Consider the following 134,212-nt stretch of genomic DNA (forward strand, 5'->3'; position numbering starts at 1 on the left):
CTAAAAGGTGCAGAAACAACAACAACAACCAAACAAACAAAGAAAAACCCAAAAGCATGACATTGTTTTCCATCTTTCCAGCTCCTCTTTTTTTTTCTCTCTCTTGCTGTCATCTCAGAATCCGGTCCAATATATTAATGCAAGTTGCACATATGTCAAGTTTTTGGCAGTGCATGACCCTAATTGCAGGCTGAATTTTCCCAAAAGTGAAAAATTAGTGGCTCTCCTCATTCAGCCAGATACTCTCCATGTCTCGTTTTTCATCCTTTTCTCCATCCTGTTTATAATTACCAACTGTGGTTTGTAGAGTCACTCAAGACCTTGAGGGCCTGGAGCCTTTCACAAGCTAATGCTCTGCCTTTTCAAGAAGATGTACAGCTTTCGGTTCTCAGACCTACCGGACTTGTTCCAGACTGTTTTAGAAACATTGCATTCGTTATTGGACAACCTGTCCCACTTTTAGACTGAGTTTTTCTGTACAAACCTAAAGAGTTGCACTAAGGTGTCTGAAAAAGAAAGCTGCACATCATCAGATGGTGATTTCACTGTTCATTTAAGTCTCGGTCCCCCTGCAGCGTTCCAGCACCTCAAAAGTACAGCTTCTTGTGCAAATTGAAACAGCCTGCGATTACTTTTTGCACTGTCGCGGAGGCCGAAGGAAGTATGGAAGCGGGGAAGAATGTTTTGGTTTAAACAACATTAGCATGTTGATTATTGTTTTGAGCCAAAAACTGCATTTGGCTGAGCTGCTTGGGGTTTGTTTGACCCCGTGTATCAAATAAATGTGCAAGAGGCATGCAAGGAAAATATGCTAGACATCAGCTCAGGATGAAAATATGTCCTATTAAAATCTGTTGCTCTTACTACAAAAAAAACCAACACATTTTCTATTATTTGCGCAATAGATTTACAGACCAGTGATGACCTTTGTGCCCTCTTACAGATTTCTACTTTTGCCATTTTTTATGTCACACATCCTCCAAATACATTTTAACATCAGAAAAAGAAATAACCTAGATAAATCTAAAATGCTTTTTCAAGCAATGAATCAGATCATAATATGGCTGGAGGACAAAAAGGAAACACCCCTTGAACCTACAAACTGGATGTGGTGCGCCGGGAACTGCAATCACACATTTCTGATAATTGGTGATAACATCATTGCGGAGGAATTTCCTTTCACTCCTCTTTTTTATGGGATTGTTTTAGTTCCGCCACACTGCTGGGTGTTTTGAGCACGAAACGCCTTGTTGAGATCACACGAAAGGCATTTAAATTAGATTCAAGGCCAGACTTTGAGTAGGACGCCTCGGAAGCATTTTTTAAATTTATTTTTCAGATGTAAATTCACTGATCCGCTGGGTGAGGGAAGCTCGGCGCTCTGTGTCTGGACCTGAGCCTCTTCTGTGCTGCTCCTTCGCTTCTCGGTGACCGACGTGTTGTGTGCTGTGCGTCCACCCTTCTCGCCACACTGACAACTTTCCATGTTCGTTTAAAGAAAAAAAAAAACTCACCTACTTAAAAATGCAACTACAAACTATGGGTTAATCCTTTAGTTGATGATCAGCCAAAGGATGACGCATGTCTCAGATTCTGTTTCAGGTCTTGTTTCTTCTGTCATCCTCCATTTATCCACTTTCTGCGTCTTTAATCAAGACACTACGCAAAAGGCTGTCGGCAGGAGCAATAATTCAAAAACAGTACATGTCAAAGTTGTTGAAAGAACTTCAGAAAGGCTCAAGAACTTTTGATTAAGACGTTTTTTTAAGGATTACAAGAACATTTAACTTTTTGGAAACAGAAGCATGAAGTGGTTTGGTGTAAAAAAAAAAAAAAAAAAAAACCTGCATGTAGAACTTGCGTGAAGAACAGAAATGCAACATTTCCAGCAGTGGAAAGAATGTTGCCAGTGAACATAAAGCTATTATGTTTCCCTCTTTAAATCCTGTCAGAGGGCTGGTCTAAAGTGGTACTGATGCAGAAAAATTCCACTTTGTTGGCTCAAAAGAAAAGCAAGAGCTCCTGATTTAAACGTCTCACTCCGGCCTCACATTTTTTTGTCTGTTGAGGCTTGCAATATAAATGAGGGTGCCACCTCAAAGTGAGTAAGTGTTCACACGCGCACAAACACACGCATGTATGTCAACCTAATCTGGACACGAAAACAAAACCATTGTTTTTCTGTAAAAGGACTGACGCGAGCAAACATCTCAAATAGCAGAAACTCATTCTGCTTATGGCAGCACTGGTGTTGATGGACGGCAAGGACTTTACGGGCGCAGAAACCTCCCGACAGATGTTAACACAATAGCCTCCTGGTGAAAAATGTGAAGGTGACATAAAAGTGGTGTGTGAAGTCATACATGAAGGAGGTGGGCGGAAATAGCCCCAATTATTTAAGCTTATGCAGCCAAGGTTGAGTCAGTAGATACATTTTTCCTTCCTAAGCCACATAAGCTCATAAAGTAGAAGAAAGTTATTGATTTGGAGAGAACTAAACTTCAGGGTTTGCTATAGTTGGACAGGAGACAAAAAGTTCACTCACAAGCCAGCAAAACGCCTCCCAATGGTGTTTTCTTTTTTTCTTTTCTTTTCCTTTTTGCATGTTTTCCTCGAACTTTCATATTTAGTCACATTCTAACCTCAAACTTGAAGATATTCTATTAGATAGATTATCAAAGTATTGTGTTGGTTCATAGTAATTGTGAAGTGAAAAAAAAAACCCAAAACAATCAATTGCAGTTTTTGAACATAAAAATGTGAAATGTGCTCATTCCGTCCCCTCTGTAATCGTACGATTCATTTTCCAGCAGGACAAAAACTCTCAACATGCAGCCGGAGCTACAACGCAACGGTTTAGATCAAAGGATATCAATCTCTTAAAACGGTTCAGTCAAAGTCCAGACCTAAATCCAGCTTAAACTGCTCATATTTGCCCTTTATCCAAACTGAGCTTGAAGTATTTTTCAAACAAAGCTGCTTTTGCATTGTAGCAAAAGGCGAGTTTACATAGTATTGACTTAGGTAACTTAATCCAAAGAGTCAGCACACTGTTTAGATTTTCATTTGTAGAAAAAGAAATTAAGTTTAATTGTCCCATCAATAATTATGGAGAATGTCATGTTGATTTATCATGTTAATTCATGTTAAATCTTGATAAAAATGTGTCGACAAAATATGAAAAGGTTCAAATTGTCTGGATATTTTTTAAAACTACTTAACACATGATAAGTAGAAAACCTATAAAGCTTCAGTTTATGTGCATATCTGAAGCTGCGGTTTTATAAATCTGAGTTCACATTTCCAGCAGATGCGCTTCTGATTTTGTGACTTTGTACGCCGGATGCCGTCTGCTTCATAAATCTTCTCATCCTCCCACATCAGCAATTTGCTCTCAGTGCTTCTGTAGCGTCTAAATTACCAACAGCGCAGAAATAAATCAGCTCTCGCAAGTGACGAATCCCAGTCTGTCATCACAGAAGCTGTTTTGGCTCATCTCTCAATCGAATCCGTTTCACATTCCACGCAGGCACGGACAGCCGCCGCCTGCTCAGAGAGGAGGGGACAGCACCAACACGAACGGGATTTTATTTTGTAGTTAATGTGAAAAAGATGTGGTTTTAATGGACTTATCAGTTGTGCAGCACTTTTGGCAGCATCTTCGAATCATTTTTTTCCAATCTTCTGTATCCAAACATGGCTTGCGTCTCTCAACCCGTTTCCACCTTGTAATCCACGAAGAATCCCTCTCATTATCACGAACCAGCTCCTTGTTTTTGGCTCGACTGCATCGTTTTTATTCCGTCCGCCGTCTGGAGAGCGACCACCGCTCTCACTCTCTTCGGCTCTGCGGTTCCTCCCGGCAGCCAAACCACAAGCCCTAATTGCTCAGCATTCCTCAAAGAGGACAAGAGAGGCCTCCCACAGCAGAACATGAAGGTATCCTTCATGTCAAAGTTCTTAGGCCCACAAGGCCGTCCTGTGGGATGAAGTCGAACAGTTTTATTTTGCTATCAAGTAAAGGGTTACTTATTAAATTTCCAGAATGGCTGAATCATTTCCAATCCATAGCACAGAGTGCAGCACAAGGTAATCGACCATGACAAGAAACAGATAAATACATGGGGATTTAATTTGGCTTAAACCAGCTCAAAGCAGACAGAAAACGTTCCCCGTTGCTGACTTTCAGACTAAACAAGTCCTGTTTTTCATAAATTGTATCAGTGTGTATGGTTGACAGTGTGTAGACCCAAAAATTGTTTTAAAAGGCAACATGTTAATGACCCGAGGACTAATTTGTACAGCGGCTCTCACAATTCTTATCAGCATTGTAAGATTTCTTATCAAACATTACGAGTGTAATAAAACACAAAGGATGAACAACTTTTCTGCTTTAGTCAAATCAGATAATTATGGCTTCTTCAAAGAATTTACACAAAACAGACATAACCAACACATTTTACTTTTTAAAATGATCAGCGTCTATACATTAAACCAATCCACGACTTCTTGTTTCCTTTGGGTACAAATATGATATGAAACCGAGTTACATCCCTTTCAGACACTTTTGAGCAAAAGAAAGACCAGTGAACATGAATGGCAGGACATTAACGCGCTTGTCCATGTAGGAAATGGGCAGAAAAAAGATATATAACAATAATTCAAAATAGTAAAGTTGTTTTAATTACTGTCAGTACATCAGATTGTATATTGAATCAGCTGAAAGCAGACAGGCTTATTCTGAGCCCCCCTGTGCTGTTTCTGCTTTAATGTTACAGTACTCCAGGACACCTAAACTATTCATACTGAACTTTTTCTCTGCCAAAATAATGTCTCCAATAAATGCACTTCACAGTTCAGAGTCACCAGTTTCATTACAGCCTGAAAACACTACAAGGACAATCCAGTAAAACTGCACTATAAAGCTCATAGATATTTTTCCAAAGCAGCACAAGGTTTGACTTTTTGAAATGTTGTTATACTGGCCTGTTATCTTTCACGGTCCGTGTGAATTTATGTAAAAGAAAGCAAGGTCTGACAAAGTCTCTCCTTTTACAAGCATCATTTGAGACATCAACAATTCCCAAGGCAAATCCAACCAACATGAAGAGCAATTGCAAAATACTGACGTGCACAGCCTAAATGTGTAGCGGCTACAAACAAAGCCCACACCAAAGGAAGATTCTCATATTGTCCATCAGAGCCAGTTGAGATTTTGCAGCAGGTTCCCACCAGATCATTCAGAAACAGTTGCATAAAGCGTTTGCAAAAATACCGAGGCTAAACAACACTAAAAACATGCTGAACAGGAACAGATATCTTAAAAAAAATGTGCAATGAAATTTATTTTACAAAAAATAAAAGGGAAAACTGAAATAAAAAAAGATACATACAAACGATGTGAATTAATATGGAACACGTTGATCTGATGCATAATTCCAGTGTTTAAAGTTTTTTTTTTTTTAAGGCTGGGAAACACATGTTGAAGAAAAGTAGATGTGAGCGGTTTGTAAACTGACTGAAATGTTTGCCTGCTTTTTTTGTTGTATCAATTTTGTTGGGGGGTTATAAAACCCTTCTGGTTGAAAAGTTAGTTTATGAATCATGCATTTAATGAAAATTAATTTTAAAAAAGTATGAACAGGAAATAAAAAAAAGCCAGTACTTCACTAAATAAGCTTTGAATGTCACGTTTTCATGAAGACCACAGCTCTGTTTCCTGCTTGGATGCATAAAGGTGTCGTTATTTACAAAGGTGTGCAAAACTCAATTTTTAAATTTTTTTGCCCCTCTGTAATTCAAATCCATTATGTGTCTCTTGGACTTTGGAAAGAAGCTTTGCTGCATGTCAGAACAGACACAGTTTCAGCTCGGCAATAAAATGATGATTTCTTTAATGTGTTCTAGTAAAACTTGATCGAACTAGTGCTGTTTATTAAACGGTGGGACTCATTTTTATGTATTTATAGTGGTCTACATGCCTGATGATTGAGTGCTCCTGCTACAGAGCCAGAGTTTGCAGACATCAGGTGCAAGTGAAAACAATGCACACATTTTTTTTTTCCTAATAAAATCATCTGAATGGTGTTGAGAAGTACTGGCGATGCAGATTTTTTAAAAAAACTGCAAATATCAGTTTTAAACTCTTCAGCATCTTACAGTTTGGATACAAAAAGACTATTTCACACTAAAAATGTTGGAGCCAGGATTTTGTCAAATATTTAATGTTAAAAAAAACTTTTTTTTTGTGCAGGCATCCTATCTCTACCTAGGAAAAATTACAATTAAGTTTACATAAGACACACAATCCCATAATCGTACAAAAAGAAACCACTTTTTAAGCAACGCTACCACCAAGTGAAACTGGATTCAAAAAGGCACCTTAGATAGGAAAACATCTCTTGTTGCTGAACTTTGATTTGTTGGAAATAAAAAGAAAACAGGGAAGCCTTTTCCTCCCAACTCCAAACCACTTTATGGTGGAGAAAGAAAGGCTACATCATAAAACTGCATGGTATAATTTTTATTGGAGGAACTGCTCTGCCACAAATTGTTTTAAAGACATAGCTATATTACAACATTTTCCATTAAAACATTTCCAAATACTCCATCTTACTGGTATAATGTGATACTGCATTTCTGCAATACAGCATGTTTTTTTTGGTTGGTTTTTTTAAATAAATCATGCAATGGGGCTTTGTCTCGTTGTCATGCAGGTACCATACTGTGATTAACGCTCCAAAGTCGTAAAGAAGGAGGGTAATAACACAAAAATGTCAAACAATAAAACATAAAATGACAAGTTGAAAACATTTTCTTAAAATGAAACGTCCAGCAAGCTCTGTCTTGCTTCTGTAAAAACAATCCCCCCCGACATGAAGGAGGGGGAGGATGTCTTTCCCTTCGTCCTTTTCATGGATTTCAACTCATCCCAAAAATGATCTGCCTTGGTGCATAAGCATTACAGCAAGTCTCCCTCCACCTCCTTTTCAACACGATATATTTCTTCCCTTTCAGGCTTGACAGTCTTGCTCCCCCTGCAGGCAAGAGGTTGGAGTGGCGCTGTATTCCCAGCCAGACAAGCAGGGGGAGACGGTGCCTCAGGTTCCACCGAGGGGAGTTAAAATTGGAAAGTAAATTGGGATCAACAGGTACATGAAGGTGGGTTAGGTATCACACACTGTTGGCTGGGTGACAGCGGTAGGTGCAGTTGGACAAAGAGTCGGCTCCTCCATCCATGTTCTGGGAGCAACCACCTTCAGAAAGCGCTCCTGAGAGAAGAAAAGCACAATATTTAGGCCTTAAACTAGCTCAAAGAAATGACTGGGTGGAAAGAGACAGATGCTACCCCTTACCTTCCTCTTCCATCAGCAGATGGGCTTGGCACGGATCGGACAAGGTGGGGCCAGGTCCCTCACTGCCAGTGCTAAGCTGGAGACGCCTCATGTGACGGATCACTGCGGTGGCGTTGAATGCTTGCTGTAAAAACACAAAGAACATGGAGAAAAATCCCCAGTTTTAAGACTTACAAAGATAAACGCCCTAGCGAGCAGAGCTGAATAATAACTCTTATGACAATGTAGAACTTCATCACTTTTGTTCACAATCCCTTTTTACAAATATAAATCGGAAAAATGTGGTGTGCATTTGTATTCAACCTTTCTGAGTCACAACTTTGTGACATTTCTACCCCAGAGCTGCAAGTTTAGATTTTGAAATTTTTGCCAAAAAGCTCAAGGTTAATGAGATGAGACTAAGAGTGCCCAGTGATACAAATTTCTATATCATATGACAGATTTTCACTTGGCTTTAGGTTTGAATTTTGGATGGGTCATTTTAACACATAATATATGTAAACTCAAAGTGTACATACAACAATTTTTTTTACTTTGATTTTCAGTGTCAATGCTAAGAAGGCTGAATACAAATGAAGACCCTACTTTTCAGATTACTGATTGTTAAACCCTTTTTAAAATATGCAATTTTCCCATTTCAAATATATGCTCTGAAGAGTAATGAATACTTTCGCAGCTCTGTAAGATTCTGACTGACCTTCCATTTGCTCTTAGCAAAGTTTTTCTTGATCTGAGCACTGACAGACTCATGAATGTTCTTGTCCAGGGCGGTATCTCCAGCAATCCTGAGAGAAGGAAGAGAAGGTTTGAGTGAGATAACTGGAATGTGAACATAAAACTATGTTTCAGTAAAAAAAAATTGAATAAACAATTATTTGAATCTTTAAATAAACTTTTCATTTGAAAAAGTTTGCGCTGAAGAGATGACATGACAGAAGAGACATACCAAGGGTGCTGCAGAGCCTGCTCACAGGTGAAGCGTTCATTAGAATCTTTTTTCATAAGATGCACTATAAAGTCTTTAGCTGTAAAAATTAAAAAGTTTAAAGTTAAAAACTGAATGTCATAGAAACATTTCATTCAGATCTTTGTATAGTAATTTTTCCAAAAGGCCGCAATTGTAGGAACCGTCGACATTGATAATTTTGTTTGATCAATGTTTTCTTTGATAAATGCTGCAAATGATAATAATAAAAAAAACAGACTTCAACTTGTCTTACAATATACAAAGGAAAAAAAAAAGTTTTTCTTGCCCAAGTCGCACACAAAATTTGTGGTGTTTTATATTAGACCAAACTGTTTAATACTAGCATGTCAAAAAAGTATGAACAGATCAATGGTGATTTTTGTACATGTATTGTACCTGAATCAGAGATATCATCCCAGTAAGGAGAATCAAACTCGTATTCTGCTCTCAGGATCTGTTCAAACAGCTTGGCATCATTCTCATCATAAAAAGGTGGGTATCCACACAACCTAGAATGAAAGAGAACAGTTTATTGGTGCATAACTAACACTATACACTCATATTCAATAAATTAGTTTATTGAAAACTCAATTTATTTCAGTAACTCATTTCACTAAGTAAACATATTACATAAATTAACAACACAAAGACTGATGTCTACAAGCTGATTTTCTACTTACAGCTAGTAAAAACACAACAATGTATTGTATTTAACCAATGAAAAGTATTTTAATATAGTAACGTTAAAGAAATAATCTTTATTAGCTCCTTAAAGGTTGTTATTTTCAAAAGATGCTTTTAATCTGACAAATGAGTCGTCTAAACACATTCAAATGTATTTAATATGACTAAACTTCAATGTTTTATCTCATGGTCACAGGCATGGTTCTGAAAGAGCAGCGGACCTAAGGGTTGGTGACAATCCAAAGTTGTACTCACAGAATGTATGATATGACCCCAATAGACCAGCAATCAACAGCTTTGCTGTACGGTTTCTGTGCCAAAACCTCAGGAGCTTAAGAAAGAGAAGATGCAGGTTTTAACACAGAATGTCAAAACTTGACATTATAAGTTCATATATGAACTTATAATGTGAAGTTCATAAGTTTAATATTAATTTGAATATTTTAAGAAGTTGTTGCTAGATTTACATGATATGTAAAATGAGTAAGTCTTGGTCTCTAAATATCTTACCAACATATCCAGGTGTACCACAGGCTGTTGACATCACGCTGCCTGAGCCCTCGATCTTAGACAGCCCAAAGTCACTGATCATGATTTTTGAGTCTTCCTCCATGCTGTAGTACAGCAGGTTCTCTGGCTGCAAGGTGAGGAGCAGTGCAAAACCACATACAAGTGTGCATTTAAAGCATATTATAACATATGTCATATGTGCACTAGGGTACCATAGATGTGTTAAAGCCCTAAATATCCAGTAAAACCTTCTCAGATATTTACTATCGGATGTGCAGTACAGAAAAACACAAGTGGGTTTTTGTTTATGTGACGGATCAACACAAAGTAACGTGCCAAAAGCATGTGTCCTTTTTCTCCAACTTTAGGAAATGCTTTGTTTTGGTCTATCACATAAAACTGAAACAAAATACACTGAAGTTTGGGCCTCTAATGTGTCAGAATTTGAAAAAGTTCAAATGTGAAAAGGTCTAAATGCTTGCAAGAAATGACATATGTGTAACTTGCTGCCTTTTTTTTTGTTGATACATAGACACCACATACACAATTTGTTCTGAATTTCTCATTAATGTTAAAGATATTTCTGTTGACAAGTTGGCAGGAGAAAAGCATAGCACTCTATATTAATCAAAAACTGCTTAAAAATAACATTGTACTATCAAATACAGAATGGTGTGACTGACCTTAAGGTCACGATGCACAATGCCCATGTCGTGGAGGTATTTTACAGCATCCAGAATCTGTTGAATTAGCTTACTAGCATCTTTCTCTGTGTAGAAGCCCTTCTCTATGATACGATCAAAGAGTTCTCCACCAGACACCCTGCAGAAAGAGATACATTCAGCAAAGCAAGTAGGAAATACACTTATTACCCATTGCATGAATTTGAACAAAAGGGGATGCCAGAGAAGTGGTAAAATACGGTAATAAACCGAGGAGGAAATCAGCAAGAGGAAATGAAAAAAAAGCAGGAACTTACTTTACAGCTAGTTATTAGAACAAACAACTTCCGGTTTCTATGCTGTTAAGAACTGCAACTTCCAACATATTTGATGAAGATTACAGAAACAAATACTCAGATATAAAAAGCATACTACTTTAATCTGAAAAATACAATGAAACCTCAAACAGTGGTGACTTTTGGCCACCAGATGGAGACTTCACTCTGCTTACATAGGTCTTTTCATGTTATCATGAAGAAATCTCAGGGCTTAATCAATGGCTTGAGGGAGACTTGAAAGAAAGACCAACACTGAATCCAGCAACAGACTGTTAATAATAAATAAATATCATAAATATTAATGCAGTAAAAAAACTGTGAGTTTTGAAGCATCCCTTTGCTTTCTGAACACCCTGAATCTCTGCCAACTGCTGCCTTTTATTTTCTTCTTTGACTCTGATGAATGCATGAATGATTTACACTTTTATTAGTGTCACAATTAACAGCCCTCCTGATCCTGGTCTGTCATTGATCTGGATCCTCTCTGACATTTCAGCAGTTTAAGGTGGGTGGGACACTGACAAGCTGCGAGTGTGAAGGCAAACTCCCCACTGATGCTCATGGGTAGTCTACACACACACACACACACACACACACACACACACACACACACACACACACACACACACACACACACACACACACACACACACACACACACACACACACACACACACACACACACACACGTGTGTGGTTTGTGCACAAGTGTGTGTTTCTGTGATGCGGAGTGCAATTCGAGGAATGTGACAAAGCGTGTGGGAGATAACACGAGTAGGCAGCTTGAAACACACTTTGCACAAAAAAGAAGGATTGACGCAGCACCACACATATGTGAATACTCACAGTTGCATGACAAGGTAGAGGTGTGATTTACTCTCAAATATCTCTTCCAGAGACACAATGTTTGGGTGCTTTATCCTGTCAGGAAGGAAAAGAGAAAGAGGAAGAAACAGTTTGATTGTTTATTACTTGTAATAATCCTATGGTTTTATACATCAAAGTTGAGCTTATCTGCTTTCAGCTTGTAAATATGATCTCAGTGTAAAACTTAATGTGCAGGGCTGGGTTAGTTTATCTTTATGGGTAAAGAGGAGGTGTCTCTCAGCAAATGCATGCAGTTCTCTAATTGGCTGAACTCTTCTTTGGTGCCCTTTGACACCCGTCAGTGATGTGGTAGTGGTGGGAAAATGAGTCACCAGCTTCAGACTGGTATCGCCCTTTTTGTCCCAATCACTGTGTTCAGTTAATAAAGCCTGCATCGTGTTGAAAGTCTTTCTCCTTAGCATGTTACAGAATCTTCAGTTTGGCTTTTGATGAATCTTATCAGAACAGGATATCACATTTAACATCATTTGATTTTAAATAGAATGTAAAAAAAAAAAAGAAAAAAAAAAGAAAACATGTAAAAGATGAAGTAGCACCAGTAATCATTGTTGCATTGTCACAAAATCCCACTTTGTTTTTACACCAAAACTTGGTCTTACTGTGCAGCGTCTTGCTCAACGTTTTTTGGCTTTCGATAAAAACATTCAGATGTTTTTTGTCAAACTTAAGTCGTAATAGAGCTACGCAAAGTAGTGCATAAACGTGGAGCAGAAGGAAACTGCATTGTTTTCAAACTTAAAACAAGTCAGATAATTATGGGCATTTAAATTTAAAGAGCTTTACTGTGATACCCTTGAATAAAGTCCATATTTGCTTTAGGAAATCCCCTAATTAGCCGATGCATTCCATCTGTACTTATTTCACTCTACATATAAATCCAGCTGTTTTGTGAAGGCCTCTGGGGATTAGTTAGAGAGCTTGAGTGAAGCAAACACTGTCACCAAGAAACAGAGCAAACAGACCTGGAAAAGCAATGACCAGAGGACCAGCTAAATGGCCCTGTGTTATCTGCAGAGCTCTACATGTAAAGTGTAAGACAAAGTAATTGTTAGTCATCCACTCCACACAAAAGAGTGACAAGAAGACAGATAGTGGCAAATAAAGCCTTAAAAATTCCTGAGTACAGTTTGCCAAAGGTCATACAGGGCAGTGGTGCCAAACCCTGATTCTGTCTAGAATATTTTAGATGTTTCCCTGGTGCCACACATTTAAAATTTTATTTTCCTTCCACTTCACAATTATGAGCTGGTTTATCAGACAAGTTCCCTCTAGAACGTTACTAAAATGTGTGGTTGAAATGTGAAAATGGGCAGAAATATTTAAAGGGTTTGAATACTTTTAAGTACAAAGTCAAGATGCTGAATTGAGACAGTCTGCAAGCACTAGATTCACCAAGCACAAAGCTGTACAAGATGTACCGAAGGGAACTCAGTATGGGTCAGCTCAAGCTCACATTGGATTACAGCAGTGACTCATCCAGATTGCAACAATGCATGGACACCTTCATTCATCTGCTAAGGACAGCATTGAGGGAGAGATGAACTCGGTGGAGGATAAGTGACAGATTAAAACTACAGAGAGATCAGTCACGTGTGGCCCTGTATGGGCTGAGGCGTTCAGTAAACATTGTGCATTTCAGCAGAATTTCTGTGCAGGTGTGTGTTTGCCCAGGTGACAAAGAAAATATAGCCATACAGCTCAGGTGATGATTTTACAGGTGTGCATTTAGTGCTTACAGATTAGCTTATAAACCGCTAATGAAAGGAAAGTAGGGGAACAGCAAGAGGATGACCAGTGTCTGTGTACTGGGTTGATCATTAATACAACAGCTGATTTCTTATCATCCAAGACGTGCTTTGATCTGAAGAAATACAACAACAGAAGTGAAACCGTCACTGACATGCATTAGCCTGGTATTAACAGGTAATTTTAAAGGCTTTTGGACTCCAGTGAACCACAATGAAAGCCATAAACCACTAATTGAAAAATGAACAGTGGTGAGTGGCTGGCCTATCGAAATTACTCCAATAATTCATCTAGGATTCATCCAGGATGTGACGAAAAATCCAAGAACACATAAATGAATTTCACTTTCCTCAGTTAAGTGTTTGTAATTCAGCAAAAAGAAAGACTGAATGAAAACAGCATCCTTTTCTAGGCAGAACCCACTGCTGACTAAACAGAACATGAAGATTTGTCCCACATTTGGTAAAGAAACTCTTGAATCATCCCAAAAACTTTTAGAAAAAAAAAAAAGCAGACAAAAGTGGAACTGTTTGGAAAGGTTGTGCCCCGTTAAATAAGTGACAGTCAAGCAAGATAGCAGTAGTGTGGTGGTTGGGGGTTTTTCAAAAGCCATTTTTAATGTTACAAATGAACCCATATCTATTTTAGAGAGCAGATATATAAAGTAGTGTTTTTCTTCCTGAAGAATACCTAACTTAATTCTTAATGGTGAAGAAAACTGTAAAATTGAACAATTTCAGAAATGCTTATCTTCCTGACTGTCTTCACACGTTCAGCCAAAACTGTGAAGCTTTCACAAAGGCAAGCTGTCTGGTCAATAATGAAGCTGTGATGCGGGGTAGACTTCACTTTGAAGAACGGTGGCATATGTGATTCTGTACATATGCTTCTCTTATTTATAACGCACGCTGCAATCAGTCCCAACCTGGACAGAAAATCCTTCAGGACATAATTCAGTCCGATGATTTCATAATTTAGACAGAAAATCATATTTCCATGTCACAAAATATACAGTACGTAGTAAAAGAGGAGTTAATTGATTGAAATGTGTAGGCTATTTATATTCATGAACTCTAAAGTCTTTGACCTCTAAAGGAGTTATGATGTAAAGCAGAGTCCGTTTCAGTTCTGGTTTGGTCTTCTGTGACTCCTCCCTCCCTCCTCTTCTGCAGGAGCTACATGATGACACCAGCAAACATACACCTACCCTAAGCCCCACTCCGTGAGATATGGGGACATAAACTATTAACATGAGTGATGAAGCCTTTGGACGAGTCAATAGGAACGTCCCGCGGAGCCAAACGTGACTCTCAAGCCGTGTTTACCTTGGTTTTATTTAATTTGTCACAGTTGTATGTGAGCTGCTCGCTGACCCCCACCGCTCTCATTCCTCGGTTCTCACCTCAGAGGGAATCATAACTGTATATTGTGTTTCTCCTGTAACCTAGGCAACAAGGCCTCTAAAAATAACCAGGGACCTGTGCAGATCAGCCATTTTTACTGTGACCTGTATTTCCCCATATAAAAAAAGAGCACAGCAGAAAAAAAAACAAAAAAAAACCTTCACAATTAGAAAGTTTGTGTCACTTTCTTGGTTTTAATGTAAAAAAAAAAATGTTTGCTTCTTCAGGTATGAAAGACGTGGGAGGAAAAACATTTTGAAGGTCTTTTTCCTTAAAATATAATGCTTCTTGTTGCATAATTTGTAATCCTTAAGGAAGGTAAATTTGAAAAAATATGTTTTAATTACATTGTAGGTGGATGCATGTTGTGTAGAACCATAATTTAAGTCTGAATTTTTAAAGAGGAGGCATTATGTATTTTCCAAACACATAGCGTTATTTTATGCCAGAATCATGTAAGCATATTACCTTCGGTTAAATACAACTTAAAATAAACTTGACTTTATAACTGCATCATAGCTGTATCTAGAAATTGGCCTCTGTCTCTGTCATCTCAACAATGCTTTTCCAAACTACAAAGCTCCAGCAGCATTGTAGTTTGTTTGACAAGCTCAGCAGTTCCACCAGGTGTTTGCTAATTGCTGCAGCCACTAGTCTGGTGGAGCTGCATGGGAGAGAGGAGGAATGCTCTGTAAGTTGGAAGCTCAACTAGGAACTGATGAAGGAATAACATCACACCATGAAATTAAGCTCAGAAAAGTATATTTTGCATAATACTTCCCCTTTCAGAACCTTTAGTGGAAAATCATAACTAGGAATGCCTTTACACCACTTTAATGTAGGTGAGGATGTTTATCAGAGGATGATTTTAAAGGATAATATTTCACTTACTTATGCAGAACTGCGATTTCATTCTCAATGCTGTTTTCCTTGCCTTCTAATGCTTTCTTGGGAATACACTTAATAGCCACCAATCTCTGTGTCTTCTTCTCCTCAGCCAAGACCACCTCAGAGAATGCTCCCCTGAAACACAAACACAAAGGTCAGTCTGTCAACGCTCATCAATCTCCAGGGTTCAGATGGGGTTCTTTATGGTATGGAGTAGATAAATAAAAGAAAAGTCTAGGTTTGATGAAAAAAAAAATGCAGTAAGGCAACTTCTTGCCCTACTGATGATAGACTGTGAATTATTTTTAACTTCAGCCTCCTCCTAAAGCCTCTAAGATGCTGACTCAAATCCAGTCGAGCCTGTAAACTAGTGGGATGATTTGGAAGCACCAGTACAGAATGCTGGGGGTTTTTATCTCTGATTCACATGACGGCCAATAAAACACTTGGATGGGTATATTATCTAAATATGAAGGCGTATGTGTGGACTGTATGAATCACTCAATGTATCTTTCCAGTTCATTTATTTTACTCAATTCCTCTCATATAATCCCTCAATGCAAATATATACAGCATAACTTTATGGTCCAGCAGTCCATTGGGCCGTGATACACTAATGTGTACACTGTAACTTCTTAAATAGATGCCGTTGAGAATAGCCCAAATCACATCTCTTTGCATTTTATCCAGTAATTCTCTCTTCCAACTAACAAACAAATAAATAATCAGATATAAAACAGAAAGCACTTAAGATCTTAAGATAATTTTCCTTTGAATCTTTAATGCTGAAGCCAAACAATTCTTCTGAAATCTAACGTTCAGATAGCTCTGACTTAGAAATGTCTGGAGTGACATAACTGGTTAAAATCCTTTCCTACTACTGGGTGCATCCACCCACACTAGTGGGATTAGTAGTACAGCAGAAACAAGGGGCTGCACAAAAAGGATGTGGAGAGGTAGGATAAATCAAACATAAGAACTTAAATTGCTCCTTAGCTGCGTTAGAGGCTCCCAGTGACACACATAGTGTCAGCTGTTTGTGTATACTGATGTATAATTGTGAGGGTTATAATTGATTAGGCAGAAGATTATAATAATAGTAAATGTTCATTGTTTTATACAGATGAAATAATGAAAAATGTGAATACATAAAAACAATATATTGTCAGTGTAAATTACCAACTCAATTCAGCAGTTTTGGAAAAAACATTGCAGGTGAAAGTGAATTGTAATAAATAAGAAATTCACGTGACAAGGACAGGCGTCAGCCTGCTTGAAATTATCAGCATGGTCTATCTGACCTACGGAAGTCATAGTCCTCTGAAAACACTAATCTGATCAAATTGGTGGTAAAAGTTATAATAAAAATAAAATAAAAAAAACAAGGTTCACTTTTTTTCAGCCCTGAGCTTTTACATGAAAGACATTTTAAGAATGATGTGGTTTTATTTGTCAGGCCCTAAACCTATTTAAATGTAACCCTGAGTGTGCAAAAACTGTTTTTTTTCTGTATTACTATTAATAACTCACCTCAATGTGGTGAGTTTGGTAGACTAAGTAGACTAAGAAAGTCTACTTAGTCTACAAAGTTGTTTACCAGGTTGTCTTTCAAGCAGAAACAAGGTAAACAACTACTGTTTTTTATTTTTTATATGTATTTTTTAAATAGTAACGTGTAGTAGAATAATGCTTTTTTCTTTTTGATAATCCAATATCTACAACTAAATCAGCTGGGATCCACTTTAAACCCTTCATTGGCTCAGCATGTTAATCTTTAGCCACATAAACCTGCCAGTACTATCACCATGCTCTGACAAGTTATCATCTTAGTAAAACCTGCCTTGCTTAGCCTGAGGGAAGGTTTAAAACTGCAGTAACAACACAAAAATAAAGTGATGCATCTACAGCTAAAAATGTACGTGTGGGCCGAGGGGAACCACAGGCCTCCTGTCAGTCAGTTTACAGATACATTATCATTTACAGACCAGGAAGGACTGCACAGCGACACACTACTGTCACCAGAAAGAGAAACCATCTGACCTACACAGTGTACTAAAAATAACAGCCTCCTCTGTATAAAAACAACACAACTCTGAGAAACTCTGGATGACTTGAAACTGCTTCTAAAGTTGGCAAAGATTTTAAAACAAAATGTTTACAGGAAAAAATACTGTTGACATTTTCCCTGTTTTGCATAAATCTGATTTAGTGAGTCTACTTTAGCTTCAATTTACTGCAGTTAAATATTAAACTGAGCCAAATATATCTGAAATGTTGAAACAATAAAGGTAAAAATATACAGTCAAAACCAAACTACCAGAGTTTTAAAATACATCTTCCTCTATTCCTCTACTCTTCCTGTCCTGAGTGCGAAACAAAGCTCTTACTCAACTCTGAAAGATGTTTGTGTCTATCAAAATAAATGTCTGCATATATAAGCCTTAGAAAAAACTTTACACCAATCATTACATTTGATTTACAGTCCTTAAGAAACATTTAGAAACCAGTTCAGTAACACAATTTTATCACAGAAGTCTAGATCCAGAAGATTAAGATAATGCAATGTTGTGTTAGACAATTATTCAGGGAATGAAGCTTTTTGGTCACAACTCATCTAGTAACTATCATTGCCACAGAAAGGCTAATGGCTCTGGAAAAAATCCAGCAGTGTGGAGGGTGCCGTCAGAGCTACAAATTCCTCTGTGGCTTCTGGATGACTATGACTTGGTTGACATTTTCCATGCAGCTATATCGTCAGACCAAAAAGCTGAGGCAGGATCCAACTCTGGTGCATACACCCTTTGACCTGAGAAGCAATTACAAACCTCTACAAGTTAAGTTCTTCTTATTTTTAAAACTAGAATTGTTTAACTTGAAGTCATTTAAAAACTTTATGTGACACTGAGGTCTTCCTTACAGATCAGAGAAAGAAACGTCAATTAAACATGTTGATTTGTCATTATGACCTGTATAAACAGACAACAAACTAATCTCATCAGAACAACGGTGCAACATTCCACTTCTGACTTCCTGTCACATTATACTGAACACTTTATTTTAGTGCAGTACTTCTGCTTTCGATTACGGCAAAAAGCCATGCATTGCATGGCTTTTTGCATTGCATGAAGGCTGAACATCAACAATGGACTAATTCAACACAAATGAACTCAACACAAACTGAAATGTTTTCTGACAAAGATCAGATTAAAAATGATAAAGAACGGGTGCTTCTCAGAGTATATTTCAATAATCTTACACAGAAACTGTTGATAGAAGAACATTTGAACACTAGGATCTTTACATTGAGCATTTGAACACAATGCCACAAATATTAAATGTCACCAGATGTTTATTGTGACACAATTAAACTGCAATATGGTTTGTATGTCAGCAAAGGTCAGATAAAACTTTCTCTGTACTGTTGGAAAAATATTGACAGCAAAAGTGTCAATCTAGAATTTAAAAAAATTGTCTGCTCATTTAAATAAAGTCTAAATATTTATTTAAAAGTCTCAATAATTTGATAAATACTTACATAATTAAATGCAGAACTCCTCTGAAATTTAAAAGCATGCATATTTATTTTAGTATTTGTTTCATATTTCTAGAAAGCATTTTCAATGTCAGACATCTGATTTTAATAATAATTTAAACATTCAACATATATCCATCTCTGGCTTTCTATAAATTTTGACATATAAGTTCTTAAATATTTGAAAACTTGTTGATGATTGTTGCTTTTTTGGTCCTTGATGAAGAAAGTTACAAAGTCAGACACTCACATGACAAATAATATTGATTTCTATCACCTCTTTCTCATGTCTCTTTTCACTCTGGACAATTTGTTACAGAGATAGTAAACTAAAAAACTTAAAACTGGTATTTTTCTATTCTCTGGACAAAACAATCTTAGCTGAATCAAGACATTGGATTTTGATGTTACTTTGACAACAAACATGGTGTGACTTCTACAGTTACAACACAATGTTGTAACTGTATATTATGTATATAATATTTTTATGTCAAGAAATACCAAGAAGTGCCCTTTCTTATCTCAATACAGAAACCAATTAGCAGATACACTCAAGGTGCTATAAGTTCCTCAGAAAAATATTTATTTAATTTTCCATCAATATTTCTCATATGACAGTGTAAATTAATAAAATATAAGATACAACATTGTGACTACTAAAAGATAGAGCAAAAAGGACTGAAACCTTTTCATTACTGCACCTATGTTTGACTGCAATACATGAGGTAACTAATCAACATTTTCTCTTCAAAGTTGGTGTAAATCATAGCTTTGGTAAGCTTTTGGATGGATTTTAGTGTGTTTGACAAGATGTGATGGCTAATTGACAGGGAGGCAATATGTCCAGAAATGGAGGCTCCTAAAGGTTATTCCATGTATGCAAAAGTCAGCATCTATTAAGGGCCATCCAAAGAGCATCATGAATACGGGAAGAAATCGCTGACCTGTATGGACTGATGGAACAGCTGAGGTGCTTAAGCTCAAATTGCTAAAGAAGCAAATGATTATTATAAAGGTGTCAGAATACACTGTGCCTTGCAGTTTGTTATGCAAGTCAGGATGCTAATCAGTTGTCCACAACTTATTAATGTGTCAACAATAAGCCTGGAAGCCTCAAAATTGGGCCAGAGACCAATGGTGAAAATTAGCCTGTTCTGGTTAACTGTATTTTTTTTATATCATGGACAGCCTGTAGGATGTGCATTGGGTTCATCATAAGGAATGTCTGATGAAAATACTGATATGAAATTTACAGCTATTGACTAGAAAACTTTAATAACAAAAGCATATAAACTGTCTCCCCTCTGTCCTGCATCCCAGTGTCACTTAAACCTTGTCTTCAGGCCACCTACCAACTAGGTGCAAGGAAATATATAAAGCATATTTATGTCTGCTTTTTATATAAAGTATATATAAAATTGCAGTATATTTAAAGATACTGCAATCTTTAAACCAACCCCCATTTTGATCACATTAAACCAAGATTTGAACAACTTAAGACTCAACAGAAAAAAACAAAAACATTGTTGTCCGCTGACAACAATGTGTTCAGGGGACCAGGTTTAGGAAACACTGCTAGAAACTGCATTATGAAACTACACGGCTGAATACTTTAGCTCTGAGCAACAAAAAGGGAAAGAAGCGGATAATCTTCAGAGAGAGAGTGTAGCAGATGTTACACAGACTTATCTATCAACAAAACTGATGTCCAGAAAGATTACAATGAGTCTGCACAACAAGAATAGAGAGATGGGACAAAAATATTCTGAGAAAAAACTAAAATAAATAAAGTCTTGTAAAATCTGTAACATCAATGAAACTGGATATTTAAATGCAAAAAGATATTTTATCTTTCTCCGACTTCAAGCAATACTATAAGCTTTCCTGTGAGGTCAGCTGGAATAAAAATTATTTGTGTTTTCTAAATGTAATGTGTAAATATTAAGGTTGCGACTGGATATCGGTGTGAATGAGTGTTGTGAGTTTGCTGGGAGTGTAATCCCAGTTGTGACTTCAGCTAAACTGTAAAGTAAACAACAGTGTTTACTGAGCTACCCCAGCTCCAAACAGGACATTCCTCTAAGCACCATGGGACGTGTGTGCAGGAAGAGGATACACACACAGTCACTCAAACACATACACACAGCACAACTAATAACCACTAAATCCTTAGTGAAAACACACTTGCCACAATCCAAACAATTGGGCGTATTCTGAGAAATCTACCGTGCAAATATTTCACGCAAAGGCTTAACCTCACAAGACGGGAAAATCCACATGTGTAGAGTCTTATACAACTTTAGGATGTGGGGGAAAAAAATCTCCCATTGCTGTAAAAAGCAGCATGATCACTGTTGTTTTCTTTTGCTTATTTTTTAATGTAAAGAATAATGTAGTAATTCAACCTGCTTAACTTTTCAGTGTAATTTATTTTTCAGTAATGCACTTTTTGAAGGTACCACTATATGCAAACTAAGGCAAAAGGCCGAAATGAATATAAAAGTTTGGGATATAAATAAAAATACAAAACATTATTTCAATGAGAAAAGCTGTGCTTTTATCATAATTTAGATTAGCAACAAAAAACTGAGGAACTTTGCTGTCCATTGAGTTTCACATTTAACTTGTTCTTGTCATCATCCTCTTTGCATCTTTTCCCTTAATCGAAAGTCAGTAGGAAGTTTGTTGTGGCCATCTGCTTCAGGTGCGAGTGCCAATAGCAACACTTTTCCGGAGATAACGCTAAACAAACAAGGAGGCATTCCTCTAGTTTTGATGTATTTTGAGAGGACTTTAAAAAAAATGTAAGCTGGTGTTCTTATTTTCCTATAAAAGCCGTGTTTATCAGACTGCGTGAATTGTGCATTCTGCCCTGCTGAGAAGTTGGTCATGGAGGTATGTAAACGGATGACAAATAGTAACTGTGGAAAGGTCAGAGAGACATAGGGAAGGACCATCTGGTCCAATCAGAGCTGAGAGAAACCCAACTGTGAAACTGGCTCTGAAACATAAAAAGACCATCTTGCTTTGTATCCCTGGTCAATCTATCGACCAAATTGCTATAATTTCCTTTTGTGTTGTATTTATATTCTTTGTTTTGTATTTAATTTGTATTTTTTTGTATTTTGTGTATGCTTACTGTGTGCCACATTTTTGCCTGTGAGCTGCTGGTAACTATAATTTCCTGAGGGAGTCTTCCCAAGGGATCAATAAAGTCAAGTCTAAGTCTAAGTCTAAGTCTAAGTCTAAATATGAAGATGCAAAATAACCCAATCTGATGAAAAAATATTAGATTGGACTATTGTATGTTACAAAATACATTATACACACTTTTATACTGACTGTAGTGGGTCCACTAGTTAACAGACATGTCTTGAAGTTTAACAACTTTGGTTTCAATTCATGGTTAGTAGAGTGATGATACTTTAGGTCATAACAGCAAAAGAGAGAAATGTCGCAGTCTGGTTTTCTGTAGCTGCACTCTGTCAGTTGTCCTCAGTTACAACATTGACAATCCAAATACTCCAAAAATATATTAACATGCAAACTACCTTACACTTACATCTAAAGTTAGTTCAAAATGCCACCATTCTAACTGGAATACAATTATTTTACATCAGACAACAGATTTCAAAATACTTATGCCGACATGTGTGAATGTCCAGCTTTTCTGTGTGACCTCCTTCAGCCTTACATTTCTTCAGTGCGCAAAGACCAGCTAATCAGGATGACAGAAAGCTAAAAGTAAATCTCCACTATTGCTTTTGAAAGCTCATCTTCTTTTAGTGGTTTTAATACAGAAATCACAGACACAACGTTCCAGTGTTCTAAGTGTATTTTTGTCTTTTTAAAGTTAATTTGTGCTCATTAATCCTTCCATCCATCTTCTATCTTTGCTTTCCTTGTATGGTCGAGGGCAGGAGGCGGGGTACACATTTAAACATGTATTTAAAACAAAATTTCAATGTGCATAACAGGGAAATCTAGAAAAATTTATCAAAATCTCATTCATTTTACTGTGAATTTACTTCAGTTCTACTTCATGACCTCCAAGCTGCAGCTGTTGGGGAAAAGAGCCATACAATTGAGTCTGAATTATTTTTAGTGCAAATAGTCACAAAATGCAAGGAGTCTAGGTAGTATTCTTGCAAAGCAAATATTGCATCAGCCTCTTACCACCTTGCTTCACAGCTGTTGTATAGTGTTTGTGCTGATATGCCAAATTTTAGCCACGATGTACTACAGCTAAACATCTCCACTCTGCTCTCATCCGTCAAAAGGACACTGCTGTAGATTTTTTTGCAGTTTATTCAAAAACATTTTATTTTTGTATTCTCTAAGGCTCTTTTTTCTCATGCTTGGTATGAGGAATTGCTGTAAAGTTAAAGACTTGAATCAACTCATTCCTGTTGCTATATGCTATATAAATAAACTTGAGAAAATGAGGATGAACAACTCACTTTGATGTAATTTAAAGCCACTCTTTTTGGGGATGAATGAAAGATTGACGCTAGATAGCTTAAGAGTAAACTTTAGACATTTCGATGGGAAAAAACCTCTCTAGTTTCCCAAGAGGCCCCCGCATAGTGTGCGGACCCACCCTGGTAATTTACGCCAATGTTTATATTTTCGCTTTCAGCTTCACTTTGATGATTTCAGAAGGAAGTTGAAGCAAAAATATATGGAAAAACTCCAGCTCTGAAGTCTTCAATCCGACCATACTGTGGACAAGTGGCTCATGTACTTAAAGAATGTATATGAATCTGTCAGCAACAGTGCTAAAACAGCGTGAACTCATCAGTGAACTGAAACCTGGCTGAACTGAATGCAGAACTGCTTCTTGTAAGGTCTGAACAAAGAGCACTATTTGTCACACGTGTTTTATGCTGCAGACTTGCAAATTGATTAAAAACTTCTGCTTTTCTAGAGGAACTCTCATGTAATGATGACCAGCTGCTGGACTGCATTTGATTAGCCTCATGCCGCTTCTTCCTCTTTACTTTCTGTGGAGGCGGTGAGGGTTCTACTTAGTTTTATGCCAACTGTTTATTTTGGCTTAGCGTTTATAAATAATAATAATGTGCATTATTTTATCATTGGAATCAGGTGTATTTTCCTCATGAAACAAACCAATACGTACCAGATTATCTTTTAAAATGTTATGTTAAATATAAAACCTTACAATGGAAAGAGTGAGAAACGTCTGGCTATGTCCAAACTGAATGTCAATAGTGAAAGTAAACTATTGTAAACTAAAAGCTCGACATACTGCAATAACATCATAAGACTTGTAAAACAACAAATGCAGGTTCTGTAACAAAGTTTTTATAAGGCTGTTTGAACATAGATTGGAGTTCGTTTCGGAGTGTAAACACTATTTCCTTTTAAATGTTGAGTTTGTGGTATTAGTTGGAGTCATTAGTCAACTTTCTGGTTACAAGAAGGAACAGGGTGGCAGTTTCTTCACAGTAGCTTTATTCCTCACTCATCAAATTCTCCCAGTGTTTTTATAACCGCAGTCATTTAAAATAAAATATGGGCTTGTGCATTTTGAGTTTTTTATTTTTGAAAAAGATACTGTTCTCATGTGGAGCTTTGTTCAGTAAAATTTGATTTATACTATAACAGTATAAATTACAATATAATTTATACTAAAATTACAAAAAATATATACTGAACATCATTTGCAGTGACCACTTAAGAAAATCTGAGAAAATATCACTTGCATAATCACGGTGTCTTTATTGCCGGGATCTTGACGTTTAGACAGCTTGAAATGTGGGGTAATTTTGGCAATGCTGGAATATACCAACTGTGGGAAACTGTAGGAACATACATCTATGACAAACTAAAGAGTGCTCTAAAAACTGTTAGAGGCAGCCTATTGCCATGAGCAGATGGAGGTGCATAAGTGGGCCATGCAGTGGGCACATTTATGTGTGCGTCTGTGTATGTTTGTATTCTAAGATCTACAAGCTATGCCACGCTGAGCTGAGCTGCGCTGTGCTGAGATGCAGACTTCTGTTTGAATTAGGTCAGGGTAGGACTGAAGAGCTGGTGTTGAAATAAGCAGGGCTAAATGGACAGTGCTGGAGTTGCAAAAGGGCACAAGTCTCTATTTTTTGAAAGTTGAAACTGAATAATAGAGGATAAAGTAGATAAATAAATCCACGTTTATAGAAAGCAATTCCTCCTTATTTACTTCTCATTTCTTTGGTTTTAAAATGCACGTCTCCGTTTATAGATGTGTCCATACAGGGAGCCAGAATAAAGTTAGTATAATAAGTCAGCGAGAGGAACAAAAATACAGTGCCGTGAGCCTCATTCATAGGGTTATGCTCTAATCAGAGGCTCAGAAAAACTACAAGGTGAGGCACAGAAACAAAGTGTCCTGTGTTTCCACTGACAAAAGAGTGTAAGCTGTCATCACTGATCTAGTCTGAAATAATCCGAAAAAATAAAACATATATATATATATAATTATTTTTTTAGTTCAAATTGAAAATGATTGTAGCAACTTCAGGGCAGTTTTTGCACAGAAAAATGGGAGGAACCAAAGGGAAAACAACTGAAATCATGAGGTGGAGCCATCACTGTGATATAATTGGGCGAACATGACAGTAAACGATGGGGTAAGAGGCAGAGTTAGAATGGAGAAAGAAAAAAAAAAGGAAGCCCAGAGAGACTGAGAGGGAGACGGATGAAAAATAGATGAAGCAGGGCAGCTCTCACACTGGGAGACTCATCTGCTCCATAGAGGTGGCTGTTTCTCCGTTGTCTGAACGACTCTCAGATATTTAAATTCGTTTGATGCCAACTCAAAAAACAAACACTGAATAATTAAGAAGTGATCAGAATAGAAACACTCATGAAATAGAGCCTGTTTGCATATATAGGTATCTTCACAGTGTCAACAACTCCAAGTAATTTCTGAGCGGAGTGTAAGTTAATGAAAAGAAGTTTTGTAAATACAGAGAACTGCAAAGAAAGTTATTTATGTGCCATAGGAGACAGTGTCACAACCAAGTTTTCATATAAAAATCCCACAATTCTTCAGGTTCAAGGAAGGAAGAAATGACTCAAATAAAGATCTGTTCACCAGAAAGTGATAAAATCCTGGAAATTAAATTCCTTCGTTTTATGGACGTTTCCAGACAATGGAACCCAAATATAAATACATTTTTAAATTATTTGATAGTCTTTATTCAAATCTATTCACAGTTACTAACACATAACTTGAAAGTATGAAAAGTGAACCTAAAACTTGTGGATTTATTTTTAATCAAGGATGGGGATTTCACAGTAACACAAGGATCAGCACAAGGCAAACGTCTTCAAACCTCTTGGACTTTCTTATATCAGAACCACAAACACTGATTCTGAATTGGATTTAGATAAAACCAAACCTGCCAAGAGGCTTGTTCCACATATTTGCTATGTGCCCTACATGACTTATTCCAGAGGGTTTCATTGTAACAACAACATGCAGTTCTTCACTAAAGGCCAGATTTGTAAATTACTAATAACTTTCCTTTGCTGACCTAAGCTGTGGATCTCTGCAACTCCTCCAAAAGTTGCAGAGATCCACAGATAAGCACATTATCTGTGCAATGTGCTTCTAACTTGCCCGTAAAAGCACATTCCTTCTTTGGCACGATTGGTAAAAATGTGAGCATTTTTGAAAGGCATAGATAGCATGTTTTAGAAAATAATTATGAAGGGGTTTTTTACTTTTCTGATAGCCAAACCTAAATACTGTCCTTGAAAAAACTGCAGCCAAGTTTATTTAACATAATCTTCCCAACAAAAACATGTTTCATTTTTATTATTTTAGTTATCTGCAGAGTCGATAGTCCCTAACATCCATAACTGTATCTGAAGTGACTTCCCACACTAACACTTACATACAGAAATAAGCTTAGGAGGAAATTTATGAAGTTCTCCCCTCATCAGAAAAGGTGGCAAATTAAGGCACATATAATGCAGCCAAAAGGTGCAAGTATGATTGAACAATTGGATTAAATTGTTACTATTTTAATAATCGCCTTGTTACCAACTCACAACAAAGGCTATATTTCATAAAACAAAGGGTCCTTCTTTCTAGGATTTGAATTAGAAGTGATATTTACTTCCCTTTACAACAGTTTATGCTCATCATAAATTATAAACCTTTTAGATTTCTGTCCCATTAGCCACTATATCTGATTTAAAAGATGATAAAAGAATACAATTGGCAGTGAAGATCACAAGCTTGTCAAACAAGCATTTGTGATCTGCTGTCCTTCTGCTGAACAGAAAATAATGGCTTCTCTTTGTTCATTCATAGAGGAAGGAAAGGAGATGGAGGCAGTGGAGGCAAAGGTCAACGACAGGAAAACACAGAGGGAACAGAAACAGACATCTGATGCAACCATTTAGCCAGAAAGAATACACAAATACACAAAAAGAAACAGGACAACAATTTCAGCCATGGTGTATTTTGTGTAATGAGTCACGGAAACACAAGCACTCCTCGTTCTGAATCAATAACAGCAGCGAAGGGCAGGGGCCAGTGGGTCAGCGTTTGACAGAGCCAGGCAGGCCGCTCCCATCAGCTCTAACGATTTTAGATGATTACTCCTCGCCTACTTTCACCCTCCTCTTCCTCTCATGGCTTCCCTTCTTTGCTCCTCTATCTCCTGCGTGTTTTGCCATATATTCTGGGCAGAAAATGCCAAGGATTTTTCCCTTCCCTGGTCGCAGCATGAGAACATGTGCTGCTATTTAAATGCCAGAAAAGTCAACATAGTTCATTAGCGCAGTTTGTCGTCAGAAGAGAAATCTCACAGCCTGCAGCCGAGTGTGGGAACGCTTTTGAAATGAAGCTATTTCTAGGCTCTGAGATAAAGAGATCAACATCTGACGAGAAGAAACTGCAACACAGCAGCGGGATAAATGGAAGTCAAATATTGTAACAGAGTATGACTGCTTGTGCTAAGAATATTTCTATTAAGCTTAAGGTTACTGCAGACAATGCAATATTAATAACTGTGTAAAGAATTACATGATGTTTGAATTTAAAATAAAAATAAACCAGATCAAAAACATTCACATTTAATATTGTAGAGGCATCCTTCATTTTTGTATTACAAAATAATTCATTTTACTTGGATTTTAGATCCCAGACCAACACAAATTAACAGTTAATAATAAAGTAGAAAGAAAAGGTGACATGGTTTTTAACATTGTTGCTAAAAATCTTAAACGTGTGTTGTACGTTTGTATTCATCATCCTTTACTCTGATGCACCTCAATTGAGTGCAGCAAATTGGTCTTTTTGAAGTCACATATTTAGCAGTATAGCCCACCTGTGTGTAATTAAATATTTAAAGTAAATGCAGCTGCTCTGAGAAGGCTTCAGAGGTTCGGTAGAGAACCTTACTGGAAAAAACAGCTTCATGAAGACCAGTGAAAACAGCACAGGTCAGGAATGAAATTGTGGAGAAATAGGATCAGGTTAAAAAAACAACAAAAAAAACAATAAATAAAGCTGTGATGCAGAAGGAGTTGACAGAAGCGCTATTAGTTGGGTATTTAAAAAAATCTAAGCTAAACTTGGGCAAAACTGAGCTTTTTGACCTGCATGTGCAAAACACGATGCGAATTCGAAAACTGACACAACAAAACTTGAACACATCATCCCCACTGTGAAAGATAGGAGTGGCAGCATCATGTTGTTGGGATGTTTTTCTTTGGAAGAGTGAGGGAAGTGGGTCAATCCAGGAAGAAACCCTGACAGAGGCTGCAAAAGGCTTTCCTTACAAAAAAGACCATGAATTTCACTTGGGTTCACACAATTTGTGTGCTACTAACAAATTTCCATTTATGAATGATGTGAGTCACATGAAAAAGCACATAAACACATGTGGATTCTGAATATGTCAATGTAGAAACTTATACAATTCCACGTGTGTATCATATGCGATACACATAATTCCCCACACGATAGACATATCTCAAAGAGAAAAATTAGTCTGAATTTAATAATGATTATGGTTAATTATGGTTATTAATGGACAACAACCATGAAGCTAACAACAGAATGGTTTAAATCAAAGCAAGTTTATGGATTAGAATGGTCCAGTCAGCATGCAGCTCTCAATAAAATTTGCTTCAGGACTTGGAGATTGACGTTCACACATGCTCTTTGTGTGCGTGAAAACAATTTTACACATCTTAGTAAGTAAACATTTCCGTCTCTAGATGTGCAAAACTGGTGGAAAGGTGATGAAAAACTAGTAGACATGACGTTTGCCATTTCAGTTATGCACCATGTTGTCTTAGTGTATCACTTAATGCGTATAATTCAGGGACTATGAACACTTTTGAAAGGTCCTGTCACTGAAGCATTACAAAGGTTTATTCAGTATATGCACAAGATGCAATGCCAAAGTCAACTTTTTTTTCTTATTCCCCAACTTCAATATTGCAACCAACCATCATTTTTACTGACTCTAACTCTGATGACAGTTTGGTCAAGGGCACGGTTCTGTGTCCTCATCCTTGCGTAGCGAACATCCTAATTTTAGACAGAACTCAAAGCGCTGCAGGATACGTCGGGATTCCTATTCCACAGCAAACACGGTGTGAATCTGGGACACAGAGCAGGTGACAACAAAGGCTACCTAGAATAGGTCTGGATTTCTGGCAGCAGGGACGCTGCTTTATGCTGTACATTATCCCTCAGACACAGGGATAATGGCTGAGGGTGATTAAAATAGTAACAGAAATTAAAATAAAGAAGGGAGGCAGATGAGGATCTGAGTTGATTGTAGTTAAAGTGCTGTTGCCCAGTGTTGTTTTGCTAATCCCCATCTGTTTTGATTACAGGACATGTGCTTTTTAGCTGGGGATTATCAGTACAAATAAACACATGCCACAGAGATTCATACACAGCATTTAGTATTTTTTAGCATTTATTATGTCACATGTAGATTGCTTGAAGCAATTGTGACAAAATTTGTATTTTTCATTTAGCTTTTTCTTCAAATATCTGATATTGTGAGAGATTTACTCCATTATTTTGTACTTGGCCTCTTTAAATCACAGATGAGTATTTGTGATTAGAGCCACAAAGCATACATAATGTGCTGTTAAGAACAAAGCACTTTATTTTGTATTTAATTAAATTTTATTCAAACATGGCAGGTAAAACAATGGACTTTTATCCTAAAAGTCCATTGTTTTGCAACATCACTAACGACCCCCTTATTGTGGAAATGTGAGAGACATGTCATCAAATTAAACAAATGTTTGAACGCTCGTTAGTTGCTCTCTCATGTAAGCGGGTTGATCTCATGCACAATGCACACATATGTACCCAGTGTTGGATTATTAATAGCAAATCAAAAACTTTGTTTCCATAGAGACTGCTTGAGTCCATTATGGAAAGTATCTCCTGTTGTTACCAAGACAACAATCCAGCAATGGCAAATGGATGTGGTGCACACAGCTGAGCGATGGCAGCGAGCAGGTGATCTCTCCACAGACGGGCTCAGTCCCGATCCAGGGGCAGGTGGGGAACTGGAACAATGACAGCGACAGTGTTGAAAGGATGGGAAGGCTTTTCATGTATGAGCACATTAACTGGGCTCAGATGGGATTGTTCATTTAGTTCTTGCAAAAGCGGCTTCATGGGACACGGATGGAAGAGACCTAATTGTAGCGTTATAAACAACAGCCAGGTTGCATTCATTTCTTCTTCAATAATCTAAATTTTAGCTATCACCACGCACCAAAGTCTAGCTCATAGCCTGACTAAAACGCTGATCCACATCTTTAGAAAACACAGTCCCCTTTTAAAGAGCTTCTTATGCCATTTGAGCTTCCTCAGACTTACTGATACTGAAAATGGATACCTTGGAGTTTTTTCTCTGCAAGAGTGAATTCCACATGAAAGATTGTCACCTTGTAGCACTTAAATCCATTTACAGAAAGTAGAAAAAAGGCATTTTATTTGAGTTTTGCGACAGGCCACACATCTCGTCAGCTTATGTCTGAAATGAAATTTTTCGTCCTAACATCTTGAAAATAAATCTTAAATGTGGTCAGCGAAATAAACATTCTTCTTGGGCTTGAGATTTTAATTTATAATTGAGTAAATTTTTGTGAAATAATAAGTACAGTGCTATGAAGAAGTAATTCTTTTTTACAATTTTTTTCAGTTTTGTCACACTAACAAGATCAACCAACAAGTTTAAATATCAGACAGAGAAAATCTAATAAGAACAAAATAAATATTTTAAAATTAAGATTTCACTCCTACAGTGAAAGCACCTTCACCAAAGTAAAAAAAAATATTTTCACTTTTCTAAATTATGAATTAGAACAACTGACTTTAATTTTACGCCCACACCTGATAAGTGTCAGACTCCAAGAATCAAGGATTCACCTGTATAAAACCTGACAACATTAAGCAGACTTAAAGGTAAAGGCAAACCACAGTGGCCGTGTAGCAAACAACTTAAGAAGCTTATTACACAATTTGCCACAATTTCCCTTCCTCTTCCCATGCACAAGATTAAGATTAAGGTAGGTCAGAAAAATTTCATAACACTAAACATGTGCCTGTTTTAACTTGGAGGGACCTGCTTCTCACGTGACTTAATCCTGGACAAACAGGGATGTGGGCGTGTTGAAAAGGTGCGACACCTTAGGGAAACATCTACTGTTAATATTACAATATAAACAGAGGTTAACACAGCAAACAGAATTAGCGGTTCCTTTTAGCCTCAAGTTTTTGGGTTTAAATAAACCCAACAAAAATGTATAAATGAAACATATTTATGACAAAACTTCTAAATATATAACATTAATGACAAAAGTTTGCTTTCAGAGTTCTAATGTTGTGTTATACCGTTTTATGGTCACTTCAAGGAGGCTGTAAGAATGAGTAAAAGGTTTCACATGACACATTGTCAACAAAATTCAATATCTGAAGCTCCACCAAGGAACACAGAGTTAGAAGGCTATTTAATTACAAACGGTTTTTTTCTGTATTACATAAGATATTTACTGACTACTAACAGAATTTCAAGGTAATTCTTCTAAATTACCCAGAAAAACTTTGTGCTCCAAAAAAGGTCACTCTGTTTGTAATAGCGCAAAGTGACACAATCTAGAGATATCCTAAAATTCAATGTAATTTGATGAATGTGCAATATGCAATCTATGATTTTATCAAGTTGAAATGACTGCATTGAAAAATTAGATTTTAAATGAGGACGTGTGTGTAAAACAAAACGATGTCTATGGCTATTTTTGTGTGTTTGTTGCTGAAATTACTAACAGACACAGACGTAAAAATAACTCAGCACCGCTCAGTTTAGAGTTGTTCAACAAAGTATACGAGTTTCTCACAGTATGAAAACCATGACTAAAAATGGTAAAGTTTTCTGGTGACATAGTACTTACAAAAATAACTTTTTACAAAGACTTGGTAAAGCAGATTTTTTAATTGTTAACACAGTAATCAACACCGATTCATACGTCTGCTGAATTTATGCAATTTCTTGATTATTACAATTATAATGTTGTCTAGAACATGTCTTTATTGTTATTTTAGGGGGAAAAAATGGTAAATGGTATGTATTTGTATAGCACCTTATCTAGTCCAAAAGACATTCATTCATTCAAGCACACAGCCACACACTGATGGTGTATGGCAACTAATTGTAGCCATAGTTGCCCTGCAGTAGACTGAGGCAGCCGTACAAGTAGCATCACCTGACCATCAGCAGCAGTGCAAGGAGAGGATTGAAGCAGCAATATATGATTTACAGGATGAACTCCTACATTCTGAGCCTCTGTCGTCTTAGTATTTTCAAACACCTGTGAAAATACTAAGTTGACTTTCAAGTAAAAGTAGATGGATCTTTGTGGTTCTTTTTATAATTAATATGAAATAAATTTTAAAAAGAAACATGGATTACAAAAGGCAAATACTATGGATGACATTTAACTTTAGCCCTAACAACATTTGCTGACATTCTTGAACCACACAAAACAATTCAGAAGGAAGGTGGATTTGTCTTTCTTGTAAGTGAGCCAAACATTTAGTAGCCCTCTTTCAGCCAGCTGACCAGCAGTGTGAAGCAACAAGTGTGAGAAGTAAAACACTGCATAAGGCAATACTGATCACAACCAGAGAAATTGTCAGTCAGTTCAGCACTGTGTCTTCTTATTATAATCCAGCCAGTGCACAGTCGTAATCACTGATCGAGTTGGAAAACACTGCATTCAAAGGAAGTAATAATTTACTTGTCAAACAAAGTAAGGTAAAATAATTTTTAAAATCTTTTTCTTAATTATTTGCATTGTTTGTGAAACTGGAGCTGACATTGATCTGCAACTGCAGATTAAACCCAAATAAACGCCCAAAAGTTCATGAGCTGACATCTACACAAGCAGCATTGAAGCATTTAAACACTATTTCACTGGAAGTAAAATACATTTTAAACATGTTGAACATGCAAAAATAAAAAGGTTTATTTGCTGGTGGCAAAAACACTTACGTTCCCAGAATGTCTTTGAAATCATACTTCTCCTTGACATCAGAGGTCTTCTTTTTCCAGGCATGTCCGTCCTCACCCAGTGGCATCTTCTTGTGGTGGCAGTCAGAAACAATACTAGTAAGGAAGAAAATAGGATAAAATAAAATCTTCATCACATACAAAATACAGTGATTCTGTTTGAAAAATCATAGGATGTCACTGGAAGCAAAAGATGTTATCTGTTTGCTTTGGTTGCTTCATTTATGATTGAAATTAAGCATTTCAATCATGGGTTATTGTTTTATATCCTCTGTGGCATTAAGAGAAAATCTATGCTTATATTAAGGTTAAATAAAACACAGGCAATTAATTCTTTTTACAAATTAAAAGACTTATGAAGGCAATTAGCTAGATTTCATTTCAGTGTGTCAAAGAACGGGGCTCAATATACCATTAATATTTTATTTTGAAAATTACTTACTTGTAAAGTTTGTAAATTACTTGTACAAGTATTCATAACTTTTAACTGCCAATTAAGTGTATTAAAGATTGTGTCTGTAAATATACAAAACAAAAGTGAAAAAGTGCTCTTGGGTATCACTGGTTTTGCAAGACACTTAACGTAATATTTGCTGAGGTATACATCATGTGTAATACTCAGATTGTGGGCCAAGGATCAACACAAACACCCCATCAATGTCACAATTTCTTATCAGTTCCTCCTTCCAAAGAAATTCACAATCAGATGTCCTTGCCAGTCTTTCAGGGTGCTGCAAGGGAACTTGCTGTCACAGTTTTCGTCATACAAGCCCGGAAAGTGTCTATAACGAAAGACCTCGAGTTACTAAAATAGCCCCCGTGCATCTCAGCACGCCTCACTCCTCCTCTGCTCCTGCTGCCCGCCTGGCAACTTTACACTCTGTGTATATGAGATGATGTAATGCATTGTTTGAAATTGTATGAAAGCTTTTTAGCTTAATACTTTATAAAACAGTCTGATTGGATACTGAAAATTACTATTGTTTCGTGACATGAGTGTTGGGGACAGAGGTCTCTAACAGAAATGTCAAGCATTCCCATATTTTTCTCCAAAAACATTGTGTCCAATGAAACAGCAGTCATGCACTGTCTTTTTACACAGTGCATGTAAATATCTGGTTTAAGCTGTATACTTTAGTCGTTTCCCATTCATCTGCAATCTATTTACAAAGGCAGGACCAAAGGGAAATGTCACGGAGTTAGACTTGACAACATGGCATGCAAAGTGATGAACTTAAGGGAAGCAACAAAGAGGAAGTCTCATTGAATGTCTGTAAAACATTTGCTCGTAAATCTCCTTTTGCAACCTCTGCTTCCTGCATCTAACACCAGCTCTACAGTTAACAAAAAATAAAGAGTAGGGTGTAATTCTATGCCTAAGTGCACATGTCAACTTGACACCAGTTGGTTGTTGTGGGATGAGGATCCATTACAGTGCATGATTTTTATGTATGTGTTTTGTCTGAAAACTGATCAGGGGGAAGTCCAAAATTTTATTTCTTTATTTAGAAAAATCTGAGTGATGTCAAGAAAGAACCAGTAATACAACTTTGTGTAGGAGGAACAAAATGATTCAAAAGTTCTAAGACATTAATAAAAATGGATGGTTTATCCTAATCCAAACTGAGAATGGCAAAAGAATAACTTTTTGTTATTGAGTTTACTCCATTTCTAAGAAACCATTATCTCGAGTAGCGTGCTGTTGGATCTTTGGGTGAATGAAAAAGAGACGCTTGGGATGCACTCTGGAATGAAGATAACATCATTTGGAATTCCTTAGAAAATTATTTCCAGCTCCCTTACATAAAAATAAAGCAAGGTCCTATAATTGCCCTTATGGACACAATTATTATGGGATAACAATATTAATTGATTTCTAAAACTACTGGGAGGAATGTGTTTGGATTTTCATGTCATTGTCAAGAAACCCAGATGTTTTTGCAGATTTGATTGATCAAAACTAAATCTGAGACATCACTTTGATTCACTGCAGGGAAGATGCTTGTATTAACCAACGGAAAGACTGCATAGAGATCTTAAAAATAAATAAATCATTTCACATTTCTCATTTTATCTTCTTTATCTGCTCATCAACATTTCAGAAAGACATAGAAACCCATTCCAGCGAGGAAGAAGTCAATAAAATAAGAAAGAACTGCACAAACTGAAGCCAGAGAAACAATAAAAGCGCCTCTTACATCCACCTTGTTTGTAGCATCTCACCTTGCTCATGTGGAGATATAGATGATAATTCATGCACTGAGAAAACGTGATACTGAAAGGTATTGTGAAATCTGAATGCATCAACTTTTTAGGTTTTGATGTGCATTCAGGTTCTGCAGGTTGCTATGCCGAGCGAATGCCAGTATGCATCTAAAACTCCATTCATACTTTTGGCTTAAGCGGCTGCAGGTTGCAGTCCCCACGAGACAACAGTCAGTGCGATCTAAAAGTATTCACTTCTCTTGAACTTCTGCCCGTTTGGTTTGTTACAAGTTAATGTCAGTGTACTTTGCCAGGTTTTTATGTGATAGACAAGTACAAAGTAGTGCATAAGAAATGTAGATACTTAATTTTTACATTTTGTTTTATTTTTCATTTTAATTCAAAGTGTGGCATGAATGTGGTCTCATCTTCTTCAACATATTTGCTATGTAGGCTATGTTGCTAGTGACATACCGTTAGTGTACTTAAATGTAATAGTGCCCTTTCTTCTTGCCACTGTTCCAAAAAGCCAGATTTTTCCCAGCGATTAGTTTCTAGGAAACTACTTTGATTAATGCTATTCCTGCCCAAGCATGTCAATGTTTGTTGAACAACTAAAGTCCTGATAAGTTTCTCATTATGCTATGTTCTTTCCATGTTCAGAGGACAGGTTGAGTTGTTCTCTGAGACATGCCTGCACTAAGATATTATTTAACAAACTAATCCTGTTTTAAACCTTTCCGCTCTTTTCTCCATGACCTCTGTGGTGCATTGGTCTTTATGAGAAATATTTTCTTAAAAATATTTGGCACAATCACTGAAATGAAGCACCAAAAAGGTGAACTACTAATGAGGCAACTTAGTAAGACAATTGGTTGCACTGAAATCCATTGCAACCAAGAGGGTCTGAACACAAATGTCACATTTATCACTTTTTGAAATGGTTCAAGAGGTATGAATACTTTAGCAAGGCACTCTAAACGGTTTCAAGCCACTGGAGTTTTCAGAACATAGTCAGATATGAGCAAGTGGGTCTGTTTGTCAAACAGACAAATGCTATAAACGGCAGAATAAGGCTGAAGTTTCACATTGATAGGGGCAAAAAAAGGGGCAAAGCTTAAACATCAGGGGATCGTGGAGGAAAAACACATGCAGGCATTGGATGAGCATGTAGGAGGACCAAAAGAGGCTCCGCGGGTTCCACTGATGACGTGTTTTTGACCAGTAGGTGAAAACAGGGTGCTCAAACCCCAGGGAGTAAGAGGACTGAAGAAGCCCGATGCTAGGAGATGCACAACATAATAACCACATTCCTTGAGCAGAACGTCACATGCAGCATTCATCCTTTTTTTTTTCCCCACAGAGAGAGTCGCTGTACTCACTGGTTTCCCATTCCTGTGATATGCAGCGGACAGAAGAAACACACACATGTACACGTGACGATTGATTTTGACAAACTGACATGGAGTAACATTTATTAGTGTAAAGGTTACTGCAATTCTTTTAGATACACAACAAACCGTTTCAAACCTTTTAAGCAAATGCACACACACACAAGAATCAAACATAAAAACAGTCTAACATGACCAATAAAGACACATATTTAAAATTTGCATTTCTGCACATGTCTGGACAAATCCACTCATTTTCCCAAAACTGCTTTACTTCTCTTTAGAGTTCAGATGCAGTAATAGTAATCACATTTTTAGAAAAAGGTGTTTCTCTTTTCTCTTTTGACTCAACTGCAGTTTTATTATGTCATATCTGCAAAGATCATCTCTGGCAGGGTCCAAACCATAGGGAATTCTCATCCAACTTTGCATGTCAAGGGACAATATTCCTGCAGAGCCAAATCCACTATAGCAGGAAAATACTTTTAAAAAATGTTTAGATTTCACTCTTTGTTTTGCCAGGGCTCCACACTGAAACATTTTATCCCCAACCATTTAAACAAACAGTATTTAGTTTAAGAGTTCATTTATTTGCATGGAGTGATTTTCTACATGTTGAAATGTGTGGAACAAGTGGTGAAGACTTTTTTCTAGCACCTGTCAAACATTTCGATGACCCCTCCCAAATGCCCATATCTGTTCTGAGTAACTGCCTGACTGGAAATCAGCACTTACGTGGTAATTAAGTGCTGAATATAAGAGGGCTGAATAAACAAATATTTTTTTTCTTAGCTATTATGACACAATTGTGGACATTCATCCTTACAGTATATGAGAATAAAAACAAGGAGGTGTTTCCTATTTGGGATTCTCCCCAAATTGGAAACCAACAGTTGTTGTTCTCAACACTTTTCTGATTACATTTGCTGAACTATGGCCTAATCCTAAAAATAATCATAACTTTAACAGCACCATGACATCGATTATTTTCTATAATTTGTCATTTGAACACAGGCAACATTTATCAGGTGCTCTGTTAAATATTTATCGTCATGGGTGCAGCTATGCATCACAGGAGATGCATCCTTTGTGTATGCACCAACCAGAAGGAGAGGACCACAGAGTGATGGTACTTTCAGTGGCATAAAGAACCGGATAGAGGTCGTAGTTGGCATCCTAATTAGCAACCTCATTCCATTTTGTGGTGCTAATGGAACAAAAACACTGCTTTGCCATCCACCATTAAACCAGACAAAAGCTTGTGCTCTATGACATTGTTTACACTTGCCTTTGTTCAAAATAAATCTTTTATTTGTAGATTGAAGTGTGCTATGCTTGTCTGTTTATTCATAATAAGTGTTGTTTTTAATGGTGACACACCAGCAAGTTTGCCAGCGATGTAAATTGCCATATTTTACACTGATTCTGACTAATAATCAAAAAGTCAAATTCTGACATTCTCAATTTTTCTTATCCTCTTCATAAGCTGAAAACATAAATTCTCTCATCCTTTAAATGCATAAAAAATTGCATTCTCTTTGCTGTACTTTGTTTATTCAGAAATCAGATGATGGTTAGCGGTGTATGCCTTGATAGATCAAGAATATTCGTACATATACACTTCATTTTATGTTGACCCATTACCACCACTATCCACCACTTTCTAGTATCAATGCTTGTTACTTTAATTTGTTGCATTAGGAAAACAAAACTCTGCAAAAAGGGAAAAAAAAATCAGTCAGTCAGTAAAGGGTTTTCCAGAAAACTCTAGTAATTAGGCCACAGATAAAAGCCTTTGTGATCAATGAATTGCCAATTAGTTTAATTAGTTTGTCAATATTTTTTTACATACATTGCAGTGAAAGAGATTTGACATATTTAGATAAAGTTTTTTGCCTTTCCATCACACTTAAATGTGTGATGGAGTGTATGTAAGGAGGGCAGATAAATAAACAGCTGATAAATGTTGCGTGAGGGGGAGAGAGAGAGAAAGGTGTCAGAACAAACACGACAAGCCAATAAATTTTATTATCAGAACCAATAAATTTTATTATCAGACAGAAATAAACCCGAATTACTTTAAAATATAAATAATTACTTATTTATTAAAGGGAAATGTCTATCCAAATCTATTTTACGTGGAAAAGTTAATCACACCTCCTCTCTAATTATAAAATGACTGCACACATCTTTTGAATTCTGTGTTTACCTGACCTAATTTTGGCAGACCATGGAAAGTATTTGACAACATGAAGTAGGCCAAAGGGAGTGCTAAAGAAATTGAAAAACAAATTCATTGATCAATAAGTCTGTACAGGGTTACAAAACTATTAAGTCTTTGAAACATTGGAACAATGATGAACCTTCCCAACAATGACTGGTTTATGAAAATTACCCCAGGTAATTGTGGACTCTTCCACAATATAGGAGAGTAACTAAGAAAGACATCTAAAGCATAACAGGCCTGACATTCTTCAGCTGAGGTCAATGTTTGTGACTGAATGATCAGAAAGACCCTTGAGGGGCAGAAGGGGAAGGGCTCCAAGGAAAAAAGACCAAAAAGAGCATTGGGCTTGTTTCTCATTTGCCTTAAGGTTATTCTAAACTTTTGGTAAACTATTCATTGAACTCATGAGACAAGGGTGGACATTTGTAGAAGAGGTGTGTTTCACTATGCCTGGTGCCTACCTAAAACACCATTTCACAAAATGCACGATACTGGCACCTGAACATTGTTGTAACTAGTACTGTGGCGTTCTGGACTGCTTTGTTGCTTCAGGCCCTGGATGGCTCACTGTGGTTGATGAAGTCATGCATCAACCACAGGCTCTCTAACAGAAAATACTTATAGAAAATGTCAAACAATCAGTTTGTGATAATGATGTGAAACAGCAATTGCACCTCTCAAAATAGTTCCAAACAAAGCAAAAAATAGAGGGGTTTTGGGTGGCTTAGTCAAAGTCTGGACTTCAGTCCAAAGGATACATACCCAAGAGTTATTGGTTTATAGGCCAATTGCAATTGCATAGTCAGGTTGACTCAGATAGCATTATTCTCTTGCTGAATAAAATATTATCGAACACTACTTTTGGATTTATTTAGGTTATTATTATCTGACATAAAATTAGTGTGAAGTTTGAAAAAAAGCAAAAACATAAGATATTTGTGAGTGAAGGGGTGCTTTTCACAGCATTATTTATGTAAACAGACTGAATAAGACATAAAAAGAATTATTTTACTGGCAGAATTCAGCTTGACCGATATGAGCAGTCTGACACCAGAAGGTATGCCTTTCCTACTTCAGCCCCTTGATTTTTGGATCAGATTTCACTTCGCATCACCACAAATATCTCATATTTCTGAGGAAATGGTAGACAAGCACAGATATGAGCAGGCCAAAGCATGCAAAAAGCCTGATTCAGACAGAGTCAACAAGACAGAGAGCTCCATTCACATATTTCACACAACAATAACACTAAAAATGATTCATCAGGTCAAACTGCTGAAGTCAGAACCTCAAGGCCTCTACAGCAGTGGGCGATCGCTTTCCCCCGATGTGCCAAGTGCAACATGTTTTTTTTTTTTTTTTCCCAGCACAAACACAGAAAAAGCAGTCTGTGTGATTCACAGTTCATTAACTCAAGTCTCTGCCATCATCACTTGTTGTTTGATTCACAAAACAGATTTCAAGGGCTTGGCACAGTGCCTCAGCAGGACTGCATATCAATCAGCCCTCTGCACCCACTCCCTGATGATGGGGGTCGATTGGTCAGCCTGTGTTAATGACGCACAACAAATCTCTTAATGTGAACCTATTAATTGATCAGCACGCTTCACATGTGAGAGGAAGACATCAAACTGACAGAACTGAAGCTAAAAAAGAGGAGAATTTCACATCATGACAACTTAAATGCAGCTCTGATTGTGTATTTTGTGGATTAATTTCACCACCAGGAGGTCCTCAAGACCTTGAAGTATTTGTCAGTAGTCACACCAAAGAGTTTAAATCCGTCTTAAGCCACATTAATTCCGGTAGTACTCACTTCTGTAGTAGTGACTCGTGTGAAGGGGGAAAAGAAAGCTCTCACCTCAATGCCTAAATGCCTCAAAGCCTCAATGCTGGCCGAATTTCACGTCAACATAGAGATTCTCTTTAAAATGTGAATGAGAGCGCGAAACAGAATGACTCCACTGTACTTATGGCCAGCGGGTTCTTACAAATTGAGTTAATTGTGAAGCGCTTATCAACAGACTTTTAGTGATGAAGTATGCATAAGTATGTAAGGGGGGCGGATAAATAAACAGCTGATAAATGTTGCGTGAGGTGTGGAGGGGGGGGAGAGAGAGAAAGGTGTCAGAACAAACACGACAAGCCACGCCTTGCTGGGTCTCTCGGAGAGTCACAGATAAAGTTACTGAGCCGACGGTTCAACGTGAGTCCTCCTTACCTGTGAATGTGCGGGTCAATGAGGTCCAGTCACCGCGTCTGTCTCCGCTGCTGCTCAGAGGGCTGGCTCTCTGTCTCACTGAGGCTGGACTGAGAGGCAGCCTCAGCCGCCTCACCCGCAGCAGTGCTCCTGACGTCACCTGAGGGGTCGGACACCCAGCGAACCAATCAGCGCCCGAGATGCGGCGCTCAGGTAAAACGGTTCACTGGACTTGCTGTCATAGGCGTGGAGGAGGTTTGGCGGGGGACTGGAACAAGCGACGCCTGCTGCTAAACAGTCTGTATAGATGTGCGTGGCGCTGCTGATGCAACTGAATGAGCCCGTCTGCTCCACCTCACACAACTGAACACACAGCCACTTCTCAAATGATACTTTAAATATAATGCTAATGGAGCGGGGGACAGACAATTCAAACATCACATAAGTTTAACACAGAAATATTTGTCCAGGGAAAATTAATATTTATTATACTGTAGGGTGAGGTTTCTCTAATCTTCCTCTTGACAGCATCCCACAGATTGATGCTTAGTGTTGCTGGCCACTATTTTTACAGTGATACAATGGACATTAATCCGGGTATCCCACATGTAGTGTGGGTGGGTGATTAGTCCACCTGGAAAATGAAATCAGCATTTCCACACAAGCTTGTCAAGAGAGGGAAGAAGAAAATGATCTAAACTTATCTGGAAGATGGATGTTCTTCTGGCTTAATAAAACACATTGGACAACACTGGCAGAGCTCCCCAAACACTGTGGAAATGCCACAGTGGACTTTAAGCCGCCTCATTTATCTGTTTCTAAACTCTGGAACCTTGGTTTCTAAAATAAATGAAGAACTAATGAAAATCTGAAAATAGAACTTTGGATCACCAAACTAAGTCTAATCATTTCCCTGAGTCAAATAGTCTTGATATTGTCTAAAGTTCAGGAGATACGTAACACAAGGAGTATGTCAATTGTAGGCCATGTCCTGGATATGTCTGTGTGTGGAGGCTCATAAAGCACCGACTCCAACTGCAGCCCAAACCTTGTTGATCTCCCCAAGCTCATGTGTGGCTTTTGCTTCATCATCCTCCCAAGCCTGTGCTAATCCCTGCAGTCTGGTCAACTTTTTCCAGCACTATTTTCTCTCAACTCAACTTTTTTCATTGCACGCCTACAGTGCTTTGTGAACAGCCGATGGCTTTTGCGTTTACCTTTTTGTGGTGTACCTCATAGGACAGTGGTGTCAAACTCATTTTCATTTTTAGCTACATCAAGATTGATTCTCATAATTCTCCTTGATGGGTCACTTGTGGCAGACAGTGCTGATAAAACTAACCATTAACAAACTGTTTAAATATTAAGAAATATTTGTCTTTGCATTCATTGAGTACTTCTTCAAGCTAAACATTATTAAACATATTTTCACATTTAGAAAATATATATATTTCTGCGCACAAATGTTATCATCAAGCTATGGTGGACCACATTTGGCCTGCAAACCTTGAGTTTGATTCGTGCAGCAAGAAACCACAGTGGAAACAATTCAAATCAGCAGTCTACTCTGTGGTTGGGTATGGCCACAACACCATATTTTTGTTTTAAAAGTCCTTCATAGTCTTAATGAATAAGAAGACTTTCTGAGAAGTCAACTATTTGGTTTTCCGCAGCTGTGAGGTGTAATCGTTATTGACTTAAATAAATATATCGCTGTGGGTGTCACTAATATGCAAATTGAGAGTTTCCATATTTAAATCAAATTACTGAAATACAATGGCCTTTCAAGATATTGCAATTTATGTGTAAGGATCTGTATGGGGCCACATGAATTCGAAATGTTTAAAGTGGAAACTTCAGATGGGTTACAAATGGGTTCTAAAAGAGTTGGTGCATTTGAAGTGTTTGAGATCTAGCTAAGAACTGCGTAGTTTTGGCAAAACAAGAACAACTTGTTTTGCCAATATGGATTCTGTTTAGTCAACATAAATTAATTGCATCCAGAAGCACATTATGAGGGCAGGCCCATGCAGCACCCATCCAGCTGGAACAAAATGAATATGCATGTTGGCTGGGTTGGTCTTGAATGACAAAAACAAGATGTGCCCCTTTAAGGGCTCTTATATTATCCTTTATTGTTGTTTTTTATAGATTTTTATGAAGTTCTCAAAACATTTTCCTTGATATTTTCTCTTTGAGGTTCATGTCATGACTGTTTTAGTTTTTTAATGTACATATAGATAGCAATGTACATTAGTCAGTTTGTGATTGATTTGGTTTTGTTTGTGTTTTTTGAGTGTGGTTAGGCATGTCAAGTCAGTTCAGTGCAAAGTGCATGCTTATCACATTTAAATAACATTTTTCAGCTACCATGCATGCACTAATGAGCATGGCAAGAAAATAAATCTTGAGATTTAGAGATGAAAATATTAACCAATAACAGCAGCTTCATTGTACCTAATGTAGGTGCAATTTAAAAGAAAACGGTCAAGTATCCACATGCTAATGATATCCAGTAACCAGCTGTGTTTGATGTTGAAAGAGGGGCTTAAGAACCAATACAGCAGCAAGCCAGATGATTTTTAAAATTGCATCTCATTCATGTGTGGAACCTTATTCATTATTGGCCAAAATGTCGTTCGGAAAGCTGACATCTCCAAAACTGCTTCACGAACAGGTGTGTGCTCTTCCTCTAACATGTATTCAATAATTAAGCCTTTAAAAAGTGTGGAGTTGGTTTCAAGTGTGGCATTAGCATTTGAAAGCTGCTGTCAATGACGCTCTCAAGCAAGTAATACAGGATATGCTAAGAGGGCAGATCTTTCAGGGACTGCAAGGGGATCAGAAGATAGCAGTTTGGTTAGTTGTAGCAGATGAGCATGCATTGCAGGCGAGCACAGAGGGTAGGAAACATTTTTACAGATGTAGACCTCAGTGTTGAAACATTTATTGCATGCAAAGTCCACAAGCTTCAATAAATATGAAAATAAGGCATGCAATGTAATTTATTAAATGCCTCTACTCTAATATTTTGCGTCATTTTAAAATTAGTGCAATTTCATAGCTACTGGTTCACCTTGGTTACATTTTTCCAACAGAAAACAGTTCACCTAGAAACTCCTTTTTACTTGTAGTTTAGTTTTGGTTTCAGCCTCAGACAACCTTGTGTGAAGCTTGCTGCTGCCACCTCCAGGCTGCTACGTAGACATGGTGTCCAACATCTGCTGTCCTTTTTTCCAGATGGAGTCTCATCAGACTTGACATATTTTCAATATTGGTGGATGTATTTGTTGCCAAACAAACTATAATGTTTATGTTCCAAATAACGATCAGATAAATGACAGGACCTTCATAATCAGGTATTTTTTTACATCAAACACAGGACAATCCTGGACTGAAAGCTTTTGGAAGCTGCAAAAGAAATGATATTTGGGTGGAGGCTCATTTTTCAGCCAGACAACAACGCTCAACAAGCAGCCAGAGCTACTATAGAATGGTTTATCTCTTTCTGTTTATATGTTAGAATGTCCCAAAGTCCAGATTCAAAACACTCTCCATCCTCATTGTTTGAACCTGGATGTATTGCAATGATTCTTCGCTTTTGTGTTCGACAAGAATTGTAATCATGTTGGTCCATCACTTAACATTCTCTATAACAGCCATTAAGATTTGTGGTTGTGATATTAGGGCTAGGGTTAGGTTTAGGTTAATTAACATACGAGAAAATGTGGAAAATATCTGAATGAACCTTTGAGAAAATAAGGTGTTATAAACCTCCAAGTCAGCAGGGGGCAGAAGTACATTTACTGACTGCGTGAAGCCGAAGAGACGCAACATCTAACTTCACTCGTGCTGTTTCCACGTGTGAGACGTTCAGTTGCATTGGCAGATCAACAGCGACACAATGAAAAGACCAAGTAAGTGTGTTTACGTACAGTTAATGGTCCACGAAGAGCAGCTTTTTAATATCTTAATGGCCGGGTTGTCCATGTTGTTTATCGGGGTCGGGTTACTCTAGCTTCTTCTAAGGCTAGACGAGGTTTAACCGAGCTAACGAAGCTTTCATTCTCTTCAGAGTTAAGGAAAGCGAGTAAAAGGGTATCCTGCTCCAAACGTTATAAAATACAGAAGAAGGTAGGTGGCTTGTTGTCATATATCAGTGTTTTTATCTTGCCACGTTGTAGATAAAATGTCTTTGAACTACATTTCTTGCAAGTTTGTCATAGTACATCATTTCTGTTGCATGTGTATGTACACAAATTACATGGCTGCTTCTTCCACAATAACCTTAGTAATATCATGCTCTGATCTTAGGTTCGGGAGCATAACAGAAAGTTAAAAAAAGAGGCTAAAAAGAAGGGATTGAAGAAGCATGTAAAGAAGGATCCCGGAGTGCCCAACAGCGCCCCCTTCAAGGAGGAGGTCCTCAGAGAGGCAGAGCAAAGGAGGCTGCAGGTGGGCTGGCATCCGAACAGCTTAGTTTAGATGGGTGTCAAAAGTATTTAGCAATGATTTTTATTTTAAATGGTTGTTGGTAGTTTCCATATGTATATGTGTATTTTGAAAAACTTGCTTCTTTTTTTTTAGATTGAAGAAGAGAAAGAAAAGAAACGACAAGCCAAAAAGGAGGAGCGAGCCCAGAAAAGAAAAAAGGAGAAGGAAGCCGCTGTTAAAGAAGCAGAACCAAGCGCCAAGAAGGCCCGAAAGGTAAAAAATCCACCTTAGTGGGCTTTTCTGAGACAATTTATTCCGATGGGGATAATTTATGTTTTAGTAAGTACTTCATCAGAAGCCAGGACTTGAAACGCCACTGCAATTTTTTATATTTTTTTAAATTGTTTTAAAAAGCAAATTATTAAATGCAAACACTACAGTTTTTTTCTTGTCTGAAATAAGCAATGATGTAATAAAAAAAATTGTAGGTAATTTTTTTTTACAGCAGAATAAATGATTAAGTTGTCTGTCTGCATCTATTTTCATAGGATACCACAGAAAATAATGCAGTGAAACATTCAGCTCCAAACAAGAACTCAAAGCAGCACCTCTGCAGTGAACTGAACAAGGTATACCTACACCCTTACAGTGAGATCCAGTACAATACACTGTCAGCTTTACTCACAAAGTCACCTTTTGCAGGTAATAGATGCGTCTGATGTTGTAATCGAAGTCCTTGATGCTCGGGATCCTCTGGGATGCAGGTGCCCACAATTGGAGGAGGCTGTGCTACTGGGGGGCAAAAGAAAATTACTTTTTGTGTTGACCAAAATAGGTAAATGGACGTGAGAAGCTCTCAGCTATGCCGAAAATAAAAATGATTTGCTCTTAACATGGTTTGATTTTCATGTTTTCTTTACTTGTCTTTTTTTCTGCTGCAGATCTTGTGCCAAAGGAAAATGTAGAGAAGTGGATCGAGTGTTTACAAAGGGAGTTTCCAGTTGTGGCATTCAAAGCTTCAACACAAATGCGTGACAAAACTGTGGTAAGACGTGATTTTCAATATTTAAAAAACATTTTATTCTTTTCAGTAACATCTGTCTTAAATTATGAACTTAGCAACTGTAATCTGCAGATTCTTACCTTTGTTATACTGTTTCCAAACCCTGCCATCATCGCCAGTGTTAAAGGCTCAAAAAGGATAAAATAGAGCAACTTTATTGCAATACATTCAGCCTTCCCGACAGCTATTGTGTCATTTTGCCTTTGAATTTATGTAAAATATCTAAGATTGGTATAAATTGGTTTCCCGTGGAAGAAGACTCCTATTCATACCTGGTGGCAGAATGAACAGCTGATCCCTCTGTAGAAAATATCTTCCTTTTTAAATGGCTAAAAGCCTCTTGTCTTTATGTGGAGGACTGAGAAGGTTGAGCAGCTTTGTCAATGCTGTTATAACTGGTTATAACCTCCGAGAATAACCAACAAATGGCACAGTTTAGTCCCTGTGTCAGAAGGGAACATGTGTGCTTTTGTGGAACATTTGCATTAAAAAAAAATCTGTTGTGGTGGGTGTGAACTCTGTCGACCTTTCAATGTGTCGAGGCAAATTGGGTCAATCACGTTGTGCTTTTTGTTCATCAGAAAACCAGAAGGAAAAGAGTTGTGCCCTCCAATGAAGTCCTGGACAGGTCCAAAGGAGCAGCGTGTTTTGGTAACGAGTGTCTCGCCGAGCTGCTGACAGCTTATGCCGCAAAGACGCAAAGTGAAGCCGTACTCAAAGTGGGCATAGTTGGTAAGTTTATTTGAATCGGTAATTTTGCTTCCTTAATATTATGAAATGCATCAATTTCTATCCTTTTCATGAGCATCTTATTCTTGCTCCCAGGCTTTCCAAATGTAGGGAAGAGCAGCCTGATTAACAACTTGAAAGGGATGATGGCATGCCATGTTGGTATTGCAAAAGGCACCACAAAGTAAGTACAGAAAAATGTTTGTGGCTAAAACATCTTGCCTCCAAAATGTTGTTCATGATTAAATGTCCTCTTTCCCGCACATCAGATCTATGCAGGAGGTACACATGTCGAAGACTGTGAAGCTAATGGACAGTCCAGGCGTTGTCGCTTCACCGTCCAACCCAGCAGCCTCCATGGCCCTGAGGAGTCTGCAGGTGGAGGAGGGTCAGGAGACCGTGCTGGGTGCCGTTAACACATTGCTCAAGCAGTGTGATAAGTCCCAGGTAATGGCTATTGCTGTCACAGAGAAAGTGAGGAGAACTGCTAAATTACCTTTAAAGTAACTTTTATCTTCTTGTCTTAGGTCATGCTTCAGTATACTGTCCCAGACTTCAGGAACTCCCTGGAGTTCTTGACCTTGTTGGCCAAAAAGCGAGGCTTTCTGCAGAAAGGCGCCGTTCCAAACACAGAGCAAGCAGCAAACACTTTTCTTACTGATTGGACAGGGTGAGCGTCTTTTTGTTAGTGTTTCATAAAAGCGGGTTGCTCCGTTGTTTTGGAAATGAGGAAAAAGTGCAATTCTTAAGTTCTCTATGAAGACTTCTAATCCAACTCTGATCCAAAACCTTTAGCTGGAGCAAGTGATTGACTTTTGTGCTGTTTACATTACACAAAAATCTCTTTTTTTTTGGTGTTCCTCTAGAGCCAAATTAAGCTACCACTGTAAAGTGCCAGGGAACTACAGCCTCCCAAACTACGTGACTGAGGAAGTGATCACTGAGATGCAGAAGGACTGGGATCTAGACAAAGTGAAGGCAGGCAACATTGAAACTCTGAAAGGTATAACTGTTACAGCTGATGCTTGTGAGCAATTTATTGTAACATGAAAAAACTGTGAAACAGTTGAAGTGGTGCAATTACTTCTGCAAGGTGCTGTACGTTTTGTAGTTTCCAATTTCATATCTTTATCCCTAAAAAATATCCTCCATAGGTTTTAAATTTCCAAGCCTGGCTAGCAGCATTGGCTTCGTCACAAGAGGGCCGACTGCAGGTTTGCTGACAGTGGCCGTCATCCCTGAAGAGCAACCACCTGCAGAGAGGGAGACGCAGCACAACAGTGAGAATGTTGAGGTAATAATGCATAGAAATATACTTGCATGGCATTTGGTTTAGCTCCTGGAAATGAGGACAAAAATGCAAGTCTCGATTTCTTTATGAAGACTTCTAATCCAACTCTGATCCTGATGACTGATTCTAATCACTGAGTCTCTTAGAGCACCTAGATACAAACAGATAAATACAACTTCTGCTTTTCTTGCAGCCTGGAGAAACAGAGGAGTTGGATGAAACAGAGGGACTTGAGAAACTGCAGAAAACAGTCACAGGTTATTTTTTTTGCATAGATTTTTATCAGTTTAAATATGTTCTAATAAATATGTAAGGTAATGTTTTGCCTTTTCATTGCAGATAAACCCAGTAAGGTTCATTTCCAGCCTGCCCCTGTTGACATCAGCCTCTCTACTGTTTATACAGATGATGCTTACGACTTCAACACTGATTTTAAATGAACCCCCCCCATGACTCGTGGACTCTTTTTACTATTCAGAGCTGGAACTACTCATGACGGAGAACAGCAATGTGTTTTCGTTTTTTGATCCCCCGTTGTTAACCATGATACCCATAAACGAGCCAGGCCACTGCCATAAAGTAGTGTGGAAACACAAACTGCTGATTGGTCAGATTGTACAAGATGGAAACAAGTTGTGTGCACAGAAATGATCACCTGCATGTTTACTCCAATTTTATCTTTTCATCAGACCGGAGCTGTCTTAACTTCCAGAAATTGTCCACCTGATTCTGCATTGAAGTGTTGGCTGAACAAAAACCCAGAGTGGTTTTCAGTCATTACTGCTTTAAACTTTGCTCCATTGTTTGCCAGCTGATCCCATCAGGACTTGCATTGAGCTGTAGGAAGCAAAACAGGGAGTTAAAGTGGTGAGAACTGCATCGTGTTATGGAAATATGGTCTTTAAAAAGGCTAAGTCACTTCCAGGAATGTGGTTTCATTTGTTTATCCTGGTGTTTGATGTCACTATTATTAGGCCAGGTGCTCTGAAACTCCTGCTTGTACTTAAACCCAAACATGGTGAAACATACCGAGACTCATGGACGTAACTTTACCCTCAGCTAGGTTTTTTCCCCCTAAATCTGCCTATTTAGCCTAAACCATCAAGACAGTTTGATGCATAAGTGATTGACTTTATTATTGAGCAGTTGTGTGTGTATATACTTGATCATACTGTTGTGACTGGAAGTCATTCGTAGGATTTTAATCTATAACCATGTATATAGATGTGCTCCTATAAACCTATTAAATCCAAAGTTGTTTTCCTTTTTTTCTAAAACAATGTTTATATTTCTTTTCCCTATAAAAGTAGTAATTTCACAGTTTGGGAAACGGCAAATATAGTTTATTGGTATTGTACAAAACACAGAACGGCAAACAAGGCATGCAGCATTTGTGCAAAATGCCGAGGCAACGCAGAGGTTAGTGGTCTGTTTATCATTAAAAATCCACAGTGTGACAAGGAATGTTAGTGTTCATTTTTTACACCAGCATAGTTGGGGAGAAAATTTGAGGTTGTATTTAAAGTGGTCAACTTGAGGTCTTTAAATACTGGTTAAAAAAATAATGAAGAGGTTGGATAAATCTTGTGTGCAAAAAAAAAATCATCCTAAAGTATTTTAAGAACTGACATTAGCCTTGGGGAGAGTTACCAGGGAGGAGGTAAGCACACATGTATACAACACACTGGAAACTATATCATTACTGCTCTGTAAACCAAACAAACCCTTTCTCTTACACTAAGCTATCATTTAGCAACAGTTAAGCATCTATTAAGGCCATAATTAAGCAATGACAATAAATGGATATAAAATCTTTGCACAGTGATGACTATTTCTCTTGACAGCCTTCCTGCAGTTTAACAAGTTTATAAAAAATGTAATCTTAAATTTAGACAGCACTGTTTTTGTTTAGTACATTTTAAGCTTTGAGTTTAACTTCTGTGTCAAAGCTATACTGAGGCCCAACAGATATGACCAGCTTTAAGCTGTATGTGGTTCATCTGGTAGAATTGGGTTCCCATTAATTAGGTGAGCAAAATATTAAAGACTATAAAGTTGTGAAAATGGTAGCAGCTTCATTTTAATGCACTTGTGAGGCAGTAACTGACCTAAGACACCACTAATGGTCATCTGGCCAGGGGATTTCTAAACAAAAAATATATGGTCTCCAAGGCCTGAGAAACTCTAAAGCATTATGTAATGCTGTATCATATGATAGATGATGTATTATCGGCGGTAAAAGAAACTCAGGTTTTATCAGACGAGTTGGAGTCAGTGCAAGGAAAACATCTTGCAAAAACAGGCGTCTGTGTTCAAGAAAATGAAGAGGCCCACAAATCCAGAGGATGACGAATAAGACTGCTGGCTGCTTAGTTCCTGAGGTGAAAAGAGCCACACTGTGTTCTGCCAGGGACTGCGTTGGTCCAAAGGTCTCCGAAGAGTAATTTTTCAGTCTGTGTGTCTTCGCACGGGATGAAACTTCCCTGTGGGATCAGGAATGAACCACTGGTCCCACACATCAGAGAAGGACGATGTCCTCCCCCAGGGCTTATAATGTCCATTCCAGTGCAGCAGTTTAGCAGTCCTCACATACTGGGGAGAGTAGCGATTTCCAGCCCCTGTGATACCTGAAAAGTTGGGATTTTTACATCTATTGTACCCGGCTTATTAGAGTTAACCTTTAGAATTACTGGAAAGTTACAATGTTGATTATTTCAGTGTTTACCCCATCCACATGAGAACAGCTATAGAGCTTGTGGTTGACCACGAGTGGAAAAAAATATCACAACTGAACAATGGAAAGGTGTCTTACTGAAAATTTCTAGTGCAGTTATCTGCCTTTTTAGAAGCTCCTCTTCCCAAATGCATTAGAATTATAAATAAACAGTAATTGATACTGCCGATTTAACACATGTGAGGAAAGTATGGTACGAATACTGCCTCTCATATGTCCTCTGTGCCATAAAACCAGTTTTTCTTTAGTTTGTCTCTTGACTTAAGGCCAGAGTTATTCTTAACAATTACGAATGCCAGATTTTGGTTTACAGCAATATATTAATTTTACCAGCATGTCTGTTATAATTGGAAGGGCCCTAAAGATTAGGGCATTGAAAAGGGAGGCCTTCCGACTATAAATCATCAAAATACTACTAGAAACATGCATAAGCAGGTCAGCAATTATAATGGTTTGATTCCTACGATAGGCTACCAATAAAGATTTCTTTTTCACTGATTAACAAAAAGTTAAAAACAACATTCAGAAATTAGCTTGCAACTCACCCAGGTGTCTCACATGCCACATCGGGTTGATGGAGGAGTGACGTTTATAAAAGACGATGAGAAGTGGAGGGGTTGTAATGCTTTCTGCAAGTGTGTTACTGTACAGATCCTCCCTGTTACAAAAAAAATTTAAAATAAATGCGTTTGCTACAACTATTTTTATTTCTACGGTAGCGTCTTTCTTTAGGTCCGTTGTTCAGCTTGAGTGTGCGCTCACCGGGAGTTGCGTTCCATCCACCTCTCCAGCCGCTGGGTGATGTTTTGGTTCTTCCACTCGGTCAAGTTTGCAACAATGACTCCTGGATTAAAGGAGCATGTGTTGGCCTTCATCCTCAGTTTTTTAATAGCTTCCTTTTTAAAGTCCAGGAAACCCATGTAGTTGTTCTGATTAAAAAAAAAAAGATTAGCTATTTAATTCTGCATCTGTGCATTTCAGTTAAGCAGCATAAATAACAAGCAACTCTCAGAAGGAAACACCACCTGATTTCCAGCTCCTCGAACGATGCCCTTAGCAGAAGCTGAGTCACAATCATCAGAGAAGGCAGCTGCATGTCCTGGTTTCAGGTTGATTTCATAAAGCTCTTGAATGTCTCCTGATAGCCAAAAACAGCAAATAAATAAACCTCCTTTTTTGACTTTACTCGCTGCATGATGTCAAACAGACCTGATTTGATTTATTATTGGTTCGTTCTTACCTTGTACAACAACGTCATCATCAAGATAGATCGCCTTCTCTACCTCAGGTATGTACATAGGCAGATAAAACCTGGCAAAAGTCAACTAACACACACATATCGTAAAAGGTTTAATACATAAACAGTAGCTGTAACATATATACTGAGTCTGATTTGCAGTATCACCAGTCGTCTTACTGGTTTTGCGGCTTCCAGCATTTTAGGATCTTTTGATATCTTCCCATTCAGAAGCTCTGGTTGGAAAATAACTATTTTATATTTGACATTTTTTAACGTGGTCTTACTTATCCACGCCCTGTTGGTAAAACAGAAAAGACCGTTTTTAATTCACTTAAGATGACAGAAAATTCTTCACACAAGAATAACAAGTTTACTTTAGGTGATCAACTGTATCATTCAGGGTCACGATAGTGAAGACCACGTTGGCTTTGCTGTTCCGGGAGACGCTGTTCATTGCAACGATCACAGCCCCAAGCCTGTCCTCTGTGGCAGTGATGAGGACAGGAATCTCGTCTCTTTTCCTTTCTGTCATTTGCCTGACACCGGGAGACAACTCCGCCTCGAAAGGGAGAATCTGTCCATCATCTGGATTGGGGCACGTTAACCGCACAGCATTTACAGTCGTTTTGTTGCACCAAAATACTCTGATGTGATACATACAAGATTACATCAGTGCATGTAAACTTCGGCTCAGAAACGTACCTGGGTTTTCTCTGTCTAAGAAGTCGCTGAGGTTCAGGAGGTTTCGATGAACTATGATCAGTATGGCAACAGCCAGTAGACCGAGAAGGACTCCATTTACTGTGGAGCACATTAGATGGAGTGTTAGACGTAAGAGGCTGAAATTTAACATACAGAACTTTCCCTTATTTTGTCATGTTGCAACCACAAATTTCCATCTGTGGGACTTTACCAACATTTTTTTTTTGTGAATAAATTACGTGCTTTTCTCATTTACCTAATATCTCTCTCCACACCAAACCCATGACAATACTTTGCAGAACCATCAAAAATTACCTCAACAAGTCTGTTGGGGTAAAGTTGGGTACACCTCCACCAACTTTACACATGTACAGACTAAAACATTTGCCTATTTAGTTCAGTCGAATCAGCTGATGTCTAGCCTGAAGTCTGTGCCTTGGCTGAGTTCAATCACATTAACTTCAGAAAAGCATCCCCACAGCATTACACAGCCACCATCCTGTTTCAATGTCGTGTTAGTTTCCAGCCAGGGCATAGTATTTTGCATTATCTCTGATCTGTCCTGTCTTTAAACCAATGTTCTCTGAAAAACCTCTGAAGCTTTCACAGATGAGCACAGGTGAATTATTAGGCATCAGGCTATAGGATAAGAAAATTATAGAGCTAAAGACATATGCATATATTATTTTTCCTTTAATTTCACACATCTATAGTACTTTGTGCTGCTCTATCAAAAACAAATCAAATCCCATTAAAATACAATAATGCTTGTAGTTGCCTCAACGTATGGAAAATTACTTTAGAGAGGCACTCATTTGGACATCGGGGAGTACATTTTCCCCACAACATCCATATGAATTAGTCAGTTTCACGTTTGTTATTAGTGCAATTATTCACTGATTATCTTACTGTGTGGAAAAAAAATATGACATAATTGTTAATGCAACTTCCTTACCTCTCCTTAGTGTCATGGCAACCGCCGCATCAGTCCTCCCGGCACAACGACAAGAATCAAAACCCAAGAGAATACAAATAGAACCGACGCTGGTTTAAGTGATGCCCACGGTGGGCTGAGTCCCTCCCCAGACCGTAACGTGGCGACGCCGCTCTGTGATAACACCATAGACACAAAAAGGTTCTGCTGGGTGCAAATTATGCGCTCAGAGTCAAGATACCTACATGCAAGGTGCAGTTTTTAGGAAAAACACTAATATGTGACAAATTCACTTTGAAGCCAAACTGCCAACTCAACATCAACAAGTTTGTCCCCTCCGCTATCACGACGGCAAGCGGCTTTAGGTGGTTAGAAGATGCCTGATTGAAAATCTCCATTATCTGGGCGTTTCGAGTACACAAAGGTTTTCGATTAAGGTTAGTAAGAAAACTTGAAATATTCTAAAATTATTATTTTGTAAAAAAGCTAAGCTAATTTCACAGTTATGATGAAGTAACTTCACGTTTACACAAGGCACCTTTGTGGATAGCTTGGAAATTTCCCAGACTTTGAAACGAGTGTTAACCAAACACTGAAGTGCTTTGAGGAATCCACATGATATATGAATCTGAGGACCTGCGCCGTTCTGTTCAGTTCATCACACGTATAACGTCGGTAGGTCCTTTCTTAACAGCTACAATACAACGTAGCTGTTAAAAGCGGAAGTAAGCTTGCTTGACTCGAAGCAGAATCAAACATATTTCCGTTCAGACAGTTCATTTCAAGTGTAAAAATGCTGTCTGTATTTAAGTCCATTCCTACGCACATGGTGAGAAATAATTACCTAATTTGTTGAGAAACTGTAAATTAAGTTACCTTAAATAATGCAGATCATTTTATTGACGAAACGTTAGCTTTCTGTCGTTTTGATTACTTTGGTAACGGATGCTAACCAAAGCCATGTTTTATTCTGCACAAAAAAATAAAATAACACTTCTGGCTTAGATTCAACATTCCAAGATGATAAAAGCTTAGCAATGAACTAAATGATTCTCTCTGTCAAACGATGAGAGAATCAGTTATCCCCCAGTTTGCAGATGTATCATAACCAGTTGAAGAACCGCTGCAGACATCTGTTGCTAACGGACTTTATTATACGAATCATTAATGACTTCATTTATTTCGTCTCCCTCTTGTTTTGCAGGACTACAAGGGCCAGAAGCTGGCTGAGCAGATTTTCCAAGGAATTATACTAATCTCTGCGGTGAATATTTGAATTAATTTAAGCAGGAATTAAAATTACAAGCATTTCAGTTCAATAACTTGAAACTTTTATAAATATTCGATGCATGCACAATTACATGTCTCAAAGTCTTATTTTTGTTTGTTGTGCTTTTACGCACAGACTTCGTCGTCAGTGCTCTTTTTTGCATGAATCAGCCCATTAATGCAGCATGCAATGGAGATTATCAGCCTGTGGCTCTGTCGAGGTGTTACAAGAATATCGGCCTTTAGTTTATTGTTGGATATGGTGACTCTTTTTCTCATCCTCACTATTCTGTGCACAGGGGTTTAGGTAAAGTGAGCATGCTGCCTAGGTATTAGTTCATTTTGGAGGTGCAGACTGCATAGAGAATGAAATCATCACCCCAGTTGTGGGAAATGTAAAGTGCTGTAAAATGTACTTTTTCCTAATTCTAATCTCTGGACAACTAAGAAGTCACCAGCCATGACGGTGTTGGTCACATCTGTTAGAAATCCATTTATTAGTCTCATTCATTTTTGTAACTTTCTGACTATTAGCTAGAAGCCATAATTACAAAAATGCCCCAAATGTCTATCTGTAGCGTGTAACTAGTCAATGTAATGAGTTTCACTTTTTGATCTGAATTACAGAAATTAACAGACATTTTGGATTTTATTCAGATTTGCTGAGGGGCATCTGATCTCTAAAGTTATTTGCTAAAAAAAATTGTCCATCACTAACCTTTTTGCAATTAAGTTTAGAAAGTTTACTTGTGTCAGCAACTCCCATGAGAAAATGAGGGTGTTAGTCTCTACAATTTCACTCGAATCATAAACATTTTTGTTTAAATACTAATACAACAAAATAATCTGCATCTTCATACGGATTGTGGCTATGACGAGGCTTCTTTGAAGACAACTGGGAAATATTTGACAAAACCTGTACCGCCTTGTCTAAACACAAGGTCGGACAAATTGTCTGGGTTCAATTGGTTAAACATCCTCCCAGCGGTCCTGCTGTACTGATGTGGTTTGGATTTTCTTCTCAGGTGATCGGATTCGTGTATGGGCTGATTATTCAGCAGTTTGGCTGGACAGTGTACATTGTATTGGCTGGATTTGCTGTGTCTTGTCTGGTGAGTTACATTCATTGACTGGTAACTTGCGTCACATCGAGCCTTTTTGTACTGCCCTGTAAACATCTGTCACTTTGTTTTCCGTCCTTTTTAGTTGACCTTGCCTCCATGGCCGATGTACAGACAGAATCCTCTGCCCTGGCAGCCGATTGCACCAGAAGCCAGCGGAGAGCCCACCCAAAAACCGCAGGACAACACCAAGAGAAAGAAGCATAAATAACTCCTGTTCATTTTTTACATAGAAAAGTGAAGTTTGTCCTACAATTCACATTCACAGCAAATAACAGTGTAAGTAGGTCAATTCTGTGCATTTAAAAAAACAAAATAAAAAATTAAATCCAGTGCCGTCTGTTTGATTTGATGTGAAATTTCAATTTACGTTTTTTGGCACTTATCGGTGAAATCTCTTAAACCCTAAATATGGTTCTTATCTGCTATAAAAAAAAAAAATGCAATTCTTGAATTTTAATAAGCCAACTAGAAGCAAAAAAAACCATTTCATTTTAGTTTTATTTAAAAAAATCACTCATGTTAATATCTACAATAAATCTATTTTACATTATTATATGACAAGAAGAAAATTAGTCAACAGAAGTTGCATCTAAGGTGTTATGGACAGCACAAGAAAGACGGTGTGAAGGATCATAGATAAATGAAATTCCTTAAATGGAACCTTTAAAATGGCTGAAATGTTTGCATAGATATCCTGAACTTTAAAGAATCAATTTCACATCCAGTGTTGCGCGGTAAGATGCAGAAATAAGTGATTTACATAATTGTTTGTACCACTTTGTCCATATTTATATATGTGTCGATTCTTCTTTCACAGAAAACTTCTTTCTATCAGAATTTTTACCTTGAAACAAATTTCAGCTCGCAAATTGCGGTAAAGACCAAACTCCCTCGGTACCTCAGTAGATGGAAGAGCTCTTAATTTGACCAACTGATGGTAAAGCACTTTTTTCCAAATTGTATGCATTCTTGTTGTTTCGGTGCTCTTCATATCTTGACAGCGATATCCTCGAAAAACTTCAACTGCCTCACCATGACGGCATAAGCTTGGTACTTCTCATCTCCCATCTGGTCACGAAGGCACAGCTGCAAACAAAATGAAGGCAGCCGAGCTTAGGCTGGAAATACGAACAGCCTTATATGCAGTGCAAATTAAAGAAATCATTTTTATAAAATGAGTTGAAGTGAACTGAAGTTAGTCTTTTGAAGATTTAGTTCAGTAAATAGAAACCTGTTCATTTTCAATTGCCATGAAAAATACTAACCCATTGAGCCAATAAAGTTTAGTTCCAAACTCAAAAGGGAAAAAAAAAAAAATATATTTTTTCAAATTCAAAGATGGAAATAACATTTAGTAGGGTTGCACATAATGATGTCAGAACAACTGACCTGCAGAAATAAAGTCAGATCTCCAGAACATCATTGGTTGCTTACGTATTAATATTAATAGATATTAATCAGATCATTAATGTAGTAGTGAAAGCTGATAGCATATACACCACTGATTCCAGTAACTAATGCAGTGTCTGATTGGTACACTAAGTTTGCTTTTACAACTCCTACTGGTATTCGGAAGAAAAGAGTACTAATTAAGATATCTCTCATGAAAACAGATTTTACATTAGGGTTTGTTCTACTCACTTCTCTTTTGACCTCATCTTCCTCCTCCATGATTTCAAGCACTTTATCCAAAAGCTTAACACCCAGACCTTTCACCACATCTGTCCTCAGACGCTCTATTGCTCTCCTGACCTTGGCTGGACCGGACGTGGCGCCTTCTAAAGAAACAGAGCTGTTAAACTCAACCAGTTGCAGAGCAGCTGCTTGCTTTATGAAGCTACGACTAAACCGAAGCATCTAACCTGTTGGGATTTCCCCAAGCGACAGGTTCCCTGCCTCTTCTCTGGCTTTCCCATGAAGCACCAGGGTGTCTCTGTACCTGCGATTGAGCTTGAATTCTGGCATCGCAGTCGAGTCCAACTGGCCTTTTCCCAACTCACGTCCAGCGTCTCCAACATCCATCCTCAAAGTCTGAGTCATCATGTGGACCAAATCATGCATGTCGTTGGATTCTGTTTTTCTGCTCATGCACAGAGTACATTTACACGCAGGTTAATGTGTTTCAGTATAAAACTCAAAAGAATAAAATGCTACTAATTACAAAGGCCACTGCTGAACACTTGACTCGTCCTCACCTTTCCCTGCAGTCTCCTCCCGAGCGCTCTGTGGAACTTGTGGATGAGCTGTACTCGTCTTCATCCGACCTTTGCTCCATCAGTCTATCCTGTTGCGATGTAAGAAAAACAACTTTTGTGAATGAAAGATTTTGATAAGCTACTAAATGTTGCTTTTTCTGAACTTCATAAATTCTAAAATTGAGTTTGAGAAAAAGACTATCTGCACCTTAGTGCTGGAGTCTGCGATGGAGTATGAAGCAGATCGAGTGACGGGGGCATTGTGTCGCTCAACTTTGGTGGAGGCAACATCATACGACGCCCTTCGCACAGCACTGGGACCTGAGCAACAGGAAAAACAACCAAATAGGTTTTAACATTCAGGTGAAATTGTTCAGGATCATAACTATTTGTAGTTTGGCTTTTGATGTTTTTTTTTTGTTTTTTTTTTCCTTTGCCTTCACAACAACAACAAAGACACTTTTGAATGTTCTCTGTCTTTAAAAAAAAAAATTTACAGCAAGTGTCAGTGGTTTGAAGGCATTACCTGGTAGACCTGCGCCATCTTGGGATTGCCTCAGGCGTCTTCTCTCTCTGGCAGTCAGAGGACGCTCCTAAAAAATAAAATAGCTCTCAATTAGGCTCATAGATGAATGAGTTTATTTAAAAATATATAATGACGCCTGATTAGAAACTGAATAATAAACACAGAAACCCCAAAGTCAAAAAGCACATATCGAATTAAAAGTTGGACAACCAAATTGGACGTGGATTAAATTCACTTAAAATTATACATTATTCACCAGATCAGTTTTTTGTTATTGCTCTTTTATTGCTAAAACATTGATTATTTATACATACATCCAAACAAAAATTAACCAATATCTTTCATTGATTATGTTTTAGATTTTAAATCAACTTTTTAAGAACTTCTAATGACTTTCCATTTCCGTGAGAGACAGATAAGAGCTTTTCAGTCATACGCAGTTTTTGGTGGGTTTAGCGTAAAACTGCATATGAACAAGGAGATGAAATATGGTCTATTTCCCCTCTAACAGCTCTGGAAATGTTGATGGTTTGCATAATATCAAGCAATGAAATAAGAATAAAAAAAGATTTTCAAAAACAAAAGCAAGTCATTTTTAGATAAAATGCTTGAAAATAGATCCCAAAACTGTTTTAAAAAGATGATGACGAATATAACAAAGAGAAAAGCTTTGACTCCAAATAAAGGTGAAAGGAGTTAAAGTGTTGCTCTCACTTGTGGTAAAGGCAACAACCCATCCCCAGATGAACTAACGGATGTGGAGGCTGCAGTCACATCCACTCTCTTGCTCTCCATGCTCTTCTTAATCCTCCTCTTCCTCTCCACGGCCGCTGCCTCTAAGGGAGGACGAGGTAGGGGTCTTGAAGCTGCCAACTCGAATGAACAAGAAACAAAAGAAAATCCAACATTGATGTTAATTATAGTCATACTGGCCTTAATGTTTGCTTGCTGCAGTTTCAGAGTCACTTTTCAAAAAACACAAACATTCAGTAAAGAAAATAACATTACCTGTCAATGGATTAAAACTAAAAATGGACCATACATTACTTGTATATTAAAAGTTCCATTATATATAAATTATATACATTTTCAACACTAGTTAATAATATTACCTGTTTATGGCCCCCATTAGTCGGATCAAACAGCATCCCCCTGTGTTGCTCTGAACCTGAAGGCTCAGGGAGCACCTGGGGATTTTGGCAAACGGTAGCTGGGTCTTGATTAATCGAGAGAGAAGACGATTCTGCTTCGACAGGCTCCTAAACAGACACAACACAAATCTTCCAATACTAAGAAAAGTTTGGCACCCTCTGTGCATACTGGTATTAACTTTTTTAAAACCTATCCAGATTTATTTTGGGGAAACAGTACAGGAGGTGCGTCGCTTACCACTGCTGGAGGCTCCAACAGCTTTTCCGTCGTTTCAAGGCTGTCCTGAAAAGACATAAGGAGTCCCATTAAAAGGAGACATTAAAATAAACACATTAATTCTACCTTCTTTAAAAACTTACATCAACATTTGGCATGTGTAGATTTATTGGAGTCCCCTTGATTAAAGTCACAGTGTCATTGTTACTGGCTGTCACGTTGTTTGCATTTGAGATCAGTTCAGCCTCTCGAAGTAACTCGCCAGTGTCTTCCTTGATGTCCACAACTGAGTCCCGTTTCTCCACAGAGACGGGACGTGTACCACCTGGATTCGGCTGCATATCTAACAGCCCATTGGAAGCCGTCCTCTTGTCTCCTCCCCTGGCACAAACACCTGACTCAGCTCTGAGAGCAGGATTTACAGGAGAGGGAAGAGGTGAGGGATCTGGTTTTCGCCTCGCTTTTCTGTCTTTGCATGCGATGCGAGTCCCAGGCTCCCTCTGTGACTCAACAGACGGGGGCCTTTGAACCCAGTTTTTCATCACACCGTCACTCGGCTGCAATGGGATATCAATAGTAATGCTGCTGACGGTTGCCAGGGGAGAGATACCAGCTTTGAAAATATCAGCTGATGAGGATATAGCTTGTGACGGAAGGGCTGGAGGGAAATCTGCAACCCCATTCTGGGTCTTATGATCAGCTTTGTCTTCTCTCTAGGATTAAGGAGAAAAGGTTGCATAAAATAAAGATGGTGACATGTTCTTTTTTTCACACTTCAAATTTTCTTTTTAAATAGAGAGGCTTCAAAGTTTGTAAATGACATTTTGTCAGATTTTGCTTCAATATTTCTTCACAGACTCAATTTCCAAAGATAGTCCAAGCAAGTATAAAAACAATTGAAGGTATGGCTTTCGTATGGCTAAATGATGATGGAAGGTTGGCAAGGTAACGCAATCCAATAGTTTGGTAAAGACCAAAAATGAATTTAATGGAAAGGTTTAAAATAAAAAAATAATGTCATCAAATCAAATCCCTACATATGTTTGGGTATAAACACGAGATGTGAAATTTTAAAGATAATCTGAAATCAATCAAATAAAGAAAAAGATTTAGGTTCCACCGTGGACTAATCAGAGAAATCAGTGGACTTTTAAAAAACAGAATTGACAAAGGTGTGAAATGGGAGAAAAACAGTCATTAAATAACACAAAATGTTACAAACAGATTTCAACGACTGGTGTAAACAATCGACGCACCTGCTTCGCCTGGGCAACAGTGTCGGCATTTGGACTTGGAGGAAGCTCCTGAGGTTTTGGGTGATATGACACACCAGATGACCCACCGCTGGGACAACAGTCTCCTGGTCCAACCGCAGCTTTTTTTCTTGACTTGGCCGTTTTTCTGGAAAAAAAGAGAACCGAAACATACATTTAGAGAAAATACTCATCAAACTCTATCAATCATTTTATGTACAGATTACTTTTCGCATATCAACATTTTCTTTTTCCCCTTCTTGGCAGCTCATGTGTCCAATATGTCAACCTATTTTTCTCTGTGCATAACATCTTAGCCTTATCCCTCTATTTCTCCAAACTGCTCAACTCACGCTCATCTCTGTTCCTGCCAATTTTGCTCGCGCCAAAGAAGATGTTAACATTTTCAGAGCTTCCTATTCTTTAGATATTGCCTGAAAGTCAAACACAAAAAATGTGTGATGTGAATGACGCTTACTCTTTGGTGGCCTCAAGGAACATGGCAATTTGTCGCTTTATGTAGGGCTGCCGGAGGATGTGCTTGACATCAGGTCTGTCTTCGGGTTTCTTACAAAGCATGCTCTTGATCAACTCTCCGAGATGGGGGTGGTACTGGCTCGGCATTGGTGGCAACTAAAGAGCAAGATTATTTTAAAAAAATAATAATAATAATAAAAGAAAAAGCAATAATCTTTGGATGAAGTTTAGATGATTTCACAATAAAATAACCTCCCCCAACAAATCTAAAATGACAAAACTCAGTCCAGCAGATTTACCTGCAGAGCTCCTAAAAGAACAAAAAAAAAACTATCTGCCCTAATTCAGATTAATATTATAAAATGACATATTGCTACCTTGCAACTTATCTAAAGAATGAAAAAATAAAACCAACCTTTCCTTCTACAATGCGATAAACCAGTGAGTTCATGTCTTTGGCATTGAAGGCGTGCTTCAACGTAGACATCTCATACACACAGCAGCCCAGGGCCCATACATCTGACTGGAGACAGCATCACAGGCAGAGCATGAGAATTTGTCAATTTTGCCAAGACAGGAATAAATTTGATGCTTGACTGAAAACAGTGATGTTACCAAGAAAGAAAATAAGAAAGAAGCACTGAAAGAAAGAGAGAAATGAAGAAAAGCTGCGTTCAGAAATAAAATAAAAAGAGGTTAATACATTCATTCTGACCTCTTAACTTTTATAAATTAACTAAATAAAATTTTAATCTGAAAAAGAAGCAACTGAATTTATTTAATCAATTGCTAGTGCAACCAAGCTTCTTTAATTAGTGGGAGCAGAAAACCAGAATACCTTGTGGTTGTAGGGTTTATTAGAAAAGAGCTCTGGACTCATATAGTATGGGGTCCCAATGAGAGTGCTGGCCATGTCATTTTGGTTCTCCAAAACACGTGCAATACCCAGGTCTCCCACTTTGATGATGTTGGTTTTAGTCAGGAAGATATTCTGCGTTTTAAGGTCCCGGTGAAGAATATTCCTCTCATGGAGGTACTGGAAAGCAAATAAATCACAAATATGACTTCCCGATTTCCAAAAGTGATTCATCCCAATTTCAGCCAAGTGTGCCAGTATGTTGTACCTGAAGTGCCATGGCTATCTGGACAAACCACTCTACAACCTGCCTCTCTGGCAAATGTTCCCCTTTCTGCTGTTTGAGTCTGTGATAGAGGTCCCCGCCTTCGCAGAAGCCCATCACGATGTACAGCTGACGGTCGTCTCCTTCCCACGACTCCCTGTAGGTCACAATGTTGGGATGTCGCAGCTGGGACAGAAGCTGAGCCTCCTGCTCTGCGGCACGGCGTTCCCGTTTGGATGATGTGGTCAAATTCAGCTTCTTTATCACATACTGGAGAAGCACAAAGCATAAAGCGCATAAAGCAACATGCAGTTCTTTGCCAAAGCACTCACACCTCTTTACCTTTATTCACATTTTGATATTTCACAACCTCAATTGCATCTTTTGGTGATTTTATATGGTGGACCAACACTAAGCAAAATTGGAGCCAAGGGGGCTGAATACAAATGCAGGCAACATTTCAAAGAATGTACATTTATCATTATGTAACCTTACAGTTCTTCACAACTTTTTCATCTAGCAGATAAAATCTAATCAAACAAAATCCACTGAAGTTTGTGGTTGTAAAGTGGCAAAATATGGAAAATATGATTTATTTTGGAAGCCACTGCATAGACAAATATGTATCAAAACATCACACAAATATTTTCTCCTCATATCCAGCTCATATTTCAGCACAATTACAAAAAGCTGTATACAATTAATACAGAAAGTGTTTTCACTCAGAAATCCGTTTTATATTGAGTATTTGGCTGAAGAAATAAAATGCTACTACAAAACTATATCTTTTGCTACACACAAAAAAATGGCAGCAAATCCCTTATGTTTAAACCGACTTTTAGGTAATTTTACAATGCTTTGGCGAACTCACTACAAAAGCACGGCCTTTTTTAACACACACTTAAACCATTAACTGTTTTTAGATTTGTTTCCCACCTGTTTTCGGTCCGTCTTGTGCTTCACCAAGTTCACCTCTCCGTAGCTTCCTTTCCCAACGACCCTGATGAAACTGTAGCTGTTCATGGTCGGTCAAAAGCCCAGCCGGCGCTAGACGACGCGCCCAGAGAGAGCACAGCTGCCGCTCCGTCCCATGGTTCGACAGAACCCTCCGTACAAACAACAGGGGGGGAAATCTCCGAGTTAGCTTGGAAAGCAGCGATGTGATTTTTTTTTCTCAAAAGACAGGAAATCAGAAGCTGTGGATAGTTTGTCATCACTAGGCAACCGAGACTAGAGAGTGGGAGGGTGGGGGGGTCAAATCTAATGTTTTCCCTGCAGCGCCATCTAGAGGCTGGAGTGCAACGTTTCACCGTAAGAGGTTAGTCACAGAGCAACTTGTTGTCTTCATTAATATTTACGTGCGGAATGTGTCTGATAATCAGACTGACGTGTTTTTATTTGCGAAGTGGTTGAGCTGCGCCTTCACCATTAAGGTCATATGTGAGGAAAAATCTTTAACTGCACACAATAAACAAAAACAGGTTCCTTCAAAGAGATAATACTCAAGCAATGTCATGCAGATATGTCGTATTGTGATTGTTATAAATCTTTTACAAATCTGTATTTTAACATATATTTGCATCAAGCAATCACATATTGACGTCCAAAATGAAGTTACAATGAGAGACAAGGTGACATTGGGTGTATTGTTTTTCATGTTGCATTCCACATGTGTTAAACAGCTAAATCATGGTCTCATATCACCAGTGGACATTCTTTCACATGTTTGAAGTTTCCTTCATCAGGCTTGCAGAGGACTTTGAAAAAATAAAAACTCAATTGTAGAAGCAAACACACATGGGGTGTGTTTATCATCTTCCAATACTTGGGCCTTTGTTTAAAGGAAAAGCTTCAGAAAGCATAATTAAACACACAAGAACACATATAGAAAATATTGTGTTTTACTTTTAATCCACAGATGCAAAAAATTGTTACAAAACATCTGCACCACTGACCAGTTCAACCTATCCCAGCAGTAATGAAATCAAGATGGGTCACACCTCTCTGTCTGAAAAAATGGACAGTATGTACAGTAGCTGTACAATCATTTCAAAACTTTCACAGATCTGAAGAGAGTGCAAACAAGTAATTCAATTCAGAAAATAGCTGGGTTTACTTTCAGACACTTGAGTAAATTGGGACAAATCAGGCATTTCAACTTGCTTGCACAACTCCAACAGTTTCTGAGACATGCCTCACTATTATGCCTGCTTAGTATCATATAGCTTATTTACTGGGTTTTTATCGCCTCTGCTATAGAAAACAAGGATTGACTATAAAACCCTATGTGTTTGACAAATGTTGCAGGTCTTACAAAGCCGACAACAGAAACGTGACAAGTCTACAGGTAAGAAAAAAATGTATAAAATTCAGTTAATCAAATCAAACACTGTAAAAGCTTATGTAATAAGCCAGGAGAAAAAATTAATACAACAGTTATTATTACTGCAAAAGTACAACCTTAGTGATGTTACATATTTGGATTCCACCACGATTATCATTCTAAAGTGTCCACAGAAATATGCTGACGGTTCTAGTACCTGCATTAACACCACTAGGAAAAACATGAGTTCAAGTTTGTGTTAGCTTCAACTTTATATCCAGGAAATGCTAAACGATCTAATGTTGGGTTTACTCTTTACAATTTCACCTGAAACATCAGAGAAACTTACAATCAAAGTGCTTTGGCAACAATTCAAGTCTTTCATTATTCACCATGCAAACAGGACAGAAGAAGAAAAAGGCTAGGGCATTTTATGTCCTCAAAGAAATGGTAATGTTTAAGTTCAGAGGGCCACCTCACACAACGGGACTTAGAATAATAATTTCCTCTGTTGTTTCGGGCTCTGCAGTTTTGTTCGGTCACGTAAGGCGATAGTTGTTTGTGTATGAAAACTATTTGGAACGGACAGAAGCAGTAATTACATTACAAATGTATACGTATAAATTCTCCAATCACTTTCAAATCCCTCCACATTTATTGTTGCCAGCTGTAAATATATATGTATATAAAAAGCATATTAAAATAATTGTCATCTTACATGGTAATCCTCCCCCATCGGGTGTTGTGTCAAAATAAACTTGAGTCCTCAGCCAGTTTTGTTTCAAGTCCCATAAATTTTGTCAAGGTTGCCCTGACTATAGGTATGGATATGTTTAGGAAAGTCCCTATTTTATGTCTGATGAAGATGAACATTCATCACATTTAAACAGAAAGTCATGGATCACTGATTACAAGTTCCTGAACACATAAATGAACATAGAAAAGTAAAGTGTATTTTACAAAATGCTCCAGTTATTCATAGATGTCACAGCAGCCAATAACTCTGGTGACTTTCTATAGCGGCATTTTTTACCACTATAATAAAATCAACAAATAATTGCCGTACTGCACTAACATGTTTCATGTTTTGAAGAGTGACCAAGAAAAATTATGCTCTTTATCATGTCATGTTTATTCCCTAAGGAGAAGAAAGTTTAACTTGCAATTCCTAGAAACTGTAATAATTTAAAGTAAAAGTTTAAATTAAAAAAAAAATTCTTCTGTTACATCTGTTTTACAGGAATTCTTCTGGAGTCAGAAATATTCCTGTAAAACAGTTTTTTTTAAGTGACTTGTCTAAAAATGATTTCTTAACACCGAATTCTTTTCCCAAATTGAATAAAATTACACAAAACAAGTTAGATTTTGACTCATTTTATGTATAAACATCCTTCTATTGCAACCAAACACATTTATTTTGAAACTTTTCACATATTTTTCAGCCAAGATGCCGACAAATGTGTGGTATTTCAAAACACCTGGATGAAAGAGAATGTTAGCATCTGGCTCGCAATTTACAAATAATACATTCCCAATCCTTTACCTTTAATGTGTTTAACAATGACACATACTGCAGACATAGTCCCAGCACGTTAATTACATGACTTTTACTGGCCCCACATGTCACTTAACGGGCCAAACTGTGTTTTTTCTACTTTGAAAATGGATCTACTACAGCTATTTTTGGAAAAGTGGTCATTATTAGAAATTTATTGATAAGTACATATTTATAAAAAATGAATAAACATTTTCCAAACTTGAATTTAAATTCTTTTGACAATTTAAACATAATTTCTTTAGCCGATGGAAACAAAATGAAACCGTATTCATACAATATTCTTATCATTTTGAACCTAAAAGTCACTGGAGCAACTTGAAGAGTTTGTATGTTAACTGTATCACTTACTGCAAGAATCAAAGACTTTTACTCTTAGCAAAGATAGTCAAAATAACGAGCCACACATTGCTAAAAGTCAGGATAAGATGACAAAATACTGCTCACAGTTGCTTCTGATAAAATAGAAATAGCTTATTTAAAAAAAAATACATCTAACTATTAAGAAACTCCAGAAAAGTGAGTAGTCTGAAGATTTGGTGATGACATACTCCATATGCCACAGAAATGTATCTGGCAGGTTTTACATTTACTACGTACTAAAATGACAGCAGGCAACATCTCTGGACGTAAAAGGCTGCTTCTGTTGTGTTTTCTGTTGCCTGTTTGCTCCCTTAAACGTCCTGGCAGGCCCATTTGTTCAGAAGGCTTTTATTTTCTGAACCAGACCATTTACCCCTTTTATTTAAGAAGCCAAATCTGACACAATCATGCGACATATCAACACGAGTTGCTGCAGGGTCATCCATCCAGCGAGAAGCGAGAAGCACACGTTAAAAAAATGAGAATGTTGGAGCAACAGGAATTCTCAGCCATCTTGAAAGCCTCAACTCTGGATAAATTTTACTCCAAGAGATCCTATCAAGAGACACAAGCAAGAAAACCGAGACTTTAGTTTTGGAATTTACAAAGGGTTTCAATTTTTATTTTAAAATTAAGTCTATATAATGTGGTATGCATTTGTACCGAGCTCCATTTAATCTGATTCTCCAACACAAATTAAGAACTCCGATTTTTGCACAGATTTTCACAAGGCACCATGTTGCCGTATAGATCCAGGTCAATGGGTCTATATGCAAGTACTACACACTTGATCTGGGTCATCGTTGAACTGCGTTTTGTCTGTCTCCATGTAGTTGGTGTCGACGTCGTCTACTCCCTCGATTTTGTTTGCTTCCACGTGTTCCCTCATCACAGAGTATCGGTGAACCAGGAACCTGGAGGAAACGGGAGCCATGTGAGCAGTGGGATGTGGGTGGCGGGATCAGGAAAAAAAAAAAAAAAAAGAAGAAAAAACGACAACTCACCTTCCACCACAGACGTACTTCTTCACCAGCCAGACACCTGTGAGGACGCTCACCAGGAGTATCGCCATGACAGCCATCACGATGACAGCAGCGTTGGGTGAACCGCTGTCGGTCTGTTCAGTGTTCAGCGATAGACACAAACAGATGAGAAGAAGCAACACAATCTGGCGTAGGTTTTCTTTGTCCTCAGCTGTAACAATAATCATCTGCACAGTAAACATAAAACATTCTGCAAAACATCAACGCCTCTGTGTCTTTCCTACATCTCAGGGTTTCTGGGCTTAATAGAGACTTAGACTTAGAGACTTACACTTCCTTTATTGTCATTGTACAAAAAAAAAAACACAAGGTGAATCTTGACAACGAAATGTCATTGATACATTCATTAGTTGTTGTTTTTTTTGGAGTTTTTGGTTTTTTTTTCGGAGATTTGTAGCCCTGTGATGAATTGGCGACTTGTCGTCAATAGGCACCAGCTTCCCTCGCAACCCTGCAAGGATAAGCATGGTGGATAATGGATGGTTGAATGAATGGTACTGTAAAGAACCGAACTTAACCCTAACAAGAACCTTAAAATTAATGGTTGTTATGGAGACATGGTGATTCTACCATCTCACTTTTCCTCTAACACTTGATCTTTCTGGCTTTTTTTTTCCATTCTCTACCATCCTCCTAACTTTGCATGGTGGCAAAGTAAACTTGGATCCCTGTCCAGCCATGTTCTAGTTGGAATAAAGAGAAATCCTAAAATAAATTGTTGTTATGGAAACTGTGTGACCACAAGATGCCACTCTTTTCTGCAGCTCTCAAACAGCGAGCTTTTTCTTTTACATCCCTGACCTTCCTCGCTCTGTAAAGTAAACTTGGGTACTCATCCAGCCTTGTTTGTCACAGTTCAAGATGTTTAAAACCTTTTTGCTTTTTAAGGGGGAAGTCAAAAGAGACGCTGCATGTCCATCTAACCAATGCAGTCAGCTTGCTTTTTAAGACGGAGATAAACTGACCAGAGATTTGGAATGAAGGGCGTCACTGATGCACAACCTCCTTAAGTCGATCTCCTTTCTCTCCGGCTGAAAACCTCCTTCACACTGGTTCCCAGGAACCTTCCGGTATCTTGAATTTGGAGATAAACGTCACACGCACGGATCAGGCGATAAAAACAAAAGAGAAGGTCGTGATCATGTCACCAGTGGAAACATTTGAACTTTTTAGTTTTTTTTTTTTATATCCAGTCTGCTTAGAAAATATTTGTGTAAATTAACAAGCTGTTAAATAGCTGAATAAAGTGACATCTAAACTGCCAGGCTCAGAGAAGAAATATAATTCAATAATGCAACAAAGCCCGAGGTGACGCATCAGGATTTGAATGAACTTGAAAGTGTGACCAGCCCACTCACCCACTGGTCTGCAGCTGCTCAGTCGTCCCATTCAAACAGAACTCCAGAGCGTGGCCCACCAGCTCCTCCTGCTCCACACACTCCGACTTGTTCTCCGGCCGGTAGTAACCAAAGTCACTGCGGGTGAAAGGTTTTTGAGACCCATATTTAATGAGTCACAAATAAAAAAATGAATATACATGATATTCTGCAGAAGTTGAAATCTAAAACCTTCCCTCACTCATGAAAATCAAAGCGTTTAAACCATGGTCAAACAAATACACTGATTATTAATTAAGATTTTCAAGAGGCATTGTTTGACTTATAAAACTGAGGCATACATGAAAAATACTTCAGGTACATTTACCTTATATTTCTATCGACCGACATGTTCTCCTGAGTTTGTATTCTACATATTATCTAAGACAAATAGGCCTCTGTGTCACTCCATATTCACACGGAAACAGCAAGTTTATCTGAAAGTTGCAAAGCAACTCTGATCAACTAAAAAAAAAGTAAAGAATGATCTATAAATATTTTTACAGAGGGGTCGTTTTGGCACAGATAAATGTGTTAATTGTTTTGCAATGCTGAACTTTTCTGCCACTGAAATAAACATGAGAAATAGTTTGGATTATTATTTTATTTTCATCCAGACATTTTGCTGCTACTATAAAACATGTTCATTTTGTACATCGTTGTTTGTGACAGTCCATGTGGTTTTCCTCACTTTGTAAAGCGGATGAGAGAAGCCAACCTCTGTCACATTGTATTTACACTCCAAGAAATAGGAAGCCATGAATTGTTACTCAAACGCTTCTCTGATTAAAAGACTCTCTGATGGCTTTTGATAGAAGTTACATAGAGATAAACAAAATGCTTCATTTGTTTTAGGTATCGGAGGTTTTCTCTCCCTTTGATTAAAACTATGTAAATTAAAAGTTGGTTAAAAAAAGACACTGTGGCACATAGATCAATATATTTAAACACATCTTTAAATGTTTTACCAAGGATTTCAATAATGTATGGTCCTGTACTTCTTTAGCTCAGGACTTTAAAAAGTGCAACATGTGGTCATCTTCATTCCTATTATATCGATAAAATTTGTCACGTGGTACAATTTTCCTAAAATAAAACACATTTTTGCATTTTATTTTTCTTTTACAGAAATATTCTATATGGAAACTTAAAATCACTTTTGTGCATTTCAATTTTACTGAAGAGATAACAGGAGAGAAGGACAAACCAATGGTAATCTGCTGCTGAGCAAGGACAAGGCAAGTGCTTCTTGGTGATGGCGAAGTCTCTTCCATTCCAGCACACTGAATCTTTCCTCAGGCGTAAGAAGGTTTCTCTGAAGCCCATCACGCAGCCGTCATTCGAACCACTGGGGTCTGCAGAGTGAGCCAGCCACTCTTCATAGTCCCTCTCATTGCCTGCACGGCGACAGACGCCCTGAGCTGAAGCACACTTGCCCTCATGCATTATAATCTAACATCACAGGTGTGTTCCTTCAATTATACTCACAGTCCCTGGAGAGGAGCTTCCTAAAGTCTATGGTGATCACCACCCATTTGGTGTAGTCGTTCCTGTAGCCCCACAGGCTGACGTTCATGGAGCGAGAGCCAGGCTCGCTGTCCATGCCGCTGAAGTGCAGCAGGTCGCTGGTGAAGTTATACGTATGCCAGCATTGGCCTTCATCTGTGGAGAACCTGAAGGGAAGCGGGAAGAAGTGATGGCACCTGGTAAGGAATCCATACTTTTTTTTTTCTCTGAATTTGTGGTTGTTTTTTTTTAATTACAACCAAAAACATCCATGTGTTTTATTGAAATTTTATTTGAGACAGGAAGACAAAGGCAGTTTGTCAAATTTCCTTGCAAATATAATTTTGAAAAGTGTGGCGTTCATTTATATTCAAGACTCTTTACTCGAAAGGCCAAAAATAAAGTTCAACAAATCGTGCTTTTTTTCAACTAAGTAATTGATGATAGGGGCGATACAGCCTTCCTGCAAAAGATGTGAAACTAGGGTGGCAGTTCAACTCCCAGCTGGAAAATGACCCTAACTAAACACTCAGAGCTGCAGACTAGTTCAGATTAAAGCATATGCATGACTGGGAATGGTCCAGTCACTGTCCAGATGTCAAGGCAATTGAGAATCTATGTGACAAAAATTAAAAATTGTTGGTCAAACCAACTGGATTTTTTCTCATTTTACTAAACATTGAACATGAATGTTTTGAGATAAATGTTCTAAATGGAAACAAAAAGCCCTATACATCAATCAAATACTTACAGCAATAAAAGAAATGTATTATTCTCATGAGAGAAATGATACTTAATCAAAACAGTGGCACCTTTAAAAATTTAAAAATTGCTTTAAAATTTCAAACCAACTAAGTCCTAATTACTTAAGGGTATCAGAGTAAAGCTTGTTCATAACACTATGACAATCCCAAACCCAAATAAAATAAAATATGCTAAACCTAGAGATATAATCTCACTTTATCTGGTTGATAGGTGAGTTGGTGTGCTCCACAGCAACCAGCAGTCCTCCAGAGTCCAGGATCGCGTAATGATGGGCTCCCTTCAGAGCCCGCAGCCATGAGTAGCCCCCGTCATCAGACACGTACACATCAGGAGCCAGATCAGACTCTGAGTCTCCAACACTGCCTGAAGAGAGGGAACAGGAAGCGGCGTGAAGAATAATTCGGCAGACAGTTCAGAGCAGACGGAAGTATCTTTGTGCGTTTCCCACCGTGAGCCAGGATGAGACCGACCGCGTTGGACTGCGAGAGCGGCAGCACGGGAACGTTCATTTTCATGGCTGTGCTGTACGAGGCATATATGTGAAGCTTGCACTGTAACATCAAGACGAGCAGCACTGAAAATCCCCCTTCACCAAAACACATGTAACCTTGCAACACTTCATCCACAAGGCAACGGGAGCTCGTCTCACTCTGCTTGGTCTGTTGGTGGAGGTCTCAGCATCGCAGTCGGTGTTCTGGGGTCTGCGCAGTGGCTGCCACTTGGCTCCTTGGTCATATGTGATCACTGTCTCTATGTTACCCTCTGCCAGAAGAACACAAAAGTCCCAGATTAGCAGATACTCAGCCGAGAAAATAAAAAAAAAAAAGCTATATTCCATTAAACCATTTTAAATATTATATGGCAGAAAAATTACATTCTTGTGATAAAGTCAGATGTGGGTTGCATTTGCCTGCTGTGAGAACACAGCCATGGTTTAAGATGACTTTGTCCCTTTTCCTCAGTGAAAATAACATTTGATCCATGTCGACTCACCCTCTGTGAGTATGCTGGTCATGTAGACGCCCCGCAGGGAAGAAATGGCGGTGAAGTCTGTGTCGCGTCCTGTGGTTGTGTAGAGATGCCGCTCCAGTGACTTGGAGAAGACAGTCCCACTGTCATCCGACACGTAGATGGTTCCAACGCCCGAGTCTGCCCCAGACAGGACGTATAGCACAAATAGTATTAACGTCTCTGCTCTAAACCGTGACCCACCAGTGGATCCTTACAGAAAGCGGTTCTGATTTTCAGGAATCTTTCTTTGCCTGTGGGTGAGGCTTATTCGCTATCTGAACGATCAGAAATCAGAGACACGGTCAACATCTTTAGATGCGATCAACACTAAACATGGCTCACTAACGCTGACCTCCGGGGTCATCCACGTGCATGAAGATCATGTCCTGATTGGCTGCAAGGATGGAGTAGAACTGCTGATGGTCGACAGCGGGAAGCTGAGCAATGTTCCAGTGATCCCCGCCGTCTACAGAGACATGGATCACACGCTCTGTACCCTAACGCACAAAAACACATGTGACATGCCTGATTTAAGGTGTACTAGTAAATTTTATGCAATGCAATGTCTAAGAAGGAGCAAAGCAGCTTGGAAAGTTCTCAATTGAAAACCTTTGCTTAGTTTTCATGAAGAAACACAATAATGAGCCAAAATGAAAAGACACACATACCATCCCGGTCATGATGGACGAAAAGACAAATTTTCCTCCAAGGACAAAGGAGTAAACTCTGGATGCAATTGTGTGAAACGTTTTGCCGTAGTCCAATGTTTTCTTTAAATCTAGCATCCCTTTGTCTTCTAAAAGGAAAAGGAACTGTTTTTTAAAATTTGGACTGGATTACATGTTAATATACAACTTTGTATCATCCTGTCTTACTGCATGATCCGTTAGTGTTGGTTGTTATGTAGATGCTGTTTCTTGGACCCCTGAAACAAGAAAGGGAGAAACAGAAGAAATCCTGAATATAATAAAAAAATAATAATAATAATTTAATTTCCTAGTTTAAAGGTAAAAACAAATGTGACGGTTTAATTAATGCACTCGTTTAATCCTCCCAGGCAGCACTCCAAGCTGTGCTGCCAGACAAGGATGACAGTTTCTACACTGCAGCTGGATCAAGGACAACAGGCTGAACAGGAGACACATTCCTGAGTCGTGATTCAGCCTGAGAACCACATCAGCTTCTGCTCTTTGTGGTCAGTGTAAGGCTCGGGCCCAAGATGACTGTGGTGGCTGTGCAGATAAGCAACCGTGGGCCGACTAATCAGAGGAAAGCAGAGTTAGGAAAGCCATCTTGTAGAAAAAGCAACGATGAGCATGCAGACTGCATGGGCACAAACAAGCAGACTGCAGTGCAAAAACATGTTGGTCGTCACTTTCTTTCGGTCAGAAACTGTGATGATACTCTAACTGTATTACTTCACCAGTACTTAGCAATAAACTCAAGAGCCAAAAGATGATTTAAAGGTGTGTTTTTTTTTTTGAAGCAGTAAACCGTCATGACTTGTTTTTCCCACCAGAGCAGTAAATTTTGTGATTTATTTTATTCATTTATTTATTTTTTTTACTCTATACATTTCTGAGAATTAAACATACAATAAATATTTGCAGAATCAAAGATTATCATAAAACATTATCTTCTATTTTTCTGGAAATGGAATTAAGTTACATTTTATTATGTTTCAGTTATATATGTAAAAGTGTTTAATATCAGTATTTGGAAAACTTTTCCCCCCTAAATGTTATGTTTTGTTTGTAATTCAGATTTTCACACTTAGTCAGACTTTTTCTGACAATATCACATAAAATTTTGTAATCATTTATTGCTTACTATTGCATTTGATAGTTTTACTTTTTGTTAGCAAGAATAAATCGGAATATCAAATGTTATATTTTATCTATCTGAAACCAATTGAGTCAAGAAGAAAAGCTCAACTTCAACCTTGTAACATTTTTGGTAGTTTCCAAAACATTTATGTCATGGTTTAGTCATTTAGATAAGATTAGAGCTGTTAAAACAGCAGGCCTTTTGTTAGACAAGACAAGACATGATGACAGATAAGTTTATTTTTTTAATCTGTTGCTCACCTGCCTCTCTTTTGAATGTCACCCTGGGCAACTGCCCAGATAGTCCACGTCAAAGTACCACTGTCCAGATGCAGCTATGTCTGACAGGAGGCCTGCCATATTTTCTTCCCCTTTCAACTCTTAGGCTTATTTCAGTAACATGCTTTATGTCATCTACAATTTAAGATGTTTTTAATGTAAGTGAAACTTCAGCAGCTGATAGTTGAAAATATTCTGAGAGAAACTCTCACCATCTGACCAAACACACACTGTTGTGTATTTTCCTCCAGGTGGCGCCAAAGTTATCAGACAGCCACAGGTCCATCTGGAAAGGAAGGAAAATTTTTAGTCATAAATAATGTCGATCGGGAGTAAAATGACTGGCTCCTGAAGAATAAGCAGCAGAGTCGGGGAGGTCCAGTTTAGCTCCACTAAAACTCAACATTCTTGGCAAACAGAGCGCTGCTACCGTGATACTGAGTGTCAGAAGTGTGTTGCAGTCCCCGGGGTTGTACAGCATCTGAATGAGGGGCACAAACGGCAGATCCGTCGGTTCAAAGGTCAGACCAAAGTCCCGCGAGCGATAAAGTCGAAACCCACCGAACTCCGACACTTCGCCAGTCAGGATCACCTGAATACAACAAAAAAAAAAGATATAATGATTTAAAAAATAAATATATTATACGAGATCCAACATCTATTAGCTTTGGCTCTTAATGAAGGGTTCACCTTTCCTGAATGATCCGGACTGATGGCAATGCCAAACTCTGTCTGGATGAAAGTGTGGTTGATCACATTAGTCACGTCTTTGAACGTCTTCCCGTAGTCTTCACTGACACACACACAGAAGCCTTGGTTTAGCCACATGGAACAAAGCAACCTTAAAACACCAACTAATCCATCTTTGTTAAAGGAGCCATTCCTCACCTCCTGTAGAGGTTAGACTGGCCAAATCGCATTAAGAACAACGGCACATGAAACGTTGTTAAAACCAAGAGCACCTGGGAAGAAAAGTGTTGCACAACAGCTCTCATATACGTACATTTTATCTAAACAGATACACCTAAATATAGTGTGTAAATCTCAAAATATTTTATTAGGAATTCAAGAGATCGATACAAAGTAGGAGAGAATCGAGTAAAATGAAAATAATGCATGGTTCAAACTTTTTAAAAAAAAAATAAAAATCTGAAAAGTGTGGAATGCATTTGTATTAAAATACATTTTCTCTCCTTGCAATGTAGTTCAAATTCAAACAGACTGAATGGGAAATAATGATCTTCATTGGACTTATGTCTCAAAGTTGACTTGACCTGTCTAAGACACAAAATGAACAGCTTTTAATTTCAGCAATCATGCTGAGATTAAATTCAAACACAAACACATGCATTCTCTAATCAAGGGAGGAACTGATTGCACTGGATTTTATTTAGAAGCAAAGAGAGCTAAATAAAAAATCCAGGTAACATTTGGTTGGAAAGTTAAAAGTATCTGAATACATTGCAAACCAGTGTATAGATATGTGAACGAACTCACCCCTGATCCGTCTCCCACCCAGGCAAGCGAGAGTGAGCTCATTGAGCGCACTTTGAACATATACTGAAAGAGAAGACACAAGACCGAGGAGGTGAAACAATCGTCATGCAGAACAAGCAGAAGCTGGCAAAGAACACGTTAAAATATGCTGGTGGAATTTCCCTTACACTATTTTGGTTTTAAAACAAAGGTAAATGTAGAGTAGACATAGTTTGAGAGTGTTCCTGTTTGTTCTTTGTGCAGCGGACAGACCAGCTGAGAGGACAGAACGTCCATACTGTCCAAAGTAACTCTGTCATTTGGATGCACTCTGCATGTGTGACCTACATTCTTGTGTAAATCACAAAGATTAGGTCAGACAACAAAGCAACTGCCGAGGACACCTAACATACATTAGAGCTGAACAGACTCCATTCAACAACAAAAAATTTACTGTTAGCGTTAGCATACTTTTAAATGCATTTCTCAACCAACTGAGGTGAAAAAAAAAACATGGGAAAAAGAGCTGTGACATAATACTAGAAGCAGCAGAGAGCGAGTTTAGATTTCAAAACAAATGCTGGGACTGGAAACGGCATTCCCATCCATCTGTCCATCCGCTGTGACTCTAGCGTGTGGGTTTCAAAGCCTCGTCTCACACTGTTTGGAATGCAGCAAGGTTTATTTTGTTTTTGTTATTTTCCCCTCCCTCCACTCATCAGCTGATGAGGCGGGCATGTTTACAAGGTACGTGAAGGCTCAGGGGGAGTCTGCAAAGCTCTGTAAAACTGCAGAAGATTGCATGGTCTGTTGTCTGTGAGCTGAAAATTCCTTGTAAACAGGCCCAAAGGAAACTGGCCTGCTCTCTTCTGTCCAACTCTGCAAACACAAATTTCAGTCTCCTCTGCATAAATCACCCCACAACGCTCTCCCATCATCCATCTGTTCTGTTTTCTCTATTTTTGATCAGCTAAAGAGTTGGCAATCGAAGTGGTGCTAGTTTTTAACAGTTCAGTGATACTGCGAGGCAGTTCTTGAAACTCCTACATGAAATCAAATTCAGTCAGTGACATTCACACATCTCTGAGGCCTAGTTGAACATGGAGTTTGAAGTAAAGCTAAAGTGTTAATATGAAGTACATACAAGGATTAAGCTGATCAGTTCAGGGCTTTTAAAAATTTAATTGAACTGAGCTTTTTTCCATAGTGGAAAGTTTATAGAACACAAGATTTTGGTTTATAAGTTTAAATTTAGTGGATTTTCCTTTTAATTGCAAGGTCAATATCATGCATACAAATATATAAGGATGTTTCTGTGTTAAGTGCTCTAAGGACCAGGGGACTTTGGATTGCCTTTTGTTTTCAATGTCCAAAGAGACTGCCTTTTTGGTGTCACTTGTTTGATTTTCTTTCTGGGATAATTGGCAGGGATGTCCCATGCACCCATCTACCGAATTTAGATGAGTTTCCATTAACCTTGAAACTGCGCAAATTGAATTGACAAAATAAATATGCTTAACGGAAACATGGTAATTTTGACAAAACTCAAGTTTTTGCACAATGTGTTTTGGGGTCCAGGATGTGACGGTTTTCAGCCGTATTTAAATGGACATATTTCGCAAAGCCGCAATGGAAACACTTGTTGTGCATCACAAGTCACAGATGTTACCACTGGCAAAAAGAAGAAGAATAAATAGTAGGAGGATGATGGTTTGTTTTTGGGTCGTTTTTTTCCGGACAAGGTGCAGCTGGCTCATGAACTGTGCTTTTCATCACACAGTTCATGAAAAGTTGAGTGTCATTCAAACATGTTGAATCCACAGCTCTTCTAAAGTTTTATGCAATTTTCCATCAAATTTTGTAGATCCTTATGAACACAAGGTCAGATTAGGTAAAATTTGAAACTCTTAGTTGTTTTTTGTCCCACTGGATTTTGGGGTACGAAGAGGAATGAATGCAAGTACATAATCCACAGTTTTCAGGCTTTCTACTATGAAAAATGTTGTTCGTATCACTCATCCTCCACTTTACAATTATTCACCATTTCCTTTAGTTGCATAAATGCCCCTAAAAACATAATGACTTTTATATTTTGCAATGTGAAAAATGTGAAAGATACTGCATCTATATCTGAAAATCCAGCTGGACCAAATCAGATTGGATGATCATAGGTGAAACAGTCATCGAACCACTGAGCAAACTGCTTTCAGTAAATGACGATGAGCATATAATGTATTAGATAAAGTAGATTTAATGAGAACTAAAAAGCTATTGCCTTAGCAAGAAGCTAAAATGAGGAGATGTTCCTATTTGAGGTCTCAGTACAGACATGACCTCATGTTGCTGCACATGACGAATGCAGTCTAGATCTGCTCCTGAAAAGCCTCTCCAGCCCTTTATCTGCAGCTTCCCTCTTGACACTGGCGTTCAACTTTGAGCTTTCTGACATGGACAGCAGTGTTTGATCAGTGACCATCTTGCAGCTGCACTAGAGAAAAAAAAAACCATGCACATATGCCTTCGCAGACTTCCACAGTCGGCATGAAGGCGGACGGCCCCGAGCGTGGGTGACGTCCTCTCAGAGAGGTCGGGATGCCAATACAATGAAGTCCTTATTCCCTCTGCGCTGGGCCTTCGCGTTCAACTTTAGCCCTGTTTACACACAAAACTTCAGAAGAAGAGGTCAAGCTTCAAGTCTCTGATTCCACACTCAAAGCTGTGTACACCAGGCCTATGTCACCGGACAGAATGACACGCTGGCTAGAACTACCTAAATCATTACTCAGAAAAACCGTAAAACAAGAGAAGCTCATCACAACAACAGGCCATGTTTTGAAATGAGTACAGAAAGATGGCAGCACTGGCTTCAGTCGTTAGCATGCAAGAATTACATCATGACTCATTGTGTTTAACTGAGAAATACCACAGGTGTTGGTAATTCTGTTGCTAAACTTGGCAACTTTTATTTTTATACCTCAAGAGTCAACTTTCAGAAATCCAATTTGATGTTTGGATTGTAAACAAATTAGCCGTAGCTGACCTGGCTTTTCTTGTTTGCATTTATAATGGTGAAGTATGACATAAAGGGCAGAATGCTGAAACTTAAAAATGTGCCACTGACGTGGCACAACGCTTAATGCAGTCGCCTTATCAGAAATAAAGTCACACTGACATAAAAGATTTGATACCTGATGTCAATTAACAAAATATCTTGAGCTGGAGCCAAATGTCAGCGTTATGTTATGTGTAATATTGCGCTGCTTTTACACTTCAGAATATCTTGTATGCGTATTGGATTTATTTATTCGTTCACGTAATAATTTCTTGTGTGTGTCCTTTCAGACAGCTAATGAAAAGAATATGGCGGATCCGATTGCATGGCCGTGTCAGATCAGAACTGTTCTGCTGCAAGAGTGTAAGATATCCCTTTCACTGCACGATTGGCTTTACTGACTTAATGGAACAAGAAATCCGACTCAAGCAACAAAGTGGACAGGAGATAAACCTGGCAGATACAAAAAACACCTTCAACAGCACCAACGACAGGAAGAAAAGAGGATAAATAAAAAATGGAAATAGAACAAGACTCAAAGAACTGAAGGTGTCTATTGCATCTGGCCTAAGAACCAACACCAATGGTGCCATTAAGGCGACACTCACAGAACACACTCATGTACCGCCACCTGAAAACAACCCAAAGCAACTCAACTGGGGACGAAAAGTCTTCCAACAACAGTCTTCAGTCAGAGTTCCTCAGATCTGTTGTAACAAACTCAAAAAGGAGATCCTCCCTTCCTAGTCAGAAACATATGATACATATAATGAGTCTTAAACATATAGACACTTAGAAATTGGCAGCTCCTACAACATCTATTTCACTTTCAGAATTAATAAAATATTTTTTAACTGAACAAAATTAAGTGAAACTGAACTAATTAGAACTCAATTAAGATATGCCCAAGTGAGGAAAAATGAACACAACTGTAATTAATTTGAACTGAAATTAATTCAAATACGCTCCAGGTGGTGAGAACTAATAAAATAATAATAATAGCTGACCTCTTCTCCAAGCTGGAAGGCATGGGGTTCTTTCCAACATGACTGCACCAAAAGACAAATCAAGCCCCAATTAGAGCAGGAGCTGTTTGTCAGGTCTTCCTGTGCAACATTAAGGTCTGACCTCACAAATGTACTTCTAAAAAAAATGGTAAATTTCTATAAAATAACTGCTACGCTTTCTAGAAAGTGTTCCTAAGGATTGAACTGCTACAGCAGACACCAAAGCTGTACCTTTGAGCACTATTGGTTAAGACTGCGATGCTCAGACATGTTGGCAAAAACGTTTGGAAAAAATTGCATTTGTCAAATTGAAGGTGGAAAATAAAATGACTAAGCCCATTTGTATCTTTTCTTAAGACACAAAAACTCTGGCACCCAGGAGCATTGAGTAAACTTTTGTGAGCCGCTGTAATGAAGAACAATTGATCTGCTGAAAACAAATTGTTTTTTGAGCTCCACGAGAGAGTGTTGTTTTCCACTAAAAAAGTTCACATTCCTCAATAACAAATCATGTTTTCACAAATTAAAAACATTCTTATAATATTAATCATCCTGTGATGGATGGATGAATTGATCCTGTAATGGATATCAGGCTGTGAACGGATGGAATAAAAAAACAAAAACAAAAAAGAAACAATTACAAGTCTCTTCCTGTGTACAAACAGACCCCCTGCTGTCCAGGTCTTTTTCTCCCTCTACTTTCCTTTTAAACAACATGTGGAACATCATCTCCTCCTTTTCTGCTGTGACCCAGCTGCCCTTCGCTCAGTAAATACAGCTTGTATTTTCTTTTTCTGTTGTTTTTTTTTTTTCCCCAAAGAACCAGAGAACAGGATGGATGGAGCCCAAAACAATAAGACGAAACAAAAACACAACCGGCTAGCTTGAAACCTGTGAGAGTCGGCAAAATAAATCTCAAATAAACACGCCACAGCTTGGGCTGGCTGTCAAAACACGGAGAGTAGTTTATAAGGGTGTAAGCTGTGGAAAATGAGCGAGAGGCAGAACCAGGTGAGCGTGCCTGCTGATGCAAACAGTAATTTATACGGCAGATCTGATAACCAAAGACCAGACGATGGTCGGCAGAGAAGATCGGCTCAAGCTCAGCAAACAACAACAACAAGATTTAAATAAATAAAAGAAGGGGATTGTCTGGGAGGATTTCAGAGGCCCTGAGGAGCTGAGAGTCTGATCTCTGTGAGCATGCCAAATCGGTTTCATGCTCAGAAGTTAACCCAGGTGTTCGAACCGCAGGAATATGTAACATCTGCCATTTCACACACAGCAGGACGAAGACTGAGCCGTGAGACCTCAACCAGCTTTGGATAAAGTTATTACTGCTGCACATTCCCCTCATCATGCCCTCGATTACGGCAGTGACGTAGCGAAAACAGATTCTGCTGTCTGCTTAAGGATGAGGACAAAAGAATGAGAGAATTCTGACCAATTGGAAATAAGCGTCAAAAATATCACTCCAAACAAGACTATGGTTACATGTAAATCTTCAATATATGTGAAATTGAACACACAAAAAAACCTTCACAGATGCCCTGAGATTCAACGTCCTAAAAATCGACAGTTTGCAAAAACCACAGATTAGATTCTCGCTCCAACCTGCGTCAGTGGAGTTTGTGAAAGTGACCCCAACTGATGACCTACATTTGTCTAAATCAATTAGGCAAAGACTGATAGAAGACAGACAGTCCAACGGATACTCATGTGTCCTGCATCTCTTGTCTCCTAGTGCCAGTTTTTTCTGGTTTCCGATCAGCTTTGTGCACACAGGCTAAAAATCACATCCATCACTTTGTGCACCGGCCAAATTATTAGTCGAGTTATTGAGTAACTATTTTAAAAGGAATCATTTATGGTATAGTTTATACGCTGAGTGGTGAGCATTCATCTCCCCTTTCACTTGCCTGTTAAAGGGATGCTTTCCTTTCTACTGTTTCCTCATGCATGATGATTTTGATGCAAAATTAATGCCATAATAAACTGAACTTGACTCCACTGTTTTATAGCTTTGATCAAATTGGAAAACATGTAATTAAGTTTAAATCAGCCCGATATGTTTGAACAGATTTGAACATATATTTCTGGATATAAACTAGAGTCATTAGTGTTGCGAAGCGCCTCGATGTCTCTTCCTGATTTTTATTTTCCTTAATACTTCAAGAAACCTAAGAGAAGTATTTCTAAATAAGAAGCATTCCAAATTCTAAGTGGGGTTGGTTTGACAAATTCTTGTTCTCGTGTTTTATGGGTTTTCTGCTTCATTTATCTCCCTGTCTAAACGGGAATTATTCAGCTATTTCTCCACTGCATTCGTCTGACGGCTCTGGGTAAAAATTACTTTTCAAATTACAGTTTCTCTGTCCAAGTCGGCTCCGCGTCTCCACGTGTGGCCAATTCAGATTTGATTCTGCTTGATAAAGAATTTCCCTTTGGAAATGACTCGTCTTCCTCTTAAACTGCCCTGACCATTATTGGGATCAGTCAGGAAAAAATAAGCATTTTGCCAAAGTATGCAAACATGTTGATTTATTTATTTATTTTTTCATTTCACCAAGTTATGTCCACCAGCTTCAATGATTTTGTGTGACAGGCTACAAAATTGAAAATGTTATAGGCCTACTAATAACTGAAAAGTGTGGTGTCACATTGAGCCTCTTTTTGTGTAACCACAGGTTGCTAATACACCTCCAACTCTTCGCCACGCTTTTCAATGCACATTCAGACTAGTGTTCACTATATGTTCTTTCTCCAGCTCCCTTCCCAGCAACTCTATCCTATCCTGCTTACACAAGATTGTCAGTGCAAGCGACAAACGTCCTCTGATGCTGCCGTGTTTCACTGCAGGGATGGGGTGTTCAGAGAAATGTCGATGCAGCATTTTGAATGCATTTTTGCACACATTCTGGCCAAAACGTTCAGCTTTGGTCTCATCTGGCCAGAGGTTTCCTGTGTGGCCTGAACGATTTGTGGAACGATCAGGCCTTTTTTTTTTTCACGACTTTGTTTTTCTTCTCTCCACATTTGCAGAATTGAGCAATTAACAATTGCCCTGGTAACAAATTTCCCTGTGATTTATTCTTTATATGACTGATTAAACGGTTCTTCAAGCATCTCGCCAGCTTATCCTGTAGACCAGGATTCTTGTTCCTCATAAGTCTCTGACAAACCTCTGAGGTCCTCACAAAACCCACTGCATTTAGACTGCAATTAAATTACACACAGATGGGCACCAATTATACATTTTCCTTCCACTTCACAATTGTGTGTTACCTTTGGTTGAGCCATCACATAAGGTGCCAATGAAACACCAGCACGTTTGTGGGCGCAGCACGAGACAATGTGGAAAGATTCAAGAAGTGTGGCTACTTTTGCAAGACAATGACGTTGTAGTTGTGGCAAATAAAATGGTTGAAGGGAGTGGACATGACAGTATTAAACATTTTGTGTCTGACAGGTGCAGCTGAGATTGCTACTTGATATCACACAATTTTAAATAAACTGACTAGAAACAGGATTTTGTTCAAAATATGTCCCATCATATTTTTGGTGCATATTTTTCCTGAGCAAACTGATGAACTCCCATTGTACCGATTGACCAGTCTCCTAAAGTAGCAACAGGCTGTCCAACCAGAGAGTTTACAAGCCTGCTAGAAGTGATTTAGGGAAAAGCACGGTTGCATTTGCGTGGCTCGGCCAACTGCTTAATCAGATCCTTTTCACTTATTCGGCGGTGATAAACCGATCCCTGCTGGTTTACAGCCACTCACAGTGCTGGTGCTGTTCCGCAGCGCGGATTCCACTCCGCGCAGAGCCGTGCATGTCTGCTCATTCAGTCCGGCGCTGCGCCTCGACAGCTCCCTCCTCTCCGAGCCATGTCGCTCCGCAGCATCACCGGGCTCTCCACGCAGCCTCCCGGCCCGGGACGAGACGCTTCCATCCTGCAGATGTCTGCCCAGCGCAGACGACAACAGCCCGAGCGCCAAAACGCAGACGATCATGACGGTTTACAAAACAAAACAAACAAATAAACAAACAGAAAAAAAAAACTGGCACCGCACAGCCCGGGACACCGCGAGCAAACTCCGCTGTCCCACCACTTGGCTTCTTCACATGTTTTCCCCCCGCCCCTCATCTCCCAGAGCATTCTTAATAACGGCCCATTCACCGCCGCGCGGGATTGGTTAGGCCCAGAAAAGCCTGCGATCTCATTGGACGACAGCTCGACAAGAGGGGAGATTTGTTTTTTGGCGTTACACCGCCCCCTGATGGAAAGCCCGCAAATAACCTTCATTAAAGGATTTGTTCTGTGAATCTGTTGGCGTTCCGAGAAACAAGAAAGGGCCAGAAGAAATGGAATCACAACATGAATGCTTTTACTACCAAACTGGAAAATAAGTTTATGAATCATTGGAGCCTACTTTCATGGAAATGAAAACAATAATCTTGTTTTTTTTTTTTTTCTTTAGGTAGACTAAGATGTTTAAAAAATAAGCCGACAATTTCAGCACATTTTATTATAATTTGATGTGTGAAGCACATAAGAAAATGTTCTCTGCAAAGTAACAAAGGATATTTCAATACGTTCATTTGTTCCAATTTGAATTAAGCTGACTTTATCTGGCAGCAATCCACAATAAACACCCTCTCCTTGCACCGAGACGTCTTGGAGTGCAGAAATGACATTTATGTCAATTAATATCCACAAATATGAGATCAAACCAATCTAATAGGGACAAAATGATCATTTTCTATCTCTATTAAAAAGCTAAAATTTTTTGTTTCAACCTTTGGTACCATAACTACACACACCCAAATATATTTTAAATATGTGACAGTTGTTGAGAAATAAGTTTTTTCTTTTAAGAGAAAGACAAGTTTGAGAAAGTTTATAAATAGTCATGAGATACTAGACTGAAATAAATAACATGTGGTCAAATAGTTGGTATTGATCTGGACACTTTGGGTCTGTTAATAGGACAGCCTGGGGGAAGAAAGCATCTCTGTGACGTTTCATTTGACTTTCCCCACCCCTGTGGTAGGAACATTGTCACTCTTAAACATGACAGAGATAAAGTCGCCATTGGAAATGTTGTCATTTGACAGGAATCCTAAACAAGCCCTTGTCTAGTTTTAATTTTATCTGGACAGATCAGTTTGAAGCTACTGCCAACTTGCAGAATTAGCATGAAGTTTGGGCAAAAGTAGAACTGTAACTCTTTTGGCAATAGATCGCTGATTTGGACCTTAGGAAGAGTAGCCCTTTGTCACACCAATTGCTAATGGGGATCCGAATAAATGTGTGTCTGAGCTCTGACTTTATTACAACAGTGTGTTATCTATTAATGACTGCGTCATATTCAATCAAATTAAATGTTAAACAACAACAAAAAGAGTCAGTCACTTTCTGAATACAACAGTTTTTATTATAGTATTGATCCGTAACAAAAGATATCCGTCCCGACCCCACGTTTATCCCTCCCCTCATTCAGCTGTTAAGTGCTGGTCACACTCCTGGAAAGAGGTGATCACACACTGTTTACACAAGAGGCAATTTAGCACATTACAAATAGAAACCTCCTAAAAGCAACTCTGAATGCTGCAGGTGGTTGGAAAGTTGTGGTTACGTAGAGACACCAATGTCTCCCCTTCTTTTCAGCCCAGAACTCCCACCAAGAGTTCTCTACTCTAGATGTCTTTGATTACGTCCTCCAGCTCCTCTTTGGTGTACATGTGAAAGGTCTTACCGGGCTCTACTGTGGCCAGCTGGAAGATAGAGAGAGGGAAAAAAATGGGCTCGCACAATCCGCCATCACAGCACCATAACTGAGCTTTGATACAGGAACAAACCTCGATATTGGTGGCGTTGAGCTTCTCCTCCATCACCTGCTTCAGGATGGTCAGAGAGGACTTGATGGCGTCTTTTAATGTCATGGACTGCAGAAGAAGAAAGTTTCACTGGTCAGCAAATAAAGCTTGCATACAGCTGTACTTCGCCACTGAAGATTTAAATATTCTGTGTCAAAATACAGAAGATTAAATAATCATAAGACAAAAAATCAACCTTTCAGTTAACAATGTCTTTCTCCCAGCCGCTCTTCCATAAAGGCTACAGATTCAACCAGCTGAATTATGGATTTCTACCGCTCCGCCATAATTATCTTAGGCTGCTTCTCTGCTTCTTTAGATTAGATAAATATTTCATCTATATAAATGGATGACCTCGTTTTCATAGGTTGTGTTGGTATGCTGTCCTCTGGAACCGTTGTTCTGAGATGAAGGACTTTGAAACAAGATATCAAATCACAGTTGTCGCCATCATATTAGTGTGTGTGTTACTGTTATAGCAAAGAACGGCTTTAACACAACATTTGATAGGACACTATGTTTCAAGTAGGTATTCACGCTCTGTCTATTGTTATCATATCAGGCTAGTGGGAAGGCGCCTAAGAGCAAAATGAAGACTAATGACAATGTATGTAATCATCGCCATTTTTTAAACAGTGGTATGGAAAGTAGATGTTTCCTGATTTTGTACAGCCCTAATTTACATTTACACAAAGATGGACAGTACTTTGTTAGATGACCAGAGGGTAGGGATCCAAATAAGATTTTATTTAGGGGCCACATGGTAATAAAGATGTTTCCTTTAAGCAAATGCAAACCATAGTTTTTATATGTTTGGAGCATTCTGAAGGCCACCTGTGATGTTATTTCTGCCACAAAGTTATGTTCTACTTTGTGTTGGCCTGTCACATAAAATCACAATAAAGCTGTGAAAGTTTGTGCTTGAGACTGGACAAAATGAAGAAAAGTTCAGTGGAAATGTTTCATTACCACCACATGCAACATATTGGAACTTTTATCATTTCGACGGATGAACACGCTCACATGAGAATGCAAGAGGACTTAAAGAACAGCAGGATGGAAAACTTTCCCAGTACCTTGTGGTAAACCTCTTGCAGAGAGCTTTGTGCTCCCTCTGATGCAGAACCGATAGCCCGGGCGTCACACTGCACAAAGGTTCCTGAAGGGTCCATGTGGTACCTGCATTTCAAGGGAGAGAGAAAGAGCAATGAAATGCAGTTATATAAAGAACCTCACGTTAAAATGACCAAAGGCTGCAAAATCATCAGCACTTACAGCTGGGGTCCTTTTTCATCCACTCCCCCGAACAATAATGCAACACCAAAGGGTCGGCTCTGAACAAAACACGAAGGAAAAACACAATTTAAATACAACTTCTACTGTTTTACTCATCTGCACCCAATAAAGAAAATCTGGAGATGGTTAAGGTGGCTGACCATGGCCCCAGGGTCGGCGTCCTCCTCTCCGAACTGCAGCGCCAGGTTGGACACGGCTTGAGTCACGCTTTCCACCGTCATCGTCTCATTGTAGGTGAACCAGTGGTTCTGCAATTGACATAAACAAGCTAACAGCATCTAAACCCCACATTGAGGCTCCTGCTGAACTTACACCGGAGCTCGAAATGCATACCTGTGTTTCCACTCTTGCTTTGTCAATCAGAGTTTTAGCATCAGCTATTAGGCCACTCATGGCACAACCTGGAGTGCAAAACGAGGGAAATTGGAGGATGAATATTCTTGCTTACTTTCACCACTGCAACAGAAAACCTTATCAAACTTATACAGTACTAATTGGTGGAATATTAAAAAGCAAGACTTACAAGATGTTGAATTAAAATGGCACTCTAATTCAATGTAAAGACATTAAAATGTATTGCAGCTGCCCGAGTATTTTCTCTCATCCTCTGACTTCCTTAGCTTCCTTTAATACACGACATTGACTTCAATGTGCTTGTCCATAATCGCACACCTCCACATCTTCATAATGTTCTGCACATTAATACACCTTGATATCCTCCTCCTCCACTTGTGTTATTGTACAATCGGCTTGCCTAACTACTCTTCAAATAGACACTCTCTGCATACTGTGGTTTGATATTTTGTTGCAGAATATTTTCAGGGATCCTGAAAACTTGAATGTATTTTTAAAAATGATTTAGAATTTAACATCCAACATAATCCAAGCAAACATAACCAAGGAGTTAAATCACTAAACTATATATTTGTATTTATACCAATGTGACTGTCGATCTCCACAATCTTCTCAATGCTGTTGGGCTCCATGAGTGGAGAGGTGATCCTCTTCTCCACAGCAAGACACACTCCCTCTGATGTCTGAATACCGATGGCGGTGGAGCCAAGCTGAGAGAACAAAATCGGCAATGAGCTTGACTTTAAATAACTGATGTCCAGTCAAAAGACCCACATCATGTACTCACTTTTATTGCCTCTATGGCATATTCAACCTGAAACAATCTTCCTTCTGGTGAGAATGTGTTTACACCTCTGAAAGAAAGATCCATTTAATAATTGTTAACAATTTATGCTTTTATAATAATTCTCATAAACCATGTGTTTAACTATAATGGTGTTTTTGTCGAAACAACTGTTAATCCATAACATCATAATTATGCATCTACAGTCAAATTTAAAAGAAAAATCAAAAATTAAATAACGAAAGTGAAAGTAACTTTTTTTCCTCCTATAACAGGATAGTTAGCTGGTAGCTAACTACCAAAATAGCAAAGCTCAACATGAAACGAGGAAATAAATTCCTTTTGGATGTTTTTTTTAAATCATGCTGCCTACCCATATGTGTACATCAAACAGCAAAACTTAGCACCACAGCCCTTTTATTTGTTTTTAGCTTACAACTGAGACGCTCTCAATAAATGACAAAGCACTTTGTGCAGCACTTACCTGTCATACTCCGATCTGGTCAAAAACATCCTTTATCTTTAAACGTTCAGCCTGCGAACACATATTAGGCATTTATTAAGCACACTTGACCCACAAAGGCAATTAAACGTCCGTGAAAACGACCTCGTTAAGCTTGTGGTTTTGAATTCGCTCGAGAAAGCGGCTGACAAGTTAGCAGTGAGCGAGCGTGTTAGCTACCGAGCGCAGGCATCGAAGGGAACTAAAGCCTATCATTCATCAAATATGCCAAACATTAAAAACAACTCAGTTTAATTGTGTTCAGATGAGTACTTCTGCGGCAGCCGGTGAATCTCGCTGCAATATCTAAACCTTTGAGGCCCGTTTACCTTCAAACAGAAAGCCTGAATGAGTTCGCTTGTTTCGGGGGAAGCTTCGTGGTGCAACGTTAATTCTGTCCCGGACGTCAGCAAGTGCAAACTAAAGTTCCGGGTGATCACTTACACTTTTCACTGATTTAAAATGACTAAACTGTTTACACATTGAGACAGCCTTCAGGTTATGCAAAATTTAATGTCGGCTGTAGTCTGACACGCATCGGTGCTAATTTTGAAACAATGAATTAGAAATTAATCATTTAAAATTTGTTACACATTTCATTGTACTCAGTAGAATTCCATGAGAATAGAATAGAATTATTTGCCATTCATGGTAGAGATTGTGTTCTGCAGAAAAGGGGCTAGAAAAAAAATACTCTACAAGTATATCAACGGGGAAAAGTGTACAGCTTGAAAAGAAAATTAATTTATTTCAGAACATGTACATTTGTCAGAATAAAATGCATCTGTGCAAACTGTGTTTTTATTTTTATTTTTTTTTAAATAGGGTTAAACTGTCACATCGTGACACGGCACCAACACCACTTAAATGAATCAAAAAACAAAGGAGCTGAATCAAAGGTCAAATTAGTCACACTCTGCTGTGTCGTTGCAAAGCTCAGGCGCCAGGGGTCTCTGTTGAGCTAAATGATGGTTTAATCAAGGTTTGGTACGTTTTTAATTATAGCGTGTTTTGTGGCGAACCTGGTTATATAAATGTTGTTTACTATCGGTCCTATGCGTCCCAGTGCATATAAAATGGCCAAATAAAGTTATTTTAATAAACGCTAAGTCCATAAAACAATACAAAAACATTTTTTCAATGATTTTTACTTTCATTTTTTTTTTTTACTATTCTTATTTAGCCGGCTAACTTTTCATCCACTGTATATTTTTGGGCATCATTATAGAATCAATTTATTGTTATCTTCGTTAAAAACAACAAGACAGTATGTAAGCAAGCTAAATAACAGGTTGCGGTTGCGGCGAATCTGTCGAGATGTTGCAAATTAATAAAGTGATTGAAGGAGGGATTTCGGGACAGTGTCGGGTTACATTTACCGACTCGGAGCAGTTCCGCTCTCTGCGCCGTTTGCAACTCAGACAAATGCTGTTGCTGCCCAAACCGAAACAGGACCTGTTTCCCAAACTCTCATCAAACGGGTAATTCCCTGGCTTCAAAGTGTGCGCTGAGGAGGAGCATGGTCATGAGGGATGCTGTCGTTCTCCAGGCTCTTCTTCTCATCCACAGTGAGTAGGCTGAAGTTCGGCGTTGTTGTACTTGTGCTGCGAGAGCTTGTACAAAAGCAGCCATCTTTTGCTCGATTAATCAACCAAATCCCTCGAAGGATTTCTCCGGGAAACTTGTCTCCGCGTTCTGGCTGTTATAAAGACATGTCATTATTTTTTTATGACATGCAAAACATATGTCACAGATTTTTTTTTTTAAAGTGCCTTAAAACTCATCGGTGCATGATGGGAAAAAATGGGTTAATAATTTACTCTCCTACCCAGTTTTAATATAAAGTACAAATTTTCATGAACGCGATTATTTATTTTTTTAATAAAAAAAAATTGTTTCCAGCAGCTCTTTTGTCTTTGCCAGACAGCTCCGAATCAGATTGGAGGGAGATTACTTTGAAAGTATTGCCACAGATTCTCAGCTGAATCGAGGTCTGTACTTTGACTGAACCATTCTAACAGATGAATATCCATTGCTGTGGATTATCTCCCGGGACAGTCTCACCTATATTTTAGTTCCATCCATCTTACCGTCAACAAAAAGCAAGTTCCCCTTTCTAGCTGAAGGAAAGAATCCCTAAAAGCATGTTTCTGCCATCGCCACCTTTTTTAAGTTTGGTGGGTGTTTGATATGGAGTTTTTCTTGTCTTCCAAACATTCAGGCAATTGCCTCATCAAGTATTTTGGTCGACATCTTCACTATGACATATTGCTTGTAGCCCGTCCCTTCCACTTCTCCATAAGTGTTTTTATGAAATACATACATAACTAGTAATTGTCTTATCAGATTTTCCCACCTGAGCTGTCAATCTTTGCTGCATCTCCAATATAACCATGGAGCTTTTGCCTGCTTCTTCTACTAAAGATCTCCTTGCTTGGCCTGTCAACGTAGGTTAAAGGTCATGTCTTGCTGGCTTTGCAGTTGTTGAAATAGAATTTTAAAGTAGCACAATAGTACACAAGTTAACGTTTACGTTAAGATAAACTTAGATACAAATCCAAACTAAGACAACTGGTGACTCTCTGAACTTACATAAATTTCTAATCAGAAAGCAGTCTTATACTCCCTGAGGAGCATGTCAGACAGGGAGTATATTGGCTATCAGGCAATAAATTCTTTACTCAGGGTTGAATAGTTCAGGCAAACATTAAAAACTATAGAAGTCCGTTACAACATATAATCAAACATATTGGTATATTTCTTTAAGCATTAAAAAGCATGTTTTTAATTAGTTAGTTTTAGATCCAACTTATAGTTAGTATTAAGCAATATATTTTGTGCGAGTTTGTTTAAAAAAACACCAACTGGTTTCTTGTTGAATCATTTTGAGGCAGAGATAACGTTCCAGATCCACGCTGTATATCAGGTCGCCTAAAGGAGCCTGGTACGAGAAGAGCTGGGTGTTTCAGTGGGTCTCAGATTTAAGACAGCCCACACAAAGGAAAACACACCTCCTAATGCATATATTTAAATGAGGAGAATACACATTCTTATAAAATGGTTTGTTTTACAGCAGAAGTTCGAATCTCTTTGTGCTGAGTGAGAGTTTCCCAAAAGATGCATCTTTTGTTTGTTTTTGTTTCCCTTTTTACTCAGTTAATTGTTTCTGTTTTGTCATGTCTTGGACTTTTGATGATTTAGGTGAGATGCTCATTGTAACATTCTTCTTGCATTGATTTTCTCTGGATAAAACTCTGGATATCTGAAGTCTGACGTCGTATGATTGCTTTTTCTCCCTGCTTATATATACAGACACATGAATTCGGGACAAAGAGGAATGAATTAAAGAGCTAAATCAAGTTATTCCTCTTTTTAATTCTCAACACAGTCATGCCGTCATCATCTGGGTCAAACAGTTCTCTGTTAGGTAATTAAAACTTCGGAACCGGGGTGTCAAAAGTGTAACTATTTTTGGTCCTCAGAACAATTTTGTGGCCATTGATCAAAATTCAATAATGACATAAATTTGGTTTGTCAATTCAAGCAGTTGCTGACACATGTAAAAAACATGTTAGGATGACAGATGTTAGTAAGGCTCATTCAAAGTTTGCATTCTGAAATCAACAAAACATAACTTATTTCTGTTTGCTCATGTCTACTTAAGAGATGAACATATTTATTTCTCTCCATTTTTTGTTGTTGTTTCAGTCTCTGTGGCGTGCTTCTTCACAGCAGGTATGCAACTTTTTGTGTGTGTGCAGCCGTGATTTACATCTCTGCTTTTCCTCCTCTGGGGAAGCGCTGAAGACCTTCTGCTCTCTCTTCCAGTGTCCTGTCAGTCTGACAGCAGCAGCAGTGTGGTGGTGGCCGGCTACGATGTCAGCGGCCCCGCTGGGTCCAACCTGGTACTGCAGTGCATGAGCGGTCGCATGGTGTGGACCAGGGACAGGGTGAGGGACAGGCAGAGGGTGGTCCACTGGGATATGTATCGGGATGCCCCGGATTACGCCATGGAGAGAGTGGTGGACATGTTCTCGGCTGGAGACCAGAGGCTGTACCACACCCACAATCTGGGAAGGGTCAGCCTCAACCCAACAGCCTTCAAGGATGGAAACTTCTCGCTGGTCATCAAAGGTCAATGGTTTGACTCCATTTTTTCCTACACCTTTACTGTTTTTTTTCTTTCATATTGTAAAGTTCAAAGACAGTTTTTTCAGAATCAGGATGAAAATCAAAAAACTAAAGAGAAGACCTCATCATCATTCTACAGCTCCTCATATATTGTTTGACAAGTTATAAGCTAAATTTGGAAGTCATACTACTCCTAAAATTGTATTTTACGTCTGTCAAACTGTTCTACTTTTGAGGTCAAACTCAACAAATGGGAACAAAACTGTACTTATGATATGTGTATTGACTATTTGTCCCAAACTTAATTCCAAAAATCGCAAAAATTCAAATCTCAAAAAACGACCAGAGAAAAATAAAATAAACTCAAACAGCCAATACTGTGCATCGTGGGTTTTGGTTTACACAGTCCAAACAAAAGGTCAAACAGTCAAAATGCAATTCTTTGTTTGCTTTATTCAGCCTTTAACCAAGAACAAGTTACAGGCTTTGGACAACCTGCCCTAACTCCTGCATCTTTTCTGATTGATAAAACTTGACTGATGACGAACTGATGACAGACAAAACGACCGGTAAAAAACCATATGACCACCCACGTGACCAAGACTCATCTAAACGCTACATATTTATACTGTGAAACACACCCACTTCCCAAACTGAAATCAATTAACTAATTAAGTGAATTACTAACCAAAAACTTATTTAGAAAACAAAATAAACATTCTAATTATAAATCAACTAGAAAACAAACAAATTGAATAATCCACATTCTAAACTTTAACTAAAAATAATGGAGAAATAGCTCCTACAATATGTCACAAAAAAAGCACACAAAAAAATCCATTTTAAATTGCTTCTTTGAGCTGATGTCTGTTATGTGCCGACACAACTCTGTTACTCCGTTGAGTTTAGGAACCCTTACATGCCCAAGTAGGTCATTAACTCATGTTATATTTATTGTAATAAAATTTGTCTGACGTTCTCAAACATTTAAAAATGATTTTAAAAGGCAACAAATCATTTCCTGCTTCTCAGTGTGATGGTCATCTCACCGTATCTGTACCTTGTTGGCAGATGTGAAGATGAACGACAGAGGCCTGTACTCCTGCAACCTCCACCATATCTACTGCCACCTGCACGAAACAGTCAGAGTTCAACTCAATGTGACCAAATCAAGTATGGATCTCTGTCAGACTGACTCACGGTTCACAGCAGTGCTACGGCTCAAGAGTCCTCTTTGATGTCTTGTCTTTTCACCCCCCAAGAACGCAAGCAGGACCGCTTCTGGGACGGACAGAAAGCGGTGTACGTGGTGCTGCAGGGGACCACTGCCGTGTTGCCCTGCATAAACAGGCGCGGCGTCTGGACAGACTGGAGCGACGAGGAGGAGGACCAGCAGGCGAGTGGACAAACAAGGCTCACATAGATCTGCTTCTGTTGTTGTGCTACTGCATTCCATTGACAGCAGGTTGCGTAACGTGTCCAGGTTGTCCACTGGGACCGCCAGTCCCCGGGAGTCCAGCATGACAGAGCCGATCGGCTGGTGGACCTGTACGCCTCTGGAGAGCAGCGCAGCTACGGGCCTCTGTTCCTGCAGAGGAAGATGAACATCAGCAACAAGGCCTTCTCAGAGGGTGACTTCTCGCTAACAATAACAGACCTGCAGGTGAGCATGCGCGTGTCGAGGTGAGAGAAACAAATCGTATGTATGTTCTTGATTAGAACAATCACAAGCTAAAATATTGAGCCTGTGTGCAGCCATGCGTTTGCTTGGAAGCGTTTTGCAAAAGTGAGCATACGTGAGTCTGATTTCCAAAACACATGGAAATCTCATCAGCAATGTAGCTCTTGCCGAGTCAAAATTTATAGAGAAGCTGGGAGCTTGCAACCACAACATGTTGAGCTCTCAGGTGAATAAAGTCATGGAGCAGCAGTTGCTACAAGAACAACTACAGTAAGGTTTCTGGTTGCAGTGTGGGAAATCTTTATATCTCCTGGTGATGAAGTACAGTGATCAATTATAGAATCAGCTATAACTGGTTAGTTTGCACCTCTCCATCAAGAATAAACAAAGTGTAAGTAATGTGGTAACATAATTTAGTTCTGTTCAATTCATTAAAGTCTAAGCAATTTGAGACAAATGTCATCTCAGCGAACCTCAGAAGACGAACCTGTTAAATTTGTAATAAATTACAATCAGTTCACCCCAAATGAAATTCAGATCTGTGCCAATCATAGCAAAAGTCATTTCAGCATAATGTGATCACTTTGTCAGATTCACATCCAGTTATGTAAACTCCACTTCAATCCAGATGATCATTTAATGCCAATTTTTAATATTGTAAATATTGAAAATTGTATAAATGTAGTTAGTAGCAACAATAGCTCCACCAATGACTGTCCTGAATGGAGACAAAGTTAAAAATAAAGGTGTTGAAGCAGGGATACTTTCTATGAATGGAAAAACCAAGATAATACATAGTTAATGAGAGAAATAGCTTCCATTAACTATGACCATTTGGTTATGGAGGTGATGAGAATTGGCCTAACCCAGAGCATCATGGTATAGGACGAGACCAAGGGAAGCCACAGCAACTTCAGCTTTGAGTTTTATCAAAATGAAAAGTTTTCAGCTTATCCCTCAATCTAGACAGGGTGTCTGCCTCAGATATCTGAGGTCAGTTGATCTCTGTGCCTGTTTTACGTTTGCAGTTTATTTTGCCTGTGTGTGTTGTGATAGTTCACAGATCAGGGGACATATTCCTGTCACCTTCACCATCATTACTGCGGCCTACACGAACGGAGAGAGTTTCGAGTCACGGTCGAGGCCCCTCTGATTTGGAGCACACAGCCGGTCATAGCGCTTCCCCGAGACAAAGGTAACAAATCTATCTTCTGTCTCTAGATTTTATAGGTCGGTCCCCTAAGCAGAGCAGATGTTTTAGTACTTAACCCAAAGGAGGCATTATGTGCGCGTACATCTGCTCTTTCCTTCACTCTCAATTCTCTATCTCCTCTCGGACTTCCCAAACAACAAAGCAGCAGAGGAAGAACTCAACTTTTTTTCTGCGGTTTTGTGTTTCTAGAGAGAAATATTTCTTCCTCTCTTTTTTTCTTTTTGGCCTGACATTAAACTCCTGAAGCTGTATTCACTCGTGTTGTTCCACATCCGAACATTGCCTCGTAACTCACAAAGCTTCCTTTTCACGGTGGATGCTTCGCACACTTGTCTTCATAAGTTTCTGCATGGACTTTTATGGATGTGCATCTCAACAGCTTTCCTTCAATGCATTTCTTTCACAATGAGAATGTTTCGGTGTCAAAAAGAGCCGCCTGTTTTTCCAGGTCAAAGCTTTCAGTGTCAGACGTATCAAAGAGGAAAAAAAATCTTACCCAGCTGCCTCCGTGTGCGTGTATAAGCCAGCTCCTGTCAGAGCATGCCAAGATGGCCGATCTCATTTCAATGGAATCTTCTGACTAATGTCCAGCTACATCCGCAAAAATAATCCACCTCTCTTTCCGAGCTGTGATTGAACATCAGGATTGCTTCTCTGGAATTACATATTTTGTCCCAATGATTTATCTCCAGTAGTGAGTTTGTCTTCTTCAGCGCTCTGTCACAAAGTTATGGGATTTAATCTGCTTGGCTGTAGTTTCTCTGCTGCTGTGTATACTTTGGCTCACCCTTTGCATTCTGCAAAAAAAGTTTCCCTCTTCCTTTTTTCCACTTTTATCTTCCCATTCCTTTGATGACCCAGTGTGCTGACTTTTGCAGTTTAAACTTGGAAGATCAGATCAGGTGTCCGTCTGATCCTCCCATCTGCACTTCCTCCTTGTATGTTTTAGACATGACTACCCTGCTCATGTCCTGGAGTTTGTAAAAACATTGAGAAACTCACAAGGAAGGTCAGATGACTTGCGTTAGTTTTAAGTACAGTACATTACAGACAATCTGGGTTTGGGGATGTTGGGGCCAGGTCGTCTCTCTGAAGAAATGTCTCACCCTCTCCTCCCACTCGTTCCACCCCCTGCTCTCTCGTTTATTCTCCCCTCTTCTTTTATGTTTTGCTGCCAGGAAAAGTAAATCACAGCGTCACACCAGTCTGGATCTGATTTTGACTCAAGTATGTCTAGTCTGAGGTCCACAGCTGCTTCTTGATTTGCACTTTTTTTTTTTAAAGTTAAGTGAAACCAGGCTCTTTCTTTAGCCTCTGCTTCCCAACGCCCAGCAGAACCTCATGCCACGCAGTGATGTTGGCTGAGGAAACTCTCTTCACATCCTTTTTGTGTTCAGCCTTATATGCAGATTGGAGAAAAAAAATGTAATCTGTGTTTGGAAGAGCAGTGCAGAAATACTTCTTGCCTTTTGAGTTTTTAACATTTTGTCACATTATATCTGCAAACTTTAATGCATTCTATTAGTATTTTACTTTGTGACAGATCACAGCAAAACAGTGCAATATTTTGAACTTAAGTGGTTTTCAGTTCACATTTTACAAATGCATTTATTTTCCAGCCTTTTCACTCTTAAACAATAATTAAAATCCAGATCAATCAGAAGTCACCTAATTAGCAATTACTAATAGTCTAATAGTGGTCCTTTTTGTGATTGAATTTGGTTCCAAGTCCTACTGCACTTTCTATCATTTTTCTTCCATTTCCCAAGTATGCACTATTTTTATTTATTTGTTTTTTTGGTCTGTCAGATAAAATATATTAGTTCGTAATTGTAACATGTCAATATTACAGAAATAGGAATACTTTTGCAAGGCATTATGGAAATTCAAAATGAAAAAGTATGTGTGCTAACTTGAAATTGACAGTTATTTTCCTTCTGCAGAAGAAAACAAAGGAGAAAAAAATATCAATGAGTCTTTATCTGAGCTTCATCTGCAAAGAACGTTGCTAGATTGTTAAATGTGAGTAAAACCAGCTGACACTTTCACTTGGTGTAACACTCAGACACCAGTAAAGTTGACGCACCGCGAGTCATCAATGTCATCCTGCCCGACCAGAAGCACCATTTTCTCCTGCCGCTCGGCTACGTCCTCGCCTCCTTCCTGCTTCTGGCATTCATTACGCTCATTGTCGTCCTCGTCACCAAACGACGTAAAGCCAAAGGTCTGATGTAACGTCTGTCAAATTGATTCTTTTTCATTCACTTAAAACTTCATGTTCTTTTAAAATGTTTTTTTTTTTTATTATTATTATTTTAGATTTTTCTCCTAAAGTATCTGTTAGGTAAGTGCTTAATAAGACATTTCTGAGAAATGGAAGAAGGAAAATCTGAAAAGTGTGGCATGCATTTGTATTCAGACTCCTAAGACACCTGCATCAAACTCCGTCCTGCGTCTAATCCAGCCACATATATAGAACGTCAAGATAAAAATCGTTAAAGTATTATATATCAGGCTTTTTTGTATCATATCAGTGTGAAAAGTAGTGCTTCATTTTAAGAAGTACTCATCAAACACAGAGAAAGGTGTAGTATTTTAACAGTTTGTTAATGGTAGATTTGAAAAACAAATTCTTGTGTTTTGAGGATATCCATGATCTGAGGTCGAGATTTAAGTCTGTTTGAGCTAGCTAGTATTCTGCGTTGTGAGCTCAGGCTTCATCCATGTTTTCATCAAATCTGACCAGCTCCTGTCTGCTGTCCCTGCTGAGACCCCCACCATGTCTCTCAGGTCCGATGGTGTTTTTAGCATGACTTACAGCGAGGCTTCCCCAAAACAGCTCCGCTTATACTGAGTGAACGGCACACACAGGTGGCCTCTGCTCTCATTTCACTACATTGTATTTCTAAGTTTCAGAGTTAAGTGATGTAAATACAAATGCCTACACTTTTCAGATTTGTATTTGTAAAAAAAAAACAAGACATGCTTCTTTCCATTTTGCAATTATGGATGACCGTGTTAAAGTAAAATCCCAGTAATGAAATGTTACATTTGCTACCTCTGTCTTTGACTCAGTCTGATGTTTCTTCACGGTGACAGGTCCAGCAGGAGTCCCAGCAGCTCAGATGAGTACGAGGTAGACATTGGTGAGATGAACATGTGCACTCAAGAGGAGAAAGGATTTGGTAAGCTTATGGCGTCTCGTTCTTTGGTATTCTTCGGAGCATTGGGTGGAGAAGTGAGGGACTTTTTTTTTATGAGCACAACCTTCATAGTTTGTTGTTAAAAACTACAACTGTGAAGGTGGACCTATGGAGTGTATTAGAAACAGTCCTTTCACAGGGCATAAACCTAATCATTTCCTTTATTTAGAATACAAGAACAACCTGCTAAAAGAAAACGCCCTGATGAAGGCGCAGCCAAAAGTCATTGATCTTGACAAAGGTATGCCAACATTCCTCCAAGTGAATCCCTCTTTCTTTCCCCCTAACTCTGGTTTTGTTTTGCTTCCTGCAGAGATCCGGAAGTTTTCCAAGTGAGAAAGTGAGACAGAAGCGAAATCTGAGTCACTGGCGGGTCCAGAGGCTACATTTTCTCTAGACAAAAACACAACCAAATTACCTTCTGTTGTAGCCAGAGGAAGCCAGGGTGGATTTGTTTGGATTGGGTTTTGCCATTATTAGAAATAAAACTTTGCTACAGACCTGTCGTGTTTCGGCACAAAAAGACTTTTTTTTTTAGAATTATGGCTAGTTTTGGTGAAGACATGGTGCAAATCAAGCCCTAAATGCTAAGCAAAGAAAGCATGTAGAAACGCAGAACGGTAAACAGGACTTGTTTCAAGCTGCTTCTGTTCTTAAACTTTTGCTTCGTTCTTTGTGTCACAAATGTATGCTGCACAATTTTCATCAACTTCTCAAAAATAAGACCAGTTTTAAGCTTTTCCCCACTGCTTTGTCACTAATTCTTTAAATATCTAGCATAAATGACTCCATTTATCCACAACTATGAATTGAAAGTGGACAAGAGAAGCCAATGAACAGAGGCTTCTTCTTCTTCTAAAAGCAGACTCTTCTGTTTGTCTGATTGTTAAATGTTTATTCTCGTCTTGCATTATGGCATCTGTTACGGTTGTAGGACAGTATTTCAGTGCTGTGCTTTAAGCATTCTATGTTAATTCATTTTAGATGTCACAAAGGCATGCTTAAATTTGACTTTGTACAGTTTTAGTTCACAGCTTTCTCTGGTCATGAACTCCCCCTAGTGGGGCAGCAAGAGTACTAACATCCATTCCAGTGAGACACCAAATGCTATTCTATTCTCTTTTCTTTTTTCTTTGCTAAAAGGATGTAACTCAGCTTTTTCTTTGTTCAGTTTAGTGCTGTCTGTAATGAATGTCATTTGTGCTGCTGCACTTTAATGCTCATACATTCAAGGAATAAAAAAATGAGGAATTTTACATTCAGTACTTTATTTCTTTTTCTTTGAAGGTAAGGTCTATACACAATGTAATGTCTGAAAAATCATTGTGTGCATTGGTCTCTCTCTGCAATTCAAAGGCTACACACATAAAATTTCTTGACAAAGTGTGCATTTCGTATAGCGTTGAAAAGATATAACGCTATAAAGTATATACATACACTACTTTGTGTATGTTGTGACAAAGTAGCGCATCAGTGGGTTGTAGAAAAAAAAAAAATAATGCTTGAGTGGTTGTCCTTTTTTTTTTCCCAAATGAAAAAATCTGAAAAGTTGTTTTTGTGTGACTTTCACTCCAATTACACTAAATGAATTGTGCCTTCAGAAACCACCTGAATGAAAGTGCAATTTAATATCAGTATATATATGTTTTTAGGCCCTTTGAGGATTTTTTGAGTTTCTCAGAGTTTCTTTTGTTGTTATTGTTTTTTTTTTTTGTTGAGAATATTAGTGAATAAACAACATCATGAAGGCTGAAGAATATAGCCAATAGGACAGGGGAAAAATTAAGTGATGTTTAAATCAGATTGCAAAGCAACTCAACATAATTATTAGTTAAGCAAAACATATATCTGGCATTAACGCAAAGTAGGCAATAACAAAAGCTGGTGTTTAAAGTAAACTGCACAAAGCCTCATTTGCAGTTCACAGCGAGTCCAAACCTTTGGCCAGAATGCAAGCATGAAACATGGTGATGGTAGCATCATGCTGAGGAAGTCCTTCTTTTCAGCAGGGGAATGGCTGCTCAGAATTAATGGGAGTACGTAGCAAAATAGAGGGAAATCCTGGAGAAACCCTGAAAGAGGTCTCAAAAGCCTTCAAACTGAGACGATGTTTCACCTTTAAGCTGCAGCTGCTTGTGACGGAATGGTCCAGTCAAAGTAACGCTCAAGTCATGTTTCAAATACAATGGAATACAAGGGCATGCCAAACTTTTAGGATTTTTATTTGTTGAAGCACAAATAAGCTTTGTAATGACTTTGCGTATAAAATACAATGCAGTACTGAAAAAATGTATACACAGGGATGATTGACAGCGGTAAGACTCTCCTTGCTCCGATTTGTTGCTTGTGAATGCTGTGCATTTCTGTGTAGGGCTGGAAAATCACAGGGGAGGAAGCAGGGAAACTCAATTTTTTCACAAATTTCGAGTCTCATATTACACTGTCATGACACAGTCCACTGGTAGTTTTAAGGAATATGTAAAAAAAAACTAATTTAAGTTGCCCACAGCAGCCTAACTGATCAGTCACATAGTTATGACACCATCTTGATATGAACGTTTTGAAAAGCAAAACTGCCATGCCACATATAGGCAACCAGCTTCTCCATATTATACATCTGGACACACACACACACACACACAGAGAAAAAGAAAATATAAAATCTGTACTACATGCGGAGCATTAAAAGAAGCCACGCCCAGATGAATCTTAGTTCATAGATCATTTATTCATTCTTTTGTGTCACAAACAATCCCTGAATTCAAGACAAATGGCTTATTATACACTTTGTATTATGTATTTGTGTACATTTTCTATCAAATACACAGTACTGGCATGTACTTTTGATCCAAAAATGAAACAAACCCTTCTCTGTCTTATGATGTCGGACAAGTGTTTCAAAGGAAGTAGACAGTCAACGCATTCGCACCCACTAACCTCATTTTATTAAAGGAACTGTCTCAGAATCGGTCAGTTTCCTCTCCGTTTCTGCCTCACACACACGTGTTTCTGTTTAAAATACAGAAACACGGTCTGACCGGAAAACCTCTTTAGTTGGTAAAAGTGAGACGAGTGGAAAACCTGGTGCTGCGTGGAGCCTCTTCACAGCAACACAACGAGACTACAGGTAGAAGAGGGTGATGACCGAGCAGGAGGAGGATCCGCTCGGGCGCTAATGTTCATCTGAAATAATCAACTGGTTGGCTGTTGTTTCTTGAGTCAACATTGCATTGCACAGAACAAAAAAAAAGGATGATCTGGACATTGAGAAACCGGGCTACAGGATATGAGATTAAAATAACAACATGTAGGATTTTATTTTTTTTATCTGAACATTATAAACAACCAAGAGCAGCAAACATATCTTTGTGTCCATCGGGTAAAAAGAAGTTTGTCATGGTCGGTCACTGCTATGTTGATGAGGTTCAGAAATCTGTACAACCTGGACTTTGCGTCGTTGGAGAAAGGTTTGCTGCGTGTTCCTGATCCGAAAGTCGTTTCGGTTGTAGTGAAGGTCTTTACAAAGTGCTCAAACCTTTTTTTTTTCTATACACTGAGCACCAGCTGGCTTACTGAGAAAAGGTTTATAGAGTCTTTACTAGCACACAAATCCCTCCAGGGGCTTGATTAACAGAAAAAGAAGAGACGTAGAATCCATCAAGAGGCCAGTAACATGTCTCTCTATGCTCTCCTCCACTGTTTTTGAGCCTCGCCTCGTCTGTACAAAACGTGTTAACGATATATTAAAGCCATAGGATCCGTCGCCTTGGAGTGCTGAGAAGAGATGCAGAGAGTATTTCTGAAGTTTCTGACACACCTGGTTCACTGTGAGCCGTTTAAGGTGTCAGCCACAGAATCAACGGAGTCCTGCTGAAGTCTCTCCACAGGCAACAAACTCTCTGAGAGCGCTGGCTGAGGGGAGCGGGCCAGGCCGGCCCCAGAGATGCAGCTCACACAACCCTGAGAGGAGACAGAAGGACGCATTTCACATGGACTCAATGTGAAGACAGAGAGGAATGGCAGTGATTTAGGAGCTCTGCGCTACCTGTGTGTCTAATTCCTGAGGGATGGTGTGCTGCTTGATCCAAGGATGGACCTTGGCCAGCTCTTCTTTCTGCTCCTGGTTGAACCACGGCTGGAGCGGCTGAAGCACTCGCAGCTTTTCTCTGTCTTCTGCCAGCACTTCATTCTGATCCCTGTCAGGACAAAGATTGTACTGCGTTAAAGACGCACTGATTCAGCTTTTCCTGGCCAATGCCAAACTGTTTTGTCTTTGAACTGCTGACTAAGAGGTCTTGACTTTAAGGATAATGATGAATATATGGGAGGAAATGTACTTCTCTCATAAAATTAATTACATTCGTCCAATTTATGCCTCAAAGTACATGCCCCTAACCTTAGCCAGGATTTTTTTTTTTTTTGATCAAAAAAGCACATAAAAGTCAATCAGGGATCAGAGAACTGATTGATTGGTGTATCTCTAGTCATTATGACGTAAAATAAAATCCTACTGAGCTTTCATTGGTTAAGCGTAAGGCAAGTGGGACTTAATGTAACCCTTACTTTGTAAGGCATTTAGTGACAATAGACGTTCATGAGCCTTATACAAAGTTTACTTCTAAGTTTGAGAAAAAATAAAAATGGAGCAAAAATGCAAGTCTTGGCTATTTTTAAACCCTGTTTCACAGCATTTACTCTCTCATACATGACGGCATGCCACATTTACCCCAAATAAAACCGATATTATGAGAAAAAGTGCAGAAAAATATTTTGAATGCTGATAATTATAGCTCTTTAATCTAAAATGGACTAAAGTCAGGTCAAAGGCTCAACAGTTCATCTATAAACCACATATTACATATAAACTATATAAAAGGCTATAGTTTATAGCTGATGTTTACCTTGTGTGTATCTGGTAGGTCATCATGACCTGCTCAGGCGTGTGCTGGATCATGCTCCACAAGGAGCTCTCCACCTGGGTTTCAAAGCTGTGCGGCCGCTCCACCGATGCATCCTGGCTTTTGCGGGCTTTGCGGGACGTGTCTGACGAGTCATTGCTGGCAAAGTACTTGCTGCTGTGGCTGCTGCCTGGAGGCCAGAATATTTTGCGTCACTCTAGTTATTATTCATATCTAATAACTGAAACTTTTGGCTGCTTTCTTTGCTGCCTTGTGCCTCTCTGTTACGAGCCCTCCACTCCCCACATATTTATCCATTTTAGAAATAAGCATACAATTTACAGATAAAAGTAGCAAAAACGCTGATAAATAAACTTTAAAAAGATGATTGAGTGTGCTGTCATTCATACCAGTATGTGAGGTGGATGTCTCATTGGAGCCGGAGCCGGATCCAGATCCCAGCGAACCTCCAGATTCCCCTGATCCAGATCCTGAAGCATTGGATCCAGTTCCTGACCTGGCGTCCTCCTGCAGGAGCAGGTCCAGCAGCTCACTAGATGTCGACTGGGCGTCCTGGTTGCCAGACTCACTTGGTGCATCCCCCTTGAGAAAGAAACAGTTTTAATATCAATGTCACTTCAATCAAGTTACAGTGAATATTTTTATCGCTGATGATACAATTCAGGCTGACCTGGATGGTGTGTTGCTCGTGGAGACTCTCAGGGTGGTTGAGTCCAGTGCTGCTCTGCCCCTCGCTCTGTCTGGGAAGCTCCTCCTGCAGGAGGTTGAGCTGTAAAGGAGAGCTGGAGCGAGAGCTGGAAAACAAGGCCTGAGGCCCGCCCGCCTCCTCTTCCTCCCCAACGGAGGACGCGGCCTTCTGCGAGGAAAGAAGAAGGCCCGGTGACATCTGAGTGAGTGGGCCGGTCTGGACCTGGAGCTGAGGCTGAAGCTGGGGGAAGGGCACGCCGCCAGGAGCGTAGCCTGTTATCATGGTGGGTCCTTGAGGTACAGCTGAGGGAACGGAGGGAAAGCCCGGAGTTAAGTTGGGATAGTTTGGCAGGATGACAGCCATGATGGGAGGCATGTACGGGTTGAAACTCTGGGCTGAAACCAGCGGGACTGGGTTGTAAAAGTTCTGCAGGGGCTCCATCTGCAGCGGCTGCAGGGCCGGCTGGCCCTGACCGGGCGGCATGATGTTGAAGTTGTAGCCGAGCTGCTCGGGAGGCTGCAACATGCCAGGAGTTGCTGCGGGTGGTTGTTGTGGTCGGGGCTGCTCTGCAGCCGGATTCCCCAGAACGGGAAATAACGGCACGGGGTTGGGAGACGTTTGGCGGTAAGTCTCTACCATCTGAGGCTGTGACGACTCAGAGGAGGGCCACGACGAGAAGGGGAAGGGGACGGCAGGGCCGGTCGGGGAGGCATAGCTCTCTGAGGAGCCCTGAGGTTTGGGCCGCTTGTGTCTGGCTCTTCGTGAGCGATTCCAGCCTCCAGCGCTTATTGGACGCACATAGTCCCCTGTGATGAAAGAGATATCCAAAATTACAGTTATATAATTGTATCTTAACGAATTTACTTTACACCTGAATTTCCAAGTTGCTCCTAGTTTTATATCAAGAGTCAATAATTTCAAATACTCCCAGACAAATTTTTAAAAATTTCTACATATTTTGTATTTGAAGAACATGGAAACATGGAAAAGTTGATCAGGAATTCAATGCAAATACTTCTATAGTGATCAGTCTGTGAATATGGATAGATGGGTGGATGGACAAATTGTGGGGCTGATGAATAGACAATGGACAAATAGACGGTCAAAAGTGACAAATGGACTGATGGACAGCCGAACTGTTAGAGGATTGGGTAAACTGCAGATGGATAGGGTTAGGGAGAAAAGGGTGGATTGAAAAACAGAAGATGAATGGACAGAAAGATAGTGGGTAAACAAACAAGAGGACAGACAGACAAAAGAAAATGATGGATGGAGAGACTTTAAGAGATGGATAAACAAATGAATAGAAGGATAAACAAAAAAAATCGTTGATGTCTGAAAAGACAAATTTTTCTAGATTTCTATGGAGCAGAAAGGATTCCAGCAGGAGCCCAGACCGAGCTCAGACTTTAAGCAACAATATGCACATACCTGGTTGATGAGAGTGAGCCATCGAGCCGTTTTCCTCCTGCAAATAGGAGCTGTAGGGACTCTGAAGGATGCGATGGCGGAAACGATCAACATATTCCTGCTCCTCCTTCTGCGTGTGAGCTGACAGCACCTCCTTGGTGAGCCCGACCAACCTTCTCTCCTCCGCAGCGGGACTCAGGGTTGGCCGGACAGGGGTCGCCGCAGGGTCAGCGGGCTCGCTGCCCATTGGGGCATCCTCCAGCGCAGTGGCCTCTGCAAGTAAAAAATGGGAAAAAGCGAGTTAGCCTTCCTCTTCTGTAGAAACATTAAAGACTCGTCAAACCTTTATGAAATGCACAAAAATATGTGCCATACAGAACTTACCTCTCGCCACAATTCAGTTTTTTTTTTAAACCAATTTAATAAAGTATCAGATCAACAAAGAAGATCCATAAGCAAATCTCAGCAGTTTCCACGAGCCGACTCACTGAAGCAAGTAGGTTTGTGTACCTGACTCAGGCTGTGGAACATGGACGATGGTGCTGCTGTACGAACATTGGCTAGTGACCGAGACAACACTCATGGCCTTAGAGGACATGGTGAGGTCTGTCAGGGGCGCCCCGACAACTGCTGCAGCTGCAGGGCCCACTGACACCTCACTGTCCAACACAACCACTGGAAAGTGAGGTGAAAATATGTTAACAGAGCCCGAATGTCGGTTACAGTCAAATGCAAAGACTTGAATGATAATTGCTTTTACCTTCTGGAGCGTTTGGAGCCACATCCACAGAGCCTTTGGGCTTCTCTTCTTCTGAGGTAGAAGACGAGGAAGAGGTCATGTCCAAGGAAGGAGACTCGTTCTTTCGCTTCAGGGCTTGACCCGCACAGCCCTCCAAGTATCTGCAGAACAAAATAGTCTTAGTGACAAAAAACACCAAACACACAATGCTAAACTGAGTGCTTCGGTGTCTGTGAAAACACACCTGATGATATTGTCCACACAGTTGATCTGCTGATAGGAGGGAATGTGCGTTTGCTTCCTGCTTTCTTCATTTCCTCTGACTTCAGGCTTGGCGGCTGAGTGGAGGTGAGCCGCTGTACAAACAGAAGATTCACCGCTTAGACTTTAATAATAATCCGCACATTAAAAATGGGCTTCATGGCTGTATGCTGAATAAAACATCAGGCAGAAGGTTTGCATATGATGTTCGTGACTATGAATGTCTTAATAATTAATTGAATTGAAAGTGTAAAATACAACAAACTCCTTCAATAAATTTGTAAAGCAAAGGATTTCATGGAAAATAAGTCATAGTGGAGTCTTTTAATCCACAAAAGATAAAATCATGGCTTCCAGAAAGCCATGGTTCTAACTATACTGAACATCTACTGACCATAAGCAACACAAAATGGCTACAAAAAATTGTTATTGAAACACCAATTGACAAGTGACAATCAAGTAAATATTATCACCGGGTATACACATGAAGTGTTAGTTAGTATAATGTTGACTTTCTGCCAATTAGAGAAACTTCCTAATAATAAACAGACCACATTTCTATCCGTTTCTGGTTTCTAAATTCATTCAAGTTGTGCTTCACATTATAATTTCACCCAAAAAACAAAATAGAATTCACAATGCATAATCAAAATGTATAATCAAATGTATGTCAAAACCATGACATTTAACATTATGCAACACTGAATTGAGTATTTCTAAGGCCAGTTCACCTATGTTCGGTCTGCCAGGAGGAGCATTTCTTTGGCCGGAATCGAGCTGCGCGTGTCGACCCCAACTTTTCGATCTGTTCACGTCAGCACAGATTTGCTGCAAGGTCATCTGGGAAATGTACACAAGAACACAGATATTATACGTATCAGCATGTGTCACCTTTGCAGCTAATTTTGAGGATGAGCACTCGACAGGTGCGTTGACTGTCTGTGACGACTCACCGGTTCCCGGTTTGAGTCCTCCCACAGGTTGCCGTTGCTCTCGCTTGAAGAAGCGAAGCTGACGTAATGCTCATGGGAGCCGTTACTTCCTAAACTGCCATAACCGCTGGAGCCATTGTTGTGCACTGGCTGTGGACAAGATGCAATTACATCAAATCAAACGAGCTTTGGTGCAGAAATGTAGCTTTCAGTACAACTAACATGTAAAAATGTGTTTAGTAGATTATTTTTAATAAATGGCATAGTAAATTCACCTGAAGGAAAAGCTTATAGATCTTGGCTTGAAGGTCTTTTATTTCCTCATAAGTGACTGGAACGTAATCCTTTGTACGAGCCGCAAACACATCCTCATTCAGAGGACTCCTACGATGATATCAGCACAGCCGCATTATCTTCATTATCGAAACATTAAATGAGATGAATGAAGTCTGACAAACTATTGCCACCGCTTACGTTCTGACTTTGTGCCGTCCAATGATGAAGGCCACCTTGCGGCTCCAAGGGTTGATAAAACTGGACCAGCTGGTGTCCAAGGTGATGTAGTCTCCATTCTGACAGCGCAGACGCACTGGAGAGTGCTCAAACGGAGACTGGCCTGCGTACTTTAATACTACAAAAACGCATGAAAAAACACACACACAAAAAAAATCTGAAACATGATTTCAGTTAACAGGTGAGAAAAACCTCTGTCAAATTTCAACTCATATAATTTCCAAAGACGGGACAGCTATATGGCAATGTAAACATAATGCTGATTTTTCCTCAGTGTTCAATTTAATCTTTTCTTCAAGAACACTTGAACAACACTTGGAAAATGTGCATATTCACACTGCTTTTACATTGATTTTATGCAAAGAATGTTAGAAAGTTTGCATTGCTGCTTTAAGCACTCACTTTGCCTGTGCATGGACAGCATGAGGGGACGATCCTCTGGGTGAATACAAGTCAGCAACGATGTGCCAATCAGGTCCTGAGGCATGTATCCCAGCAACGGCACAGCCCTGAGGATATTTAGAAAGAGATTAGCTCATGATTAGCCATGTTTCATCCCATCCTAAAATGATGGCTGTGCCCATCGCTGTGTGCCTGCTAACCTGTCATCAACCTCCAAGAAAACACAGCCAGGGGAGTGCGTCGTAGTGAAGATACGTTTGTCCATAGGAATACGAGGTGCTGCATAAACAAATAACATTTAAGCTAAATAACAATGACAAAAACTTTGACCTGGACAGAACTTTGGTATTATGAATAGAACAGCTACATGAATAATTCAAACAAGTGAATGCTATTATTAAATATATACGATCTGTTGAATTTGGTGTTAAGATAATTCACTGCACCTTCGTAACCAGAGATGATTCGTTCGGCTAACGCCAGGCAGCAGGGCTCCTCCTCCTCCCCGCTCCCTGTCCCCTGCACCTTCAGCAGGTAAGGTGTGATCCTGAAAGGGTTGTAACGCATCTCACCGTCGCGATCCTTGCTCCCTCTGAAACAATATGCAATTTCTTTTTTTTAATTTTAAACACAAAAATATGTTAAAACCACAAATATTGTTGCTGTCTCAGTGTATTTTTCACATCTTGCCACAATTAAAAAGTTATCACGCTTGCTGACATCCTCCTCTTATATGAATCCAAATAAACTGAATGCCTTTACCGCTGTGACACCTTCCGAGCTCCAAGGTGGGACCCTGAAACTAGTCCGATCCTTATAGCTGGTGTACATTCACCCCTTCTCAAAGGCTTATGAAATATAATGACCCAACAAGATAGATTTAAGAAGGCTCTCAGCTGTGTTTTAATAACATCAAAAACAAAGGCTGTGGAAACATCAAATTTGTGTTTCATTGAAAAACGGTGGGATCAACATAAAACAAGCATTGAAAGTACATAATATGTTCTTGAAGAGCACAGTTGTTCTACACATGACTATGACTTTTTCATACATTGCTGATATAATGTCTGAGGCAAATTCTGAATATTACTATAAGTATGAAAGGAAAAACTGACCTTATCCTGCAGAAGAAGGACTTGACCTGTGCACTGTCAAACAGAACTCCAGCTGTAGAAACAGAGAGGAAAGCTTAAGTGTTTATTCTTGTTTGTATGCTGAAGAAAACATTATAGAAATTTTATGTTAAATATAATTTGCTAAAGCAGAGAGATTGTGATCTTGTCAACATTCCACACTTTGTCTATTGCCGCTTTATTCTATTTTGCAGACATTGCAGCTGTGTTTTTCTCCTTTCCTTTAGTTTATTGCATTCAACAAAACTGTCCAAGATGGTTATAAATATGAACATTTCATAAATGTTAATGGTGTTGAAAATGGCAGAAAATGGTTACAACAAATATTTATAGAATTAGTTTGCTCTGATATTTACATTACTCCAAGAGCTGTGTAAATAAAAAAAACAGAAAGAAAAAGTTGGGATGACATTTTTCCGTCTTTTTCGTTTACCTAAATACCAAATATCTAACTCTATCTCTACATTTCCAAATGTTTTCACAGTACCTAAATCAACAGGAACCTTGTCCCATGATATACTGAAAGGTGCATCTCGTGCTTTTTCCCCTCTAAAAGCAACATTTAAGTAATGCCTCTGAGCTCCTAATAGGATTTGAGTCATGTGAGTAAGGGGTCGAGGTCATTACTCAGTAATGGTTGATGGCTTTGCTGGCTTCCTGTGCTGCTGCAATGTGTTCTAGAAACTGCTACCACATACGTAAACCCTTTAACCTACTGGGGCTTCTCTCCATTACTTATCCCAGAGAAGTCCATCTGTCTTTTCTATTAAGAACACTAATTTAATCTGCCCATAAATCTTTAGAAAAAGCTGCCATTTTGTGCATTAAACCTCAGTTTGTTTAGCAATCACTGAGTTCCAGATTTATTCATCTTTCCTGTGCCTCCAAGTGCCAACATCCTTTGTTGAAAATGCTGATAGATAATTAAATTAAATTTTTCTCTAGAATGCTCTTAAGAAAAAAAAGAAAAAATGTTTCATCATCAAACATATATTGTTTCATATCGCATATTCATAAACAACATAAAAATCTTTCTTCAGACAAAAAAACTGCAGTGTCGCCTAAAAATGATCAAGTCAACCATGGAGTAGCCAGAACAGTAATTGTTAATATAAGTCAAAATTAAATACAGAATAGAGAAAGACTGCAAGATGAAAATGTCTCAAAAACCTACCAGAGTGCGAGTTGCTCCACGGTGGCAGGTGAGGCTGTGCCGTGTGCGAGTAGAAGACGTTGACGTCTTGGTGGAAGAGCAGCTCGACAAACTTTGCAGACTCCAGGTACTTCCTCTTGCAGCACAGTAAGCTGGGAGCCTGCTCCGACGTGTACAACACGCAGCCACTTGAGAGAGTAAACACCATCACGAAGGAATCCTGTACCAACGCAGGGATGAGCAACGACATGAATCAAACAAACACCTGAACCAAGCAGATACACAAGTATAGAAAGTCCCTGGACTAATCTTAATTTCATCTCATCACAACCAGAAAATTTGGTTTGTTTGATTGGAACTCTGTAAGACAGACCACCATAAAGTAGTGCACAGCATGGTGGTGGCAGCATTATTCTGTGGGGCTGATGGGAAGACAAATAAAGCTAAAGAAATATGAAAGATCATAGTTGTGACAGGGAAAGAAGATAGTGTATTTTTATGAATAAGTAACTAAAAAATGCATTTGTAGTCAGACTTGCATCCATAGTTGTGAAACCACCGTTTGCTCATTTTATACTTTTGGTTTAAGTCTCAATTTTGAACATTTGTAGATCACAGTTTTCATCCTGCTTTAGGTACACGCCCAGACTGGATAGAAGTCGACTGAACACCAATTTTCCAGCTGTCCCACCAATTCTCTTTTAGATTTGCTTCTAGATTATTATCTGACATGTTTTGCTCTAAATCATTCTACCGTAGTACTGACTATGTGTTTACACTTGTTGGTAGGTAAACCTTTGACCCAGTCCTGAGTCTTTTACAACTCATCACAGTTTCTTTAAGTTGACCCTGCATTTAGCTCTATTTATTTTCCTATCATCTCTGGCATCCGACCCGCATGACTTTACCTCCCTGTTGTGCACGACTTTGTGCTGGTTCATCACCTGAAATCCTTGAAAAATACATACAGAAAAACTTCAACAATCTGAACACTTTCCCGACTCACTGCTGAACAACCACTCAGCTGTGGAACATAGGTACATTAATGCAGGCATGTTAGTTTAAGAGTGATGTTGTCCAGAATCCCGGAGCACACAATCAATGTAAAACAATACAAATGATTGGTAGGAAAATGGCTTTGAACATCTTTACTGTGAAAAACACAATGAGTGACGTCTCTACATGCAAATGTGAGCACATACCGTGTTTTTCAGGTTGTGCTCAGAGGTGACCCTCTCCAGCTCTTCCAAGGTGCAAACAGTGGCATCTTTTCTCTGGTCTTGTCCATTCTGCATCAGCAGTTTGTAGTACTCACTGTTGGCTACAGATGATAACGCACAGTTTAAAATAGAAAAGTTTTACAGTTCATCATGACTCTCCGGGAAAATATATGCCTGATTAGCAGGGTTTACCTTGTACTTGCTTGACACAGTTGAGGGCGTAGTTTAAGGCCTCCAAAGTGCTGGGTTTGCTGTGGCTCCGTTTGTCAGATGGAAGCCTCTTTTTCATCTCAGCCACTGTGCTCACCACTTCTCTGTGGGCGTGGCCTTGTCCCCTGACAGCCGACTCGCTGCTTCAAAAAAAATGATTACAAGAACCCTACTACTACAAACCAAAGGTAACATGTCAGATTAAACGATCAAAAGGCCAACAACTAAATAGACGTCAGGAAGGATGTTTGTTTTCAAACTCAAAGACAGGGCCTGATTTCTCTGAAAGTATCAGATGAGTTGAATGCATGGATGCCTTCTTTCAATGATGGCATCTAAACAAAAACTGTTTCTTGCACAATGTTATTCATGTGTTTTGCTTTGTTGGGTTTAATTGGGGAAAAGTAGCTTTGCTGGTAAAACTACAGTATACATCTACTGAGTTACTTAGTGTTTCTAAAGCTTGATTTACAAAAATAAGCAAATATTTGTGTTTCTATTAAAAAACTACTTTGGTTTTCTTTGACCTCAAAGTAAAACTAATACAAATTCAGCCCTTGTTTTAAATGGTTAGATATTCTCCTGACCCCAAGGTGTTCTTTAATTTGAAGCCAAAAGTTCAGCACAGAAGAAAAGTAAGTAATTTACCTCTTGGTCGATGGTGAGGGACATCCTCTGCCGCTCCCTGGGCTTTCATTGGTTGACGAAGAAAGATCATTGGAGGTGCTGGTCATCTCCTCGTCTTCCTGCCCCACGTCTCCTGTTAAAGCTCCTTGTCCCTCTGCCGAGAGATCCTGCAGCTGCAGTTCCCCATCCTGACACCCAGATGTGCCCCCGTCTGCTCCGTCACCCTCTGCTGGGCCCAATGGCAATGCTGGCTCCTCTCCGCCTTGACCCCCATCCCCTCCTGACATCACCGCACTCTGGTCATACATCAACAGCATATTGTCCGGTTAAAGTTGCGACGAAGTGTCTTCATATGTTTAGGGGGAAGAGGTTCCATGTGGTGACAATAAATTGACGATAACTCAGGAGAATGCCGAGTGAAGGATATGATGTTGTGTATCGAGCACTGTAAGAAAACAGAACGTATAGATCAACTGTAAGATACATAATCAGAAGAAATGTCTAGATTTACTTCCTGGAACAACAAGAACTTGCACAAAACCATTTACTTATTTTAATATTTATGGACTTTGCCCAAGTACAATACATACAATAACTTGTTTTTATTGAGGATTTCCTTCACTATAGCAAAAAAAAAAGAAGAAACTGTCCAAACCAACTCAGTCCTTTGTCAATACATAGGTGCATCTGTTCTTAAACTATAATTAACCAAATTTTTGGTAACATTGAACTACTCATACCCATCAAAAAAAAATTGCCCATATAGAAACTGTCTGACATTATGATGTAATCTAACAGACAACAACAGCAACACATCGAGTGTAATTTATTACATCAGAGTCTGAAAAGGGTTACCAAGCCAGTTTTGGGACATTGGTACTACAGTGAAGTAGAGTGAGAACAATTACATGGAGAAAGGGAGAGGTGGAGAACCTTCACCATAAGAAAGTCACCAAAAATCCAGAACATCTAAATCACTAATATTGCCTCAGCTACAATCAGCATTAATGATTCAACAATAACATAGAAAAATATACCTGCTGTTGAATGATCATCAACAGAAAAATTTACCAATAATTAACTTTTTTTCATTTAATGTTTTAAATGCTTAAATCAAAGCAAGAAAAAAAGCTAATTTTGCTTGCACAGCCTTTGCAAAAATCAATGTCAAAAATGTATGTTTTGCACTATGTTCAGAATAATATTTCTATTTTGCAAGCAAGGACAGATGTAGTCTGCCTCCTTATCTAATATTACTGCTGTGTCTGATTATCTCACCAACTTGCTGTTGTCTGACTCACTCCCATATGCATCCATTTACACTTGAACATTGTCAGTCATCATAACAGCAACAGTGTGATACTCGGTTGTGTAACTACAATTACAAATTATTTTCAGTATTAAATTATTACATCACGTCAAACCCAGCAGTTCAGTTGCAGAGATGTAGACCTTGTTGTATACAAATAAAACATCCGATAAAAGTCTTCAGTCACACATTAATTAAAGCAACAGACATGTATGCGAACACAATCACCGCTGTAAACATATGATCATCTGACTTGGCCTTAATCCTGCAGGACAAAAACAAGGTGGATTCTATTTTTAGGTAGCTTCGATTCAGCTATAAGATGTTGGTTAGGTACTCTCACATACAGTTGCACTTGAAACATTCACGCCTCTCACTTTTTTCTAGGGTGAAAACTTTTTCGAAGTGATTTGAGTTACAGTCTGCACACAGTGCATTAGAGAAGAAAACAAAACTCTACCAATCAGAGCTTCATTTTAGTATTGCAGCTGCTACTCACTCAAAGATTCATAGATGTTAGTTATTTTGTTGTAAATATGGCAAATAGCCAACGTAACAAAAGACTAACTTCAGGAGCAGTTTGCAAATGCCCTTGGGTAGCAATGATGGAGCCGAGACACAACATCTCTGGAAAAAACCTAACAACGGTTTTCTGCTGATTCTGCCTATCCAACCTGAGTGGGCTTGAGAGGATGTGCAGCGAATAGGAGAAGCTTGTAGGGATACTGCCAAATCCATTTCAACACATTTAGTCACAGGTATAAATACTCAGGTATATGCAATGAACGGAATACCTTCTAGTAAGACTGTAGTTAATGAATGTGCTAAGGTGACTTTTTTTGTCAATGCTACGCATGATTAACTTAGAGCTGCCTGTGAAAACAGGTAGGTTGAGCTGCAAGACTTTTGCTGTTTGTGGAAGATTAGATGGTGGATTAAATGATTTACCTTATAAAACAATTTTCCAATAGTCAAAGATTTTCTAAAGAATGATGTCACTAAAGCTTAACACATTGCACATTTAGCTTGCTGAGACAAGTATAACAGCAGTTACATAAAATATAGAGGTGGAAGATGAAAGTAGATGAAAATATCATGTCTTGTTACAAAAAAACAAAACAAAACTCTACAGTCCCTTTTCATTTTAGCTCAGCTTACTATCTCCATGTACACTGCTTAAAAATTACATTTATAATACACTTTTCTGACCTAAAATTATATTTTAACCAAAAGCCTGCAAAAAACAGTTATGCTAATAAAAATGGTTGAGAACAGAAGGAAATAAAAATATCAAAAGATGTTCTAATAAAGAGCAGATAAGAGATGCAGCTAAAATGCTACCTGTTATTGTGTTAAGGTAATTTATCTCCATGCAGAATGATGACTTTATGTAGCAGAACTGGTCAGTAGTTTTAATTCTATTCTTCAAAACAAATTAGACACAACAGTACTTTGTTTAGTAATGCATAATATATTGGCACCAATATCAGTATCAGCTGACATTTTTGTAACATATTGGTTTCGGTCTGGTAAATAAAACCAGGCTGAAGTTAACAACCAATATTTTACATCTTGTTGCCATTTGTTTCAAGTCATTTTCTTTCCAAAGATGCCGAAACGGCATCAATATTGAATCTTGATATCAGCCCAAATTTTCATATCGGTGCATCCCTACTTTGTAGGCTTGTCCATTCAAATTTCTGCAACAGTTTACATTGTCAAACAGACGCTGTACAGAGTGATTTGATTGCAAAATTTAAAGCATAAACTAATACGTGTGTTTATACTGCAGACATCTTTTCAGAAACCAGGTTTTCTAGGGTCAGTTTTCTCCCTGTTGTTTCCACAACCAGAACTAGGGACAAATCAATTCAAGGAGAGAAATCTACTTCAGAAAACTGGCCAGATAAACAGGTAGTACTTTATGAATGTTCTCTGACCTAAAAGGTGGAGGTTTGAAATGGAAAGGGTGTTATATAGGGTTTATTTTTATTTTGTTATGACATAATTTCTTTGCACAAATTCGCACTGTTTGTCATCTGCCTTCATGATATTCTTGTAGCGCAACATCCTCAGAGTGTTGGTTTGAGGTGGCAGAGTAGTTTTCTGGTGGTGCCTTATAACAAGATGGTCAAATCCTTCGTCTTTATGTGTGCACCTTCAGTGATTTAAACTTAGGATTAAATGATTCATCCCAAAACTATCTACATTCACAACCCACTGATGTAAAGTTTTTTTGACTAACCCATAAATAATCATTGCTAATTATTTCAATATTCAGAGAAAATCCCAAGATTAGCACTTAATATGACTGATAAAATATTATTTCTACATATCCACTTCAGTCAAATCCATTTAGATTTCCTGCAGTCTCTAACAAAAATCTAATTCTCCTAAAACAGCTCTAATTTAAAGCATACCATCTAAGGCTAAGACCAATAGCATCAAAGACAAAAATTTTTTTTTAGAGGAACATAAGAAATAAATAAATAGAAATTCTACAGTAAGAAATGTTCAAATAATGTCAGAAATTATGCATCACAACACAAAATCTAAGATTGCACTAAACAGCTTTTGGAAAAACCATGACATGACAGGTCAAACAGGAATCTGAAGTAACGTGACACAAACATGCATGTTAATGTATTTGAGTTGGCCACATTGACTATTACGCAAGCCGAAACCTTTAGCCTTCAATTTCTAGCAGCAAAATGTCTGCCTTACACTATACTTTATACAGATATGTGAGAAACATGACTTGATGTACACTTTATTCAAAAAATGAATCACGATGAGTAAATGTTCTCTTACAATAAAAGACAACTTCCTATAACGACGCAACTCTGACAGGGTAAATACCTACATTTGATGATGAAGTCACAGTACCAACTGTTGGTTGTCAATTTAGTGATCATTTATTAATCAAATCCAATAAAAAGAAAAAGGAAAAATATCAAATGGACCTATGTGGTGACAAACTTTGTGCGACATGTGAGCATACTTGTTGTAATTACATAAAGGGTCCAGGTCCAGTCAGTATGAATGTGTCTATCATTAATTATGAAAACAGTTAAAGGAGCTAAATGAAAATAATACAGTTTGAAATAGTGAAAAGGCAAAATTAATTAAACTATTTTTACTTTTAGGGAAAAATCTGATGAAACCTGGATAAAATCAAGTTAGAGGTAGATTACTGTAAAAATGCATCCTTTTTTAAAACAATCAAGAGGAAAAAAGCTAAATCAGGAGGGTCACATTTATGATCCCGAGTTGGTACAATTTGGGAAAATATTCTGATGATTTAATTTACAACATAAGTTTCAAATAAAATGTTCTTGATTTATACTCTCACTGCAAACAATAACTTTAAAACTTCACATGAAGTTATTATAGAAATTGTGCAAATCTCTAACCCAAATCGCACCTCTGAGTTGTACCAGGAAATAGATAATAAATCACAACAACCTACAAAGGACCACAACACAGGTTCGAGGTTTCCCTCGCCCCTCCCAGGTAGAACCCACTGACCCCGATAGCGTCCATAATCACCACACTTCTGTCACTTCTTGATACGTGCAGAAAGAAAACCAAAGAACATAAACCACCTATCCGTAATTTAATGTCGTTTGTCTAAAGTGACGTGCATAATCTCCCCTGTGTCTACGTTATAAGACATACGACAAACTAGAGTTAAAATGTTTCCAGAAAATTTCAATAACGTAACCTTAATATGTAGCTTTATAAGCAAATGCTGCACACATAGCCTCACGCTCAACTAGTATTGCTTAGGATTTGCATGTCGTAACTGAAATGCAATTTCACTCTATCGGCTGATTTTTGACTGCTACCAAACGCAGCGCGACTGGTTAGCAGCATGTTACACGGCTACAATCCTAGCAATACAAACAAGTAACGATTGCTTTTACAAACTGTCTTCAACGTTAAATACCCACTTAAACTTGTATGTCACGTTATTACACCACTGTCTTAGCATCATGTACTAATAGTAACGATTACATTACTTTTGTTTACATTCACTTGCTGCTCTTGGGGTGAAGTGGACAGCTAGCCTTCCCAGTTCTAGCTAACTCCAGAACTCCATATCAAATTACATTTATTTTGAGAAACATTTACCTTTTGAGATCAGCGTGAATCTTAGGTTTAATATCCAAAACTTGGGCGTCCACAAAATTGATTGTCCGTCCAGTATAAAGTGAATATTTTTTCGTTGTTTTCCTCTTACGCGTCTTATAACGTCATCCAGCACAAACCGTTTGACACAAATGTGCAACGTGAGCCCGGCGTAGAGTAGCCCCGCCCTGTCGGTGGTGATTGGACAGGCAGAATTTGAAGCTGTTGTTTAATTGGACGTGTGGGCGTGCCCCACACCTAGGCTTGCCAGAAACTCGCGGTCGGTGCACGTGTATCTCCATGTTACACAACAGGGAAACAACAAGCCAGAGCCGACTGCGCAAGCATTTTTGATTCACCCTGAACAGCCACACTCACGCCTCTGCAACTGAATGAATAGTCTTGTGCACATCTCAGTACTTTCCCGATGGAGTGTCTTTTTGTGTATATTATTCTATGTGTATATGAAATTCTATGAATTATTTTAAATTTAACATAATCCTGAAAGCTCATTGGCGGAGTGCAATTTGAAATTGATTGATCAACTGAAGACAAAACAAAGAACAAGAACAATCCCCTTATCTTTAAAACCAGGTCAAAGCTGATGGTAAGATGTGGGAGCTGAAGATGGACAACCTTGATGAAAATCTGTAAGATGTTACAAAAGACTTGATATCATGTGGTTCATCTTTTACCAAGATCATAACTAATTGCATCACCAGAGTCCCAAATGAATTGTATCAATGAAAACATAATTTATTAGAATGAGCTATAGGCTAAATTTATGAGGGGGAAAAAAATTACAAAATCGCTCTCTTTACATTACAATGTGCCAAAGTTGTCTTGGAAATATTAATGGGCCAGCCAAGTGGGGTACATGGCAAACATAGGGAAGAATGAACTCTAGGTAGATAAAACCAACCTTGACTTTTTGACCCACATATGAAATAATAGTGTAAGTGAACACCCTGAAAACACCTGACCTGGAGATGGCAGCAACATTTTGTTTACTTCATCAGGTAATGGGAAGCTGGTGTGCGTTGACACAGATGGATGGAAGTACATGGCTGAAACTTGAGATTTACATTCCAGAGAAAGACCATACCCCAAAGACTATGCCAGAGTTACAGTCCTGCCTGTACAGCCAGAGCTAATATTGAACCGTTCCAGTCAAAGCATATTAGAAAAGCTGAAGTCCAACAACAGTTCCAAATGAGAATGTGTTGGAATAAATAATCAGTCTCCAGTCAGTCATGGGATGACTGGGGAACCAATTGTGGCATATCTTTGGAAAAACTTTGCCTGCAGTGTTCATGAAAAGAATATCGAGTAATAGTTATGAAGAAGAGGCTGTATGGTTAGGGAACCTCACAGGCTAAGTTGTGCTTTTTACAGAGAATGTGGCACTTTTGGCTTCTTCAGGCCCGAGCCATCAGCTTGCAACTGGACAGTCTACATTCAAGTTTGAAATTGGCTGGGTTGAGAGACATGAAGCCACATAAAGCTGGAAAAGGAATTGGGTCTTTCTCTAAGCCCTTTCACCCCACGACTTGATTTTGGATAAACAGAAGACAATGGATGGATGGAGATACTTTCTTTCTAATTTGACTAGGTTTGAGCTTTTTGCCAAAAAAAAAACAAACAAAAAAAAAACCCAGTGTGTAAATGAGCAGAGCTGGTAGAAACATGTCAAAAGACATGAAGCTGTAAGTGCAGAAAAATGTGGCTCTTCTTACTGTGCGTATAAGACACAGTGCTTGCTTGATCAGTAATATTAAATGCCCTGTATTTGTTTGGTGCTTTATCAAGTCCAAAGGACCCAAAAGAGGTCATGCATCCATTCATACACAAATTAACATGTTGATGTGTTTTTTTTGTGAATGAAAATAATCAAAAATATTTAATGACAACAGGACAACCTTTGTAAATGATTAGAATTTATAACATGTTTTAGAAGGTGAGAAAAACAAAATAAGCACAGCATTTTAATATGAATTGAATCAATTTTATTCAAGCAACAGTTTTTAAGGGCCACAAAGTACAATTGCACTTTACCAGACAATTTCCCAGCACGTAATTATAAGGCTTAAAAGTTAAAGGGTGTCCGATTTCTGTGTAAATAGAAAGGAATGACAATTGAGAACATGGCTTACTGTATGCAATAAAAGTATTACCTGTACACTATTGTCTATAACCTAAGAAAGGCCACAATACATTAATTAGTCCAGATCATGGATGTATTTTGAAGGGCAAGTTTAAATAAGAACTAGATATTTTGAAAATGCAAAAAAAACAACAACAAAAAAACACTAACAGTCATGGAAAAATGTGTTATACGCAAAGTAAGAAAACTCCAAATCCAGTGTCGAATAGCATGTTACAATGAATTGTATTAATGTTCAGCAGTAGCAAGAAAAGCACCATAAAAAAACTTCTTCCAAGCATTTGATTAGTTCTATATTTTGTGCACACAAATTTATTCTACACAAAAAACTTAAGTGCCACTTGTGGGAGGTCTGTTATCAGATATAATAAATGCAAGTGTGACATAACCAGAGAGTTTACTAAAGGTTATATTCAGCTGAGTAAAGACAGCAGTAGAGTCTTTGTTTGACAGTCTGAGTATTTGAAGGCACTAATGTGTTACTGGCTTGAACAGATGTTTAAAAAAATAGTTTTCTGTATTTGGCAGTTCTCATTTGGTAGACCTTTAAGACATCATCAGTCTAAAATTACATTTTCTTACATCACTGTGTTTGGACATTACACAAAATCAATCTTTTTAACACGTTTCTGAGAATCTCTGAGACAACCCTCCAGTTAGTACTGTTGAGGCCTTTTTTTTTTCCTAAGGTCATGTGGCTGTTTGGTCTTTGCAGTTAAGCACTTATCTAAACATAAGCTTGTACAACATGAAAGTGCCAAGGAGAAAGTAAATAAGAAACTTTGATAAGGTGGTTTTAAAAGTTTCTTACTGAATAGTCGGTTTATGTGGATAACTTTTTACATCAGTTGTATTTTCTGTTATTACTATGAGTAACTTAAGCATTTAACCATGTGCAAAAAAAACCCCACCAATACATATTAAATCCCACTGTGCACATGTTCACTGTAACCATTGGCAAAACAACCTAAATCTTAAAAAATAGAAAGAAAAGAAAGGAAATAAAAAAGGAAACATCAAAATACTGGTTATAATATTAGTTTGAAAAGCAAAAACCTCTATGTGGTACAAAAGGGGCATTTCAAACTAATACAATAAAAAAAAAGGCACATTTCTTAGCCAGGCACACAACATTAGTGACTATGTATAATATAATAACATAAGCAGAGATTTTACAACAATATCCTTCTCTTCCAGTCTCAAGAATGAAATTTGTGCTTGTGTGTCTTGTAAATCGCAGAAGCAAAACTGTGGTTTTAATTCAATCCTTTACCAATACACACACAAACACCCAAGTCAATCCAAGATAAGAAAGGAAGACCCGTGGAAAGGTGAATAATGTGATCATTTGATTTCTTCTTGAGACCTGAAGCATACATATTCTTCTTTACCTCCAATCCTCTTCAATCTGCTTCACTTTGTGCAGCTCCAAACTGTAAAGAAGAAGAGTTTTAAGAAACATATTTGTAAATTAATATGTAGTTTTAGACAATGAGAAATGCAATGTTGACTACTGACACAGATTGTTTAGCATATCAATTTAGTGCTGAAATGTAATATACAAATAAACATAAGCAGCTTGTACAATTTTTGTCTTTTGGTTCCACTTCTTAATTATGAACCATTTTTGTTGATACACGTTTTGGTTGTAATGTGATTACAATAAAAAAAAAAATTTAAAGGTAAAACGGCCTTTGCAACACACTTTGTGAAAGGCTTTTTACAATACAATATGATACCAACTTTAAGCATTTGACAAATGGGAACTGAAATTAACAACAAGACAGCTTTTTTGTTTTAATACTCACTAATAATGATGATGATGACGATCACTATTACAGCTATCAAGATGGCCCACATCTAAAAGGAATAAAGGAATAAAACAAAATTCAGATAAACTGTGACACCCTTTTTTTAACGTTTATTTTCAGTCAGGTAAGATCTATTATAATGCCAGAGTTGCATAATCATAACACTTTATTATCAGTAGGAAATAGTTTGCTAAATTTATCTACCTTGCAGTTCTTCCACCAGTACTTCCGTTTCAGCTTAGCTGCACTGGTCTCAAACTGGGAGGCTCCAGCCTGCAGTGCGTCTGCTCTGTCATCCAGTTCAGACAGTTTCTGATCACGTTCCAGTACTTTGTCCACATTAACGCGCATAATATCCACTACCTACACAAAACAAAAACAAAAACATACCAATATACAGAGCATATATTTTATAATTTGATATTTTGAAACTTGTAAATGTTTTTAATCCTGTGCACGTGTGTTACCCTAAAAAATCATTATTATTATTATTACAATTATGAATATAAAACATCCTCAGGAAAAGTTACCTGACAACATCAATTAAGACGTGTCCCATCTTGTAAGAAAAGGTAATTGGTGGGTTGTTTATCTTACTGAGTTTATTGTGATTCAAACAGACAGCCGTCTGCGTACAGCGTCACTGGACACGTAACCCACATGTTCCACTGATCCACAAAGCTCGCTACTGCCCCTCCTCCCTGACTGAGCTGCACGATAGAGGAGCGCATAAGCCCATGCAGGCCTTACATAAGGACAGAGATGGTGATTATATAAACCTCTGACAACCAATTGGAAACTGTGACAGACTGAGGTTAAAGGTCCAGGTGGGAGAGGCGGACCGCCAGGAGAAACACAAAATGGAGAGGAAAAGGACAGTAATGGAGATTATTAAGAAGATTTGACTACTTTTTAAACTTGATTTTCTGAATGACTTTTTGTGGTCAGAAGACCTTTAAACTGTTCAACAGATGCCCTTCCCTGAATGTATTTTGGCAATGGAGCGCACATGCAGAGCGTTTGGGAGAAACAGATTCAGTCTGATGAATCATGGCACTGATGCCAAGGGTTATGTAATTTTCTGCAACAAAATGAACAGAGAGAAGGGGAGGGGCAAAGTGACACCATCAATCTACATCAAATTTATTATTCAATATTTGCTTTGAACTTGAAACAGAAGTAAAAGGAAGCTTTGCCTAATTTGTGTACATTAACCATTGCAGATCAAAAGTAGCCGCTTGTGCAGGAAGCAGTCACACTAGAGACATTGTGACTCGATTTTGTGTGTTTTTTTAATTCCTTTTTGAGTCATCATTGAGTGAAGAGCTAAAATGTACCTTACCTCATCCACTTGGGCCTGTGTCTGCTGCAAGCGCTTGTTGCTCGATGCAGCAGCAGAACCTTCTGGACCAGGGGCTGACCTGATAAATCGAACATATATTAATAAAAGGCTACAGACCAAATGTTACAACAAAAATTTTCATCTAAAAGCAAGTGGCATTTTTCCCTCGCTGGCCAATAGTGGGAATCGTATATTAATGGTCACTTATATCTTGTTAGGACAAGTCTGTACCATATAACCCAGTAAATAACCCTTTATAGACCCACAAAATGTAATATAATTTACACCAAATATTAGATATTAGTCAAAACTATGACAGCTCTAAATTTATAATCTTTTGTCCCTAAAAATTATTCTCTTAGTTGCCAAAAACACTTCCCACTGCATTTATTTTGACTATCATGGCTCAGACCAATGGTAAAGAAAAAGTTTAAAGAGCTCCCAAGCCAAGGCTGCAAAAATTTTGTGAAACAGTGATGGTCACTCGGTTCTTCTGTAACTAAAGCTGTCTGAACTTTAAGTTATTCTTGGGATCATTGTACTGTTTGAAACTCCAATGACACCTAAAGATTTAGTCTCTTCTCAAGTGTTTTCTCTTCTTAGCCTGAATCCATCTTGTGATCGACAAACTACAGATTCTCTGTCAGAGAAACTGAAGCAGTCCCAAAGCACCTTTGAACTGCTGTTGTGTATGATATGACCCACAAAGTGAAACTTTAGCTTCAATGGCCTCAAAGATCCACCTGAACGAAAACATTATATAATCATATAATATAAAAATTACATTGTATAGCAGTGACACAGAACAAGTGGGATATATTGATTCAATAAAAAGAATGAATAATTTTGGAATCTTTCACTATTTTTATTTTAATTGCTATTACTGGCAGCCGCACAACATAATGAACTGTAAGACTCGTTGCAATATCAATATGTGCATTATCACAATCACAATTACCTGGATGCAATAGTTAGTGGGCAATTATATTTAATGTATTAGGTGTTCACAGTATGCATGCCTTTGTTTTTAACCAGTTGGACCACTTATTATTGATATACAGACCTGATATAGATTTTGGTGATCAAGACGCAATAACCCAGAAAACACTTTGATGATGTAAACACCACCAACAAAAAAGGACACGGGTTTATGGCAAACATTTTTACCCAAATACTGCAGAATATTTGGGTAAAAGTAAGTATCTACTTACCCAGTGATACTATATGTGAAAAGACAAATTCAAAATAAAAATAATTAGGGCTGAAACGATTCCTCGAATGATTCGAGGAATCAATTATTAAAATTCCTCGAGAAAAATTTTCCTGCCTCGAAGCTTCGTTAATTTATGTCTTATTATTTAGTGCTCTGTGTTCCGGCCGGGACATTATTTGCGTTATGCGGAGTTCTGACTTCCACCTCCGAGTTGTTGAGGAAAGCTACATGTTAGCGGCATAATATCTAATTCTCAAGTTCAGCCAGTGGGAATTTTATTTCTTGACGACAGTGCCTGGGTTTTTATCGTTTTTGGGGGGCCAATAGGCATCCTTAAAATGACTGGTGCGATGCCTGGGGTACGGCAGATTTTCTCCTCTGGGAGCTGCTGGTTCAGAGCAAACGGCGGGAAGAGCACAGTGGGAGTATTTATACAGGTGAGCGCATAGACTGAACACGGCAGGCGGCTGAGTATTTGATGATTACAGAGTAAGTGGCTTTACGGATGAACTGCACAATAAATTTCATTTCATCCCGGTCTCAACAAATGGATGGCGGAAATCATGGAGAGGATTTCCCCCTCTCCATGACTTCCGCCTGATATTATCTTGATATTCGATAGTAACACCGGTGTTATGCCAGATTTACCAATATTTAATTTTATAATTTTTTCATCCGATTACTTGATTAATCGTAAGAATAATTGATAGATTACTTAATCACTAAAATATTCTTTTACAACAGCCCTAAAAATAATGCAAGACCTGATGATAATAATGTAAATGACAGTTTTCTTCAGGATAGACTAGATTTTAACATGTTTTGAGAATTAACTTTTACCCCAAACATGTAGCCACATTCGGGTTTAATCCCTTTTTAGAAATGTTACTAGATCTAAATACAATAAAAATGTGCACTATTTTGATAGTGTTTAGAACTAAAACCAGCAATTTATTCTGTTTAAACTGTACAGTACACAGGTTTTGTGCTTCCTTGCCCTAAAAGCCTTTGCACAGTGGTAGTGTACTGCCACCTTTTGACATGACACATAATTACATTGAAGTGACAATGGCACCATGCAGCTATTGTTAAAGGAGATTTGAATACATTTTATCCATAACTGAAACATTTAGTTAAAAATATATCGACTCACAAGACTCTATATGCAGTTTAACTGGTAACCTGTATGGTGACAGAAAACTGACTAGCCCTTTGTGCCAACATGCTTTGTGATAATTACAAAATGAGTTCAGAACAAAAGTAATCTGGGAACAAAAACAAAATGTCCGAAAAAATGTGCAGCATATTTTTAACATTCATTAAACAAATCACCTCCTAACTTTTAAATGATTAAAACAAGTGAGAACCCATGTTTATCCTACCAAAAGACCATCTGTCAGTATGTAGAATACATAAGGCAAAATCATTATGTTTATGGTAATAGGCAGTGTATATAATTAACATCTCTTCACTTGGAAAGAAGCAGATAAAGTCAAATATCTTGTGTTCAAGCATGGTGCTGGAGAGTTAATAATGTGGCCTTGTTTTTTCCTCCCCCAACAACAAAACTTCTGATTTTGCAGTCAGTGTTGTCTTTGACCTTCCTAAGCAAAATGTTAGGCTGCGGCCTAATTCGGATCTCCATCTCAGTTCTCCATCTCAGTTCTCTATCTGTTGAGTAAAAGGAACAATAACACACGGAAAGTCTGCATCGGAAGATGTTGAAAGTGTGGCCCATACATTTGAGAATTTGTGCCAATATTCCTAACTGATGTAACATGCCCAAACAAATATCAAATGGCCAACCCACTTACGTCCCCAAACACAAAGAGTAAGAGTAAACATTGGTTACTAATAGTATTAATATCGGACCAATAGCGATATGTTAAAAAATTTCATCAAATTGACATCAACTGGTACTGGTGTTAATACAGATATATCATGCATCACTAAGTGAAAGTCTTAATTTTAAAATTTAACATTGTTATATTTAGTAATCAGGATTTATCATTTTGGAAATATTGCAAAACAAAACAAATGCTTTACGTATCTCAGCGGCAGCTAAGCAAGTCTCACCTATTGTGATCTTGGTTACTTGTTTTGCTTTACACCTGACCAGATTTGATAATTATTATTAACTGTTAATATAAATTTGAAGGGGATACTTTGAACATCTCCAGCATAAACCCCACCCCCCAAAAAAAACAACTTGCTTCAGAAAATCTCTGATTGAATTCAGAAACTATCTCTACATTTATTACATAATAAATTTCTGTTCACTTTGATATATCAAGCTGTCTATTGCTAAACATACTACTGCTGCCACTATATTTGTAATTGTTGTTATAAAAATTTTATTTTTAATTTGCAGAATTTGCCCCAGTGTTTTATACAGGGTCGGTTTTATACACCCACCAGGCAAGGCATCACTTATTTATTTACATCTTTTTAAGATGTTATATTTGATCTTCCAGTCTTTCAGTAACACATAATGATCAAGTGATATTTTCAAATTTGCTGTCAACTTTAAAAAAAAAATTTTAAACTTTATTTTGATCATTTTAGTAGTTTTCCAAGTACACATGCATACATTGAACAGTTAGACCCCCCTCTAACAAAAATTACAGAGAAACTAGTTTGACAAGAAGCATTTGAGTGACACTCAACGAAAACAAAAAAGAAACGAAAAGGCAATTACATCAATTATACAGTTGGTGTAAGGCTCCGATGAATGTTTCATTTCTTAACTTTAAACATTTTTAAACTCAAGAACATGACAAGCTGCTGGATGAATGACTGCCCTGGCACTCAATCACCGGGCATAGCAAGTTTTCTGGGGGAAACCTTGGTTTGCTATATTCACCCTGTAATGATCTCTGCAAAATGTAAACATCTTCAGTCGTCTTGTATCATTTATGTAATGTTGCAGGAGTAATCTTGCATTAGCTCTGTTAGTGATTATATCAGGGATAGAAGGATGAAAAATGCCAAGAACAAAGAATGAGCATATAAAATTGAGGAGAAGGGAAGCCAATTCTTTATGAACGCAATGTTATTTACACATACCTTCTACTGAAGCCGCCTTAACCACATGACACCACCCAAAAGCTGCTACGGGCAGTTTATTCCTTTTTCAAATAATGTTAACCATATTCATCCCATTGTCTATGGGATAATTCAAAATATAAGTAAACACTTTAAAGTAATCTTTGAGTAACAATTTTATTGTTTTACTACAACATAGTAAAATTATTGTACAGCATCAACTATGAATCACCTGAAACTGAAATTTGAGTGAACGAGAAGTTCTGCTAAGTTTCAGTAACAGTGTGTGTTGGCGAAATTGTGATATTATTAATCAATTATTTGTTATTCTCATTGATCTTTATAATGTATCTTTAATTGATGCTTTCCTTAAAGTTAATCTCATTATAGAATTAAGAATGTTTCTTGTATTGTTGATTTACTCTGATTCTTTTCTCAGAAGGCCTCACTGACAGAGAGCAGAAACAAAATCTTCCTGCAGGTTTACCTCTTGGTGAAGAGCTCTGCTTCGGTTGAGTTGCTGGCCTCCAATAAAAACATCATTGCTAAGATCACTACATATTTTATTAATCTTTGTGCCTGGAAGGACATTATCTAGTACAGAATGATTGTGTGTTAGTTAGTGAATAACATTTGACGCTGTAGCTGTTTGCCCCTCCCTTTAGAGCTGCAGCGTCCTTGTGATTAGGGATCCTAGAAACAATAAAATAGAGGAGCAGACAAAATGTGCTTCAGAGCGGTAGGAGATTGTAACTGAAGCACATCTCTGTCCGTTCTCCTCGCGAGTGAAAAAGAATCTAACTCTTTTGTCTTTTCTGTCTTTGTTAATGTATGTTTAACAGGTGTTAACCCTAACAGTGTGAGAGAAAGTGGGATTAGAAAAACATCTTGATTCATTACTAAGACATTTCTAAAATTATCTTTAGCAGTTAAACATTAAGGTTTACGGCATATTTAGATTTAAAAAAAAAACACATGCATGTTATTAAATGCACTGTGTAGTTTTTGTATCAAACTGATAATTTCTGGACAGAAGAGATTCGCTAATAAGAACAGGTATAAATATAGACATCAGGTGTGAACATCAGTCCACTTTAAATCTTCAACATGCATGAAATGTTGGTGATGCAATGGAAATGTGCTTAAGATACCAGCATCTTGAATATGGAAATCTGTTGATAAGAGGTTAAAAAAAGTAACATAGGACCAGGGTGCACACTGAAAATAAATCACAAATTCAGGGTGTTAGGAAGCATTGTTTGCTGCAAATTTGGATATGCTGAAATAGAACAAGAAACTACATTGTAGTATATTTGCTTTGTAATCTATAAAATATCCACTTTAAAGAAACAGGTGATGGCAGTAACAGAGATAAAGCTTTTCCAGAACAATACCAATGATTTTTTGAAGTCTCACCTGCAGATTCCCATTTTAATTTGATGGGAACTAAAGCCCAGCTAGAAGTAGTTTTTCTTAACTCAATAGAAAATGGAGGAACAGTAAATTTATTATGAATTGAGCATGCCATCCTAATGTGCACCATGATTCAGTTGCTTAGAAATAAAAAAATGTAAAAAAAAAAAAAAACTGATATGTCAACATAAGATCAATGAAATAATACGATTTATCATTGAGAGAATGTGAACTGAAAGAGTTCAGAACTTTTATTTTCCAGACATAAAAACACTGACAACTATTAATTCCAAACGTAACTTAGCCACTTATCTTACGTAACAACTTATCTTACTACAATTATTGTTGACAACACATTCAAATATTACTTGGTTCAAGTCAAAAACATTCTTATCAGTATTTCCCTTTCATTAAAGTTGAATGTATGTTCCGCTGAAGATTACACGTCATCAAACATTGACTCTGTATGAACAAAATCAATAAGTATGCAAGGAAACTGTATTTAAAAAGATCCACGTAACTGTTTTGGAGCAATGCTAGCCAACTGAGGAAAGCTGCAGCTAAAGAAAAAGGTTACTTCGCCTCAAAACTATCACATTTTTCCCAGCTAATAGATACTTTTTTAATCAGCTGTGGATGTTGAAAGGACTTTCTAAATATATTGTCTTTTTCTTATCAAAGTCCGTCAGTAAGAAATTGAGAAAAGGTCTATGGAAAACACAGCTAAAAAGTTTCAATGTTTTACGGCTACACTTAGCTTAGCTTAGCTAAGCGGGTTTACATTTGAGAAGTGGTGCTAAAGTATTAGCACTTGTTGCAAGCTAATACAGAAAAGTTTTGGGCGTTGTTTTTGTATGACGTGTATTTCTCTTATGTCCAGTAAACACTCGTTTTGTAAAAAATATGATCATAAGCACATTGAGTAGACGCATAAGATACTTACATGGTGAAACTGGTTTCTTTTGAACGTCTCCGCCGCTTTTGTGTCTTGTTTGTAAAGTGTGCTATCAGCCGCTGTAACACCAAGTACTGTCGTTCGATCTGCTGCCTTCAGGGGCTTCCAGAGATGGTAGGTTTATACAGTTATAAATTAAATATGAAAGAGAATTATCAAAACCAGTGGGGCGTTTATATCAATTGTTGCTTTACCAGAATTTACCTTGAAGTTTCTAATATGCAGAAATAAATTAATTCCGAATCCTTGTTCGAATAAATTTTGGACTGATTCTATGAGTGAATTATTCAAAATAAGTGTAGTGAACAGGAGATATTGATGTAGAATTAAACAACGCTCTTTGACCGCGTTGCGAACGAAAAAAACGAGATTAGGGTGAACATAAGAAGACGACAATTGTTTTCCACCGGTCTTTAACAGCCAACGAGTACCTGAATGTCACATTAAGAGATAAAACCTCAAATGTAAACCCAACTGTTAGATTTACCACCAAAATAAAAACACTATACTGGAAATTATAATCTGAGTATTTCTCATACTGTTAGGCTTTATGGCAGAGAAATACGAAGAAAAGCATCAATTTATCATATGCCTTGACCAGCATGTGATAAATGGAAACAAAAACGAGACTGTTTTCAAAGGCCCTTCATCATCTACACACCACAGTTATTTCTAATAATAATAGTAACAACAATAACAGTAATAGTTAAGTTGTCTTTTAATGCACTAGTAAAAGAGTGTTTCAGATAAGTTATTAGTGCTGTGACCTTAAATATAGAAATGACCTCGCGGATAGCTGTTGTGGGTGAGGGTATGGTTTGGTGGGCCCCTTATACAACATGTTTCACTGCAAAAAAGATGAACAAAATAAGTCAGAATTAGTATATAAAAAACTTTATTTGATTGTTTGTAAAAACTTTATTTGACTGTTATATGTACGATTAGATTGTGCTTGTGTGTACTCTATTCACTTACAAAAACATTACCCATTATATGTCAACACAAGGATCTAAATTATACATTCTTACTCACTAAATTGAGTATTTGCTTTGAGCACATGAAATCTGTTACCCTCATTGACAAATTGAACTGGTGACAATAGATTAACTACGCTCTCTTCTTAATTTTATAGAAATATGTTCTGTTTTCTTTTCTTCTTCCTGTTCTGCTTAAACGTTAAACTTCCTTAAAGTTTGTAGAAGATTATTCATGTTCAGAACTGCAATAATGTATTTCTAACATTCTCTGTTGTTTCTTTGCTGAGATGCAAGCAAGGTTAAACTTGGTACAAAGATGCTTCGGAGAAACCAAACTTTATCTTGTGTTTACTTTCCCCTCCTGACTACATTCCAGATCCTTCCTCCAGCACAGTTTCAGTTGCAGGATTCTGAAAAAATAAAATAAAGTACGAGTGAAAATACAAAAGCAAACCTTTGTGTAAGACCGTTTTTCTTCAGAAGTAATTATTCAGTGTCAGACTCTTAAGAGCTTACATGGTTTATTTCTTTACTGGCCACAGTTCCATGGTACAGGATGCTGCCATTCTCCTCCTGTGATAAATGTTTGATTGAAAGATTATTATTATTTGCATATTGTTTAAAAAAAAATATTTGTGGATTTGCATTAAAGGGTTTCTATGAAATGCCTCAAAAGAAATACTGGCAGTAAGGGTGCAAACTCGACCCACAAAGCAACTGCTGAAACAAATTCAACCTTTCTGTAGGCTTTAACTTGGGACATCTGATATATGCAGCAGGTTCACTAAGCAACAGAGTAACATTAATGACTTTGCAAAGCCTGGTATGTCAGAACACGGTAATGGTAAACGCCTCGCTGACATGCTTGACTAAGTTACACCTTATCCCCTTTAAACAGAGGACTACTTCTCTGCTCTTCAGTGCGCTCTCTGGATGTGCTCTTTGTTCGTAATGTTTGGTTTCATAAGGATAGAATCTCACTTGGTGCAGAAA

The 134,212-nt window shown here is 38.4% G+C and overlaps 10 protein-coding genes and 2 non-coding genes across 17 annotated transcripts; 5 read left to right on the forward strand and 7 right to left on the reverse strand.

Annotated features, from left to right (window-relative positions):
- Positions 1–4,114: 4,114 nt before the first annotated feature.
- Positions 4,115–41,686, reverse strand: camk1b (calcium/calmodulin-dependent protein kinase Ib). 2 transcript variants are annotated; one of them, XM_055027022.1, is made up of 13 exons: positions 41,588–41,686; positions 37,131–37,143; positions 33,526–33,639; positions 15,445–15,576; positions 11,363–11,437; positions 10,200–10,338; positions 9,517–9,643; positions 9,262–9,337; positions 8,719–8,831; positions 8,302–8,380; positions 8,053–8,140; positions 7,356–7,479; positions 4,115–7,271 (listed from the first exon to the last, which is right to left on the reverse strand). In XM_055027022.1, the coding sequence occupies exons 2-13, from the start codon at positions 37,139–37,141 to the stop codon at positions 7,174–7,176; spliced, it is 1,176 nt and encodes a 391-aa protein (XP_054882997.1). In that variant the 5' UTR covers positions 37,142–37,143; positions 41,588–41,686; the 3' UTR covers positions 4,115–7,173. The 2 variants fall into 2 exon arrangements, with proteins under 2 accessions (XP_054882997.1, XP_054882998.1); XM_055027023.1 differs by lacking the exon at positions 37,131–37,143.
- Positions 41,687–45,386: 3,700 nt separating this feature from the next.
- gnl3 (guanine nucleotide binding protein-like 3 (nucleolar)) lies at positions 45,387–50,547 on the forward strand. Its single transcript, XM_055026610.1, has 15 exons — positions 45,387–45,483; positions 45,642–45,700; positions 45,881–46,021; positions 46,154–46,273; positions 46,549–46,629; positions 46,703–46,835; positions 46,942–47,045; positions 47,645–47,795; positions 47,889–47,976; positions 48,062–48,239; positions 48,320–48,462; positions 48,659–48,795; positions 48,947–49,086; positions 49,277–49,340; positions 49,423–50,547. The coding sequence occupies exons 1-15, from the start codon at positions 45,471–45,473 to the stop codon at positions 49,521–49,523; spliced, it is 1,653 nt and encodes a 550-aa protein (XP_054882585.1). The 5' UTR covers positions 45,387–45,470; the 3' UTR covers positions 49,524–50,547.
- On the forward strand, positions 47,415–47,546 carry LOC129358557 (small nucleolar RNA SNORA47). The gene has a single exon (XR_008605814.1). It is a non-coding gene; the product is annotated as a small nucleolar RNA SNORA47 (small nucleolar RNA).
- Positions 48,513–48,586, forward strand: LOC129358561 (small nucleolar RNA SNORD19). The gene has a single exon (XR_008605817.1). It is a non-coding gene; the product is annotated as a small nucleolar RNA SNORD19 (small nucleolar RNA).
- On the reverse strand, positions 49,833–55,349 carry glt8d1 (glycosyltransferase 8 domain containing 1). 2 transcript variants are annotated; one of them, XM_055026621.1, is made up of 9 exons: positions 54,715–55,349; positions 53,760–53,858; positions 53,432–53,642; positions 53,235–53,352; positions 53,058–53,142; positions 52,843–52,955; positions 52,580–52,746; positions 52,363–52,475; positions 49,833–49,920 (listed from the first exon to the last, which is right to left on the reverse strand). In XM_055026621.1, the coding sequence occupies exons 1-9, from the start codon at positions 54,728–54,730 to the stop codon at positions 49,904–49,906; spliced, it is 939 nt and encodes a 312-aa protein (XP_054882596.1). In that variant the 5' UTR covers positions 54,731–55,349; the 3' UTR covers positions 49,833–49,903. The 2 variants fall into 2 exon arrangements, with proteins under 2 accessions (XP_054882596.1, XP_054882590.1); XM_055026615.1 differs by lacking the exon at positions 49,833–49,920 and adding an exon at positions 50,405–51,710.
- A 36-nt stretch (positions 55,350–55,385) lies between these two features.
- spcs1 (signal peptidase complex subunit 1) lies at positions 55,386–57,415 on the forward strand. The gene is made up of 4 exons (XM_055026630.1): positions 55,386–55,522; positions 55,898–55,957; positions 56,988–57,074; positions 57,169–57,415. The coding sequence occupies exons 1-4, from the start codon at positions 55,487–55,489 to the stop codon at positions 57,292–57,294; spliced, it is 309 nt and encodes a 102-aa protein (XP_054882605.1). The 5' UTR covers positions 55,386–55,486; the 3' UTR covers positions 57,295–57,415.
- A 152-nt stretch (positions 57,416–57,567) lies between these two features.
- Positions 57,568–65,218, reverse strand: nek4 (NIMA-related kinase 4). Of its 2 annotated transcripts, none has more exons than XM_055026608.1 (16): positions 64,963–65,218; positions 64,030–64,296; positions 63,744–63,941; positions 63,321–63,428; positions 62,907–63,061; positions 62,432–62,576; positions 61,319–61,888; positions 61,197–61,241; positions 60,920–61,066; positions 60,522–60,680; positions 59,808–59,874; positions 59,490–59,602; positions 59,282–59,370; positions 58,949–59,166; positions 58,728–58,861; positions 57,568–58,172 (listed from the first exon to the last, which is right to left on the reverse strand). In XM_055026608.1, the coding sequence occupies exons 1-16, from the start codon at positions 65,047–65,049 to the stop codon at positions 58,074–58,076; spliced, it is 2,601 nt and encodes an 866-aa protein (XP_054882583.1). In that variant the 5' UTR covers positions 65,050–65,218; the 3' UTR covers positions 57,568–58,073. The 2 variants fall into 2 exon arrangements, with proteins under 2 accessions (XP_054882583.1, XP_054882582.1); XM_055026607.1 differs by having other exon boundaries at positions 58,728–58,864; positions 64,963–65,217.
- Positions 65,219–65,913: 695 nt separating this feature from the next.
- On the reverse strand, positions 65,914–85,736 carry LOC129358233 (sortilin-like). 2 transcript variants are annotated; one of them, XM_055027127.1, is made up of 20 exons: positions 85,391–85,736; positions 77,571–77,633; positions 76,962–77,035; positions 76,764–76,866; positions 76,504–76,665; positions 76,286–76,359; positions 74,844–74,893; positions 74,637–74,764; positions 74,321–74,465; positions 73,951–74,106; positions 73,607–73,719; positions 73,406–73,508; positions 73,152–73,320; positions 72,175–72,359; positions 71,894–72,083; positions 70,669–70,785; positions 70,276–70,384; positions 69,272–69,384; positions 69,055–69,181; positions 65,914–68,822 (listed from the first exon to the last, which is right to left on the reverse strand). In XM_055027127.1, the coding sequence occupies exons 1-20, from the start codon at positions 85,619–85,621 to the stop codon at positions 68,808–68,810; spliced, it is 2,427 nt and encodes an 808-aa protein (XP_054883102.1). In that variant the 5' UTR covers positions 85,622–85,736; the 3' UTR covers positions 65,914–68,807. The 2 variants fall into 2 exon arrangements, with proteins under 2 accessions (XP_054883102.1, XP_054883103.1); XM_055027128.1 differs by lacking the exon at positions 85,391–85,736 and adding an exon at positions 77,738–77,862.
- Positions 85,737–87,024: 1,288 nt separating this feature from the next.
- On the reverse strand, positions 87,025–90,834 carry psma5 (proteasome 20S subunit alpha 5). The gene is made up of 10 exons (XM_055020955.1): positions 90,754–90,834; positions 90,407–90,457; positions 89,926–89,992; positions 89,722–89,848; positions 89,118–89,185; positions 88,925–89,032; positions 88,764–88,822; positions 88,565–88,667; positions 87,471–87,557; positions 87,025–87,386 (listed from the first exon to the last, which is right to left on the reverse strand). Exons 2-10 carry the CDS (start codon positions 90,433–90,435, stop codon positions 87,309–87,311), a joined length of 726 nt encoding a protein of 241 aa, XP_054876930.1. The 5' UTR covers positions 90,436–90,457; positions 90,754–90,834; the 3' UTR covers positions 87,025–87,308.
- Positions 90,835–91,814: 980 nt separating this feature from the next.
- On the forward strand, positions 91,815–101,908 carry LOC129358434 (matrix remodeling-associated protein 8-like). The gene is made up of 12 exons (XM_055027488.1): positions 91,815–91,992; positions 94,133–94,159; positions 94,253–94,558; positions 95,627–95,728; positions 95,818–95,951; positions 96,039–96,218; positions 97,293–97,431; positions 99,515–99,673; positions 99,769–99,793; positions 100,549–100,634; positions 100,822–100,893; positions 100,966–101,908. The coding sequence occupies exons 1-12, from the start codon at positions 91,944–91,946 to the stop codon at positions 100,986–100,988; spliced, it is 1,302 nt and encodes a 433-aa protein (XP_054883463.1). The 5' UTR covers positions 91,815–91,943; the 3' UTR covers positions 100,989–101,908.
- Positions 101,909–103,361: 1,453 nt separating this feature from the next.
- On the reverse strand, positions 103,362–120,455 carry per3 (period circadian clock 3). 2 transcript variants are annotated; one of them, XM_055026597.1, is made up of 22 exons: positions 120,303–120,455; positions 114,881–115,304; positions 114,215–114,372; positions 114,005–114,123; positions 112,824–113,022; positions 111,632–111,683; positions 110,963–111,108; positions 110,717–110,795; positions 110,517–110,623; positions 110,076–110,232; positions 109,877–109,985; positions 109,623–109,751; positions 109,401–109,509; positions 108,653–108,764; positions 108,430–108,569; positions 108,180–108,344; positions 107,691–107,942; positions 106,242–107,065; positions 105,961–106,153; positions 105,554–105,740; positions 104,698–104,848; positions 103,362–104,612 (listed from the first exon to the last, which is right to left on the reverse strand). In XM_055026597.1, the coding sequence occupies exons 2-22, from the start codon at positions 115,174–115,176 to the stop codon at positions 104,475–104,477; spliced, it is 3,822 nt and encodes a 1,273-aa protein (XP_054882572.1). In that variant the 5' UTR covers positions 115,177–115,304; positions 120,303–120,455; the 3' UTR covers positions 103,362–104,474. The 2 variants fall into 2 exon arrangements, with proteins under 2 accessions (XP_054882572.1, XP_054882565.1); XM_055026590.1 differs by having other exon boundaries at positions 114,215–114,375.
- Positions 120,456–122,282: 1,827 nt separating this feature from the next.
- On the reverse strand, positions 122,283–132,335 carry vamp3 (vesicle-associated membrane protein 3 (cellubrevin)). Its single transcript, XM_055027405.1, has 5 exons — positions 132,231–132,335; positions 125,617–125,695; positions 124,479–124,637; positions 124,272–124,323; positions 122,283–123,896 (listed from the first exon to the last, which is right to left on the reverse strand). Coding segments are annotated over exons 1-5 (312 nt in total). The 5' UTR covers positions 132,233–132,335; the 3' UTR covers positions 122,283–123,876.
- Positions 132,336–134,212: the final 1,877 nt, after the last annotated feature.

This window comes from Poeciliopsis prolifica, unplaced genomic scaffold, assembly GCF_027474105.1.
Source record: "Poeciliopsis prolifica strain line A6 unplaced genomic scaffold, Auburn_PproV2 SCAFFOLD003, whole genome shotgun sequence".
NCBI classification, from domain to species: domain Eukaryota; kingdom Metazoa; phylum Chordata; class Actinopteri; order Cyprinodontiformes; family Poeciliidae; genus Poeciliopsis; species Poeciliopsis prolifica.

Bases quoted from the DNA above. Each gene is read 5' to 3' on its own strand.
- camk1b (XM_055027022.1), bottom strand. The intron at 11,438-15,444 runs GTAAGTGAAATA...CCTTCCTGACAG, and splicing joins GAAATCGCAGTTCTGCATAA to GATAAAGCACCCAAACATTG. The intron at 9,644-10,199 runs GTCAGTCACACC...CTCACCTTGCAG, and splicing joins TTGTGCATCGTGACCTTAAG to CCAGAGAACCTGCTGTACTA.
- gnl3 (XM_055026610.1), top strand. The intron at 48,240-48,319 runs GTAATGGCTATT...TTCTTGTCTTAG, and splicing joins AGCAGTGTGATAAGTCCCAG to GTCATGCTTCAGTATACTGT. The intron at 48,796-48,946 runs GTATAACTGTTA...TATCCTCCATAG, and splicing joins CAACATTGAAACTCTGAAAG to GTTTTAAATTTCCAAGCCTG.
- glt8d1 (XM_055026615.1), bottom strand. The intron at 52,476-52,579 runs GTGAGCGCACAC...TTTTTGTAACAG, and splicing joins TGGATGGAACGCAACTCCCG to GGAGGATCTGTACAGTAACA. The intron at 51,711-52,362 runs GTGAGTTGCAAG...CCAACTTTTCAG, and splicing joins GTGGCATGTGAGACACCTGG to GTATCACAGGGGCTGGAAAT.
- spcs1 (XM_055026630.1), top strand. From the start codon at position 55,487: ATGCTGTCTGTATTTAAGTCCATTCCTACGCACATG. The intron at 55,958-56,987 runs GTGAATATTTGA...TTTTCTTCTCAG, and splicing joins GAATTATACTAATCTCTGCG to GTGATCGGATTCGTGTATGG. The intron at 57,075-57,168 runs GTGAGTTACATT...CGTCCTTTTTAG, and splicing joins GATTTGCTGTGTCTTGTCTG to TTGACCTTGCCTCCATGGCC.
- nek4 (XM_055026607.1), bottom strand. From the start codon at position 65,049: ATGAACAGCTACAGTTTCATCAGGGTCGTTGGGAAAGGAAGCTACGGA. The intron at 59,875-60,521 runs GTGAGAGCAACA...TTTATTTTTTAG, and splicing joins GGTTGTTGCCTTTACCACAA to GAGCGTCCTCTGACTGCCAG. The intron at 59,371-59,489 runs GTGCAGATAGTC...ACATCGCAACAG, and splicing joins TCGCAGACTCCAGCACTAAG to GATAGACTGATGGAGCAAAG.
- LOC129358233 (XM_055027127.1), bottom strand. From the start codon at position 85,621: ATGATCGTCTGCGTTTTGGCGCTCGGGCTGTTGTCGTCTGCGCTGGGC. The intron at 76,867-76,961 runs GTGAGGAATGGC...TGTGTGTGTCAG, and splicing joins CAGTCTAACCTCTACAGGAG to TGAAGACTACGGGAAGACGT. The intron at 76,360-76,503 runs GTAGCAGCGCTC...CTTCCTTTCCAG, and splicing joins TTCTGACACTCAGTATCACG to ATGGACCTGTGGCTGTCTGA.
- psma5 (XM_055020955.1), bottom strand. From the start codon at position 90,435: ATGTTTTTGACCAGATCGGAGTATGACAG. The intron at 89,849-89,925 runs GTGAGTACATGA...TTGTTCTCTCAG, and splicing joins ATGCCATAGAGGCAATAAAA to CTTGGCTCCACCGCCATCGG. The intron at 89,033-89,117 runs GTATGCATTTCG...TGTCAATTGCAG, and splicing joins AAGCAAGAGTGGAAACACAG to AACCACTGGTTCACCTACAA.
- LOC129358434 (XM_055027488.1), top strand. From the start codon at position 91,944: ATGGTCATGAGGGATGCTGTCGTTCTCCAGGCTCTTCTTCTCATCCAC. The intron at 95,729-95,817 runs GTATGGATCTCT...TCACCCCCCAAG, and splicing joins ACTCAATGTGACCAAATCAA to AACGCAAGCAGGACCGCTTC. The intron at 99,794-100,548 runs GTAAGTGCTTAA...TCACGGTGACAG, and splicing joins TCTCCTAAAGTATCTGTTAG to GTCCAGCAGGAGTCCCAGCA.
- per3 (XM_055026590.1), bottom strand. From the start codon at position 115,176: ATGCTGTTGATGTATGACCAGAGTGCGGTGATGTCAGGAGGGGATGGG. The intron at 111,109-111,631 runs GTCAGTTTTTCC...ATATTGTTTCAG, and splicing joins TCCTTCTTCTGCAGGATAAG to AGGGAGCAAGGATCGCGACG. The intron at 110,796-110,962 runs GTGCAGTGAATT...TTGTTTATGCAG, and splicing joins AATCATCTCTGGTTACGAAG to CACCTCGTATTCCTATGGAC.
- vamp3 (XM_055027405.1), bottom strand. The intron at 124,638-125,616 runs GTAAGGTACATT...TGTTTTGTGTAG, and splicing joins CACAGGCCCAAGTGGATGAG to GTAGTGGATATTATGCGCGT. The intron at 124,324-124,478 runs GTAGATAAATTT...TATTCCTTTTAG, and splicing joins ACTGGTGGAAGAACTGCAAG to ATGTGGGCCATCTTGATAGC.